This window comes from Petromyzon marinus, chromosome 4 (assembly GCF_048934315.1).
Source record: "Petromyzon marinus isolate PM22_M1 ecotype Great Lakes invasive population chromosome 4, UKy_Petmar_22M1.pri1.0, whole genome shotgun sequence".
Taxonomy (NCBI): domain Eukaryota; kingdom Metazoa; phylum Chordata; class Hyperoartia; order Petromyzontiformes; family Petromyzontidae; genus Petromyzon; species Petromyzon marinus.
The window spans coordinates 19,457,224-19,601,328 of NC_133670.1; the positions used below are offsets into that span (position 1 = coordinate 19,457,224).

Genomic DNA, 144,105 nt, shown 5'->3' on the forward strand with positions numbered 1-144,105 from the left:
ACAACATTATTTACTAGGGTATCCTCATGTTCTGGTATAAACATCCAGAAGTGCACACTGGGCTCTGAGACAGTACATGGATCTCTCTCAGTGAGTGCAGCACACAGGATCATGGGTAACGTCAACCATCGGTGGCCACGGTGTGGATCTCGGGACGAGCCAGTTACGAATACGATTTATATTGAATTCGTACTTAAATACAATTTTATCACTCAACACCTTACAGAATGAGCATGGCATTGGTGACGAATAATAAAAACAAGAGCAATGGTGGTGGAAAACATGGGAGAGAGGGTACATGATGACATGGCACATGACCTCTAGGGATGCTTGAGCCACTCAGTCCAAAACTCAACCCCCTTTTCCCCCGGCACATCTAAGCCGAGCCAGTACAAGGCCTACACGGCACAAGTAATTTTTCCAATGGCAATGTGTTGTGCCGAGTCAAAACCAAATTGCAATATCTTGATTTGAAGCTTTCGTGACTGCAGGAATCCATACTCTTTGGTTCTATTGGTAAAGTCACGTAGATAGAAAATGAATAGATCACGACGTTTTGATCGCAACACAAGCGACCGTCTTCAGGTGATAGAAAGCTACTGAAACAAGGTCTTATATAGGCTTGAGATGGGTGCAGCCTCAGGGTAAGAGGGCGGAACGATAGATGGTCTCCCTGAGGCTGTGGAAGTGGCTATTGTATTGTGAGAGATTAGCATGTCAATGCACGAGCTTAGCATGTCGCAGCATCGGTGACTGAGCAAGAAGGACATCCAGCCCGTCAATACAAAGACATTCAACCTAATAATGCAACTCAGAGAGTCAGCTAAAATCGCAGGAAGGATGGAAACATCACAGCAGGTTAAGACTTTAGCTGGTTATTCACGTCCTTCCAATGATTTCTCAATTTGTACCCATCTTCTCGGTTAAAGTTGTGTCTGTCTTTATATATCTGGATGGCTTCATGAACAAATCTCTGATGATAGCCAGTGGGTTTGCAGAGTACCTTCGTCTTGGAAAAATCTATTTCGTGTGTGCCTACAGCGTTAAAACAATGATCAGCAACGGCAGAGGTATTGGTCCTACCGTGCTTCAGATCTGCCTTGTGTTCGCAAACATGGTCCAAGACATGTCGCTTTGTTTCCCCAATGTAACTGCTGCCGCAGCCACAACTTAGTTTGTAGACACCAGGATATTGCATGTCAGGACTCACATCCTTTACAGATGGGATCAAATCACGGATTTTGTGTACTGTGTTGAAACGAACCTGGATCTTGTGTTTGTTTAAAATTTTGGAAATCCTTTTGGTAACCTCTGCTATGTATGGCAAGGTGTTGGTTTTGATTGGGTCCTCAGATGGCTGGGGAGACAGCTTTGCGGATTGTACAGTCAGAATATCCATTCATCCAGAGGGCTTGGTGTACGTGCTCCAGCTCACTGGCTAGGTGGTGCTGGTCGGAGATATAAGTCGCCAGCAAAAGTGTTCTCCAGAAATAATTAAAGTCGCTTCTAGGCCACCAAACAACTGCCACAATCATACCATCCATCTCAGGAAGTCCCCCAGATAGGCCCCATAACTTCCAAAGCACATCCCTGGTTGCCTGCGAAGAATTCCAGGCACCACCAAGGCACAGTCCTAACAAGTCACAATAAAATGGTGGCATCATCACAGGCGGACTTTAGTAGGCCTAGGTAGTCCTTGGGCGTTCTTGAGAACTATTGGCGCTAACAATATTTCCTAGAAAGCCATGTGCGAAAATCTGGGCCCTGGAAGAGACTCCATTCATATCATGGCTTCGACCCATCAAGACCTAAGAAAGGCATTGGCACCACCCTGGCATGGCACAGCTCCAATGGATATCAGGAAAAAGTCCCAGTATGGCCTTGGCACAACTCCTACAGATCCTAAAGAAATCCCAGCACTACCACCACGGAACAAAGTAAAAAAAATCCATGAAAGAAGAGATAGCAGGGGTGAGCGGAAGAGCGAGGATTGCACCAGGCAGCAGATACTAATAGGCCCAGGCAGAGGCAAGCACCTCAAGTGATGTTCCTTCTAGTGATGCTTTATATTGTCATACTAATTGGAAAACTCCCGTGAAGGTGGTTTATGCAACTTATCACCAGACGGAAAACCGGGTATAAACTCAAGTATGCTGATACTTATAAAATAGTAGCTGTGGCATTGCTGCAGAAACTCCAGTAAGTACAAACTCCATGCTCGTCAATGCAGACTGTGGTCCAAAGATCGAATGCGGTTTTATCACAACTGTTGCCATCACATGATACGTGTGTTTATGAAATAAAATGACGGTGCAATGTTTTCAAAACAGGCTTTAAAAAGCACAAACATGCCCTGTTAGCAAAACACTGGTGCCTGCCAGGTGCTCATTCACACAGTGGAACAATGTTCCGCCCTTTGTAATCCAGAGGCTAATTATGATCCATCATCATCATCAGCCATGATCAATCCACTGCCGGTTGAAGGCATCCTGAGTCGTTGCCATTTATCGTGATTCTGAGATGTAACAATTATACCGTAGATCCTGCAACCCTACCCGTACACTCGGACACGTTCATGCCTTGCTGCCTCTAAGGTATTATTCCTGATCATCGGCCATTATTCCATGTTATAGCAATATACATGGTGGTCCAGATGTGTTGTGACCTCCATTTAATTCTCTAAAACATAATATATTTTTAAGTAAGGTTTATTTGAAACGTGAATATGTATATAATAAAAAATTGGGGACGATTCATGGGGGGGGGGGGGTCACAAAGCATCTGGACCACCCTGTACATGCACACACCAAGCTGGTCAGTGGGGTTAAAAACAGGAAGCATTTAATAAAAAAGACGTAAAAGTGCATACTTTGCTGTTCTGAGAAAAATAGATTTTGGTGCACTGCCCTCTTCTGCTCATCACATAGCCCTGCAAACCATCAATTATCATTTGTGCGGATGTCACCCAACGCAAGCAAATCGCCGCCCGGCTCACACCTGCTTAGCCTATTCCGGGTAAGTATTTAATTGGCCATACTCAGCAGGCAAGATTAACGAACATGACCCTTTCTTATTGACAATGATGTACAATGACGCACACTGATGTCTCGCTTTTCGTCATTAAGTTTTTACATCAGGCTACCCTACGTTGGACTTCTTTCGCACCGTACGAGATGCGGTTGGGGTAAATCACTTGGGTCCTTGGGCCATTTAGGGGCCATCCATTGAGTAGGTAACGCAAAAATCTGTCAAAACTTGACCCCTTCCCCCCCTCCCTGTACGCACGCGGACTTTTTACACCCCCCCCCCGCCCACGAATCCTATAGAACGGCCGATATTCAATCCACGTATAAACGATCAATATTAACGTGTTTAAGCAAACAGATAGTCCACCGCCGGACTGTCTAACTCATCTGAAGGCCAATGTAGACGAATTATTATCGAGGCTTCACCCCCCCCCCCACCCCCCCCCGTAACGCACTAAATGGATGGCCCCTTAATATTGCACAGGGACATAGAATTTAAATAAATGCTGAATTAAAGTTGTAGCGGCTTTGCTTTTGGGGTGGGTGATGGGCGAGTAAGGGGAGTCACGTGGGGGGTGAGGGAGTCACGTGTGCAGAGAGGGGGCGGGTGTCGCGCGCGCGCGAGAGTCACGTGGTAGTAGCGGCGGCGGTGACGTGGGGCGGAGAGAGGCGCGCGCGAGCCGGACAGGGGGAGGGAGTCACGTGGGGCCAGAGGTGGTTGGCGCGCGCGGGAGAGTCACGTGGTAGTAGCGGTGGTGGTGGTGGCGGCGGCGGTGACGTCACGCGGCATGGCGCCCTCGGCCGCGCGGAGGCCGCATCGGCGCGGCGAGGAGGCGGCGGCGGCGGCTGCCGCGGGGCTGTGGGCGAAGCGAGCGGCGGCGGCGCTCGCCATCGTCCTGGCGCTGTTCCACGGCGCGGACAGGCACCTCACGGGTAGGAGGGGGTTGATCTGGCGGCGGGGGGGGACGCGATGCGACTCGACGCAACGGGTCGTGCGCGTTGTTGACTGCGCGCATTTCAACATCTCCACACACGAGGATTATATCGGCACCATCGCGCCAGACGTCGTTCCCACATCGTCACCGACATCTTCATTGCCACGTGCTGGATAGTGCACCGTCACGTCAGATGTGCTAACAGCATCATCATCGTCGTCGTCGATGTTGTGTTGTAGACAATGCACCACCACGTCAAATATGCCGACATCATTAGCGACGCATCGACAGCCTCGACAAGTGAACGATGACAGTCGCCTGTACAGTCAACGTTACTGTCAACGCGACACCACAGCAATGGCATCGACAATAATAAACAACATTTAACAGCCTCGCCGACACGCTGCAATAACCCTCACCGACACGCCGTCGATACCATCAATGCAACAACACAGCAACACAAGCACTGCTGTGTTAATGGGGGGGGGGGGACGTTTTACGTGGTGTTGACAGGTGGGGCTTGCAAATAACCCGGGGTCGCCAGTGCCATCTCCCCGTACGGCAGTTCACAATTATGAGTACAGTACACTCCACCTGTTTTTTTGTCAAAAGACGTATGGCCAGCGTGGAAGATAAAGCCGAATACGCTCGAGTTTTAAGTTTCAGGATGGTTTGTTTAATCCGGTGACAACTCGAGAAACCAGACTCGTGTCTCATTGGCAAGAGTCACCCGGGGCCAGTTGTCTGCCAATAAGGGGGTAATTAAACAGGTCCCTGCAGGGTGGGCTGGTAGGACAAGTTCTCTGCGCTGTCTATTGCTGATTTTACACCCAACAGCACGAGATTTCACTTCGTTAAAGTATTGAAAGGGGACGGACGGACGGACACATTAATCTATTGCAGGCTGGTACACTCAGTTTACAACTTCGTTCCTACCAGTATTAATGCTGCGTAACAAACATCTCGAGTAATTTGCAGGTTCGTTTTCGAATTTGTACCCTGGCCCACCCTTTCTTGCCAAAGATATCGGGGGATTTTATTTTGATTTAAAGCTTTCGTGACTGCAGGGATTCATATTCTTGGTTCTACGTGACTTTACCGAAAGAACCAATAATATATATCAGGGAATGTTTAACGTCCGCTGTGAGAAAGACGGCGCGTATTATGATGATTACACCCCCCCCCCCCCCCAGTAAATAAATAGGATGGTCTCTGGATTAGAACCTGGAACCTCTGCAACAGGCGTCGGAACGCGCTAACGCTGGGCCATGTCACCATCATAAAAAGGGGGTATCTCTCTAGATCCCCCTCGAGTGGAGGCCCTTTCGCCAGCAGTGGCGCGAACAAGCAATTTGCACGGATGAAAACCTCTACCTTTTTACGTCACATGCACGCGAATGCTTAACACAAATGTAAGGCCTAACACGGCGCACGGAGTTGGGCATAATCCACCAATCTACCTAGCACGTCCACACGAGTCGATATTATCGCCCTCGTCTCCGCAGTTGTTTCCCTTCCTCGTGGACGCTTTCCTTTTGCTGCCACACGAGTTGTTATTCACGACCACCGGCCATCAGCACTTATAGCCACGTATTCGGTCCAAGCCCACGTTTCTTAACTGTTAATGTTTGTATTTAACTTCTATTTACCGTAGTATGTCAGTGTAATCCCAAAACATGCATCTCTCCATACTACTTTGCACGATTTTGTTCCTTTTTGTCAGCGTCCATCCCTATATCTCAGCAGGTATTTCCTCCGGAGACATCGGTATGTTGCTTGACATGAGCAAAGTTCAGCATTCCAGAAGTGCTTCAATCCACTCACATCTGCCTTTTATTTTATCAACATAGCAAAAACATCACTGGCCAGCAAGCAGCAGCATGGTGCAATGTAACACTGAATGCTTAACTGCTCGAAGGCCCTGGGTTCGATTCCCGACTCGGGTGCCTTTGTGTGGAGTTTGTGTGTTGTGCATTGATTTACTCCCATAGCTAAAAAAACATTTTAAAAAAATCTCAATTGGGATGACACAGTAACATCATACTGTGAAAATCGAACCCTCTTGAAACAGTTTTGACTCTTTCGTGGGTAAGCAAGAATAATAATAATGATGACATCAGCATTAATAGTCTCATCAACAATAATTCCATTATTGCCAACATCCTCAACACTATCAACAAGAATGTAATGCTAATGCTGTACCATTAACATCAGCAGCTTAATGAACAATATAATAAAAAATATACTACAATATCATAATCAGCCACCGTCAATATAACACGATAATCATCGCTATCAATACAGTCAATACAATCACAATACTACCACCATCAAAACGCATACTATGAACGCAACATTATTACCACAAACACCATCATGAGCACCATTAACACCAACACTATAAACATAAACACCACCACGATCGCCACTGCCTGAACAGCAGCATCAACAACACCATCACCATAACCATCACCACCCCATCCATGGTGCCACCCGTCTTGGCACCCCTACCCCTGATGCTGGCCGTACCCCTCAGAGTACAGGGGCATGACCCCACAATCATCGCTCTGCACAAAGACAAGGGCTCCCCGTTCCTCGCACTGCTATCTAATTTCTCTGGAGCTTTTTTGTCGCTGTGTGTTTTTTTAGCCCGTTGAAGTTAACCGTTTTTTTTCAAAACCTGGACAGCCCACGTTTAGCGACCCATGACAGCTGCTTGTGTGCAGGTGGAGACACGTGTGCAGGGCTGCTCAATGATGGTCGTTTCCTTGGAGATGAAGTCTGGCAACCACGGGGCTGCATGATGCACACGTATAGGACAAGGTGACGCACTTATCACGCCATGCTTATTGTACTGTGGTGTTCCATACATTAACGGATGTGTACACTGCCTCTCTGGTAAAGACTACAACTCCGGATGTATAGAATCGCCTCTTAAATGAACATTGGGCAGTGTTTTCATTTGCTAGCTGAGCCAGTTGCGACAATTACATATTCAGTCATTCGCCATAGGACAATCAATGTTTATTTCCCACATAGTTCTATACTCGTTATATATAAGCTCATAACATGTATATGTATGAACGTAATTCCTTGTGTTTGTGCTTTTTTTTACCTTAACGAATTTATACGCGTGTAGTGATGTATATTGAGTCACTATGGCGTCTAGCGCCAGCTATTGGAAGAAGCGTGGTACTGTGCATGTAAGCGTCTCTCTGGCACCAGAGTGTATGGCATAGAAGCGGGCCCTAGGGGGCATGCTTCTGGTGACGGCCTGAGAGAGGGCACTTCAGGACATGACCGTCTGGGTGAACCTGAGAGGGCACGTGACCAGGAGAGGGGAGCCAAGGGGTGGCGAGAGGGACACGTGACATAAGGCCCAGAACCTTCGAGTAGGATCTAGAAGGGGTGTGGCCTAGGGTGGGGTCAGGCCACGCTCAGGGCCATTAAAGGGAAGTTCCGAGCGCCGATGCAGGCTGTCTTATGGAATCAACCCGCCGTGCTACGTCTCCTCGATCTTGGGTCGTCACGTTCAGCATCGTGGGTCAGGCAGTACGTTCCTGACCCGGTTACATAGTTGCCCGTTGTGGTTTAGGCGCTAGTGGAAGTTAGCTACCACCTATGTCGTTATCCCGTACGTGTATGTAGTTACCCTGTCGGGGTGTTGTAATAAACGTGTTGCCTCCAAGTTCTAGTGTGTGTCTCCATGGATGCCACTACACCCGTAATGCAATTATGCATATTCGTCGTGCTGTATGTTTTACACTTTATAACATTTTCATATAATTTGTGTCTCGCACCTTGCAGTGAGATATCAGATTGTTTGAGAGGCAAGCAAGTGACTTTTGTGGGCGATTCAAGAGTTAGGCAGCTTTTCTATGCCTTCACAAAGCTGATCAACCCACAGAGGCGAGATGAAGGTAAAAAGGTATGTCTCTTGGTAGTAATATACAAATTGAATAGTCATGCAGTTTAATTGAAAGCAACAATAAAGAAGACTGATATAATCACACCATAGTAATAATTTTTAACTCGCACCATGGTAGCTGCTTTTTCACATTCATAATGCAACCAAAGATGAAAATTGTATATTAAAAAAAGCATGGGCATGTAAATGCTTTGAATGATATTGCGAGACAGAGAGTTGCATGGATTAGGGAACAAATGGAAAATTACATATTGACTTTGAAGGAAAGTAAGTTGGCTTGCGAAGGACACCTGGATAAGATGATGGCCGATGGATGAGACTCGGCCTAAGAGCTTAGCCGTCCGGAGATGAAGTGATGAGATCAGCTGATGTGCTGTGAAGCGAGCTATATTGAAGCATTGTCAGGACTGAGGTGGTTTGGGTTGTGGTGATGTCATTCAGGAGTGGATACAAATGATAGAAATGCCAACAATACAATTGTTTTTTTTAAGTACCAAACAAATGTAAAACTTTTTGTCGACTAAATATGCTTTCCCATTGAATGTTTTTATCAAATCGCATTTTTAAGTCACGTATTTTTTTCCATTTCTCACAGCATACAAATATTACATTTGAAGAAAAACAAATAAAACTGAAAGTGGTAAGTTTCTTCTTTTGTTTAAACGTTTCTAACAAGTGATTGGTCAAATTTTAAGTTTGCGTTGATATAAAAGTGTACATATAATAAAACCTCACTTGTCTATATTATATTCTAACCGTGCTAATCGTGCCACCTTGCAACCTAGCAGTGCCACTGCCTTGGACGCATTTTTGTTTTTTGGTGTCATTTCTTAATTTGTGTTTTTTTGGTAGTAGGATTTTCATTTGCTTGGTAGTGGCTGTATATGGGATTTGGTCCTCATATATAACTAGCCTTTTGCCCGTCCAAGGATTGGTGTATTGTAGTAAATCTGAAAGTTGCAAGCAAAAAGCAGACCGCAACGTGATATTCATTGCATTAATGCGTGTGCAATTTGTAAGGGTGCGGTGACACAGACCTATTTCATTTTCAGGTTATAATCCCTTGTTCATCATGACGTCCTTTTTACTTTGATGTCACAATAGCGTTATGGAGATCACGTGACGTGAGGGTTCTGGCTTTGTGGTGAGGGTTGTAAGTTGACGCCGTTTAGGGGGGAGGAGGCGCCTTGGCCCCCCATGTGGAGTGACGTCAGCCGCTAATTATTATGAATGGGGGCGGGGGGGGGGTCCATTTGTAGGTCGTCACCTTATAGCTATTAATGAGGGGGGCTGTTCGATGTGGAGTGATGTCACCTGCTCATGATTATTCATGAGGGGGGAGGGTGCTCCATTTGGAGTGACATCACCTCATGATTATTAATGAGGGGGGGGGTCCATGTGGAGGACGTAACCTGTTCATGATTATTAATGAGGGGGGCCCTCTTATTGACAAACTGATGTCAGTTTGCAGGCCATTTGCTGAGCTATCTTGTGCCCACAGAGATATCTGCTACTGACGGTGCCCTTTTCAAATATTTGAGTTGAGATATGATGTAAACCTCTCCTGCGATGCCCTGGCATATTGGTCACTATATATATAAAAATAATAAAAATGCCAGTATCTAAAGTTTTATACATTGTTTTTGCAGAACTTTTTTTGGTACCCGGAAATAAACAGCTCAGTCAATAACCTTTTCAAAGCATGGAATGAGGTGAGCACATCATTTAATAATATAAAAAAAATTAATCCTATGAAAACATTACTCAAATTATTTCAAAATTAATATTTGTTCCTGATTATTGAATCTAATGTCTAATAAATTATACAAATACAACCATCGTAATGGACCCATAAAGTACTGTAAAATGTACGTGTAATCTTTTTGTAAATGACAATAACGTTGTTGTGGGACCATTTACTGTTTATATTAAAGAGTTAATTGAAAAACATAAGTGTAAATTTAAATGAGCCACGAGCACACACCCTGTTTTGGTATTTTCTGTTTTGATTAGGACCGTCTACCAAGGCCCGATATGACCGTGATAGCTGCCGGAACTGTAAGTAAAATTGAGGAATTTAAAGTACAATTTTTTAGACCTCGTTTGCAATTTGTTAATATAATGATATATGTCAATAAAAAATGTGCACATCATGTAACGTTTTGATGATTAATACTCTTTAGGATAATAATAAATCTTGTCTGGATAAGGCAATGCTAACATTACTGCGCTCATTTATTAATGTTAATTTTCCGACGTTCTGAACACCGCAACACAGACTGCTTACACCATATGTTCAGACTAACCATGCAACACTATGAAGTCCACTTTCTCACAGGCATGATGAATTGTATGCTTTGCAGTGGTCAATCAAACTAAACAATGGGAGTGAAGAGGCATTGACACAATACAAAATAAATATCACTGCCTTACTGCCTCACATGAAACAACTGGCAGCTGACAGCCCTGTCTACTGGGTCCTGCAAGGTAGAGCTGTGTTTATTGCGTTGTATTGTAAATTTAGTGATACAGAAAGAATGTTGATTTGTGAATACAACTGTGGTAATGATGCTGGATTATTTTTATTTTCATTAGCGTGTGACTTATAGCTGTGACAGCTGCAAGATCATCAAGATGAGTTTAATGCTCACATGGTTTAGTCTGATTACAATCAGTTATGTTGAGTTTTTTTTTATCTTAAACATCCTGTACATGCCATGAGAAATACCGCCATCTGAAAACAATGTGCAGGCCAAGTAATTCTAGTCTCTCCCTACATACTGTGGGGATGCCTGTGGGGTTTGTGTCACCGTTACAATTATCTGCAGCTTATAGGAGTTTCTAGAATGCAACATGCATTTTATTGACTTGCAGTACTGCTCATGTTTCGGAGGCGGTGATGGTAGGCAGCTTGCCCTTGGAGGCCCCATCCGGCAGTGCTTTATATCTGAACGGAATATTATTCCAGATATGTTTAGGGACATTTTTAAACCAATGTTTTCCAAAATATGTTATGATTTTGTGATATCTTACTTAACAGGCTTCTTTAGTATGAACGTCATGATGGACCAGTTCATATGTTTCCAATATAGATTAGTTTAATCTGACTTGATCATAGGTATAACAATGCGTGATTTAATATATATTCTTAAGCTCACAATATATTAATCGAATCATATGTGTAAGAAGAGACGTTTATTTGTATAAGATATAATGGGTTCACATTATGATGATGTTCACGACTATAAAAAAAAATCTATTCTTGAATTGAGGTGCTGTCCTGAATCACTACAAGTCATCAAGTAATACATCACTCCACCTAGATGTACATTATTGTTACTGCAATATGACCTTTCATCATGTTTTTAACAGGCATAGGTAAATTAAGAAGGTACCATTATATTATGCTGACAATGCTCCAAGTGAAATGCAGTTGCATTTAGATGCTCTACAAATCCAAATGTTAATGGTATTAGTTAAAACATGTCACTTTATGTATCTTGCATTGATATAAAATATTTTTTGAAAACCCCAAATTAGTATAGTTTCGTATCCTTCACAAAGGATACATGAGCCTTAATAAATGAAAAGGTGCAAATGCATCACATTAAATGAATGTGCATTAAGGATTTGCTTTGTTATATATTACTGTTTAACTAAAATGTTATTGCTGACAAATCTTACAATGCAACTGCATCTTAAACTGCTGTACACATAGGGGGAAAACATTTACTTTTCAAGAATTTTGAAAAGGGAAGGGGTGCATTGTGTATTACAATTTTGAGCAAGGAATGTTACAGGCCACAGAGGGAGGTTGTGGGCACCATGGTGGCAAAATGTTAACTACATCGCCAGGTATACAGGAGGTCATAGGTTCGATCCGACCCTGACATCTGTATATTTGGAGTTTGCATGTTCTCCCCGTGGTCATGTGGAATTTTCTTCAGGTCCTCTGGTTTTTCCCTCCACTTTTAGAAACATGCGTCGAGAGTATTTGGCTGCTATACATTTCCACATGATTAGCCACTTTGTTGAGCTTTCATTTGTGGCCAGGTTGCTGCTGAAAAAGAGCTATATAGCTCAGTGGGCCTTACTTGGTAAAATATCAATTGTTTATAGTTTTTAATAAATTTCATCATATGGAAAGACAGTTGTAGATCAGACAGGAGGAGGGAGAGTCTTGAGTAGTGGATCTCCGCTGTGTGTGTGGTCAGAGGAAAGGAAATCCATGTAATGTTTTCATTTTCCCATTGAGTAAAGGTTTATGGGAGATTATAACAGAAGGCTTGCGTTGATGATGATATGAGATGGAAATGAATTTAGTGCTCTTTAATAAGTACTACTTTAAAATAATTATATTGCCATTTGAGTTGTATATTTTGAAAATAATATGTTTTGCAACATTATTGGTTCTGTGTCATCTACAGACCCTGTGAATGAAGCTATCCTCTCGGAACGTCGACGAATGATCACAAACGTTCGAATTGATTCTTACAATGAAGCTGTCCTTAACATGTTTGGCTCTAGTAGCACTAACTCTGGTAGTGGTGGCCAGTTGTTGGTGTTGAAGGCATCACAATTAATAGCGCAGGCAGGGCTGGATAAATGCTCTGATGGACTGCACCTTCCTGAGAGTGTGTTAACCACCGTGAGTTTTTTTATTGTCTCTAATCTCTGTTTTCGAGTTATTATAAATGTATAATTGTTGTATTGCAACTCATCTTGGAGATAAATCAATCCTAAAATTTAAATGCACTTTAATCGTAAATCCTTCTACAAGTGCAGAACAGCTCATCAGCAACAATATACTAATAAAACACTGCTTATATGCTTAACATGTTAATTGAACAAACATGCATATAAACTTACATTTAGTTGAGGTTAAATGCACATACAATATTGTAATTGAATGCACGTTGTGTATGTGTACCTGCCAGGATGCCATGATTCTACTGAATGCATTGTGTAACCCAGTGATCCAGCCAGTGGATGGTTCGTGCTGCCTGCCACAGCCACGCACAACACTTGTGCAGCAGGTCGTCGCCTGTGTGTTTGTGCTGTGCGCTCTTCTTAGCGTGGTTGTGCGCACGTGCCATCGTCCACGCAGGGCTAGTGTGCGTCCCAGCACAGACGAGGAGAGTGGGGAAGAAAAGAAATTGCCTGTCATCAGCCCACTGTCAACTTCATTCTCCCTGGAGACTGTGGTTCGGCCTGTCGCCAAGCTTGGGCTTATCATGGCGTACTTCTATCTTTGTGATCGAGCAAATCTGTTTATGAAAGAGCAGAAGCACTACAGCCACACTTACTTCTTTGTGCCTGTGATTTACGTCATGGTGCTTGGAATATTTTACTCTGACACTGCCAAAGATGTAAGTTAACACTTGTTGCAATGTGCAAATTCATTTTTGTTGAATGGCATTATGAGTGTCCAACTTACAAAGTGATGTAATTAAAATGAAATGAATTGTAAATTTTTCAGACTGCAATAATAATGACACCTCTGTAAAACATTGCGTCAGGCTCAAGCTTGTAGATATTTAAAAACTTATTTCAGCAATATAATCCCTAGTTTTGCAATTTAAATTTGCTGAACTGTATTCTCCACAGAGTTCCATGCTGAACCGAGAACAAACTAATGAGTGGAAAGGCTGGATGCAGCTTGTCATCCTAATATACCACATCTCTGGAGCCAGTGCAGTACGTGTTTAGTCAAAATAATACCACTTAGAAGTCCACTGCATTAAAACTAAATTCATATTTCTATTGTACAGCATATTACGCTTGTATAACAACACCAACACATTTGCAGTTAACATGCTGTACAATTGATATGCTTTCATACATTTAAAAAAATGTGTTAGGATTTCTATAAACTAAAGTGGTGTGCCTTGTGTGTACAGTTCCTCCCGGTATACATGCATGTTCGAGTATTGGTGGCTGCCTATCTATTTCTCACTGGATATGGACACTTCTATTACTTCTGGAGCAAAGGAGATCTGGGCTTGCACCGTCTCCTTCAGGTAAGGAAATATTTATGGATGTGTTACATTTTTCAGAACATCTCAAATCACAAAAAGTGCACACGCCCATCTACGCAACATCAGATTGATAATCTCATACATCGTTAAAAACAGGTCATCCCTCATAACCCCTTGGCTAGAATATTGCAACTCACTACTTTTTGGCATACCTCAAACACAGCTACAATGCCTTCAAATCATCCAGAATAATACCTCTAGACTAATTTTCAACCTCCAGAAATCATCCCACATCACAAACGCGAACAAACTGACACTGGTTACCAATCCAATACAGAATATGCTTTGAAATTATCCTATTAGCATACAAGCAATACACAAGCTCCACCTTACAGAAACCTCATACAGATCAAGCAAAACAACACATCACTTGGCTCTGAACCCAAACACTTCCAACCACCAAAAACCAAACACAAAACCATGGGAGACAAATCTTTCTCATTCGCAGCACCACACATGTGGAACGATCTCCAGAGGTGTGGTGTTTAGAGTCTTTATAATTGTATTATTTAGTTTTAATGTGATGGCGCTTTGAATGGCAGATTTATGCCAGAAAGGTGTGACGTATGTACAAAAAAATAAAAATGTACTTGACTTATACCTCAAATAGCTTCTGCTGGCTAGATGAACCGGAGTACATGTATCTTCATTACATTATTTTTACATTATTATTCATGGTACCTTTTTGGTAGAAACCAACAATGAGTAAAATAGTTACGATAAATGTTGCAACGAAACGCTATTGAAAATTTTAAGCATCAAACTTATCCACTTAAATACATTGTAATTCAGTTTTTTATGTAATTTGTGTAATTAAATGTTTTAATGATAGTTCTAAAAATTATTTATGTATGATATTCATATTCCTTGTTTCCAGATTCTCAGTGTTCCTGTACAAATATAGTACAGTAATGAGCTTTGTGTTTGTAGGTGTGTTTCCGCCTTAACTTCCTGGTGGTCATCCTGTGTCTGGTGATGGACCGCCCTTACCAGTTTTACTATTTTGTGCCGCTGGTCACTGTGTGGTTTGTCGTCATGTTCCTGCTTCTCTCCATTTGGCCTCAGATCAGTGCCAAGATTTCCAATGGTCAGTATAGTATAATGTAAGCCGTCCTTGTGAATGAAAACGAAATACACTATGCAGTCGGCTAATATCGAGGTGCACAAAAGCATTCGTAAATATGCAATACTGTTGATTTGTCATTAATATGTAAGTCAATATTGTGACAATCTGAATCTTACATCTGGTATTTATTGCCTTTACTTAAATGAATACATGACCGAGAAAATGCATCACATTAGAGGGAAACTCAAATTGTACAACCATGTGATTTAATTGCACTGGATTTGTTATGGTGATACATGCACATGCCTGTACAATCATACAATACTCTATAGTAAAATGTGTATTTATATGGTGTATAAAAGCAACCACATTGCAACACTGCAATAATAGTGAGTGGCTAATAATGTGTACACTCAAAGATTTTTACGTGGGTATCCATTCGGTTGCCTATTTTCATAAATGTATGCATGCTTTGCGGTGCTATAACACTGCATTATACTGTAACATTGTATTGTGTTTGCAGGAAGTGTATTTTTTAACATAATTTTGATCTTGAAGTTGTGTGGACTCGTGACCTGCATTGTTCTCCTCTCAGCATCAAAGGTTCACATTTTTTTGTACCTAAAAATTATTTAAATAAACATGAAAATAAAGAGGCAGTTATTGAGAATATAGTCATACATATCTCCATTCCTATTGTAAAAGTTTGAAAATCATTAAATTCACATCTTTGATATATATTGAGTGTCAAAATTTAGTTTCACTATTGTGTTAATGTTTGTGTTTTGGTTTGAGGTGATGACATCAATTTTAAAATATTTTTTTTTAGTTTTGACTGCTTGAAGCAATGACTCCGAATAGCTATGACAACATTCATAAACTGTTTGTCAATAGATTACTGTATATGTTTAACCCCTAAGGAAGACCACAGTTAAAGTGAAGTAGTCATGTTGTGAATTGATTATTAAAATATAATATTCATTAACTCAACATGTTCCTTTTACCTACAGGACTTTTTTGAAAAGATGTTTTCCTTCTGGCCTTTGTCTGAGTTATTTGAACTTAATGGGAATCTAAATGAATGGTGGTTCCGCTGGCAGCTAGATCGCTTCGTAAGTATTTTTTACAAGTTCTTCAAACGCCTCATTTCCTTTTGCATTTGCCATTCAGACAGATCTGGACATGAGCACCGTGTTAACTCCTGTTTTGTCAGTCGGTGGTGCAGGGCATGCTCTTTGGTTTCGGATACCTCACCCTGCGACGGCTGCAGCTGCTTGGGGACTCGTATGGAGATGGACTGCTTCCCCCACGCCTCTCGCTTACTTTGCTTATCCTGGCCATTGCCAGCCTCACGGTGAGCAATTTATGTGTTTGGAACGTCTTTAGCATCGTACGTAGCCATCCATGCTCGCCAGAGGTGTGGGATTTACCTCTAAAATCTGTTTAAATACAGTAAAAAAAAATTGTTATATTTGCTTTTACATAAATATCAACCTCTTATATCCCCGATTGAAAATATGGAATGGTTAGGTCACTTTCAGAGATTAATTAGGCTCATTACTGGGCATTGAAAATGTATGATTGGCAGTCGATGATAAACCTATCTTTACGATAATTGAACTTAACATTTTATTTGATATGTTTTTAATCCAAATATTTAAACACTGTTTCCTTAACTCAAAATAGTCCCAAGTGTACATTTGTTGCACCAGGGGTTCCCACTCTGGTCTGTACACAACTGGTGGTCCACAAAACTGTTACAGATATATATTTTTTCATAATACACCAAATGTTTGACTGTGTGGTGGTCTGCGAAAAATGTTGAGGGTTGACTGGTCTGCAGGTCCAGAACAGTTAAAAACCACTAGTTTACACTAAAGTGTTTGGTTCTACACATACATACAGGTATATTTAAGGAGTAAAATTTGATGTATCCTTTTTGTGTAGTATTTTACAGACGTGTAAATGTTCTTCTCTCCATAAAGGATATGATTAATGTCCATTTTTCAGGGTTTTTCAGTTTGGGCAAGTAAATGTAAGAATAAGACTGAATGCAACAAAGCTCACCCGTTCATCTCTGTTGTACCAGTGAGTAACATTTCTGATGCTTTATTTTTCAAATTACTACATTTGTATTCATGCACTGTTGATAAAAAAAAATGTTGCTTTAAATGCGTGTTGTAGATTTATAGTCCACAATGCATTTAATGTTTGTTAAGTTTGATGCAACTCTTTCCCATTTATAGATTTTGGCCTTTATTTTCATAAGAAATTTACCAGGATGCTTGCGTCACAAGTACAGCACCTTTTTTGCTTGGTTTGGAAAACTGTCATTAGAGGTAAGACTTTTTTAAAGAAAGCTAACATTTGTTTTAACACACAAATGTAAAAAACCAGTGTGTTTGCATTTTTAAATGAGAAGCGGGTCATGTGATACATTTTCATATTGTTGTTCCCCCCCCCCGCTTTTATTTTCCAGTTGTTCATATGCCAGTGCCACATCTGGCTAGCAGCAGACACTAAAGGGATCCTTGTTCTGATCCCAGGCATCCCCTTTCTCAACTTGACTGTGACCACGTTCATCTTTACTTGTGCGGCCCATGAGATCTTTGAAATCACCAACACACTGTCACATGTGCTTATTCCTAAGGAGGGCGGTGTACTGTTCAAGAAGTTGTTGTGTGTCGGTGCCGTCCTCCTGGTACTCCTCTTGCTCCACTGGATCCACCAACGGTTGCCGGTCTGATGAGGCTTTTGATTCCAGTCAGAGGTGTCCTATGTAATAGTGATTCTCAACCTTTTTTTAACTGGCATCCCTTTACAAGGGCAATAAAAATGTCAAGGAGTGGGCACGGACCCCCTCAGTAATCCCTTTGCAATGTCGGGGCCCCTTCGTCTTTTTATGAACAACAAATTATATATCTATAAATCCCGAGGGAGCCAGAGATCATTGGTTGAGAATCCCCCACTTTATAGGATTTTGAAGTTAAATAAAATCCCAAAATATGACTTTACAGGATGTTCGGTTTAAATGTGGAACATTTCGATGTGCGTATTATTATCCCTCACTCGAATAACGTTACAATTCAGTTTGCATTGTTTGAAAAATATTACCTTTACATTGAGATTACTTTAAATGATGTGTGTGACTGCATGTACCACTAAGCAAATGGCAAGATCATTAAATGTAAAGCACAAGTAAAATTATTAACAGGGGACCAAGTATACATTGTTATTCACCTGTGCCCAAGCACTATACAGACCCATCCATCGTTCCATTGCAATATGGAGTTGGATACATTAATAGGTTTGTGCTTCAAAACTTGAATAAATATTTTGATTGCCAAGTTACTGGACCTACGGAAATTCTCGTCAGGTTTATGCGAGCTACCAACCATTCTGATAGCTATGTTTCCATCAAGTGATAAATGTTAGCTTGGTGTGTTTTAAATCAAATGCAAAAGCAGGCATGTCAGACGTGATTAGGCTTAATTGGACTCCTCTTGTGTGTTGAAATACTACACACACAGCCAAACCTATTTATGGGAATATAATAAATGAATAAAATGTACTTCTGCAGCAACATTCATAAAGGGCATTAGTGAAGAGTAAGATAACCCCATTAGTAAATACATTTATTTTCCTAATATATACAATTAGCCTGTTTTTTTAAGTGTTTCAGCTTGGATAGAAAAGGTATGTCTAATTGATGAATGTCCACCTTTGACTTTTTTGTTTGCATCCATGAACCAAATAATTGACTTGAAATTTTGAAGCAAAATTTGTTTAACAGTTTTCATCATGCCCCACACCTACTTAAAGATAGGTTACAAGTGTAGTCACATCATGAACACTTGCCATTTTTGAAAAATACAGTGGAATATACTAGTTTGATCTACATTGTGCATAAACTAATAATTAACTATCAACAAATGCAAATGCCATTATCGATGAAACAGATTTACAAAAAAATAATTGTATACGAGCCTTATTTTTGCATTTGTGTTTATAGGGTCTATTCAGAGGTTTTCAACTTCTGGTTCTTGCACCCTACCACATTTTCCAGTTTACCAATTTATCCATTGAAATGTTATTTAACGATATTGCATGCATCTGTTGAATAATAAGTGTATTATTTGGCGGGGGGGGGGGGGGGGGGTGAGTTCGAGGACTGCAGTTGAGAGCCCCTGAATGTCGATGGTGCACAACACAAGTATTTGATGCACATTTGTAAAACTACAAAGCTACTGAAATGCAAGAACGTAGGCAGAGTGATTAGAATATTGATGAACATAAAGAGTGTTCAATGATATATTCTGGTCTTAAACGTCGGTTTCAAAGGAAATTGCTTATGAGAACCTTGGGGCAAATTGTAGTGGTTGGTGAGTTGATGATTTTTGGGTGCTCACAATCTTTACCCGTTCTCAAGATCCCTGAAATTTTAAAAATAGGTTTATATAGTTTATGGGAACAGCCATTTAACTTGTATATGCTTCCCTCAACAAAGGCTTCAATAATAGTGTACTTTGTTAAGTACATTTATGGGTTTTTCATTGACTATGTACATTATAGTCAATGTAGCACATGCTGTGTCATTTGTGTCCTATGCTCTGAATAGTACTGTATGTATCGCTGATAATTTGTCAAATGTTACACCTGGAGATGTAAACATGTAAGCTTTATAGCTATTTTCTAAGCTATTGAACAAGTTGCTTTTGGACTATTTAAAAGGACAGGCGATGAAAAACGAATTACAGTTTGTACATTTTCATTATTTTTGTTTAGTCTGCAGTGCAGAATTGGCATTATTTTATTGTCTTTCGTTTCTGTTGAAAGTACATTTGAATACAGAAATGCATTCTAATAACTGTACTGTAACTGATGTGCACTGATAAGATAATTGCAAGTTTTACATTTCAATCTTTAAAGTGTTTATAGGTGTTTTATACATTTAAACAGCGTAAAATGGAATTTGTATTAAGCTTTTTAAAAGCATGAAATGAAATGCGTAACTTATTCTATTTAATAAATAAAATACCGCTTACATTACATTGCACATTGGTAGGTGGAGATGTGAATTATTGTGAGGTAATTTATTATGGCTACGTGGTTATTGTTAAAGTATATGAATTTACATAAGCGTTTGGTTGCCTACTGGAGTAGTGTCATGGGAAGCAATTATGTATATCCATTGCGTGTATGTATGGAAGTAATTTTGTACATTAATTTTCTTCAGGTTGCAATTGTAACCAGACTACTGTAATATTAAATGTGGAAGACTCGATGCGTGGCGTCTCTTTTTGTACTCCAGTCAGCAGTTTGTACTACTGTCCGTTGTTTTTAAATTAATAGTTTATCCATTAACTCATTAAACAATGTAAACAAAATAACTATGTGCTCACATTTTTTGTGATTGGTCATTTTTCACGATAGTAAATTGCATGTAGTTTATTTGACTTTTTCCAAATTCCATGCAAAACCATTCCTTTGGAATGTGACAAATGAGGTTAGCATTCAAGTTGCGCGACACGTCATTTACAGTAAAAGTGTTTCAAAGACCATTTTAATTAGAAGCACGTCGTGCATTTATTTCACTACAGTACTCGGGGCACTGTTTAATGGGGGACAGAAGAGCACTTGTTCGTTGAAATAATGACCATAACATTAAATGCCCTCCCCCCTAACAGTAATTCAGCTCTGAATGTCAACGTAATGACCTATTTGCGCACATGAAAGGAGCCAGTGTTTTTGTTGTAACGTGTCCCCAATGTGTGGCATCGGTATCTAGTATTGATGCTACATTTTCATTCCAAGTTTTAATGGATTATGTAAAATGCTACCGTTTTCCTACTACTTTGACAAAAGGGCTTTATCAAGATAATATTAACCGTTATTGGTAATGTATGCACAAAAATATTAACCAGTTGTAATTTGTATTTCTTTCTGGCTTGCAAATATTGCTTTAGTTGCAAGCTAAAGCCCAATGTTCCATAGCAAAGTCTACATTAAAATGTACAGTACATATACTGCGCCAAATTAATGCATTGCACTTTTTAAAATTCGTAAATTAAATTACAAACTTAACCAAATTAAAACAATATTTTATTTACTTAGAAGACAGATTATTGTTGTCAAACATGGGCCGGATAGTCCAGCTGATAAACCAAATTACTAACTTTTGTGTACAAGTGCAACTTTTTACACTGTTTTTGTAATGTCTTTAATAAAGTGCCATTCTCGGCCCCTTTCTCTCAATTGATCTCTTAGCAAATTAATCTCCAATTTTAATATCAACCTTAATTTATGTGATGGTGACACGCAGCTCTATATCACCATTGACTTCTCAAATTCAATCTCACTGCCCACCAACAACCTGCCCTGGCATGGTACATTTTTGGATCAGTTCTAACGTCCTACAACTAGATATTGTAATAATGTAGGCAGTGTTTATTAACAAAGATCACTCGGGGAAAAAAAACCCCTCCAGTTTGACAATCTCCTAAACTCTGAAATGATACTGGCAGTGTGTGAAACCCTAAAGTTATTCATCCTCTGCATGACTACATCTGCTCCTGCCATATCCTTACCCCTCTGCTGCTGTAACTCATCACTTCATCACATCTTGACACGACCATTGCAACTATCTCTTTTCTTAGACCTTCCTCATGACTACAAATCCCTCCTCTAAACTTTAGAACGTCCAAAATGCAACTGCTCACCTACTTGCACCAAATAAACTAGATCGCATCAATGCACCAACCCCTCCACTGATGTCCAAGCAATTCAATACCGGGTCAATTTGATGATGCCACTCAAATCCTCCAAGGACGTCCCACTGCCTGCCTCGTTTTGTCAAAGCCCTTAGTCAAACCTTCGCTCAGTGGGAGGTTGCTCATTCTCCTCTGCTGCCTCCACTGTAATTCCCTCCCGTCCATGCTTTCGTCTCATTGTTTAACTCCAGGCTTCAAGAACTTTTTTTTTCCTCAATGTAATTAACGTTCCCGCTGCTTCCATGCAGTGTCTTACGATGCAGTCGCATTTCGATGCCATGTAAATCTAAAGCGTGCGGCCCTTTTTTTTTAGGACACTGCGTTCTGGTGCCTTCGCTGTGGCACGCCGTGAAGTGTGGCACGCAAGCACGCATTAGTCCAGTGTATCCGTGCTACACAGGCACGCATGCATTAGTGTGGTGTATCCGTGCCCACACACACCGTGCCACACAGGCACGCATGCATTAGTGTGGTGTATCCGTGCCCACACACCGTGCCACACAGGCACGCATGCATTAGTGCGGTGTATCCGTGCCCACACACACCGTGCCACACAGGCACGCATGCATTAGTGCGGTGTTCCCGTGTCACACAGGAACGCATGCTTTAGTGTGGTGTATCCGTGCCCACACACACCGTGCCACACAGGCACGCATGTATTAGTGTGGTGTATCCGTGCTACACAGGCACGCATGCATTAGTGCAGTGTATCCGTGCCACACAGGCACGCATTCATTAGTGCGGTGTATCCGTGCTACACAGGCACGCATGCATTAGTGCGGTGTATCCGTGCCCACACACACCGTGCCACACAGGCACGCATGCATTAGTGCGGTGTATCCGTGCCCGCACCCACCGTGCCACACAGGCACGCATGCATTAGTGCGGTGTATCCGTGCCCGCACCCACCGTGCCACACAGGCACGCATGCATTAGTGTGGTGTATCCGTGCCACGCAGGCACGCATGCATTAGTGCGGTGTATCCGTGCCCGCACACACCGTGCCACACAGGCACGCATGCATTAGTGCGGTGTATCCGTGCCACGCAGGCACGCATGCATTAGTGCGGTGTATCCGTGCCCGCACACACCGTGCCACACAGGCACGCATGCATTAGCCTTTGACCGGGGCGGAGCGCGCCGCGTCGCTCCTCCCCGCGCACCTTCAGGCGCCACCACCTCGCTGCTTCCTGGCCCGCGTCTCTTCTTCCCTCCGCCTCCCCGCCACCGCCACCACCGCCGCCGCTGCTGCTTTTATCGCAAACTTCGCCCCTCTCTTCTCCGAACTGTGAAACTCACGGCGGCCCCCGAGCGCTTCCCCCGCCGAAGCGTCGCCTCGAGGTGAGGACCGCCCGCGCCACGCCGCTCCCGAGGGGGCGGACGCGGTGGAGTTTGTGTCCGAGCGCAGTACCTGCGCGGACGGGCGGACCGCTTCCCTCCTGCACTACTCTCTCCCCTTCCTCCATCACAGATTCCGCCTCCCATCTCCTAGTCCATCGCAACTCCCTCCTCCTCCTCCTCCATCACGGCTCCTCCTCTCAGCCTTCTCCAACGTGAAACTCGGCACGTTCGTCACAGCTCCTTACACACCCACCCCCCTCTCTCTCTCTCGCCTCCTCCTTCCCTCGCTACTCCACTCCCGACAACATTTTTCTTCCACCCCAGATCCCTCCTCCTTCATCTCCCCCTCTGCTCCATGCCTACTCTACTCCGCGCGTTCCTTACTAAAAACTGTCTCGGCTCCCTTCATCACTCTTCCTCTCCTTCCTCCGAATCTTCTCGAGACACTGCCGCATTTCTTTTGCCCCTCGTCCCCAATCCATCCGAGCTGCCGCCTCGCACTACCTCAATCTCGGCTACGTTCCTCGTCTTTCGTACCAGACAACCGCATCTCCTTCAATTTACTTGTTTAAAAAAAAGGTCCAGCTCCCGGTACTCAATCAACCACCACAGCACTGCCCTTAACCCTAGATCCTCACATGAGGCAATCGGTGCAATGGTTTTGTGGTCGACCCTGGCTGTAAGGGATGTGTATGTATGTGTGTGACTGCGTATCCACCACCACTGGGCTTGCCCACCACCCCTTGTTGGAGTGAGCACAGCAGTTCAAATGTTATGCCTCTTGTGGTGCTGGAACATTGCTGAGATACACGGGTTATTTTTGGTAATGTGTTGCAGTTTTCTTTATCACTTAAGTGATGGCATAATTGTTCCCGTGTCCACATTTTAAAGATCGTTTTTACGTGCATTATATAAATGCCAATCTCCCCGAGGGACAATTAGTTGCATTAAATATGTTAAGTGGAGTGTTATGTTAATTTATCATTTAAAACATTAGATGTGCCTGAAAAAAACCCCAATGTGTTTTAATAAAACCAGTCGCTTGGCATGAAGTTTGCATTTAAATTGAGGATAATTTAGTTGATACAATATCATGCTGATGAAGACATCAACGCCGTTTAAATATGGAGTGTAGTTTAGAGTAGTCAAACACTCCCTGTAAAGAGTGCTCTTTGTCACTGTTGAGTGTAAATCAAATGCGTCATTTCCTTTTATTGTGATGTTTATTGCAGACATTTGAGCGATAGGCACCTGTTGATTGTCGAGGCCAACACAGCCAGTGGAGATGCTGAATGCGGAGACTGTTGGGGAGACAGCTGGGCGTAAGGGCTCTCCTCACCAGGTCACTTACAAAGGTAGCCTTCAAAGCTGCACCAAGATTGAATTTGAAGAACCCGCTGAAGAAAGTAAGAATGGTGACGATGGTTCTGCGGATGCTGACATGACAGATGGCGATCAACAAAGCTCAAATATTGAAAGAATTAAACATATGCTTTTCACGGAACCCCAGCGTATAGTATCACCAGATGCGCACATGAAGACTGCAAGACACGCGCACGTGTTACAAAAAGGTGACACCGCTGGAGTTACAAATCATGCGGAAAAGTTTTCTGAAACGAGGAAAGTTTTTGAAAAGACAAATTTTAAACCACAGTCAAGTTTGCAGTCGAGCATGAAAGATGCAAAATGGACATATCTTAAAAGTTCTCCCTTGGAGAAAGACGGTGAAGAAAAGCATTTTATAAGCCCAAAGGCTGAGTCTGGACTGCAAAAACAGCTGGGTTTATATAAAGAGTCATCTGTGTCAAGTTCAGTTAGTTCCACATCTTCAGATTCAAAAGTTCGATCACGTCTCAATTCTGGACCAATATCCAAAAGGCTGTCAAGCTTTTTACTTGATGACGATGAAGATGAAATTGAAGCTAATGCAGAAGAAACTTTCAGTTTTTCAGATCAGAGTAATGCAGAAAGTCCAAGTACACACACAACACACACGAGTTCAACTAAAGTGTTTGGCAGCCCAGACAAAAATGTGTCCTCACCATTGTTTACTCCCCCTTTAAAACTGAACCCTGTTCTTGAAGACAATGATACTCAAAATGTGCAAAGTGCCGAGATCCAGGTTGTTAGCACTGGCATTGAAGATGTGAATGAATTCAGAAGAGACATTTTACCCAGTCCATGTTATCCACAGAAGGAATGTTTGGTTAGTTTAGGTTCCAGCAGTGATAAGACATCAGGCAGTTTGAAGGCAGACGTCACAGTTGGGAAAGCAGACCAGGATTTGTCGATGGTGCCACAGATTTCAAATTTAAGAGAGCCGAGCCATCAGGAGGACCGTAAAGCTCAAGTCAAGAAACAGGATTTGCTGTTGGACCAAAAGGTCTCGTCCAGTACAGATGACTCCGATCATGATGATGATGATGAGGATGGCAGTAGCGAAGATGACAGTGACGAAACGGACAGCAGCGATGACAAGAGGCCACGTGGGCGATTTATCAGTGTAGGCATAGAAAATGCAGCTTTTGAAGATACGGCCGATCAAGATATTGATAGCAAGTCAGAAGACGAGGCTGTGGCAGAAAATGGTGTTGTTAGTGGTGGACATCACTGTAATGAAATCCCAGGTCTTTCAGATGATGATGATCCTCCATCGGAAAAGCGTAAAGTACACTTCAGCACAGCACCCATGAAGGTAATGCTGGCCTGCTTTTCGTACTTTCTCAGCTTGAAGAACTGTAAATGTGCATTTCCAGTATTCTAAATTATAACGTTTTGTATTGACATAAGCTCACACAAAGCACGGTGAAGATACTGTATTGGTCAATATTATAGTGCTATTAAAGCCTTGTAGCCAATATTAATGTTAAAAAGGTTCAAGGTCAACGTGAATGGCATTGGACTGTTTTCTCATTATTTTAGAGAAGATGAATGCCAACATTGTAATATTCGACACTAAATTTAGTATTTAAAGTTTAAGTTATGTAGTATTTTAAGTGTTGCCACCACTTTACAAGCATTTGTCAAAAATGGCAACATTCCTAAATACGAATTTGGTGTTCCAATTAAGCAACCTGGCACAGTTGACCTGTATGTTGATGAACAGCTGGCCACAACGGTTTATATCCAGAGACTTGGGAAGTCCGCAGTTGCCATAGCGTCCCCGTAACATATGGATGTAATTAGAGTCGATCTTGGCTCTGTGGAGTTAAAACCGTGTAATCAATCCTGCGACAGCAACATAACTTGATCTCCCCCCCCCCTCCCCATTGCTGACCGCGTATTGTGAGAAAAGAGTTTTCACTTTACTAATTGAAGGCAACAGTTAATACAGTCGTGGTGGTCTATTTGGTGTGTGCGCTGAGGTTTTACCGTGGTACTTGAATTTTCTGGCTCGTCGCATCCCGAACGTGAACCGTTGGATCAATGTGTGTGTATTTCACACCCTTATCAGATACATGGGCCGAACTATTATATAGCTCTCGTAAAAAAAGTGCACAACCACGCGTATACACCTTGGTTGATGGGGTGGGGGGGTCTACAGAAGGCATTGTATTTCATACCTAACTTTTCAGGGAGGTATTTAACTCATACTTGTATCGTGTGGCAGTAGTGGGGTGCATTACTAATGCTTGAAATTTTACGCCCACACAACAGAGTTGTAACATGTCGCAACAGAGATTCACCAGAGCAGTTTGTTTGAACCTTGCTACAGAAAGAGCACTTTTATGATGGGAAATTCCTTTAAATATTTTCCACTTACATGGTATGTGTGTACTAGTGTTGGACTTCAGTGACATTTACTAATTGTAGTGGCTTGGCTCTCCAACACACCGGTGGTGCTGTACTAGTGACGAATTGGCCACGTTCTGTTTACGTGACAACCCTTACTAGTTGGCTGTGTCGGGTGGTGGCGGGTTTTAGCCGTATTAACCCTGCCACAAAAAAATAAATGTACTATAACACTCTACAGTCTTTGATATTGTTACTCAACTCTTGAACAAATGATCAAAATTTGATGACAATCTGATACCCATTGCCCATCTTGAACTCTGCACTTGAGCACCATGGTTACTATGTACAGTATGGTAATGTACACCATTTTAGTACAGCTTCTAATGATGATAAATACGATATATGTATTCAATTGTATGCATGTAAAAGGACAAACAAACGATCATGAGCCCCTTGGTTACACCATGCACATGCCGTCGATGGCAACGCTATTTAAATGTATCCGCATTGCCTAATTAGCACCACAGTCTGAAGTGGCTTGCTTCATGTGTTGTGTTGTATGTATGTACTGTATGTTGAACTTCTTTCACACCGTACGTAGCCAACCGTGCTAATTCAAGATGTTGGAATTTGACAACCAGTGAATTTGGGCAGTTTTCAACCAATATTACGGCCTTGTTTTGAAACTAGAAGTGTATGGGTTGCACGGCTGATATGTATATTTGACGACACAATTGCGGCAATATTTTTGCAGGTGTTTCCAATGTTTACGAACAAGGAGTATGACCGGACAAATGACGATGTGGACCCAATCGCGTCTTCGGCGGAGTACGAGCTTGAAAAGCAAATTGAGCTCATGGATGTTTTCCCCGTGGAACTTAACAAAGGTGAGCGAGAGCTGAATGCTTTTGATGGCACGAATGATACGTTCATATCTAATACTGCGTGCCTCTAGAATCTTCACACTTTTTTGTGACTTTTATTGCATCGACAACACCCCACCCACGGCTGGTGCTCACATCACATCAAGATTGGTTCACTGGGGTGGTACCGTTTGCCAAACTTGCGTAACTGCGTCACACGTTGATATACAAACTCTGCTCTACAGTTGATGCACGTGTATATTAAAGTAGAATATGGAGCGTTGAACGTCACGCGTGATTGCTTTGAAATTCCACCACTCATTGATACGTGGAACATTAATTTCTAGTTATGCTGGCACACAATGTATGCTGAACTTCTCTCGCACCGTACGTAGCCAACCGTGCTCATCGGAAATGCGAATGTATGAGATTGTAATTGTTTGCACGGGCATTGGGAACTGTATTTACCTCACCACTGAGGCGCTAAAATAATGGTAACAAAATGAAATATACAGTGAGGGAAAAAAGTATTTGATCCCCTGCTGATTTTGTACGTTTGCCCACTGACGAAGAAATGATCAGTCTATAATTTTAATGGTAGGTTTATTGGAACAGTGAGAGACAGAATAACAACAAAAAAATCCAGAAAAACGCATGTCAAAAATGTTATAAATTGATTTGCATTTTAATGAGGGAAATAAGAATTTGACCCCTCTGCAAAACATGACTTAGTACTTGGTGGAAAACCCTTGTTGACAATCACAGAGGTCAGACATTTCTTGTAGTTGGCCACCAGGTTTGCACACATCTCAGGAGGGATTTTGTTCCACTCCTCTTTGCGGATCTTCTCCAAGTCATTAAGGTTTCGAGGCTGATGTTTGGGAACTCGAACCTTCAGCTCCCTCGACAGATTTTCTATGGGATTAAGGTCTGGAGACTGGCTAGGCCACTCCATGACCTTAATGTGCTTTTTGAGCCACTCCTTTGTTGCCTTGGCCGTGTGTTTTGGGTCATTGTCATGCTGGAATACCCATCCACGACCCATTTTCAATGCCCTGGCTGAGGGAAGGAGGTTCTCACCCAATATTTGACGGTACATGGCCCCGTCCATCGTCCCTTTGATGCGGTCAAGTTGTCATGTCCCCTTAGCAGAAAAAACACCCCCAAAGCATAATGTTTCCACCTCCATGTTTGACTGTAGGGATGGTGTTCTTGGGGTCATAGGCAGCATTCCTCCAAACACGGCGAGTTGAGTTGATGCCAAAGAGCTCCATTTTGGTCTCATCTGACCACAACACTTTCACCCAGTTGTCCTCTGAATCATTCAGATGTTCATTGGCAAACTTCAGACGGGCATGTATATGTGCTTTCTTGAGCAGGGGGACCTTGCGGGCGCTGCAGGATTTCAGTCCTTCACGGCGTAGTGTGTTACCAATTGTTTTCTTGGTGGCTATGGTCCCAGCTGCCTTGAGATCATTGAAAAGATCCTCCCGTGTAGTTCTGGGTTGATTCCTCACCGTTCTCATGATCATTGCAACTCCACGAGGTGAGATCTTGCATGGAGCCCCAGGCCAAGGGAGATTGACAGTTCTTTTGTGTTTCTTCCATTTGCGAATAATCGCACCAACTGTTGTCACTTTCTCACCAAGCTGCTTGGCAATGGTCTTGTAGCCCATTCTAGCCTTGTGTAGGTCTACAATCTTGTCCCTGACATCCTTGGAGAGCTCTTTGGTCTTGGCCATTGTGGAGAGTTTGGAATCTGATTGATTGCTTCTGTGGACAGGTGTCTTTTATACAGGTAACAAGCTGAGATTAGGAGCACTCCCTTTAAGAGTGTGCTCCTAATCTCAGCTCGTTACCTGTATAAAAGACACCTGGGAGCCAGAAATCTTTCTGATTGAGAGGGGGTCAAATACTTATTTCCCTCATTAAAATGCAAATCAATTTATAACATTTTTGACATGCGTTTTTCTAGATTTTTTTGTTGTTATTCTGTCTCTCACTGTTCAAATAAACCTACCATTAAAATTATAGACTGATCATTTCTTTGTCAGTGGGCAAACGTACAAAATCAGCAAGGGATCAAATACTTTTTTCCCTCACTGTACTAACTTTATGCAAAAATACATGCAGGGTAGGGTGCAATTTAAAAACTGACTGCCTTGTTGTTCTGCTGCAGGAGATGGAGGGCTTGGAATAAGTATCATTGGCATGGGAGTTGGAATAGATTCCGGTATTGAGAAGCTGGGTATCTTTGTGAAGTCGGTCATTGATGGTGGAGCAGCACATAAGGATGGCCGGTAAGCACCCATTACACACAGGGGCCTATATCGTTAGCCAATGGAAGGAGATTTGCTCACCGTGCAATGTCCCTACAAGTCACGTATTGAAGATTCAACAAAGAAACTGCCTGGCTTCTCATCTCGAAGATCCGGCTGCCTCCTCCATCAGTGAGGAATTGAGGAGTTGCCAAATTTGCGAATGCAGTTGAAGTGCGACGAATTGTACTCTTTGGTTCTATTGGGTAAAGTCACGTAGGTGAAAATAAAATAACAAAAAATCACGACGTTTCGGCCACAACACAAGCGGCCTTCATCAGGTGAAGGGACGAGACAGTCTGGAGGACAGCGCTGGAGTGAGAAAAGCCACGCTTAGATCACGACCTTTAAGCTTTTTGAGGAAGGTCAGCGTCTCGATGAGCTGTGACTTCTTCTCCTGTTGTCTGTTAAAAGCTCTTAACAGATAGGTGAAAGCCCTCCCCATAGAGGTTATCAATTCTAGATTTAAAGCTTTCGTGACTGCTAGGATCCATACTCTTTGGTTCTATTGGGTAAAGTCACGTAGGTGAAAATAAAATAACAAAAAATCACGACGTTTCGGCCACAACACAAGCGGCACCTGATGAAGGCCGCTTGTGTTGTGGCCGAAACGTGATTTTTTGTTATTTTATTTTCACCTACGTGACTTTACCCAATAGAACCAAAGAGCATGGATCCTAGCAGTCACGAAAGCTTTAAATCTAGAAATGCGACGAATTGCTCGCATCCCCCCCCCGATCATTTCCCAATACACACGTTTGCACGAGGTACAAACAGAAGCCATGTGGGGCAATCCCAGACGGCGTCAGTACGTTTTTCTAAACGCAACATACAAGTTATGCATACGTCCTTTGCTTTTTCAAATGCCATTCAAAATAAGGAAGAAGAAGACACACGGGGCCCCACGTCAAGAGGCGCGAACAGTGACCCATCTCACTGGTCCCCATCAGTTCTGAGCCAAGCACATTTGCATGAACGTGTTTCTGCACAGCATTGTGTGATTATTCCTCCTGTTGGCACCTATCCCACGCAAACGCTCATCATTGTGGGACAGCAGTGTCTCTGAACAGTGTCTCTGTTGTGTAAACAACTTGATGATGGCGGTTAACTTTCACTTATGTGTCCAGCATTGTTTTGTCAGATTCGATTAAATCTTCCATGAACTAAGTCAATTGTTGGGAGTGAAATATTGGTAATTATACTTGTAATATAATGGAAAATGGATTGAAAAGTACATATATTCGAAACATGTATTTAATTATAACGCAGTGAACATAAAATATTAGCAGTATCATTTGGTGCGAGTATTAAGATCAAGAGTTCCCTTTCATCATCCTCTCGTTAATACACTGCTGGATGAAGGCCTTCCGCAGGCTATATCCGCCATCGAGGTTGTTTGAAAATACTTAACCACTCTGACCAAATACGCGTTGTTGAAGGGGTTGGGGCCAGGACTGGTTCTGATACCACTTGACACTGATGTTAGTTTTTTCAGCAGCAGCAGAAGAAGAATAATACCATGCATTTCTATAACATCTGAAAAGGCTTCCTTTTACCGTTAATTTAACGCAACTATTTTACATTCGAATATATTGAAAATCACAAAAATCAGTTTTTTAATACATGGAAATAAAGATGTTGAACCTTTTATTTCGACAGCAGTGTTTGATGTGTTTCATGCTGCGATCGATACTTAATTTGATTTTATTATATCATCATTAGACCTCCTTTGCCAGTACCAAAATATAATAATAAACTGAAACCTTTTTCAGTTTTCTTGCCAGAAAAAAGGGGAAAACCCTATTATTATTATTGATTTTATGTTTTGGAATTGAATTGCATTTATGGATCCTAGAACAAAGGTGCCTCATCGCATAAGTACAAAACACATTGGGTGCATACTCTTTGGTTTTTTCGGTAAAGTCACGTAGGTAAATTAAAATAAAAGAAAACAATTAAAATAAAAAAAGTGATTTAATTGTTTTCTTTTATTTTAATTTATTTTATTTTACCTACGTGACTTTACCGAAAAAACCAAAGAGTATGAATCCTTGCAGTCACGAAAGCTTCAAATCTAGAACATATTGGGTGCTTGTCTGGAATGTGCCCATTATATTTTTGAGCTGTTTTCCTTATACTGTACAGTATGTCAACTGATATTTAATTTTGGCATAGTTTGAATGATAAATTATCTTTCAATATCGATCTCAACACTGAAGTTCAGTTCCTGTCGGCCCGATTAAACATCCACGCTTGTAATGGTGCCATCTTAAGATCTTTGCAGATCAGTCGCCGCCATTACCCTCTAAATACAGAGTTTAGTCAGTTATTTTCTGGTTTTTCTCCAATCAGAAATTACGTCGATGTTGTCATGCCTTGTTAAGATATTTACATTCTGCTGCACTAGCATCAAGGAGAATGATCAGATTGTGGAGGTGGATGGAACCAGCTTGGTGGGCGTCTCGCAACATTTTGCTGCCAGTGTCTTGAAGAACACCAAAGGCCTTGTCAAGTGAGTATATGTATGATGACGGTGTTTTCTTAAATGCACGGTGCAGTACTCGTACCTCGCTATGCATTCATCGACGTCATCTGAAATTGGAGATTGAAGCTGTCTCAAGAGCGTACGTTTTAACAAAAATGTCACAGTATGTATGAGAACGGCGGTTCTTAACCTGGAGGTGCGAGATGCCTTGTCTTGGGGTGCGAGACATGGCCAGATTTTTTTTTTAGATGGTAAATCGTAACGCAAATTATGCACGGGCACGTAAGTACAACTGCTTTGTTTCATCAAACCTTATGTATTTATTAACATTATACGTGTTTTAACGACTGCGAACCAAAGGGGTGCAGGGCTGCATTGAATGTTAAGAACCACTGCATTAGAATAAGAGCCAAATATTAATATATTATCATGATAATTATATACAGTGCCGTGTAATCATTAAGCCAGTGTATTTCTTGGTTCGGTAAAATGTCACTTGCAAAACTTCTAAAAAGCGCGTGTTGTGTTCGCATCCCTGGACAATTTATTTTTTTTATTTTGAGGCCTCAGTAGCTGGATTCGCACTTTTTGGGCACCTTCCACCGGCGTGCATGGCTGCACAATGTGCAGGGGTTTGGGGTGGGCAACATCGCTTAGCTCACTCACTCGCACGCATGCACCCACCCACCCAGGTGCAATGGGCAGTGTGTGACGACCACCCCCATTTGTGAAGTGGTGGTGTTGTTTTTCAGCCACAACGCCACCACCCCCCCACGGGACGCACCCATTCCATTGTGACGTGTCAAGGACTATACGCACGGCTCCCGCCGGTGCTGTCCGTGGAGCAACGGTGGGGGGAGGGTGACAGTTTTTGGAGCATGCGCGCTTGCATGTGTTTAATGTCAAACATTAACTTGACGGCAAACATTAACGGTGCCGCCATGCAAACGTTGATTTCGTTTGTCGAACGTGCGGGCGAGCAAAGCAGAAACGCATGCGCTTGCTGCTCCATGCGTTACTGGAGCTTTATATCCGCCGTTAGCTGCAAGATCATTTTTTGTTTGTTAACAAATGAGATGTGCCTTGTCTAGCGCCGCTTTAAACATTAATATAAAGGCCGCCACGTATTTTTTTCCGGCAATGTGATTCGTGTGCTGTTTGCATTTTTTTTTCTGTTACCCTATCTTCCTAATACTATTTGAAAAGTAAGTCAGGAACACCGTACACTGAATATATTTAACCACGCAGCTTTTGTGCCTAATAACAATGCGCCTAATGTATGCCAAAGTCGTAAAAAACATTTACAATAGATAATCGATTATCCAGCGGCTTCGAGGGGAAGGGCCCACTAGATTTTGTCAAAAACTCCGGATAATCACTACATCAATATTTAAAATAGCTTATTTTTGCACATTCTTGCATAACATGTTTTTAGGTGTTTTAAAATGTGTACCCTAGATGAAATATGCATAAATGAACATACCAATCGACACAAATATCCTACTGTAAAAAGTTACCGTATTTACTGTACCGTACTTACCATTCTAATCTCGAAAGACCCTGCATGGGGTGATGTACATAGTTACTCTTTTATCAACCACAACATTGATGAGTTTGACAATCGCCGGACTGCTTACAGCCTTTGGAGCGGTTTTGCCGGATCATCATTGATCAACTGTATATGCATTTTAATTTAAAAATATAGCGTGAATGTCAACTATTTTGACAGTTCATGTTGTGACCTGATAATGGAAGAACCCCAATCAGAGACGCATGCCAAGCGAAGGAGGGGATTTCATCACAGCAGGCCATTCCAAGCTGTGGTTTGCGAACAGCTCAGACCAGTTCCACTGCACGTTTAAAGTCTCTTCCTTTAGTTTGGTTGATTACACAAAAGACATGCTGCCCTACAGTAATCACTTAAGACAGTGTTCTAAATATGCAAGTTTATTCAATCCAATGTGTTGGTCAATGATATATTTTAAAGTGACACATTTGACACTCTTTGTTCGAAGCCTATAAATGGCGCTTTTTGCATAGTTAATGTAACAAATGCTCAAGCAACTATAAAGCCATCAAAAGACTTCTGGTAATAACTCAGGGCCATGCTTTTAGCTCCCCATCTGTTAAAGTGAACTAGACAAACAAAATATATGTATTGCGTGATGATAGTTATTTCATATTTAGTCACCAGTTATCAAACTCGAAAAACCAATGAAGTAGACATTCCAGGCCGAAACGGTGGTTTAGGCATTTGGCAGGACCCTTTTGTGCAATGAAGTGGTTTTGTAGAATTCAGGGTGGCGTGTGCTGTGTGGTTAAACCATCCCATCCATTCCTTCTTCTGCTTGGTTACACTTCACTTGCTTCACTGAACATGTGACACAATTCTAGATTTGAAGCTTTCGTGACTGCAAGGATCCATACGCTTTGGTTCTTTTCTTACCTACGTGACTTTACCGAATAGAACCAAAGAGAATGTGACACAAGTAGGTCAAGTTGGTGGCTGAAAACTGATGTTTTGAGTTTGCCTGGGGATGGAACTGCATTTCATTTTAGTCGATTGATATAATTCGTACAGGTGTGGTTTGAAATTACAGGCCGGTGCAATTTGAAGAGCAAACAGTACAGGAGGGTAAACATGCAGACTCGTACATTATTACTTCCTTCATCGCCTGGTCTCTGACCATACCCTATGATTGTACAGTGCTTGTTTTTTCCCTTTCGTTTAACCTTGGAAGAATTTGTTTTTTTCATTACCGTGCACTGTACAGTGCTGTGGACATCCACATTTGTCACGATTAACAGTTCATCAATGTGTAAAAATGCTTAGAGTATCTTTCGTTACTTTAGACATGCACTCAAACTCATTTTCACCTCGTGTAATTTTATATCCTGAAGAGTTAAATTCAGAACACAAAGTAGGATATTGCGTTTGTTTCCCTCTACTGAACTGTCATCACTGTCTTTGGTTTACATTCTGCCTCTGCATACCAGTCTTGGGTTACTTTCAGTTTTCAGATTCAGTTTATTTATTTAGGTATAGCCCTGTGAGCCATTCGGCTCTTGAATCGGCTGCAACCGCAACAAACAAAAAACACGAACAAGAAAAAACATATTAAAGTGACTATGTGACTGCAAAACAGATAATCCATGAAAAAACAGCAAAATATTCCTGAAAAAAGCACCGTACACCAACGCTGTGTGCAAAAAATCCCAGTGGAATGCAAGTCAAACAACAACAACCACAAGAAAACTTAGATTAAGGCCATCAGTCTAACTCCGTACTACAACAAAACAAACATGTCCAAACCAAAATCAAGGTCAACAAGCTTTTCAAGGTCTTTTGACTCCCAGGTACTCAGTGTATTCAATTTAAAAAAGACTCTGTACCCACTACTTTGGCGGAGCAGTGTCATCTTTCCACATAGCATAACGTCTTTCATGAAACACTTTAGGGGAAATATTTACAATTGTGGGATCCATAAGAGTTTTTTATGGGTTAAATCACGTAAATATAAATGCGTCGTTAAACCTGCCCACCACCCGACAAAGCTAATTAGTAAGGTTTGTTACGTAAACACATGCCAATTCGTTACAAGTACAGCACACCAGTGTGTTGGGGAGTTAAATCACAAAAATGTACAATTACAAAATTGTGGGATGCTTCCCTAGTCCACTTTCCATTGATTTAATTTCCTTTTTTGGGTGGGTTTACACATTTCAACCTAAAACTATATGAACAAAGATCATGCACAAAGCACAGCACTTGCAATTAGGTGTTTGGAACAGCGTCAAATCATGGCAGATATTTAAAGAGTCAAAAAGTCAAAACGGTGCTGAGCAAATCAATCTGAAATGTTCCACCCTTTCCAATGATGTGCGGGTGGAAACCTGAGTCTCTTTTTTTTTAGCTCTTCGTGACGTATTTTCGAGTCGGCGAAACGCACGAGGAAGTCCTTGGAATGTCATTTGTCCAGAACCTTGTTTAATCACCTTTTACAAACTGTGACCCTGTTATCTGTCTTAACATGTCATTAAAACTAATTTTAAAATCGTACAGACCAGCAGGTACAGAGGAAGAGTGTCTACAGTAGCAGCACAGTAAAAACATTCTATACATTACCAGGGTTTATTTTTTTTATCTGGGCGAGTGCTACAACTAATTACGAAACAAATATTTTCAAATTTTGAAATTGGCATCATCAGGTCAAATTCTAAATTGCTTATTTAGTTTTCCATGTAAACCAGTGACCATTCATTCATATGCTTTAATTGGCTTACTGCAGAGGATATGGTACGCGGTGCCAAATGAAGGCACGTGTTTTGAAACTCATTGTGTTGAGCAAAGGAGTTTTTTTTTTATTTCAACGGCTTTACTTAACTTGAAAGCTGTGTCATCGTGGTCAAATCTCGTTATCAAAAGTTGGTCTACTTTATGTTGTCCAATCAATTCCAAATTTTGCACACGTGCTCGGATCCGGTGACAATGCATGGCATCAATTAATTGCCTCCTTTCAAGTAATTACAATTTTTTAATGGACGGCATATTAATTATATATTTTTTGTGCAGGTGAAAAACGCCACGGTCCCTAAACTGTGGAATCGGCTCGCCCTAGAAGCAGGCGCCACGTGTCTCTTGTAGTTAAGGTGTCCACTTCCCGTTGTACAATCGAGTTATTTACTTTTTAGTGCACTTTAAAATAAAACCGTTGTTTAAAAAAACTCTTTTTAAAGGAGTTGATTTACTCCATTACTCTTACTGATGAGCGATCCAAATTAATTGTCCTGTTCAGGGATTAACTTAAAGGTTATCATTGAAATTCCTGTCCACATTTAAATATTGCAATTGAAAACAAGGTGGTTTTGTAAATAAAGTAGAGCCAAATAATATTGTGGCATATTTAAACTACCCGGTTAGATAGATTGTTTTATGTTTGTCCCCTTCTCTTTGATGTGCGTTTATTTTTGTACATTTTATAATTATTTTGCTTGTAAATCTTAGAAGTAGATCTTGCCGACTTACATTTAAGACATCTTGTTAAGATTATTTTTTCCCTCTTATCGTGACAAGGACGTATTTTTTGTAAATGAACGTGTTATCCATTCTTTAAGTTCATTGAAGCAAGAACTTTGTATTTCCTTAAACCATTTGGACACACTGCACTGTGCACAATAATGTATGGACTTTTTGCTTCAGTGAACTTGTACATAACAGGTTAAATAAAAACAAATAGATAGGTTTTTTTTACATTCAGGGTTTGGAAGGGAATATCTCTGTCTCAATATCTGGCCTTCAGAAAATAGGTTTACAGAGAGATGTACATACAGGTCGGTGGGGTTTTATAGTGGGTGCATATTTGTATTGTATGACTTAGTGCAATAGGTTTCATTACTGTGTGACTGTTTTGACTGAAGTGCAGTGAGCTTTGTTATTAAGTGTGGTGCTGAGTTTTGTTGTGTTGGCTTTCCATTCAGCAGGTCTACGTATGTTGAACGTCTTTTAGCACTACGTAGCCAACCGTGCTCATCGGAGGTGCAGGGAAGCACAACAAAACTAAACACACAAAGTAGTTCGAAAGAAATTAGTTTTCAATCTAGATTTAAGAGTGCATTGCTCCAGTCTTTGTTCGATGGTTAGCCAAAAGCCGCTGCGAGGATGACCGGGGGTTGTGTGATGATGTATTGCTCCTGGACGAGGTCAACAAGGTGTTGTGGTTCATTTGTGGCGAGCACTTTGGTGTGTAACGAGTGCGAATGTGACAATTGTAGGTAAAGCTGATGCAATTAAGGATTAATGTTAATACGCCAGAACCGTAGATGTATTCTGATGTTCTGCATGTGTAAAATGAGCTATGTGTAATGCTGGACAATTGTTTTTTTTATGATATTACAGTATTCATTTCGTGTATAAACAATCTTCATGTCCCATATCTATATAAAAAAAAAACTTCCATGCCTACAATTCCTCTTATGTTGGGAATTGTGGTGATTGGGACTTTCAAAGGCAATCGATGAATGAAACTTGTTTTTTTTAAACAAGCTCTCCCAATGCATGAGGGGCCTTGGCCAGATACTGTATGTATATATGGGGCTGTGTGGAAACCCGCACGTGTATGTCAGGACGTCAACTTGTCGAAGTGGTTTGCAGAAGTTTTGCGTTGATGCCCAGGGTGCTTGTTGGTTCCGAGCCTCAAGATGAAGCCTTGCCTCTGCCTGCTAGCGACAGAAGGAGTCTTGTAAAGTTCGGATAACAGGGCCAGTGTGCTGTGAAATGTGGATGTGATATGTTCAGTGACTGGCTTGGTGAAGTTGGCACTGCCAACACCTCTCAGGTGTTTCCGCGAATCTCCGACGGCATTCTCTGGTTTCCAACGACGTACAAGGCAGGACATTATTCTGCATGAAATGCAGTCAGTCTCCACTTTGCTTGTGTGACCTGCACACAGGTGAGACTTGACGACACGTGTGCAGGGCTTTACGTTGGCTGCAGTGGCATGATCTTGTTTCAGCCTTTGTGGTTTCAGAGAGAGCACCCGGGAATGAAATCCTAGTGGTTTGGGAATATGCCCCTTAGTTGCAGCAACCTGTATAATTGAGAAGATGTTGATGCAGATACGAAAAGCATTGGACCAGTGTCCAATGCGTGGCATTTTGAGGGCGAGTGGGGGGTGGTGTTGAAGGTTGTGCAGTTAAATGCATTCTTGTACCGGCTGTAGTCTGAGTCATGTGCCAAGCCGACTTGTTTGCTCACTCGGTGTGGTAAGTGTCTGGGTGTCTTCCGTTTGAGAAAAAGCGTGTCATTGAAATGTGGTTGTCTTTTAAAATCCTCACCATCACTGCATTCTGCGTGTAGAAGGAGGAGGAATAGTGAGTATGGAATAGCTGTTTTCCCATGTTTGGAATGTGAGGAGTGTCTACACATATATGACAACAAATAAATATATGCAATCAGAATTACACACGGCCTCATTTACATGTTCCAGGATTTAAATGAGCAGTCTGAATAGGATATCCATACAATGAGAACACTCATTGCACTTCAGTCGGTCAATTCTAAAACTAATTGAATTTCCATCACACTTCCCCCAGTATGCAATCCCACTTACCAAGAATAATTAAGATTATGTCTCTAGATACCTTATTCTTTTCCGAAGAAGGCCAGGCAATTAACACGTTTATCTTCATATCTGCTCAGTGAAAACATTGATTTTAAAAACTGTTCTTATTTAATGTGCCGTATATTGTTTTCCCCATGTGGCCTTTAGGATGCTCTAAAAGTGTTTACATATATCCCGCACATTCCGATAGCTTTATGTTTCATATTAACGTCATGGGTTACACAGCACAGTGCTGTATACGTAAACACATACCGTAGTAAATGTTACCATTGTTATATATTGTGGACAGGTGCCGCTAGCGAGCACCTATTAGGACCAGCTCAGCATGCGGGATCGTGGGGGTCTACTTAGTTCTCACGGTGCTGCTGATTTAGCACACCGCACCAGGTACTCATTTAAGACCTAGTTGACCTAGAAGGAGACCTGTTCCTGGTACAAACACCAATTTTAACATTCACGCATGGCATGGCATCGATCTCATACTGCATGCATTAGCCACCACACTGCGTCTCGACATGCTGTCATAAATGTGTTTGGTAATTATCATATATAACACATTTATACTATACAGTATATGCCATTAACTGCTTACGTGATATGTAATTTGTCAACAATGTATCGTGATGGCCACGGCTGCAGTGCATGCGTGTGCACATGCAGTGCGCACACAATGGGGGGCTGCCCAGTAATGGATCAGTAGCTAACAGTGCCGTGTTTCTGGCTGTGTGCAGGTTCCTCATTGGCCGTGAGCAAGAAGGCCAGAAGAACAGCGTGTGCAGTATCCTGATGCAGACGTTGCCCGCCGAGAAGAAGCAGCAAGAAGAGCCGCTTCAGCAGGATCACAGCTCGAACGATTCAGACGGCGGGCAAGACAACGAAGTACGGTATTGGGCAACGCTTCGGAGGAGTAATTCCTCCCAAACCTGTAGAGCGTTACACATCAAGGTGCTGGCTGTTGAGAAACAAATACAGACCGTAGGGGCAAGTGTTGTGAGCAAGTACCTAATGAAGGCCAGGATGGCGCACAGCGGGGTGGTGTGGGCAATACCCCACCCGGCCCCATTTGTATTCCCCTCGGTGCTCATGCTTGTAACACCACATCGGATAACTAATTTTAAGACTGAGTCGACCTATGAGAGGCCCAGGAACGGTTCAGATATTCTGCGCTGATGTTAGCCGGCAATCGACCTCGGGTCGCCGGGTTCATAGCGTATTGAGAAACAAACCATGCCCTTAATTTTGTATTAATTACCGCATGACCTGCGTGCTCTTGTAGCCGCATGGCTCTTACCATCAGCATATGAGCATATATATAGCGGAATAATGTATTTGTTTAATTATCAAGATAAATCAGGAGCTCCAGATGACTACACCGATGCCGACTTTTGCAGGATGAAAGATTACGTTTCTCACATCTGCACTATGATAATAAAAAAACCTGTAATATCGTCATTCTGATCAGACCTCTTTTTGAGAAGACCTATCGACACTGCTGGGAGACCTAAATTAGAGTGGTGACAGTTGACTATTTACATGTAATGTGTAGATTACATAACATACTTCATATTAGTGTCTGGTAGTGAATGTAACATGTTGTTTAAAAGATTAATGAAACATTTACCAGGGCCAATGAACCTATACAGCAAATCCTTTAAAACATTTAAGGGTTCAAACAAGTGTCATGTTATATACTCTAAACCTTCCAAACAAAAATGTTCAATGAGGCAATGTTTCTTTGCACACTCTCCAGATTTAGTTCAGTGTCCCTCATTGTCCATATTTCTGATTCATATCGCATAGTAAGTAATATACGGCAATTAAAAACGTTGTTATTTAGGCACATCGGTATGTTGCTTTTCATGATTAAGTTTCAGATTTCCCCCCATAAAACTCCAACTTTCACTCACCCCCATCTCTTATTTTGACAGTTTTGTTCCTGATCCGTATTTACGTACTGAGAATCAGATTCTTTTTTTAGACGGGAGGAATCTGATGAGCTATGGAGATATTTTTTCACAGATATCCAGTATTGCTGGGTCAGCAAGTTACAACAGAAAACAATGAATACTGCCCTATGTACACAAACCGTGTTGTTTTCTAGTCACCTCCGACAAACCTCATTTTTTGAGCAAACTCGTCCAACGTGACTTTTGTTTTGCTCATTTACCTTATAATGTTCTTATATAATTTTTCTTTGTACTATGTGAGGATTTCATGTATTAACACTGTTTCATGATCTAATGACCAAATTATACTTTATCCATCATCTACATGATCGATTGTTGTCTTGTTCTGCAGTTGTATTACTTCTCCTATAGAGTAGTTGGTTACTTGGGGTGTAGCGAAAAGCACATTTGACGATTATGAATATCGAATAACTCGATGTATTTGGCCGAATTTCTAAATCGAAGCAGATTTTCTTTTCTTGACTGAGATGTCTCTGATTTAAAGTTTTCGTGACTGCAGGGATTCATATTCTTGGATATGAGATGTCTCTGTTTCTCTAATTGTGTCTGTCCTCCTTAACCTGTGTCTCTCTGTCTCTGTCTGTCCCTCTCTGTGTCTCTTTGTCTCTCAGTCTCCTATCTCTCCCCCTCTGTCTGTCGCTGTCTTTCTGACTCCCTTTTTTAATCTTTCTCTGCATCTTGCTGATTACCTCTGCCGCCCCCCCCCCCAACCGTCTCTATTTGTATCCCTGTTTATGTGCCTAATCTCCCTTAGGCCATGCCATTTCATTCCAGTTTACATATTGAAGTGTCAGATTTATCTTTATCCATTTATGCCTTGCAAAATGTATTTGTGTGGCGATATTGAATAATTGGCATAACATTTTGCATGACAAAAATCCCAATTATGTACAACATTTCATCCAACAATGTATTTCAGGAAATGTATCTGACCATACCTTGTATGCTAGGGTGTAAAATTGTAGCTGCTGGCCCGGAGATATGGATTCTCAGTTCAGCAATACATTAAAAAAAAATCTCGGTGCCTTTTGAGACTAATGGTGGGGATTGGCCCGTGCTGTTGTCAAGGCTTGGCAGTGGCGTTGTGCAGTCTGCCGGGCCGTGGTGTACACTTCCACCCGGCGTTGGGAAATTAGCGCAGTCGACAGCACGCGTGTGGGCGTGCGATAAAGGGAAAAAGCCATCGCAGGGCGCGTTTCCCGCAGCTGAGCACGACAGAAGCATCACGTGCCGTACGCTCCCCCTCCCCCCGCACGAGCGCCGCTTTGCGCACATGTCCATTGATTTATGTGCCGCTTGAACAATTTGCAGTGGCGCGCAGGTACAGCACTAAGGCACTTGAAATGGCCGAGCTGCTGCGCTGCCCGTGCCTGCATGCCAATTAGATATGAACAGTGGCTGTGACTCACTTGCAGGCTGAGCAGCATCATAATGTGCCTTCAGGCTGAGCCGTGTCCTATTGACGAAGCCGAGGAGATCCTGGGCGGTCACCACATCAGCATGGTCACCCAGCTCAGCGAGCTGCCCGCCACCGAGCTGCTGTTCCATCCGCCGGACATGGAGGCCGCGTCGCAGGCAAATGCCCTGGAAGATGTGAGTGCGGCGGGGACGTGCATGGGAGCAGCGTTTCCTCCTCCCCATTTCTTGCCTGCTTGGCTTTGGCTTTAACCGTGGAAATGAGTTTGAATAACCATTGCACCCTTGTCATTGCATGCGGTGTTGTGCACTAAGTTTATAATGGGATTGATTTTTGGATTTATAAAGGCTTCTTTAAAATGTTTTAATATTTCTGTAATTGTTTATGACGTGGAGAGAGTTTGCTCTCCCGATTTATTTCGTTGAGAGGCTATACCGCGTGTTGTGAGGTGTGCAGAGAAGCCATGGGCTGTTTGCGATGGTAGATGCTGGACAGTGGTCATTGTCTCCACAGTTTGCCATGCAAACTGAAACAGAAACCAGTTTCATTGCAGTACTGTGCACGATGAAGACATTTATTTTCATGCATTGCTCTTTCTCAGTTGCAAAACGCACATTCTGCAAAGGAAAGAGAAATATCAACACTGATGCAAAAGGTAAAACATTTATATTGAGATAATTTATTTAATTGCACAAGTACAGAAGCCATTCAGTGAATACCACCCCTGTGATAAATGTAGACGTTTTGTCACAAATTAGTCATCTGACCATGGTAAATGTAATAATTTGATGTGCAATCTAACATCAATATTCCTGTGCGGTCCTTTAAACAGAGATACTGTGCCACATCACCTTGTTTTCTGGGCATATAGATGCAGCTTTTTTTGCCATTCACATGCATACAGTGTAACTGAAAAGCATAAGTGTAACGAAATCAGCTGTGTGTGAGACTGACACAGTGGTGGCCATCAAGGCTTGTAACTTGCACTGAGTTGATTTGTATTTCGCTGCAAAATTCGCCGTGCCAGCAGGCTGAAATCGAGGTCATCTGGAGGCCCGTGGGGCTACTGATGTGACGTGTTCCCTTGTCGTTAAGGTAAAAGAACTGGAGAAAGAGAAGCAGGAGTGGAGGCGGGAAAAGACGATGCTTCTCGGGACAATCCAGGACAATCGTGAGGAAGCAGGGCGGCTGCAGGGGCAGAGCCGAGATGCTGAGGAGCTCCTGAAGGAGAGCCGCTTGCGTTACGACGATCTGAGCTCCAAGTACACGCACCTCGTCATGCTGCTGCCGCAGGAGCTGCTTGGGTATGAAGCGCAGCCTGGCAGCACGGAGTTAAAAAGAGGACCAAACCTTGGTTTAATTGGGCACATATCAGCAAGGGGGTGTTAATTATCGCAATGAGGATAAGGTTTTGTATTTATCGGGCGCTTAAATGGAATGGTAACTCAAAGTGCCTTGCATAATATTTTTTTACAGAATCGCATATTACAATCTGATTTAAAAGTAACCCAAAAGCAGGCTCATGACTAATGCATGAAGCAAGTACCATTAAAAAGCACATACTTTACATATCTAGCACATGCTAGTGAAACTCGGAGAGGTATACATTCCAGAAAATGCCCCGGGAATTGAGCCCAGACTTTATATTATCCGGGTGGATGTGTTTCTATTGTATCGGAGAGGCATTCAGGATTTAAACTAATCCCATAGTAGCAAAAAGGCATTAACTGCTTTAAACTAATCCTGTAGACCTTTGTCTCCGGTATAGCACATTGTAACCAAGTGGACCTGTTTTTTTAATGTCTGCTCCTTTAAAATGTTGCTTGTGAATAATGGAGAGCCTTCGTGCGACTATTGGTATTTATCATAAGTTCAGTTTGTTTTACAGCATCGTTCATGGTATTTGCATCTGTGCTGTACAGTGCTTCTATGCATAATCGCGTGAAAGGCTAAATCACGAACAAGCACATTTAGAAGTGGTATCAAAACAAAAGGTATAGACAACAAAAAGTTATCGTAACAGAGGTAAAGAAAAAAGATCTTAGAAGTAGGATTATCTGCATGTAAAGTTTAGATAGTGAGAACGAGGTGTTTGTCGTAGATTTTAAGAGAAGCATATTTGCTGTCTTAAAAGGTGTGAATGTGAATCGGTGTTGAAATCTGTATATCGATAATTTAGCCCTACCGAGCACGTTTGGTGGATACCCCGATGACTGCTCGTGTTGACATGATGTGTTCATTTATTTTTATGCCACGTGTATATAACATGTCGTCGTATGTATGTTGAACGTCTTTTCGTGCACCGTACGTAGCCAACCGTACCAATCGGAGGTGCGGGGGAAGGTTGACGAACTGAACACAAAAAGCAGTTCTCAGGAAGTGAGAAGCTAAAATGCTTGCGATTTGAGGCAGATGAATGAAGCGGACCGAGCAAACTCCGTCTCCGATCTCTCCCCACCCCGGGGCTGTTAGTTGCTTGTAACAACGCTTCTTCTGCTTTGCGAGTTCAACTTTGCTCTGTGGTTTGCAGCTCACTGCCGGCATCGTTCAAGACGGCTATGGATCAAACGAACAAAGAGCTCAAGGAGAGGCAAGAGCAGCAGATGCAGGGGCGCGTGGAGAAGGTAAAAGGGCCGCAACAACTTTCGTCGTCCCAATTGTAGCCTCGGATTTCTTGTTTTTTTTTGCGTGCGGTTGCGTTGATTTGCGCTTTGTGTGCCTCCTGCAGATGGCAGCACTGCACCAGGCGAAGGCTGACTTCATGAAGCCTCCGGAAGTCTCCCGTGAGGCACGAGAAGCAGCCCCCAGTGGTGTGTGTGTGTGTTTTTATTGCAGTTTATTTTTATGCTTCTGAGTGTCGTATTTAATGGCATTGCAAAGTGATATGTTTTTTTTAAATTTAAAGTTACTTCCATGGTATTGGAAGAAAACGTCCGCTAATATTATACGTGCTTTGCAATGTGTTCTGTGCTTTTGCATGAATATTATGCTAGCGTAATTTTTACTGAAACTATTTACCTGGCGTTTGATGCGAAAAGATATGGCTTATGCTCTGGTACGTTAATGCAATCAAGAAGCCGTCACACTCGTGCCTCGCAGCAAGAGGGGCCTGGGTTATGATTCCCATCTTGGGCAGGACCCCCTAGGAAACGAGTCTTGACTCCTAAGCGAGGCTTTCTGGGCAAACTAGCGTAAGAATGATACGACGTAATAAGATGTAACACTTTTTTGGTTTAAACCTTAAGGGAAAAAAAAAAAATGTCTACTCCTGAGGAGATGATGATGACAGTGGTCGCCCACCCAGCGCTTGAGACCCTGGGCTCGCCACCCGGCTCAGCGCATGCCTCCATCGATCGTACGTGCGCGTGCGCTGCATGTCGCCAGCGCGTGCGCTGCATGCCGCCAGCCTGGGCTGCTATACTGGAAGCTGCGGTCGCTGCAGACTGCTTGCTCCGTGATTCCTTACAGCGGTTCTCACCTTACACTGTACGCCTCGCCCTGCTAGGCCTCCACGCTGGCATCTACTGCCAATGTTTTAATGTTTCGGCAGTCTCGTGAAACTGCGAGTGCTTTTTATGCGCGCGTGAGAACTTCTGCCGACGGTAATGAAACGTACCGTTGCCATGGACGGTCGTGAGACAGGTGAGTGTAGGGTGTTTTGGTTGGGGAGAGATTGAGAGTTTGTCAATGACCTTGATAATTAATCGGCACTCTTGCAACTAATTAAGTATTTGGGCTGTGTTTAATATCAGTGGATGGACATTTGGTTAAAAAATACAGATCCCTGGTGGTATCTTGATTTAGTTACATAAGCGATGACACTGTATACTAAACTTTACATTATATACTCTATACACTATGCTTGTTGATTGTCTTACAGAAATTGGCATCTCTGCTGTCAAGATTTCAGAGGTTTCTAACGTTGGTCAGAATGATATCCTACCATTGGTGTATGAAGAAGCTGTGATATCCCAAGGAGAAAATAAGCAGGACACAGTTGGAGCTGTATCCATTGTTCCAGTCACAGGTACGACACTAAGCAGAGCTGCCATTGATTCAGATGCCATCTATAAATTATATTAAAAAAGTAGTTTCTTATTCTAGTATCTTAAATGTTTCAATGAAGGTTTGCATTGAGGTATCCTAGCTTGCTTTGGATGCCTTCTGCTCTATAGCAATGTTTTTTCAACCAGCGGCCCATGGGCCAGATGTGGCCTGTGCAGGCTGTTGCAGCTGCCCATTCAGCCATGGCCCACCAGGGCTTGAGAGATACAGATTAGTGAGATGAAAGCAAGAGAAACGAGTGAGATAAACAGAACCGGAACCAAAAGGTACCGATTAGTACGCTTGGGTGTGTGTGTGTGGGATTGCATGCAGACTTCGATGACCTCGTGCCCCAGACACAACGTCTGGACAGCAGCGCTCACAAGTCCAAGGTGCAGCTCCTGGTGAAGGCAAAGCGCAAGCAGCCAACACGTATGCTGCTGCGGGGCGCGACCCCTGAGGAAGCGCCCCCAGAGCGGGCCACCCCGGTGCGGGCGAACGCAGTGCACGCGACGCCGGAGAGCACGACCCCACTGCGGGCGACCCGGGAGGGCGGCACTCCGGAGCAGGCTGCCGGTCCCACGGAGGATGCAGTCCTTCGAGCAGTGAGTGCACGGCCAACTCCGCTTTATTGCCGAGATTATGTGCCTGCTCAATAATTCATCCCGCTGTATGCATTTTTCTCCAGGAGTAACCATTAGCTTTATTTACAGTGTATATTGCTGTAATAGATCTGTGTGTTTTTTTGGAACACTTACCATGTTCAAACCTATTAATAAATCAATTTTGTTAAAATGTTTTCACGTGAGCAATCGGATAATCGATTCAAAACGTATCAGGAATCATCTTGATGAGGAATACCAGCGGCTTCCTTTGTGTTTAAAAAAGAAAAATCAGTTTTAATTTCAAAGACATTTAAAAGGAATTAACTTTCGTGAAGAGAAGAGCTCATGGATCACAGGAAAAAACTAAAGATAAGAGACATGTTGACTGTTAAGGACGGTATATAGATGGGCTTGAACAGGACACTGCTAGAAAGGGAATATGGCCGACGGATGAGACTGACGTTGCAATGACAGCCAATGGACGGCAATTTAACATGGAGATGGAGCGATGGACATCGGCTTGTGTGCCGGAACGGGGATAGATTGTGGCATCGCAGGTTTGTGAAGGATGCAGATGTTATGTGGAGGCCTTCATCTTGCAGTGGATAAAGCATAGCTGATTAATGATTTAACCACATGAGAACTCATTTAGATTGGTCTCTTTTATAAGAGTGACCTGGGTCAACAAGTATGGTTAGTGGTGCCCTAGTGGGGAGGGAGGGGGCTTGTTCTGCTAAGTACACAATATTTCTGAAACAGACATTGCCATAAAAAATATATATATTTAGATGAATGACATTTGCTAACATTATTTGGGTTTGGTTTGAAAACCAGGAGTTGGTGGTCATAAACTATAATTTGTAAATAACGCGATCTAACCCAAAAACCTTTATTATGTGTAAACCAACTTGCCACACTTGTGTTTTAAACCGATTTCTCGAGTCACTATTGAATGTCGTTTCACAACAATCTGCATGTACAGCTGTTTTTCTCGCGGCAGCTGTCGACACGTTCCATTTCCTCACGATCGAATGTATCGCGTCGACGGCCGCCTTCGAAAACCTGGCATAGCGTGAGCAACTAAAGCCTAGTTTCTCCGCAGAACGAGACCTTTGGCTCCGAGGCACGTGGGGAGACTGGCGGTGAAGATTCTGACATGCTCTCAGCAGTAATGGCGATTGGGATGTCAGGCTCGAGCCTCGCCCAGCGTGAGGCACCAGAACCCAGGGGCTCCCTCGAGCCTCGCAACACATCGGAGCCTGGCCTGGCGCGGGCAGCTGCACCGGAAACAAACCCAGCTGCAGATGAGTTGGCAGGGCCAGCAGTGACGGCCGTGCCACGGTACACTCCCGCACAGGCGCTCTCTTCTTTGCCTGTGTACACGCGTGTCATGGGGGAGCTGTCGGCTAAATCTGCCACTGCCGCCGATGCCTCGCTTGGCGGTGGAAAAACAACCGCGGCGGCAGCAGAGGCCAAGAATGGCGACACCACACCCCAGCAAAAGAAGAAAAAGTCAAAGGGTATGTATGTTGAACTTGTTTCGCACCGTACGTAGCCAACCGTGGTAATCGGAGGTGCGGGAAGAACTTGAGAGGGAAAGTATTTCTCTATATTCCTGTTGATTTAAATGTTCTCAAAACTAAAATACTTCAGAGGACAGCAAGTGTTTGTACAATGCAATATATATTTATTTAAATATCCCTGCTTGTACATTACTTAAAGAGCATGCCCTTTAACGAGTCATCACATTCATGGCAGCATGCCACGGACACCCTTTCCACCTCGGGGAATGTATTTTGCTGAGTGAAATTATGTTGCTTGTCTTTTCTCCATTTCCAAATCATATCATGAGACAAATAATGCCTTCAGAAATGTGACAGAAACAATGCATCTCATGTGACAAGAGAGCTGCAGAAGATTATTATTATTATTTTCATAGACCTTATCCTTCAAACATCCTTCCAGTGGCCTATTTATTATTTACACAATAGACATGCTTTCCAATACACTCTGCTATGAGATTATTCATCGCATGACAGTCAAACCAACATAATAAAATTTCAGCGCTATAATATAGCCGAATTAAGTACAAGCCCAAATTTAATTCGACGGTTTTGTCATTGTTGACTGGACTGAGGCCAGCAAATTGCCATGCTTGAGAAGGCCGTTTAAGCAAGGGCGGCCAGCCCTTATGAGAACTCAGGATCTCAGCGGTACCAGCTCGCCTCTCTGCTGAATAAAACTATAAACAAGTAAATTAAAACAAGTAACTTGAAAGCTCGCTCGGCTGGAGCGGTGAGATCACCTGGTGCTGATGTGGTCGTGCTGCTGAATGCGTGTGCTGCTGCGTGGTGCTGCGTGCTGCTGCCTGTGCTGCGTGCTGCTGCTGCTGCATGTGCTGCGTGTGCTTCTGATGCTGCTCTGGCAGACGAGAGGAACAAGGATGGTGCCGCTAGCGAAGAAGGGCCCCTGCGCGTGGGTTCCCGCGAGCGCCTTTCCCTGGGGAAGGGGCCGCTCAAGTTCCTCGGGTGAGTCCGTGGCATTCCATGTGGTGTTCCGGTCTTCATTCACAGTGAGCAAAGTCTATTGCTATTTAATTATAAATAACTGAAATAAATAACGTAACGTAATTATTTGTCATCATAAAAAGCTAATTTGTTGTGTTACATTTTTTTTTAAACCCTTATCTGGATGTAACATTGCGAACAGGAGTGATATGCTTTGTAAAAATGTAAATTACAAGCGATGTTATTTTCTCTGTAGGTACACAACTTGTAAACATTTGTGGAAATGACCAAGACTACATTTATGATAACATGTCCCAGTCCAGTGTGAATTGTGGTTCGTGCTCCCATCTCTCATTTGTCCTCATGTATTCTCTCTTGACTTAGGGCCCCACTGCGACGTTCCATGGGCAAAGGGAAAAAGTCTGAAAGACACCCCAACCGTTACTCTGCAGCGAGCAAGTGAGCATGCCAATAAACTACATTGGATTGTCAAGATTACAACAGGATAATATTACACAGTTGTATGCCCGAAAAAACAGAAGCTAATACATCAGCTAAAGTTTCCGCATGGTCTATGATGTGAGAAGAGTAACTCCCAAGTGATTCTGAAGCAGAACACGTAACCCCTTTTCACTACCATTTTAGTTTTGACCCCGTGTGAAACGTGCCTCTCTCCTCCTGTGACCTCTCGCGGGGTGACCCCCTCTCACATGACCTCGCCACCATCGCCCTGACCCCTGTGCAGAGACTCCCACGAGAGCCTCGGGGCAGGGAGCGCGACGTTGGAGCGCGAGCCGCCGCCGCCCGTCACCACCTCGTGCATGCGCATGCCCTGGACCCGCCGTGGCTCCGGCTCTTCGGACGAGTTCACCGAGAGCAGCCCTGCCACCGCGGGGAGTCCCCAGAAGGTACCCACCCAGGCCTGGGCAAGCGCACAGCCTCCCCTGGGCGTGCCACGATGACTAAGGCCCCACACTAATTGGTTCACTCTCTAGTGGCAGCATTCAACATGAACTAGTGTGTGTGTTTTTTTTTGTGTGTGAAGATCATGGATGCGTTTTCTCTCTCAATATTAATGTGGCCTAACTACATTTCCGAGTTATTAGCATCTTGGGATACCTCTACTTTTATTATGTTTCATTAGTCATGTCATACATTAATGCAGCCCTATTATAGTCAAAGAATTGTAGAGTCACTGGGTTAAATCAGCAGGCCCTGCTCGATTGCAACAGCAGGCCGCAGCAAGGCCAAAGTGCAGCCTGTCCCACTCATTGCTGAGGTGGGGGTTAAGGGGTGGGGGGTCACTGTGTCATGAATCCAAGGATGAGAGAATATGGATATGCATTCAATATCTGGTATTGTACACCATTACTATGGACTTTTATGAGACATTTAAATAATGCCTTCACATGTGTCTTGTTTCATAGATTTTTTTAATGTTTCTTTAAAGTTGTTGCCAGTTGCTTAAAAGTGATATTCATGTCTTACTATTAAGTTGTTTTGTACATTATGCAGTTAAACTGAGAGCTCAGGATGTACCGTTCTCAAATCCACATTGACGTGGCCATGTTGGTTGTTTCGTTCAGACGACCTCAGCTCTCACGTCCTTCTTCAGACGTTCACTGAGGGTATAGTACACAGATGTCCGTGCGGTTGCTATACACTCGTGCATGCTCTGTGATGTGCATGGTCAGCTTGTACCATACTTGGGGGCATAAACAAACTCCGTTTATCAGCTCTGAAACCATTTTGGGATAGCGTTATAGTCGGCCATTTAATGAGGCAGTTTTGACCAGCATGCAGTGCAATTCACATTCACCGTGGCTGCCTCCGGCAGCTGAAACCCAGAAATGGTTTGGCTGAAAATAAGCGGGGTCTAGTTACTGCTCTAACTTTAACTGTTACACCCTCTGGGCATGTCTCTCAATTTTGTATTTTTTGTGTGTGTACGTAAACACCGTTTGAGAAGCATTACAGGTTCTGTTGAATGTGGTTATTTCCCAACTGGCGGAAGGAGATCTGTGGTGGATCACATGCTTTTGTTGTGGAATTCCTAAACTCTTTGCCGACAAAGCAACAATAAATCACAGCCGTAACATGGACGTTGTTAGGCAAACACAACCCTGACCATTTCATGTCTTTCAAGCGTTTAAAAAGCTGTAGAGATATTTTCAATGTTTTGACTCTTGTGTTCAATCAAAGATTACTCGCACTGATCTCGATGAGTGTCGATTGATCCTTTGTTGCTCAGGATTGCAACAACCATATCATGTGAGACACACATGTACAAACAGCAGGTAACATTTTAATCATCGCCCATTATTTTATATGTACTGTTGAAAACGTGCCTACTGTTTGTGCACATCGCCCCTGTCATACTGATCCCATGATGATTGAATGTATAAGTGAAGTGGAATTGTAAGGTAACTTAGTTTTTATTAAAATAATTTGCACTGCAGGGGTTTAATTTGGCTTCAGAGTTGCAAACCAGACTGCTTAATTAAAATACCACATGGCATGCATGTGGTCTTCTTGTTTTGAGAATCACAATGTTTTAATTTTTTTCGAATATAATCAAAATTTAGACAAGAGTTAATGTAAAATCTGGCCATCTATTAGGAAGGTGTGACGAGGCTGTGATCCAATTGTTTAGCTTTCTCTCTGGTGTTTGTATTTGAATGCATTTGCACTGTGTAGACGGGTGATGAGCTTGTTAAACATTGCAGGAGTCTCGTGTACTTTTTGCTACAGAATTATACTCCTAGCCATTTCCTTTTTATGTATCAAATGAAGTTGCTTGTTGTGGATAGTGTAACCTGGCTGAGGTGAGCACTGAACCTGTGTGGCTGGTGGGGGCGGCGTGGTTGCTTGCTCCGCAGAGGTCATCCGGCAGTGGCAGTTTCAGCCCCGGCAGTGGCGCATCAGAAGAGCTGCCCGGCATGATCACGGAGCCCAAGGCCACGGGCCACTCGCACACATTCGTCCTTGCTGCCAGCCAGGTGCACACGCACGCACACACACAAGCCTGTACAACACAAGAGTACAACACTTTCTAGATTTACATCGTCTCAAAGTGTCTTTCTTTCAAGGCTGTCTCTGTACAGAAACAGTGGCCGTATTTTATTTATAGGGACGGCAATCGGCTATAGCCAGAGGAAAACAAATTACAAGTCCTAACCCTGAATTTGAACCGGGACGCAGAGTCGACAGCGTGCATGACTTGGAGAAGGGAGTTCCAGACTAAGGGGAAGTAGACGAGAATGATCGACCTCCCACTTATTGAAGGTTGACTGGGGGCTTCAGCTGAGAGCCTTAGTTGCTGACGCGTAGAGTGCATGGACGGGAGCCGAGTGAGATCAGTGGGGAGTTGTAGGCGGGGGAGAGTCCATGGAGGATCTTTAAGATGGTGAGTTCGATCTGGGATTGGATTGGGAACCAGTGGAGGGATTGGTGTGTTGGTGTGAGCGGCTTTACAGGTGTGGGTGAGAAGACTAGCAGCAGCAATTTGGATCACCTGGAGTTCGGAGACTAGGGAATTGGGGAAGCCGTATAGGAGAGAGTTGCAATAGTCTAGTCAAGTTGTGATGACGGCACGGTTTAAGGTCTCGGCAGCAGCTGTGGGAAATGTTGCGCAGTTAGAAGTCCTGCAGATTGTGATGTGTGGAGAAAGCATTAGAGCTTTTAATCAATGATAATTCCAAAGTTTTGGACTCTCTTCAACTGATTATTGTCACAGGTTAGGAGGTTTACACTCAAACTGGGTTCTTTACTTTCTTTGCCAATTACAGCAAGTACTTTATCTTTTGGATACATTTAGCTGCAGTTATAACCAATCCGAGCTGACACTGCATCAAGGCAGGATGTGAGGGCGGACTGTTCTGTATTTGTGCTACCTTTACAATTATGAAGAGAGTGGACTGAATGCATTAACCTTGTGCCTAAACTCCTTTTGTCGTCAGCCTGGAGCCAAGGATGAGCCGTCCCCTTCTCGGGGTCATCACTGGCAAAACCGTGAGGTGGAGGAGTGGACGTCACAGCAGGTGTGCCAGTGGCTCATGGTCCTGGGCATGCAGCAGTACACGCAGCAGTTCGAGGAGAAGAATGTCACTGGGGAGTATCTTCTGCAGCTGGACATCAACAAGCTGAAGGTGTGCGGAGAAACATCACGCCCGGCACGCGGAGTCACGAGCGTGTAACGTTTGTTACGCGTATACAAACGTGTCCAGATTTGTTCACGTTCGGAAGTCCAAAGGGCATGTGTATCAGCACAAGTGACATGGGCCTCCTATTTTGAAATCCTTGCTCGCCGAGGGCCTGCACTTGTCATCAGCAGTGGCTCGGCGGTGTTGCCAGAGACGGCCCGTATCGGTGTCGGTAGTCAACCTCTCTTGGCATCTTCCACCACATCCGACAACCAACGTTCAACGATTTTTTTAAAGATGATAGCGATTTTCTTCAAGGCGCTAGTGACTTAATAACATGATTAGACGTAATTGCCATCGTCAGCTGTGATATATGTACGTATGTTGCACTTCTCTCGGACCATAGTAGCCAAACCGCGCTGTGATGTATACACTGCTGGATGAATGTGTGCAAAGAAGTGTAGAAAGAGGTGTATACTTCAAATTACACTTGGAGACAGGAAGAGAACATGGAGATTGGAGAGCATACACATTCGATTGTTGCTCTTGCTCACCGATGACTTTAAAAAAAAGCGATTATATGAAGATAAAAAAAAATTACTGAATTTGGCAAAAAGCCTAGGTGTGACAGAAACTAAATTTTCATTTTCTCTATCGACCAACTTTTTTAAGGGTGCATATGAAGCAGCTCTTCCTAGTGTGCATAAGAGGTCACCTCTAGATATATCTGTGATATCAACTTCCATGGGATATTTTCATATGTTAGTTAATGCACACCTCTGCAACCGTTGTGAAATGAACATGTGTGGCATGACACGGACAGAACAATTGTAATAAAATTGGGGAAATAGGACAAAACAACCCGCATTTGACCTGTGCGAAATATTGTCATTCGATATTATGGGAATGTGACAGGATGCTCCATACGTTGTGCATGGATTGAATGAGTTCCGTAAAGAAAATAACTTCATGATCAAAACACGATTCTGACTTCTTGTGTGTTAATTTGCACGGCAATGTGGGTTGTGAACGAATCCCTAGGCTCTGGGCGTTACCGATGTAAGCGACCGAACCATTATCAAGAAGAAACTGAAGGATCTCAAGATGGCCATTGAGAAGGAGCGCAAAGCTCAAGAAAAGCAAGCAAAGCTGAAGGAAAAGTCACGGAAGAAGGTTGACGGCATCCCGAGTGGCCAGTCGGATGCATGAACAAAACCAAGAAATGCGTGCGCGTGTCACGTGCAAGGCACCGCACGGCCACGCTTTGAGGCCATTGGGCACAGCCACATGTAGTTAACCTCGTGTCTCCAGGTGCCCGGGAGTAGCCTTGTCCAGGGAGTGCCTTCATACCCGAGTTGCTGAAACGCCCGTCTTCGAGCACAGAGTGGGTCTTGTTGTTCGGCCTTACAAAAGGTGTGCAGCTAGTTCCGCCAAACGAATGTAGTGTCTGCTCGACAGCTGAATTGTGAAACATAACACGGACCTCGTGGCCCCTAAGCTAACAGGGAGACTGGCAGGGTACCTGATATCTTAGCTGTTATTCATTCGCATTGATGAAATATTTTTTTATATGAGAGTGATTTGGGGGGAGGGGTTTTACTCGAATTATATTTTGTATTAATGTGGATTCCAAAAAAAAACCAGGTCACTCCTTCCTGTAAATAGAGGCTCTACTTTAATGATCGCTTGCTTATAATGAACTTTTTTTCATATTTTAACTGTGGGACCAATGTAAACAATGAAGGAATGCACTTTTAAAACAAATTAGGTGTGATTTCGTAATTACTACTGGCGTGTACTTTTTACAGAGAAATACCGTTGTCATTTTAACTGTGGGTGTGATACCTCCTCGCACTCCGCGTGTCGTCATCACGCAGGGGGAAGAGGAGAGGTGCCCTCCGCGAGCAGAACAAGTAAATTAGTAAAGCAACTCGCTCGCTGTTGCACGTCTGAGCGATGATCAGCTTGGACCACCCGCCAAATGTTGTACGTTTGCCAAGCGTTGAATGTGAACCACTGTTTATTACAGAGCACTACCGTTGCCGTCAAAACACTGGAAACTCTTTATGTAAGGTTGGTTTTATGCTCCAAGCGTCATTTTAATCAACGCATTTAATGTATCCTTTTTAAACAATCGACACGGTATAGCGTTGTTTTTTCACTCGCCTTCACGATGCTGCTGTTATGCTGGGATAGATTTAAAATTGTTGGGATTTTACCTTATGAAATAGAAATATCATGCAAGTGCACTGGTGTAGCTTGATCTGATGAGGGCTGTAATTATTTTACGTCGGCTTTTTTGGGGATTTTATTTTGTGGTTTTTGTTCTTAACAAAGGGTGTATATTGTGGAAGCATTTTTTTTCATTAACCCGTATTATTGTGCTCTTTACTGTCCATTTATTCGAGCAATGATTAACTTCTGAATTTAAATACTCTGTGACGTTGGCACACACCATTAGCCCGGCTGCTGCAATGACTTGCTAGCAAATACGAGTTTTCATCTAAAGCAGTTTTACTTTTGAGTAGGTTTAGAAATACATTTGACATTGGATTTTTATAATTGTGGGATTACTACTGGAATATTTGTTTTTAATTTGTTACAATGCAGACAGGTTACATTCCATTTTTAAAAGTTATTTGGACAGGTGAAATTGCTTTTGTGACCTTATTTAGGATCTTTGCTGGTGTTTGACATTTTTTGTGTATCTTGTCATTGATTGTGGAAGATAAGAATAGTTCATCTTAAAATGTGTAATATTTTCCACGAGTTGAGTAAAATAATAAACTGGCTAAATCAGCTGAATGTTTCTTTTTTATGAATATTTGTCTTTAATTCCACCTAAGGTCGAGGATTTGACTTAAAACAAATGCAGTGCTGTGTTTCGTTAAAAGTTACAGCCAACTGGTCCTGAGCATGTCTGCTCAGCAGAGGGCGGTATACGCATTACGTGGTGAATCTTCTGAATATTCTTGGTTCTTTCGGTAAAGTCACGTAAATAGAAAATAAATAAAAAAATATTGAAAATAATAAAAGCATAAAACCCACGTTTCGACTGCAACACAAGCGGTCTTCATCAGGCCTGATTTTCAATTGATTATTTTTATTAAATTTAATTATTTTTTTGTTTTCTATTTACGTGACTTTGCCGAAAGAACCAAGAATATGAATTCATGCAGTCACGAAAGTTAAGTCAGAATCTTCTGAAGTTGCACTATTGGGGGGTGCTGTGCTTTTGAGACGCTAGATATATCTTGACCATATTCTGCCACTTTTTGGTGGAATTCTGCCCGTTTTCCTATAAAATCATATCCTTTCTCATATTTGCAATTCACTTGGGGCAAGACATTTCGACAAGTGTATAGGAACTCCTCTTCAAGAGGCAAGTATGATCTTAAATGGATCTGGGATTGTATTGGAGTCAGCAGAGCAATGTTAGAGTGATGTGATCTTGTTTATGGATGCAGACGAGGGATTTGGGGAGGCTATGGAGGAAAAGAATTGCAATAGTCTGGGTCCGTTTGTGACCAAACATTTACAAGTGTCTCGGCAATAGCTGGAATACGGAAATGGTGAATGTGTGTACCGATGGCGGTACGAGGCCCTGCAGTATTTTCTGGGAAGAGAACGAAAAAAAGGTAATGCCTATAACATACTCCTAAAGCAATAACATAACCATCATCCGCAGAACAATCACCACGACTGCAAAGTAACCACAACAGTATCATTGCAATACAGTTCACCGCAACAATAATACAACCATAGCAGCCATTCATAAAATAATACATCGGATAGCAATTTGCTACAACACTGAATGCAGTTGACCACAATAATTGCGATAATACATTTTAATCACAATGTATTTCTGTAGTAGTTTGCCGTCATGATTGGGATGTTGGCAGAAGTGGTGGTGAAGGAGAATGTCCATGGTTCAAGATAAGGAACAAGATTGGTTTAGTAATAAAGACGTGACCACTCTGCATACTAATCATACAAATACTTTATTTATTCTGTACATTTAAACAGCAAACAGCTTAACCAGTGCATACCATAAAGTTTACACTTTGAATAAAATGTTTTTGCAAATTGAAATCCCTCGTGCTAAGCTCGTGAAATCCCATCGCTATAATTATACATTATAGGTATAACAGTGAACTGCTGACAGTTTCACATCAGTTAAGAGTAAAAAAAGAAATCCAGTAAGTTACAACATTTAGTTCAAACTTTACATTCATGAAGTTGCATTCTATACACCGAGTGCTGTCTGCAGCACCAATGTTGGATTTCCTTCAGTTCAGGCACGTTGCTTTTTGTTTGCTCGGGTTGGTGTCAACCGGGCTGAGAAGCCACACGGTGGGTGTGCTTCGTGAACAATGAACGGCGTTAAACATTGCTGAGAATATTACAGCTTCATTAGACCTCCTTTGCCAGTGCCAAAATGTAATAATAGGGTTTTTCCCCTTTTTTCTGGCAACAAAACTGAAACCTTTTTGCAAGGAATCATGTCTGCATTAACCACAATACCTGCAGTCAAAATGCAAACAAAAAAACATACTATGATAATATATGCATTGTCCTTGAAACTGATTGGTCCACACCAAGGGACGGCTTTCTTTTGAGCCTCGACCCAATTGGTGCTCGACCACATGACGCCAAAAGGCGTACAGCTCAAAGACAATGAACTATCAAAGTAATTGACTGCAGGTATTGTGGTTAATGCAGACATGAATCCTTGTAAAAAGGTTTCAGTTTTGTTGCCAGAAAAAAAGGGGGAAAACCCCTATTATTACATTTTGGTACTGGCAAAGGAGGTCTAATGATGTAGATGCTCGCCCCGAGCCCTCATTACTTTGATAGTGCATTGTCTTTGAGCTGTACGCCTTCTGGCGTCATGTGGTCGAGCACCAATTGGGTCGAGGCTCAAAAGAAAGCCGTCCCTTGGTGTGGACCAATCAGTTTCAAGGACAATGCATATATTATCATAGTATGCTTTTTGTTTGCATTTTGACTGCAGGTATTGTGGTTAATGCAGACATGAATCCTTGTAAAAAGGTTTCAGTTTTGTTGCCAGAAAAAAGGGGAAAAACCCTATTATTATTATGTTTCTGCTTTTTTCACGTTTGCCTGACAGTCCCGGCCGAGGCCCCCTGTTATTGTCGGGGCGCTGCTTCATGGCGCACAAAGATAAGGGTTCGTTCTTTACATTCCGGCAGAGTTTGCCGTGTCGGCTGCACTGTACCTCAACAGCACGGTTCACCATTCCTTAACGATCACGTGGTTTATTTTTTCAGACAACAGCCCGACGTGTCCACCATCCACTGAATGAATCCACTTCAATGGCAACGGCTCGGCACTGCTGCAATAGCACAGTCCGCGAAGATGCGGACAATAGCTCGTCTAGAGTGTGTGTGTGTGTGTGCGTGGTAGGTCGGTATCAGTAGTGAAGCCGAAATGAAGAATCGTTTACATTGCCGCTGTCATCGACGTCGTATAATTATTACACTTTAACAATTGTACGGCATCAGATTGCACTTTACGTAATGCAATGCCGCATTATTGTACATCAAAAATGCAATTTAGTTGATCGCACTGTGATTTTTGCCTGCCCAGAAGTACCGTACACGTTCTTAGTTCCTAAGGTAGCATATTTACAAAAGTTTAGGCTCTACATTGTATGACTAAAGCGAAAGGAACAGTACCACGGCACGTAAAGTCTCGCAAGTAAAGGCACGGTAACTTTAGTGGCATGTCTGCTATTGCACACGTCCAAGTACTTCATCGCTCATGAGTAACAAAGCCAATTACGTGTCCCCTCGTATCGATCGTACAACCCAAGCCTCTAATTATACCACAGTAGCCTGTAACTGCAACCATTGGATTTCTTTTAACACAAATATACACAATTTTTGTCACGAAACATTGTGATAAGATTTAGGCCCAAAAAATAGCCTTTGGCAGTTATATTCTATTTTGTATATATAAGAGAAAAAAGCAACGCAGTTAATGGTGTAATTCTGGATAGAACTAACCTATTACTATAAGCTTGTCAAAGAAGAAGCTTTAATGACATTCGTCAAAATGACCACTTGTAGTGTTCATTTAAGCAAAATACTGGTGACAGCCCAGCAAAAAATGTCCCAACGTAATAAAAAAAATCCCAGAATGTCCACCAGATTTTGGGAATTTCTTAACACGTGTGTCAGATGTAACTGCCTCTGCAGCTTTTATACTGAATTTAACAGGAAAAAGTGCCCAAAGAAATAGGCTAACCAGTGTGGGGTAGAGCAGTTTCCATCCCAGCGATTCTTGCAGCAACAGTGAAGCATCAGGTCAGCAAGGAAACACGACGAGGTGCAGCTCTGAATTATCTTGAAGCCATCGCTGCGAAATCGCTCTTGACAGTAGTTATAGACTGATAACCGGGGTTTAGACAGATGGGGTCGAAGGGGGCTCCGATTGAGAAGGGACGCCGCATGAGTGTTGCCCCCTCATGTAATTATATAATGGGGAGATGGAGGGGTGGGGGGTGGGGCACGAGGTGGTTGCTGGCGGGACCGTGGGGGGCCCCCGGGTGCTCAGTAGTACGTGTCCCGCTCGTTCCAGGTCGTCACCCACTCCCTCCTCTTGTGCTGTCGATGAGGCGCCGCCGCCGCCGCCGCCGCCTCGCGTGGCTGCCGCTCGTCCTTGCGGATGCGCACGGCGTGGTACTGCGGCACCGTGTCGTAATAACGCGAGCGCTTGAAAAATCCACACTTCATGCGGCGGGCCGGCGGGCGGGCGGGCGGGCGGGCGGGCGGGCAGGCGGGCGAGGGAGGAGGAGAAATGAGCGTGAACATCGAAAACCGTCCAGCGAGCAGTCCGTGACGGTCGGTCACAGTGGCATGCGTTGTTTAACAGAGGTAAGGCTGTGTTGGTTCTCCTTGCCAGAGTGGCAGTTGTTAATCAGGCCAATAAGCATTCCTGAAGGCGTGAGTTCACGTGACCTTTGGGAAATTACATTCAAATAAGTTTGGTTGTTTCAGCTGCCAAGCATTCGGTTGAAGTACACTCGTTGTTAGTCTACTTTGCACCGCGATTTTATGGTGACACCTTAACAACCACCGTTTTGCCAGTGAGGAAAGTGAGCGTGCACATTCACGGGACAGGTTTAGTGGCACCCGTCACGGCAAGCGTCTGTGAAAAAGGCCATCGTCAGCGGGAAGAGGAAACGCACGGCACACCGCGTACATCCAAGTACCGAAAAGAGTGATTTTGGCATAAGGAGCAGTGAGGTTGTCTGAGGGACAAGACAAGCCAGTTAGACGCCTTTAGTGCCCGAGGTTTAGGAGCAAAGCAGTGCCTCTCGGATTCATTCACTGCCTCCAAGCCACAGTCACCATCACCAGCACAAAAGCCGAGAACCTGTATGCTTGTATACCTTTACCAAAGAAGGGACAGAAGGGGTTGGTTAGCACTACGCCTCAGTAGCCAATTTGTCCTTCTCCGAAGGCTGGACCTCTATCTTAGCTTTGTGATATTTAGCTTCGTATCGCGCCTCCGTGGTCTTGCGCGCGAAGAATCCACACTGCAAAGGGACAGGGCAACGGGATGGGTGGCACATGAGCAGGACCGCGCACATCTCGCGAGTTCACAGCGCGCGCTGGCCACCCGCTCGCTCCACCCCCCCCCCCCCCCCCACTCCTCCACCGCCCCTCCCGCCAAGTCGCGCAAGCAACAGCGCCAATGGATTAAGAACGTCGGTATGCAGCTGGTGACCGTGGCGCTGGCGCTCGTCACCTTCCACAGGAGGAAGACGAGAAGTGCGAGCACCAGCACGCCTGCCAGCACGGCCAGAAGGATGATCCACCACGGGATGCTGTGGTAGAGCGGCGCCGTCTTCTCGGGGAACACCGTGAGCCGCACCTGCACCGGGAAAGGAGGGGGGGGGGGGGGGAGTTGCCCAAAAACGTGAAGCGGCTGCGCGAGGCTTCGCCTGCGTCTCGAACGAGGGCGGCGAGGCTGCACTCGCTCCCTTCGCACACGTTCGCTGTGAATTGCGTCGCGTTGCAAACCTCAGTTGCGTGCGGTTCAGGCGGACAAACAATCGTATGCACTTGCATACGATTTGAAGGTTAGTTTGATGGGTTTTAAAATGTGGTTTCGAGGCAGAAGTTTGGCTGTACCAACGGATTAAGTGCATGCAACGCGTGCCCACCGAGTCTCGGTTTTTTTTTTCCTGGCTGCGATTTTCACTCGGAACGCAGTGGGTGGTTTGTCAATGAGATCGTCAAAATCGCAGTGACCCAGTGCCATCCACGCTGCTGTGCAATCCCGACACACTCGTCACTAGAGGGCGTCATCATACCCACGATTTATCAGGAACATAACCACGCCTGTTCGATTCAACCCCCCCACCTCCCCCCCCCCCCCAAATCGTGCTTACATCGTGATATAACCAAAGCCGTTCCTAGGGTATGGCAAGTCGGGGTGATCACCCCAGGCCCCGCGCTTTGGGGGGGGGCCCGCGCTTTGGGGGGACCCCACGCTTTGCCTTCACGGTGTCAGATGTAATACTGCCGGTTAAGTTTGAAGGCGTCAGGGGGCCCACACCGTGTGAGTTTTTCCTGGGCTCTGCACCCCCTCCCCCCCCCATGGGCGACCCTGGCTATAACCACCAAGATTCCCTGCCTCATTTGGCAGGACATCTTTCCACGGCAAAAACCACAACAAAACCACGGAGAATCGCTGTCCCACGTGCAACTCATGCCGGGCAACAATACACATGTTGAACGTGCCTTTCCAGAATCGCACTGAAATCACATCGCTCCCATCGACAAAAAAACAGTGTAGTATAGAAAGCGGTCATCGCAAACAGAGGTCTAAATACAGTTCAGCGGGGGAGTCTGGTAAGATGAGATGCTCCCCGCTAAAGTTATCCACAGCGATGTTAGAAAATGTTTTGCGAAATTGCATTGTAATAATACATCCACAAACATAAACGGTTAAGTTGTTAACCATCTGAATATTTCTGATGAGAATCTTGATAGCAAACAATGGAAATAAATTACTGGGGAAATTGTTGAAGAACTTAACAAAGAAAGTTTAACACATAGCCTTTCACGACCAATTATGGATTATATGGATTAACAAAGAAAGGTGTAAGATAAATGTGAAATATATTACGTAGACTGAATACCGTTGCAGTGTTTGTAATATGTGCAGACATAATTAGACTACATATATGTTCACTTACTGGATAGCCATCAGGCCTGGCGTCTTTCATCACAATGTTGGGACTTTGAGACGAGATTCCAACTGTAGCTCTCGTTATGATCTCCAGCTGGTCCAGGTGGGAGTACTCCTGCAAACAGAAACAACAACAACATATTTATTAAGTCAGCTGGGTCATTCATACCTATCAAGTCAGAGTGATTTATTTTTCAATTTGATTAAAGCCGCAAATATACAGCACCAGGTCACCTTTGCAAGAGGCTTAATATCTCAATGGGTTCTTGGTAAAGTAGAAACAGCTTCACGAGAGTTCTCAGAAAGTGCTGCATGCCTCTTTACATTAATAATATACAGTATTGCTTTCAAAGATATCTAATCAGCACACTTCTCCATATGACCTGTGTATCTCACTTATCTGTACTGCTTGTACTTCCAACACAGTGAGTGTGCGGACACAGCTTGAATTGTGCGAAATCACGGTGCATGTCTAGTTTGGTCATTTCTAGTTTGGTCATGTCTAGTTTGTGAGTGTCTAGTTTGTGAGTGTCTAGTTTGTGAGTGTCTAGTTTGTGAGTGTCTAGTTTGTGAGTGTCTAGTTTGCGAGTGTCTAGTTTGTGAGTGTCTAGTTTGTGAGTGTCTAGTTTGTGAGTGTCTAGTTTGTGAGCATCTAGTTTGTGAGTGTCTAGTTGGTCATGTCTAGTTTGTGAGTGTCTAGTTTGTGAGTATCTAGTTTGTGAGTGTCTAGTTTGTGAGTGTCTAGTTTGTGAGTGTCTAGTTTGTGAGTGTCTAGTTTGTGAGTGTCTAGTTTGTGAGTGTCTAGTTTGTGAGTGTCTAGTTTGTGAGTGTCTAGTTTGTATCTAGTTGGTCATATCTAGTTTGCGCGAATCGCCGTGTGTATGCAGCGTGCGAGCCGCGTGCCCGGCACCTCCAGGAAGGTACTGTTCCACAGACGCGCCCGCAGCTTGATCTCAGCGACGCTGTCCATGGCTGTGAGCGGACACTGCAGGGTGTAGCACCGTGCCGTGCCGTCCCGACAGTCCTGCCGGAGACAAGGACACACACACCTCGCAAACAGCCATTCAAATACCTGCAGCCCGCATAGCTAGCAGCGGTCTATGTTGCAATAGGAATTGTAAACATTGGAACTCAACGCAGTAAACTTCGCACATATTGGTGTTGCGCACAAAATGAGATAGCGATACGCGTCAACGCGGCGATCTGCACAGATGGGGAGACGTGCACAAGCGGTTACCAGCTTGAGCGATCGCCGCTTGTCGTTGGACGGACTTATCTCTGGAGCCACTTTCTGAGCGGGGGGCGGCGGCCCTGGCACTTGTCGCTTCGTCTTATGCCACACGCTCTGAGGAGGGAAACGCGGTGAGTGGTGGCGCAAGCCGCGAGCGGACGGCAGAAGGAGGCGACCGCGTGGCACTGCCCACGCCTGCCTGAGATGAGGCTGCCTCGATATGGCAATTTGACGAGACATCGCGTGGCATAAGCTGCACAATAATCATCTTATCGTCCGTTTTGTACAAATGTTGACATGTCGTTAAGCCGAGCCTTTTTTTTATTGTCTTAATGATCAAAAGCAATTCGATTAGTGATTTGCAAGACTTTTTCGGAAGCCATTGATGGAAATGTCAGTCATATCTCACATAATCGGTGTCACTATTTAGTTATTGATTTGGTTGGTTATTTATTTAATTTTGGGGTCACCGACAAAAGTGCGTTGTAAGCTTTATAAAATATGAAGTTGCAATGATTATGTATTCTTCTAGCCTAAATAAAATGTCCAAAACATGTATGGGAGTCTTATATTGAGTGAACTACAATTGAACAGATTTTAATTAATATTAATCCAAACTACAAGCAGAGCAAAGCACTAAACTAAACTATTTTTATTTTACCAGGTAAGGCCCCTGAAGCTATATAGCTCTTTTGCAGAAGCGACCTGACCCACAAATGATCGCTCAACGAAGTGGCTTATCACGTGGAAATGTATAGCAGCCTCTACAACGTATGTCTCTGAATGCGGAGGGAAAAACCTGAGAACCCGAAGAAAAATCCACACGACCACAGGGAGAACACGCAAACTCAAAATATACAGGCGTCAGGGTCTGGATCAAACATTAACACCTCGCCACCGCGGCGCCCAACAATATAAAAAATAAATCAGAAATACAATTGCAAAGTTACAGGAGCACAATATCGCGATAAACGTATCGTGAAAATCGATACCTCATCATCGCGTCGTTGACAACGACATGGCAGCCGGCCGGCCTACCTGGAGGCCCAGCTCGTTGATGCGATTGCCCGAGGGATTGCAGTGCGTCTCCCGCGTGCCCACCATCTCCACGCTCACGAGGTAGAGCAGCCATTTGCCATTGGGGATCTCAGCCGGCCACGAGATGCTGATGAAGGCGCTGCCCAGAGATCCCAGAGACTTGCCCAAGTTTAAAACCTTTGGCATGAAAACAAAAACAGGGCCGTACGTGGTACGTTTTTAGCTGTTGTAGTTTACGGCCAATAAAACTGAACAAAAAAAATCAACAATTTTTTCTTTTTTAAATGACAAGTGTTTTTTTTTTTACATATTGCAAGGCATAAGGTTTTGGATGTAAAGCCAACGTATCAATACGCTCTCACTGCGGTGGCTTATTTAAGCTACAAGAAGCAGATTGTTTTACCTAAAGTATAAAAAAAACGTAAGTAAAATAATAAAAATTCTGCCAGGGGTTGTCAGCAAGTGATGCGGTGGTGAAACAAGGCTCAGTGCTGGCAACACTCCGAGCTACCGCATGGCTTCATTTGTAACTGCGCCACGTCCGTGCCTCTGCGGTGCTGCTCCCATCAGCACCGCGGGGGACGCTGTGGCTTGCAAGAGAGACATCCCACGGCACTCACTTTGAAGTCGTATTCTATAAGGCTTCCCACGTCTTCCTCTGTCTTCATCACCGACTCTCCCCTGATCTCTCCTCCAAATTTCGCCTGGGACGGCTTGGTGAAGCTGAGAAAATAAAGGGCGCGTGCGCGTGAGTGAGCCTGCTTTGGCCGATGCGCTGCGGTCGAACATAGCGCGAGGTTTTCTCGGCAGCCGTGATCGCGGCGCGGGCGATGACGTCGCAGTGCGAGCGGCGCTCACGAACCCAGTGACCGTAAGCGCCAGCTCGATGACCACCTTCAGCTTGGCCGACAACGCGTTCAGATCTGGCTGCTCGCTCGTCCTGGGGGGGAACACCAATGTCGCAGTCACTGCCATCGGCACCGAGCACCACTCAGCGGAACTCGTGTTTTAACGCGCCAGACTCCTGCTAAATATGACACCCAGTGCCACGCTCGCGTATCATTTAAATAACAGCGCCCGGGAACAAAAGGCCGCTGGCAGGGTATGCGGTCGCTTTGGTTTTAAAATTCACAGCCGCGGTGAATGACTGCACGCGTTCGATCCAAAACCAACAGTCGTTTTTAAATGCGGTGAGAGGAGGGCGTACGTGGTGAGTAGCAGAGCCGTGCTGATTTCCGATGTGTCCAGAGTTATTCCAGAGGTACTGAGGATCAGGTAAAATGACACCTGAAGGAAAACAACATAATTATTCAGCATTCTTATTCTAATTTTAATTCAACTCGATCTGGTAAAAGGAACTCGGGAGTTTCATTGCAAATATCCAGCCAGATGCAAATGCGGCTGTCCCGTTTTTAAAACTGCCAAGTTATTTACTCCGATGAGCACGATATTAAACGCGACCCTCCGTGACCAGAATGTTTTAAAATCGCGGCCGCAGCGTTACGTCACGCGTCGTCTTAGTCGAGGTGACGTAGGGTCGCGCGGGGGGGTCAAGACGAGCGGTTACCGCTTGGCCGCGCTTCAGCGGGTTTCCCAGCTCGCAGTCGGCCAGCGACCCGTTGGCGTTGGCGACGCACACCAGCTGAACCTCCTGCACAACGACGGCACACGCCGGCCCCCATCAACACCGTTTCCCCTCCCACACACTCAATGCTCAACACTGGCAGGTGTGGGCGTGTGCGGGCTGCTACGCGGGATCAAAGCAGCAGCGATGAAACAAATAAGAACAGGTTTGACCCTTTCTGGCAATAAAACAGCAAATGTTAAGATGTTCAAACACCAAATAGAAACCTTTTGCAAGGAATCAAGCAGCAGCAGCCTTTTTTTTATTTATTCAGAAGCTAAAATCTACCCGCGATGCATTCTCTCTATCAAAAGGGCAGTATTACATTGAGAGAAATACAGTACTGTGCTTTTATTTCAAGTCGCTACCTGTTCAGCAGAGGCAGAGCAGCGAAATCCATTGTTGTACTCTATGCTTCAGCATCTATGTTCCCAACTTTCGACAACACACACCGCTTCGCGCGGCGAATTATGGTCAAATAACCCCCTATGACTTGCACGAGGTGGGGAGGTCCTCATCCAGCGATGGATCGACAAAAGGCATATACAGTTTGCAAAATAAAGTTCTTATATTTACATTTTCGGCCTTTCATAAATTAACGGACAAACCAGCAAAGCAGCCAGACACGGGAGGCAGTAGTTGTTTCCGGGGCGCAATAGCAGCAGCCAGCGAAGTGAGACGAAGCAAAGCACAGGCTTACAATGATTTGTTTGCGATGACCACAAAAGCCACAGGACCCACCTCTGGCACAGTCTTTTTGCGGAAGCCTCCGTAGCTGACGGCGTCAGGCAGGTTCACGATTAAGTGCGCCTCGTGAGCGTCGTCGCCCGTGTTGCTGATGGAAACCTCCAGGGCCAGGTCCTTCTGGTCACTCAGGGAGAACACCTGCTGGCCTGACATGCTGCATAGGCGCGTGCGAGCAGCACCAACACTGGTCTGAGCGGCGGATGACGGCATCTGCGGCGGGCAAGGGCTTCACGCTCTAGCTTAGTGCGACTTCAGAATTATAGGGATATTATTTAACCTCATAATGAATAAAGTCTGCATAATTAATTAAAACCCCATCATTGTTGTCCTTCCCCCGCGCCTACGATTAGCACGTTTGGCTACGTACGGTGCGAAATCATCATAATAGAAAAATTGTATCGGCCCGGAAAACTGTAAGTTTCAAAAACACACACAAATGTGTACAAAGTATGCGGCCTTTATTTACGATGTAAAAGCAATCGATCACTGCCTGTCAGTTGGTAACATTTTCTCTGATTTATTTTGATGTTGATCTCAGACTTGAGGACTAAAATGCACTCAATCAGGAAATTCTGACGGTTTTACCATAATGCCACATTTTTTTAGTATGTGCTTGAACAATGAGTAAAGTTTAGTTTATTTTTCATTGATGCTTTTGCAGTATAAATGCAGTGGTGATATTACCACATACATTGAAAGGCTGCGCATGGAACTAACCCCCAAGACCAGCACAAATGTATCTTTCCTGTAGCTGCACGAGATGGTAAGAAGCGGCGAGGAGAAATGCGTTTGCATTCGCTCACTGAGATTTGTGCATCTTGGTCACCACGTCCCTTCTTCACTCGTGAGAAATCTCCCCACGTATGCATTGTGCGGTGAGACATGGACACAAAGTTCAAAACGGTCACCTTTTGAGGGCTTTATACTTCTCGTTTTCCTCTCTGGAGCAGTAATTGTACTTGAGAATTAAGTTGCTCTGGCAAATGTTGTCTGGACCGCATCCCTCCTTGACAAAGTTTATCTGGAGCGTGAGCAGAAAATACAATACAAGAATAACCATATTCTTAGTTCTTTCGGTAAAGTCACGTTGAAGGGAAACAATAAAATAATAAAATATATATAACAATAAAAATTCTCACGACGTTTCGACCATAACACAAATGGTCGTCATCAGGTGTGTCGGTTTGCATAAATTTACCAGTCAATTTTATTTATTAGAACTTCTGCAACATCACTTCTGCAATTGTGTTCTCTCTGAGGAAGCTTTAACTAACTGCCATCGGTGCGTGTGTTTTCACTTGAAGGAATCAACTTCTATAAATCCAACACTGGAACTATATAACCTCTCGTTACGTCCTCTCCATAGATAGTTTTCCAGCTTAAGAAACAAAATATCAACACATTTGACTCTAAACCCAAAATATTTTGTTCATGTAAACATTATGAAAGACAGGTTAAAAGCAGATTTTAATTGGCTGTCCTATGAAGCTGCCGGAGCATTCTCCTGTGGCCAGTGGCAGGCCATGTTTAAGATTGGAGCAGTGCCAGGCCTCTGGGCCTCTGGGCCCCTCTCACCTCGGTCTTCATGCGGCTGGGAACCTGAGCATCCAGCACAGGCTGCAGGGATAGGCTGGCCTGCCTCTTCGTCTTCACAACCTGGTTGATCTCATATGTCAGCTGCAGGGGGATTGGTCTCAGCTTGTCCTTTATGTTCTCCTGTGTACGCCAGTGGCAGAAACATCGCAATGAATCAGCAGTTAGGGTATTGTCCTATATAAGGCTTTTTCACAGTGGCATCAAGAGGCGAAAAATGTCAGCACAGGGATCACCGTTCATGTTTTGTTTGCTGTTAGTACTCAGCCGATTACTACTGCCACCCTTGCATCGTTTGCAAATTCAACTATAGCTGCAGCTAGGCACGAGACGTGATTTGCAGCACCAGGGACCACTGCAGCATCGCGAATCACAGGAATCCCTGTTCCATTGTCCCATATGTCCAAAGGGATTTGGTCGAAATAACAATATCAGCACCTAGGAGTTGCACATTCCTGGCACTCGGATGTAAATGCAACTAGACCTTAGGCCACACATTGCCACCAATGGCCAGCAGACCGCTACGGCTTTACATGACAGCGTGCCTCCGTGACGCTCGGTGGTGCGATGGGCGGGGGGAGTGCACAGCACGCCCGGAGAAGAACGGGGCAGCGGGCGTCCTCACCTGCAGCTGCATGGTTTTCTCTGTGCACTTCTCCCGCCCCTGTCCCATCAGCACCAGAGAGCCGCTCAGCACGTACTCCTCAGGGGAGTTCGAGCCCCGGTTTAGGAAGGAGACGCGCGAGCCCAGCCCCTGCTTCCTGCGGTCCATCTCCGCCTCGAACGTGTACGTCAAGTCTGCGGGCGGGGAGCCATGGCGTCAACCGAAGCTCTTTGTACACGAGAACCGTTACATTCCCATGTCAACGTTGTGGTTCCACATACAAAACACGATGGTCTTCAGTGTGCGATTACCAGTACTGTGCTCATAATTGCGTTATCATGGGTGCAGACTTTGTATACTCACTAATGATTGGGTTGTAATTCGCAGGTTTTGCTTTATATGAGAAACAAGCCTTCACCTTTATGCTGCGGGAGAAACAAAACAACAATGTAAAGTGTTTAAACGAAACAAATGTTTGAAAATATAAATACATAAGTATTCGAGTGCAATATTTTAGTAATGACTCATTTACTTGAAAATGTTAACACATTACAACTGAATAAGTAAATAAGTAATGGCTGACAGATTCTTTGCTCACGCTTCCGTTAATAACTTTACCAAATTCTCTTGTCATTTTCACAGTTCTTCACGTTGATGTCGATGTCTTTGTCAGACGTCACCAGGATGTTGGGAGTAATGACAGGACGAGCCCTTTATACGAAAACACAGATAAGGAAGACAATTTAGACAACATTAAACAAATTTCTTTCCACGACACAGCCAATTTAAAAAACATTCCTTCACACCACTACACACGTTACCTGAGCAGAGCAATTTTGTCTGACAGTGACCCTATGAGGAGATCCGGGTATGTGTTCCCATCCACATCCATCCCTCCGGTGATGGAGTAACCAAACTTCTCCACCTTGTAGTTGAAGTCGTCCCCACTTATTGCCTGGCATGGAAAGAGGAGCAGACAGACGCACGTGAATTGGTGCACAGAGCTACGAACCGTGTCCATGGACCTAACGACAAGCACCCAACACGCACGACGGTGTCAATTTATCTTTTATTTTACGGCACGTACTGATTTACAATCACCTGAGCCTGAAAACACGCAGGAAAAATATGTAATATATTTAAAATACGGTAGATTGATTTCTCTTGCTTGCAGGTACAGTAAAACCTTGGATTGCGAGCAACTTGGTCTGCGAGTGTTTTGCAAGACGAGAATTTTTTTAAAAATAAATATTCGTTTGATAAACGAGCGAGGGTCTTGCGGCACGAGTAGTGTACGTATACGCTTTGTCTGTCGAGCGTCACGTGATCACAACTGATATACGAGTGCTCTGATATACGAGTGCTTTGGATTACAAACACGTTTCCGGAACGAATTATGCTCGCAACCCAAGGTTTTACTGTATTTCATTTTAATCATTCTGCTCATGCCCACCCAATGGATATTCCACCTGTCACTGCGGCCGTGAAAGCTGACAAAGCCGTTAATATTGCAATTGGTAAATCATGTGCACCGTAACCAATGTGGCCGATCGTGTTTTTAGCGGATCACAGCTGGGCTGTGGTCAAGATTTAAAGTGTGTTCTGTTCCACCGGGTGAGGGAACTCAAGGGGACCAGGATAGGAGTCTTCTTTGCAAGAGTGACCTGGGTCACCGTTCTGACGATCACCTGAGAAGCTTTCGGGTTGATGCCCATCCTGCCTCCGTGGTAGATGAACACCTTCCCAGATCCATCATAGGGAGCGCCCACAGCGATGTCTAAAGAACAGCCGGTCACGGTCGTGTCACTGCAGAATTCCTCAGGCTTTCATTCACCAAGTTGAATAAAATTAGATTTTTTAAATATATTTTTTTACTTCTCACCACAACCATCGCCGGTTGTGGGGAGGATGGTAATGGTGGTGGTGATGGCGGTGAGAATTTGATTTAAGATCTTTGTTACTGTTTTTAAATTATATTTTTTTCAAGTGGATTTTATACCTTTAAAATTATTTCGTATTATTTTGCATTCGAAGTAATTGTGCCTTGGAGGGAGTTCTATTCCAGAAAGGTGTCACAGTCTAACGACATTTAAAATTTACTTGACTTGAGCGGTCTATAAAGCTTCTGAAATATTGATAAATCATTTACATATATTGCATTCTCTTTGGTTCTTTCAGTAAAGTCACGTAGGTAGAAAAAATAATAGATCACGACCTTTCGATTGCAACACAAGCGATCATCATCAGGCAAAATAAAAAAAACGAAAAAAAGGACCTCTTTCTTCCGCCTGATGACAAATTGCTTGCGATCGAAACGTCGCGATCTATTATTTTTATTACCTACGTGACTTTACCGAAAAGACCAAAGAGTATGAATTCCTGCAGTCATGAAAGCTTCAAATCAAGATATATTGCATTATGAATGACATTCTTGCATATGGCAATACGTTACAAATTATAATTAAACAGAGAAGAGAGACAGGGGTGTGTTATTATTTTTCACGTTACTTACCCTCGAAGCCATCTTGGTTTATGTCCCCAATGTTGGCCACGGCAAGGCCAAACATGGAGTCCTTGGTGCCATTGAGGCGGATAAAGTTGTGCTCATCGAAGCCGCCCCGTTGGTTCATGTAAACATACACTGCCCCTCCAATGTCCTCCCTCCGGTCGAAGTATTGAGGAGCTCCCACGACCAGGTCCAGCCACCTTCAACGACATGACCCTCGCGCTTAAAAAAAAAACAAAGATTCCCCGTATAGCCTGGACAGACTGCTGGGGCAAGTGCTGTTAGCAAACACCTATTAGTGCCGACATGGCACACGAGGAGGTGGGTGGCCAACACCACACCTAGCCGCCTTTGTCTCCCCAGTGGCGATGTTTCCACATGACCGGTTCAGATTATAATCGTCACTAGTGTTAGCCGTGAGCGGGAATCTAACTTGAGTCGCTGGGTTTGTAGCACATCGTGCTAACCGCTACACTACCACTCCCCACAATCACACACACACGCACATCTCACCAACTCGCGCTGCATGGAAAACACGACGGCTTGCTTTTTTGCATTCGCTGAATTGTGTCCAGATTGTTCCCATTAACAAAAGTTAGTGATTCAGAAGAATTCGAGGGCAGGCATGACCACGGCAACGTTGCACGCTTCAAAACCTTTGTTTGAGCATCGTTTCTCCCAAGAACATCGTCCCTCTCTGGACAACCGTAACTCGTGTCGTGAAGTTGCCCTGGGATGTGTCTTGGCGTGATGAGGTTTTGTTTTTTCTTTCTTTGCCCGAAGCGTCACGGTACATGCGGTCGGTTACCCGTCGTTGTTGAGGTCGGCCAGCGTCACATCATAGCCGAAGGAGGAGGCGAGCTCCTCGCCGTAGATGGTCTGCTCCGGCGTGAGGCTGCTCAGTGAGTCTTTCTTCAGCACGACCACGGCTCCCGTGTGGTTTGCCCGCGGTGCTCCTGCCACGAAGCTCAGCCTGTTTCTGGCCATGACACTTTTGCCGGAGTCCATGGAGAACCCTGCGATGTGGGAAATGAGAGAGCTGGTGCTGAGATTTTCTCAAAATTCACAGATCTTCTTTCCAACGTCGTCAACGAATGGCGTTTGTCAGGACAGGAATATAACATGAAACGAGGAAGAAAGATGCCTGAGCACACTGCTTTCACGAATCACTGTTTGAATCAGCAATTACATCTATATGATTTCAATTTTTTATATTATAAGCCATGATCTATCCACTGCTGCATATATATCATGGCAACAATCCATCTAGCTCCTACACGTGAGCCAATCTGATCCCTCCTTCTCCACGGTGGACATCACCTCAGGCATATTCTCTCCTTTGGCTGCCCTCTTTCATACACCTCATCCATCGGTTAGCGTCCCTTTGAGAAATGTGTTCTACCCAAATCCACTTTTATTAAGAGTCAACATAATGCGTGTTTCTGTGTATTTCAGTGCAATTCCAAGCATGCACCTCTCCATGCTCTGATGTTCTGTTTTCAGAACATAAGAGCATGGAGAGGTGCGATATATCCGGGACAATTATTGTCTGTCACTGGGATCATGATGATGAAATAAGAGACCAGCGCAAGAGCAGGTTGGAGTGCGTTTGTAAAACTAAACTTGATAATAAAAACAACATACTGATAGGCCTACGTAAGACCGTTTTTCACCAGTGCATATTACCTGCCGTGGCGTTTAACACTCGTATAGGATGGAATTTACCTTGAGTCGGTTGGACGCAAGATGAAGTTGATAAAAAAAAAACAATACGACAACTGGGAAACGGTGGATGCTGGTGAGATGCAGAGAACTCCAACCCAACCCTCGGGCCAAATATCCTTGCTGCACAGCCACTAGACATGGGTTCTAATGGCATTGAGAGATCAACATGATGGCTTAAGCACTTCTCTCGTAAAACACAGCCACCATAGGCACTAGAAACAGTCACCCTAAACTTTGCACTCGGTAGCTTTTCACCACCTATGTGTGAATTTCCTGCATTGAGCAAAGAGGCTGCGATGTCCTTTGCAGGACCCTGCTTTTATGAATGTAACATGAGCACTATACGATGAAAATGCTTATACGCTACATGTATAGTAGGATCCATTATCATGTTTATTCGTCTTGCATTAATAAATAAATAAAGCGTACCTTTTAGGGCCTATTTTGCCAATGGATAATGAGAAGGCCATTATGTAACAGCCTGAGTGGATTTCAAATTAATCGTATTGGCACACATATTCCGTGCTGGTAGTGCAAGCTAAAAGATTTAAAACAAATGCAGAAGCCAAACATGTAGGAGATAAAATCCGTGACTGCCAATTATAGGAAATTATGTGAAGCGTAACTTGCAAGCAGGGAGAGGATTCACTGCAAGAAAACCTGCAGCAGCAGCAGTGCACGAAGCAGTTTTGTGGATTATAGTGAAATGGCAGAAAAACCCCACCATTTTTAAGAAAAATTATTCTGTAAACAATTATTACATGTATACCTTGAGGCAACTTCTTAAAATTGCACTCAAAATGATTGTAACTTTGAAAGTAGGCGGATTATGTATGCGTTCAAAACTAATGGAATGAATGTCCTTCAACTGCTCTTCACTGCAGCTGACCATTAATATTTGTTATCCGTTAGCTGTGTGCTTTTCAGAAACGAATCGTCAAAATGAGATAGACACTCCTCATCGTTATGAAGGGATATCAGTAGTAAACCTCAATCTTGTTATTCATTACTTAAGCACCTGCGGTGTGACATACAGCTATAGTATGTCAGTTTAATGTATACGTCATTGTTTGTGATGAATCACGTGGCCCACCGCAGGTAGGCACGTGGTGCACACAGTTATGCCACACATTCTCAAGGGAAAGCGTGTGAGTTAATCGGGGCGACGCTGGTGTCACCGAGAGGCAGTAAGGTGCGAGGTGCCGTGGAGGGGGAAGCTGTTTTGGTGCTCCAGACCTGCCAGCCATGCCCAAGGTAACCATCCACGTGAGTGTTGCGTGATGCAGTTGTGATTTAACGCGTACGGAAAACCAGCAAAACTTAAAGACATCGAACGAGACTTCGGTCACGTCACACAGCACCGCATTTGCAAACTTTCACGGGTACGTTGGGAGCGTGCAGGTTCACGTCACAACGCATCAGGCAATGTGCTGGCTCAGTGCATGCGGCCACGGGAAGGTTATGGAGGTTAGGGAGGAAAAGTCGAGCAGAAATAAAAGGTGACAGCCAGAAGCTTGAAATTAACAGATTTAACTAATGCACACATTTATTATTTGTCAATTAAAATTGTCACAATTTTTACTGACATTGTTGATCAGAAAATTAATTGTGTTATGGTTATGGATTTTCATATCTCAATCGCTATAGTCTTATTGGAAGTTTAGAACAATGTAAACTCCCATCACTGATAATTAATTCCCGGTCTGTATTCTTGCAGGTTAATTTGTTAAGCACTCCTTTAAAAGTCTGAGGCTTTTAGAATCTTTATTTATCCTGGAGAAATCCGATGAGCTGTGAAGCTTTTTTTCACAGATGTCCAACGAGCATGATCTAACACACACTGCCATATAATAACGTTTCAACATATCAAACCTGAGCAGAGATGCCCTATGACCATTCGATTATTAATCTTGCCTATAAAATCATATAATTATGGAGGGGGGCAATGGTTATCAAAATAAATCAATCACTGATCAATCGACTATGTGGGGATTCATGCACATGGCACATTAGGTGGTAAAGCACTGCACACTTAGCACCGCACCAGCGGTTACAAACCTAGATAACTATTCCTGGACACTTCCAGGCTGAGAGAGCTCCCAGGTGGCTTGTCTTTTGGCTCTTCGGTTTTGTACAAATTCTGATCAGCGTCTGAACTATCGATGCTGGTCAAAAACATGATTCCTGCACCGTAAAGGACAGACAGAGAGAGAGAGCAGATTAAGAACAGTGGGAAGAGGACAGAAACGTGGACAGATGAAGCTGGAGAGATTGGGCATTGACATTCACATGCAAGGCCAGGTTCTTGTTTTGGACCTTTCGAATAATTTGGACCAATTGAACATCTCTCCAGCAACCTCTGTCCTTTCCAGTATCAGGACCATCCTACCTAAGTAGCTGTTATAGGCCACAGGGACCAGTTTCTCATTTTTCCACCTTTCATCTCCAGTCTCATAAGGTCCGTCGTCAAAGATGCCCTGTTCATAAAATGTCGAGTTCCTTTGTGCAACATGAGCAATGCCTAAAAAATAAAACGCACAGTTAACACACACCAAAACAATAGCATAGAGCGATCTGTTTCGGAAAAGAAATTCCGTACACTTCAATTACAAACAACAATTTCTATCGATTGTAACATGAATTTGTATACACACACACACTACAGCAACAATTATGAACACAATGCATTTCTTCAGACAATTCTTTGTCCAAATCAATAATCTCGTCTGAAAGCAATCAGCAAAGCAACAATTCGTCACCAGACTGCTTCCCAGCAGGCAGAGGTACCCTGCCCTGTAGATTCACACACGCTCGATTATTCCACTTGATGAGGGCGTATGGCTCAGCTGGTGCTTACTCACTTTGCTTCCCACGTCACAGCTCCAGTGGTCTCATTCCGTTAGGTCCATGTCACCATGGGAACAGGGACTCACAGCCAGCTAGCACCGACGCGGGTGAAATAGCACTCCTGCGAGTCTTTTCACCTCCACGCTCATACATTCCGCTACTGATGTAACTGAAGGTTGGGTTATTATAAGATTATAGGCTTATTTTCTCTCAAGCCACGTCAAATAGTTGGCGGTTAGTTGTAGAAATACCCTCAGTCTTTCTTTGGCTAATTACACAGGTAGGATAACAACTCGGCCACCTCTGCTGTACCCAAACAGGAACATAAAACTTGGGTTTCCAAAAAATACATGCAATTTCACAAGATGGCTGTGTTTTCCCTTGATTTTAAACCTCTACAATCACAAGTTTGAAATGTGCACATCAGTAGCCTAGATGCGTGCTTTTTATTCACCGTTCCCTCCCGGGGCCCAGTACCTTTCCAGTTGTAGGCGCCGGGAGCCCCAAAGTAGATGTAGTGGAAGTCACGCGTGAACCCAGCATCGAGGCCCTGCTGGCAGACTCCAAACTGTTCGTGGCTATCAGGCCTGCCGGCACAAAACTGCCAGCTCCCTCCGTCCATTTCATCCTGCTCGTTCATCCTGAGGTCCTGGCTCAGCACGTAGCAGCGACCGATCATGCCCCGTGTTTCCTCGGGCAGTCCCACAAAGCGCCGCGTTTCATAGCGGTGCGCGCAAGCCTAGAGGCCGCAACACGAGACGGCGCACGGCGGCAACAACAACAACAACAAACAACGAATCGTCATTTATCAAGTGACAAGAATTTGTCAAGAGGGCACAACTTGGGATGTTCCACCAATTCTACGCTTGGGATGTTTTGGCATACAGTACATTCTTTGTTGAAGGTATATTCGTGGGTTGAAAGTGGGAGTGTCTGGAGAAAATCCAGGCATTCAATGAGATACCACTGACACTCCATAATCAGATATTAATTCGTTTAAATACACTTGCCAGGGGAATTTTTTTTTTCTCTCTGCATACATGAATTGTATTCTGATGTACACCATATAATGAACAATGTGTAAGAGTCAGCTTTAATATGATCATTCTGAGGATGTGTTCGGGCAGAACAGTGCTTACCAGCACCTTCCCTCCGGGCCCCTGACTCTTCACAGTGACACCCATCCACTGGTCTTGTTTGCTTTCAGTCGTCGGATCAGCTGGGAACCAAAAAAGCAACAAAACATCCAGAAATAAAGCGGGGTGAGCAGCGGAGCAAATTGGTCGAGCAAAGCTCCTAAAATCAGTGTCTTTGCAGGCTGGTCCATACCCTTTCTTCATTATAAATGGGCAGTTATTTTAAAAGACAGTACGTGTGTATGTATGCACAACATCTATCGTACTAAGAATGAGATAGTGATCAATTAAAACTGGCATACGAGTGCTGAAATGTGTATGTACATGCACAGTCCAGTTTGTGATACCACTCTTGAATGAGGACCTCTCCATGCTCTGCACGTCGTGGGAGCTGTTTGGCCATATTTCACCAGGCTGTTAAGTGTGGATTGGTAAAAGTAGGGAGCATAGAAATGCCGTACAACAGTTGATTTTACTACACTGCCCTCTGCTGCCCACGGCAGAGCGCAGCTGACTGACGTGGCTGGAATAATAATCTATTATTAATGGTATAATTTCAAGATAACGTGTGCACTTGCACATTAAAATCACTTGCTTTGGGCAATGAAGATGCATATAAAAAACTTATGTCATGCGTTTTTTAAATGAATTAATTATATTTTCTCGTTAAAACTATGTAAATGTTTTATTAAACATAGCAAAAAAAATAACGATTGGAAGTCAAATATGAGCACGACCCTTTCAATATCCTTTTTCCAAAGTATTTTATTCAATTCAAAAGAGCAGGTCAATGTACGTGTGAACACTTATCGGCGGATGAGCAGCAGTGTTTGTAACCCTTATCAGTGACACTCCATTGACCCCAGTGTGCTGATTAAAATTCCCTGCTGGGTCCCATGGCAAGGCCAAGAGGGCCTTTGTTTCCTGCCCCTGCCTAGGCCCCATCCCCCATGAGGAGGGCTGCAGTGCCCGAGTGTGGACGCCGACCACTGAGGCCTTTGTCCAAAACATTTGAAATGACGTACAAACAACGCTGGACATTTTACTCAGCCTTCTTCTTATTCTTTGCATGGTTGATGTTAATGTCGAGCAACAACTATGATGTTATATATTGAGGTGCATAATGAGGTGTAATAATGTTGAGGTGTAACCATTTCGGGTCTTAATTGATTGTTCACGCTTACGGTGGCTTTCAGACTGCATCCATTATTTTCGTCTCCCCCCTCCTCTTTTCCGAACATAGATGGACTCGTCCATCTGAATAACTGCCAAATCGCTCTCCGTGGTACTAACGTTTAAAAAAGCCACTTTTTTCAAATTTTCTTGCTGTGGTTTTCACACCTGATGATGATTGCTTGTGTTGCAGTCGAAACGTCGTGATCATTTTATTGTTTTATATTTTGTTTATAACATTGTTATACATTTTCTTATTCTTAGCTCTTTCAGTAAAGTCACGTTGAAGGGAAACAATAAAATAATAAAATATATATAAAACAATAAAAATTCTCACGACGTTTCGACCATAACACAAACGTGACTTTACCGAAAGAGCTAAGAATATGAATTACTGCAGTCACGAAAGCTTTAAATCAAAATTGTTATACATTGTTATAATGTATAACATTGAGGTGTATAATGTTATACATTGAGGTGGTTGAGCCAGATGATTGCATCAGGATTAGCTGGGTGTATCGCTGTGATGCCTCCTTCATGTTTGTCAACCGGGCATTGAGTCGTTAAATGTTCCATGGTTCCGTTCTGGGTGACCACAGACACACACCGGAGAGTTTTTGTTATTTTACCTTTGCACCGCAAGTATCCACACCTTCAGTGGTTCGTACGGATGCGGTTTCGGGTTGTGCCCATAGGCTTCATGGAATATCTAAGCCAGGGATCTTCTGTGTTGGGTCTTTACTCAGTTATAGCCCAGCACCAAATATTCAAACTCATGAAAATCAATGTAGATTTTTTTTTAGGTACGTGATATCTAGAGGTAAGCATTGATTTTTTTTTAGAACAAAAACCAGAATTCAATTGTTTTCAATTCAATGATAATTACAATCTTTTATCAACCCACGGTTGGTTGATGACCTCCCCATGCTGCGTCATTCATGGGGTGTTGTTCGACCATACTTGACCATGCTGGTCAGTGAGGGTTGGTGAAGGGCCGGGCCCAGGACCGGTTAGCCATGACAAGGAATCAAACTCAGGTCACTGATTTCATAGCACAGTGCACTGACTACTACTCCAACCCTCCCCCCATGTACAATGATACAGATCAAGGGCAGTTTGTGACATTCTGAATTCCTGGCATGACACATCTAAAAGGCATTCGCGTGAAAGGAAAGGAGATAATACTATAATGTAACGTCCCTGTTTCCATAACACAGAAGACGTAATATTCACTCGGAGATACCAGACTCAGCTTATGTATGACAGAAAATGCTAGCACAAGTAATACATGGGAACTGTACAATATCCAAAAATGCATTTAATAAATAAAGCCTATGCCAAGACTGTACAATGTATTAGATAAATACAATGGAGAATTACATCATATTTTGTATTTCTGTGCCATTATAACTTTTCTTGACTGCATTTAAGGATGATGAATTTATAAATACCTTAAAAACATTGTAATAAACAGGCTTATGATGTTTATAAATAATCATTATCAGCCAAGAGCACTACAAAGCAGATAGAAAGCTAAGGACACTGAAGGAGCTACAGCAAACACCAGCAGCCGCAAGGACATGTGCTCCTGGGCTTGGTTTTGCCGTGCAGTGACCCAAGTAATTGGGTCACATGGGATTATTCAGGCTGGTCACCTGACAGCACCCAGCCACTGATTTTAAAGATACAAACTGGCCAGACTGGTTAACATTTGGAGATTGGATAATCCAGAATGAGTGCAAGCAACATTTTTTTTGTTCTACTTATCATACATACATTGGAATAAAAAAAATCACAAAGACATGTTAACATGAATGTTAGATTATTTTGCAGTCATCATCATCATCACGATAGTCAATCCATTACCGGATAAACTCTGCCCCACAGTGTCAGCATTCCACACAGTCCTGCAATGCAACCACAAACCTCACTCCTGCACACAAGCTGATCTGATCACAGTTGTCACCCTCTTGGGTGAGTCCTATCCATAGGCTGTCATTCCATTATGAGCCTCATCCATCGGCTATAGTCCCTTCTCGTAATGTGCTCTGCCCAAATGTTACAAAGGTTCCTTAACAATACGGTGTTTCTCATTGCCAATTGTTCCCCAATGCATGAGCCCCTCCTTCTATACCTCAGTGTAGTTTGTGAGCACCAATCCACCGATTCATACTTCTTTGTGCAACTTTAAGCCTTTGTTCTATTTTGGGACTGGGATGAAAACGATGGAATAAAGGAAGGAGCGAGATCGGGTGGGAAAAAAAACTGAATCCGATGAACGATAGCGACGCGCCGATGTGCCCTGTAGGAGGACGTTTTTCAACCGGTTGTGTAAAACGGGACGTCATTTCCCTACCGTCATTGTCGAAGATCACCCTCTGGCAGTCGTCGGTGTTGGCGGTGAAGGGACACTGGTAGACCCCGCCGGTACGGTTGGCGTGCTGATTGGGAAGGGCCTTTGCTCTCGGAGCTCCCACCAGTAACCTGGGTACGAAAACAAAAAAAACAAAAACGTTTTTTATAAGTGAGGGACAGGTAGGAATCATTAATATTAACGCAGTAGGTATGACAATCCGTAGCGATACGTTAGAGCAAACGCGTTTTTGTGTGCCTTTAAAATAACACCTTTCTATTGGAAGGCCACGATGTTGGTTACAGTACTTATTAATGTAAATTAAGGCATAAAGATTACCTCGTCATTCCAGAAATGCTTGTTGAAACAGTCTAGTATCTTAATCTTCGTCGCAGACGACTAGGGATGTTGATTAACAATCAGGTAATGTTAACGATGATGCAGGCCTATCATTGCAGAAGCGATTCTGTATTTAATTTATTTCTCAGTAAATGATGACATCCACTCATGGTACGGGTACTGAGTTATTTGAATGCCGTTTGCATTCAAGAAGGATTTGCTGGGTCACCAGTCATATCCCGGCTCGCTAACCATGCACAAGGTTCCATCAACGCAACATTTCAATATTTTTAAGCTGGTACGAATTGTCATTTACACATCATACCACAGTGTAATTAGAATCAATGAAACATTACTGGTAGCATTGTTTTGCCAATAAAACCTCCACCAAATGTATGTTTATTACATCACTATCCTGTAATCGCTCAGTTAGAGGGATACATGTTCAATGGGTAGGAAACACAAGAATTAAAAAAAAAACAAATTCTGGCACACAAATATAAATGCATGAATTGGCGTTAACTAAACAAGCACAATTACTCTTTTCACATCTTCCAATACAGTACCCACATGCAAGCATCAGTCCACCCACAGATCAGCCACGCAATTACATTTACAAGGCGAGCATGTAGTCAGTATTGAGCAACACTGTACTGTATTGACAAGGACATTTATTTATTGAGGTAGCAGTGAATCAAATTACCCCAGAGCGCTGGACCAGGTCTGTGAGGATCAGACATCAACAAAGGTGAATCGTTCTCTTGTCCAGCGCAATTTCTGGCATGCTGAAACCACTGCTAATTGTAACACTGATTGATCTATAGCTAAGTTTGTCGATGTTAATATTACTGTTAGGCTTAACGCATACTCCTGGTACCTTGCTGTAGAGGTAGCATGATCATTTTCCTAGGTACCGTTGTTCCATGCTAAGAAGCTGCAGGTTCTATCAAATAATAATAATGCTGCAGTCATTGGAGAATCACACTCTAAATTAAAAAAATTGGTTCATGCTGGAAATACTATGCGATGCACTGACATGTATTTTACTGGACAGTGGCTTACAATGTAAGCCAGACAGCCATGATTAAATTGAAACGCAATGTTTCACTGTTGCAAAATATGGCCGTCATTGATATTTCGATGGTTTTTCATAAGGGTAATTTCCACAATGTATCTATTCAAGCAATTTAAATATATATTTATATAGAACGTTGCAATTTTTGAGCCACAACTTGTTTCTAGAACAAACGGACTTCAGTCGGTGAGCAACAGTGAAAGGGCAAAAACGTAAAACGTTTCAGGAATATAAAAAATAATAGTTTTGACGTACATCTGAAAACAGCGCAATGAAAAGGTCAACATCCCAGTGCAGCAAAGGGCACGTGCAGCACAAAGGGCCGGCCCTTGCTGTGGCTGCACAAAGTGAGTGAGAATGCCCAGCCTTTTTGAGGCAGTCCGTAACTTTGAATGCAGCATTGGTTGTCTGCCACCGTCCGTCTTGTGAAGCCCGCACACCTCGCGGGACATATGGTCCTCCACAATCCACTTCTGTTGGCTTCCTTTGTATATGGTGGTATCATTGACCACTACATATTCTACAGCTACGGTTATATTAATAGCCATGGATCTGTATGACACTTTACGTTATTGTATGATTTTAAATAGTAATTTTAAACTATCTTGTTTTTCTCTGCAATTATCTTTGCCATCTCTTTGGCTACGATGAACTGCAACATACATCGCACCAGCCTTTGATCAATTCCTGTGCAGAATTTGCTGAGGACAAAGACGTCTTTGACAATCTGAAATATGTCTGTTCTAATTAAGTCAATTTAATTTCTCGATTCGCGATGTCAGCTCGTCAATGTCCAATGTCATGAATAAAACGAGATTAAATAAAGCAAGCAAGAGCAATCCTTTTGTAATATTGATCTTAATAATGGTGAGAAGTAATGTAACCAATACAAAAGAACGTTTTCAATGAGTGGCATACGAATCAGAATAGAAAATCGAACAAAAGCTGAAATGTGTGCAGAGCGCACCATGCTTGGAATTATATTGAGATGCAGAGAGATCACATGTGGATCAGTGAACAAATATAAGTAAAACATTTTACTGATACCAAAGAATAACAAAATGGAACAAAACCAAAAAAAAATATTCAAAGACATATGGAGAGGTTCACACTTGGAATTACACTGAGAGACAGCAAGCAAAACACACCGGTCAAAAGCACAAACGCAAATTACAGACATCGTTGACGTGAAGTAGATGGGCTTGAGCAGGCCACATTGTAAGAAGGGACGATGGGCAATGGTCGAGATTAACGATGCAGTAGCAGCCAAAGTAGAGAACACTTCTGAGGGGATGATCACTGAGGAGATGAAGTAATGAGATCAGCTCGATGGCGTGTTGCATCGCCCGACTGTTTAAATATGATGAAAAGTTGAAGAGGCCTTCATCCAGCAGTCGGTAGATCGTGGATGATGATGAATGTTAAATTATAATTAAACTAAATCCAGCTTATAGGAATAGGTTTTACCCTTTTAACTGGCACAAAAACTGACACCTTTATTCAAGGCATCATGTTTGCAATGACCACAACACAAGCAGTCAAAATGCAAACAAAAAAGACAACTCTGATAATATGTAAATCCAGCTTGTTTGAATATTAGACATGGCCAGTGTTGAGTTGTTGAATTACATCTTTGATTGAAAACCCTCTTCAAGACGGGATCACATTGTTTTAATGAGAAAGCCTACACTATAAAGCACCATAAATCTTGGGAAACACAAGAGCATAGTGATTTCAAGGCTAGACCATTAACAGGACGGTCTAGCAGTTAGAGACCATTGGTATAGACAAAGATTCTCAGTTTAGTGGCTGAGAATGTGAAAGGACTGCATTCATCCTTCCCAGTATATTTATAGCTTCAACAAAGCATTCCCCTTTAAAATATTCCAAACAACACTCCTCGTGTATAGCAAGCTCAGCATCAATATCCATTCATTTAAAACCCACCACTTGTTACTTTAAAAAAAACTAAGTTTGAAGCGTTTTATGAGTAAATATGGTCGTGTGTTCATTTCTGCCTGGCTACTATGCAGCATCTCTCAAGAATATTAGGCAAATGAAACTAATCAGGTATAATGCATGCATTGTATGTTTAAAAGGACAATACCTGTACATTCCTTGGTCGTCCATCATGTGGCAAATGCATTTTGATAATTATCATACAGCACTAATGCAACAAACATCTGTTAAGAGTTATGCCATTCTCCCCATTATATTTACAGGGCTTTGGTATGCCATGCGTCTAAAATTATAAATTTTGTATACAATTAAATTGTGCTCCATTTATTTTAATCACGTTGCAACACACACACACTGAGCTGTGTTTACATTTAACATGGGGAAGAAAAAAAACGCCAAGAGACGGCAAGCTCAACAAAATTGACTCAGAAACAGATTTTTCGGGCAGGAATAACGTTTTTAGATCACCAAGTGCGCCCGATCTGCCACGTGACCCAGCCCACATTAGCTGTGACATCAGGACGCGGCCGTGGGGTCAGCATAAAGGTCATCTCGCTGGAAACGGCCTTTCATGCTCCTGTGTTAGTGCGCTTTTGTAACGATTTCGCAGGCCCACATTGCTCAAAACTTCACTGGAAACATAGCTTCCCCCCCCCCCCCCCAGCGGAAACATATTGAGTTCTCTCGGAGGGAAAGTATGATTACTTCATTGGCTCTTTTGATTATTTTCTGACTTTCACAGGCAAAATGTTGTTTGATGGTTTAAATAAATCCAGGTAAAAACATAGTTAATCAATCATCTTTTCAGCGTTGTTAACGCTGCCAAGATGATATTGGCTTTCATCAGCCATGAGCTCATGGCTTCACTGAATTTCGTAGAAAATACAGATTTCAAATGTTCTTGTCTTTTAAGGCTATATAGTATGAAGTTAACTCGAACCTCAAGGCCAGCCACATGCTAGCACTGATGATGTATGCCAAAGATAGGAATTAATTACGTTTATACAGTCAGTAACCGTAACTGATACCAAATATTAACTCCTAGCTATGGGGGAAGTGGAAGGCTGGTGGTCATGTTAGTGCCAATAAGTATTTGATTCGTAACGATAATGTGCAGAATAAAACACAATAAAATTATATAAAAACTGAATGCACAGACACATATAAAAATACATTTGGCAAGAACTTTCCATCTGTGGATTCTTCAGATATGTGTGCCTCACCTTTAGTAAAATGTTGAAACGATTGGACTGACATGTAAAAGGGCGAGCACGGAATTCCTCAGTTCTGTGCTACTTCAAACAATGAACAACACGAGGCCTCTGTGCAACATCCTTCCATGAGCCCCCACTCTCGTCTTCAAAGTGTTATGCAATTTTTACAACCGTTTTGAGCATTCCATAACACTCGTGAATTTCGTAAAATGCAGCAGTCTGGCTCAAAACACGGTAAATAAGAACAATCGTATGTGTTATATAAATAATGAACAAAACTGCATTCAAACAAACGGACACCGATCGAGGATTTTAAAAAACATCTCAAACGTGGATTTAATTTCATTGGAAGGTCGTAACGCCTGTGGTTATTAATCAAAACAAAGGTGTTGCTCTTATACATCACAATCATTTGTCTTGTTTCGCATTGTGATAGCCCCAATCTCAAAAAGTTTGATTGCAAGTTTACACCAAATGCATCACCTTCTCAATAAAGGACTGTATAGTTAATTATTGGCAGTGCTCTTTGTGGTTTTAATATGCAAAGAAAACATTGCCGCTACTAGAAGTGGTAAATTACCCTGAAGTGTGTATTTATTAACAAAATAGTACGTGATTATATTCTTTGGGACTTTCGGTAAAGTCACGTAGATAGGTTCACAGAAAATAACAAAAAACAAAACCTATCTACATGACTTTACCGAAAGACCCAAAGAATATGAATTCCTGCAGTCACGAAAGCTTTAAGTCAAGTACATGATTACTTATTATACACGAGAAAATTCGGAAAATTATTGATTAACTTTGTCCCTTCACGAAATCATATTTACTGATAGCTACCAACGACGGTGCAGGTAATTAGAGTTTTACTTAAGATACACGTGCTGCATATCACGATGTTTTTAATCGCAAGAGACTAACAGTTGCATGCGCAGGACCGACCCTGGGACACCTCCTGTTCACAGGGCGTACTGCCCTGCTCCTATATTTACCTAACCTTGCAGGGCCCTGGTGGCTGGCAAGTACCTACCACAAGATCCTGTGAATACGATATGACCCTGATACTCACGTGCGATAATTTTTTTCTCACAAATTTTGTCACTTCATCAAATATACCGGTGCCCTTACACAACTGCATGTAAGAAATACAGGGACTCCTCTACTTACGAGCATTCGACGTACGAACTTTCAGAGATACGAACAAACCTGTCCGTATGTCCAGTTGCCTGTTCGGAAGTTCAACCGCCACGCAATAGATGGCGGTGGTGGAACCTACATCTGCAGAACATCAAGAATCAGTGGCATCTACATCTACAGGAGATTATACAACTTTTAAAGCCATTCCCCGTGTTTAGTGTACACGCCGTACAACATGTTTATAATCGACAGGAGTAAAGTTGGACTTACGAACAAATCGACTTACGAACAGACCTCTGGAACCTAACTCGTTCGTAAGTAGAAGAGTCCCTGTACAGTGAAATAATAATTACTAGTATGTGTTCCCTGAGGGTGTAAGGGCAATTAACATGCATTGAAGAGTGTTGTTGGAATATGGAGATAGTTGTTCAAATTGTGGCAAGATTTACAAAAAGATGGAATGGTTGCATTTATGTATGTAGTGGAGTATGAAGGTGTGTTGTGGAAACTGCGCAATTGCATGATCACACGGACAGTGTGGGTTATCAGGGGTCAGCCTGTGGAGAAGGCGAAAACAGCGTGGGTCGTGTTAGGACAGCCAGGTGCAAAGGCTGGGATGATGAGGTAAAGGTTGGGCCAATTAAGCCAGAGGATCAGCAACGGCGGTGATTGGCTGTGGCTGTTGTCAAGGACGAGGAGGCGTCGAGAAGTCTGGAGAAAGGCAGGTGTTTTAGGACTAGAAGCGTGCGGAGGCATGCGGGCCAATTAATTAGCGATAATGAGAATGGGGATAAATTGGGGGAGACACACAGAGAGCGGAGAGTTGGAGTTGGGAGCTGGACGAGGAAGACGTGGAGTTGGAAACAGAGTAGAAACAGAGTTTGGAAAAAGAGTTTGGAAACAGAGTTTGGAAACAGAGTTTGGAAACAGAGTGGGAACCGGAGTTGGAACAGAGTGTGAAGCAAGACGAAGTAGTTAGCAGTGGAGTGAGCGTAGCGATAGCGGAGCTGAAGCAAGACGAAGTAGTTAGCAGTGGAGAGAGCATAGCGATAGCGGAGCTGAAGACGCTGTGTGCGGAGTTGCTGAACGGGGAGTCGCTGAGTGCGAAACAAGTGATGTGATAGTGGGGAGACAAAGGTGGTGAGCGAGACGAGCGGAGCACGGTGAGCGAGCCGTGGTGACCAGGATACTGTGGAGTGTGGAGGACATGTTGAATGTTGTAAATAAAGCGGTGTTCGAAGAAAGACAGAAGTTGTCCGCGTAAAGTCGAACACTACATATAGATAAAAAAAATCATATTCTTCACATATGTATCTGGCCAATCAGGTACAGCAAATGTGAATGCTGTTTGCTTTATGATCGTCCAGTAACATTTTTGGCATACAACTCGGCACACGCTTATTTGGAAATTCCACTGTTTCGTTGATGACTGACTAAACTGTTTCCACACTTATCACAACGACCGCTGATATGAAATGGATTCCTACCTGTGGTCCAAAATCGACTTCTCGATGTGATAAATTTTGCAGGAGTTTAAGCATCAACTGATTACCATTTACGGCATCATTACCACACATGGTCACATTCTGATTGCAGCCATTCCATACATTTGCAATATTGCCACAGTTCATAGCCATTACCATATTTCATCTCGATACACTTCACTTGCCTCTACATCCTAAAAGGAAAAAACATAACAGCTCGCAGCTCTTCCAATGTGCAGTTGTGCCACCATCTTTGATCACATGATTCATCTAACAGCAAAATTGGTAGAACTTATATGCCATTTATAACATATTTCTTAACAAAATTGTACTGACCTAGGTTAGGGGATTTTGATAACGCTGAAGTGTTGTGTAAAACTAATTATTACTGGCAAAGACTAATTAGAGAATCCATTGGAATTGAGAGAAATAGAAATAACTTTAATCGCTCTGACAGCTACAGGCTTAGTGCGGCTTGGAAGCGTATTATTAAATAATACATATTACAATTCCTTATAGGGGAAACACATACTAATTAACGGATTACTAACGTAGCATATAATCACAATAACACACATTACAACTAATTACTAATCTACAACTCATTACTAATCATAACCATTGACTGATTACCAATCGATTATATAATTACAATACCCCCCCTCCGCCTCAAATCACTGCACCTGAATGAGTTAAATGATGACGTCACCCTGCTGCTCTATTTAAGACCGGGAGCAAGTGAGGGCTTTACCATTCTGGTGAATTGCCCGATGATGCTGGATGTAATTACCAGCGAAACGTCGTACTTAAACTGTAAATGTTGTGGATTCACTCTTCAACACACCTGTGGGCTAAAGTAGTGAACTATTTGTCTTTTGTCAACGTGACACTTTTTTTCTGATTGGCCGTGTCGGGTGGTGGAGGGTTACGACACATTTATAAATAACGCAATCTAACCCAAAAACCTTTATTATGAATATTAAACGTCTCTTTGCACATTCAAACCCCCTTGTTATTTACAAATTCCTTTTTGAAAAAGACGATGACGTTTATGTAAAATGTTCAAATATATAATGTAATAGTCACCGCACACAACCTTTTAAAAGAAGTAAAGTCAACAGTTAAACCTTTGCACACTCAACCCACAACCCACCTGGCCCTAAGAGCCTGGACTGCTTATATGCACAATGGGGAGACTGAGTGCAAATTGTAAAAAGCCCACCAATGATTTCGGGATTCAAAGTAGAAGAATTGCCTGTAAGCATACATGGTACAGAAAACATTTCTATGGGACTCAAGGCACAGCCAATGTAAAGTTACTTGGTATATGCAGCCCCATTGGCGGGATGAATGTGTTACGCTTGCTCTCCTTCTTTCCAAATAAGAAGCTATTCTCAGTGTGTTGGAATACCGCTGCACTGTCCAAATATAGCACTCCTTCACTAACTTAGAGCATATGCATAACTCTGGCATAGCATCGCATGCACATTACTAGCCAGCAGTGCATAAACCACCAAAATTCCATATTCCATATTGGTGGTTTATTCCATTTCGATATGAGGGCCTTGCCATGCCTTGTGGGTCTCGGAGGTTATTTGACTATGTTTCACGACGATGCTGGTCAGTGCAGGGTTGGTGAAAGCATAGACGTTCAGTGCAATGGATTTTGCTGCCACTGCCCTTGTCTGCCCAAAGCGTGGCCCCACAGCCCATAACACCGGCAATGGACGGTGGTCACCATTCCAAGCAGTGTCCAGGCTCAGCCCTGCTTAGTTTCCAATATCTGATGGGCATATTCCAGGTGATTTGGTCGTAGACGATTACTCATACAACGTGCATTAACAAAAAATTATCACTTAAACATAAATGACACATCACAGTGAATGTGTTGCACTACATAATTTAACTACCGTAAATATATTGATGCAATCAAACACATTAAGCTACAAAGAAGACATTAAATATTTACATGACATATTCATATACAGGATTCATTATTATTTACCACACGTACAAAATGGTAGCTTTTAAGTAAAATTAAATGTTCCACCCTTGCTGCCAGAGTACTGATTAATTAATGTTGGTACACATCCCAAACCTGTGAACTGTAAGTCTTTAACCAATAAGTTATTTCTTGCTCAAATGAAACATGCGTTTATATTTGCCTACTGTAAATGTCCACATGATAAGCCACTTCCTTGAGCTATTATTTGTGGCCGGTTCACTTCTGAAAAAGAGCTAAAAATTTAATCAGTGGGCCTTTTCTGCTAAATAAAAAAATGTTTCTAGTTTAGTTTATCTAGGCAGTGCTCGCCTCCTGTTTACATCCCTGAACCAGTGATGGAAATATCCACATTCCTATAGTAGAGGCAAGTGATTCCATAGGGCGACCACTGTTGACTTTCCATTAAGGGGTACTTATTGTATTGACCCCAGGAGAATGATGGACTGAGTCAACACCCAACCGGGATTTGAACTCGCATCCTTCCGATTGCAAGCTGCTCACTCTACTGCTGAACCATCTGCTCAGATCTTTAAGAGATTCTTTAACCATGATCAGACAAGTACTATTGTCAAGATGTGGAATTGGTATAGCACCTTATGTTTCATTAAAAAAAACATGTATCTCTATCAATGGAACTAGCATAAATAAAATGGCAATCTCTGTTGTGCCCAATATCTAACAAAAAAACTTCCACATATACTTTCAATTGTAAAAAAAAGTCAGTGGCTGTTAAGGATATCAACGTACAAAATGAATAAGCAAAACATGTAATCGTGACACTTTTATCCTGCAACAGAATTTTCAAGCAAGTGTCTTTTTGCTGACAGCTCACTTTTTAAAATACTGATGTGCACTGCCGTCTCCTCCTCTGTTCGATCACACTGCTGATGTTTTTTTTTCCCGACCTTGTGCAGAAAATGATTGAGTCATTTCATTTGCGGCTAAGTGGCTCTGTCAATACCAGTCAAGACTTCAACGAGCCCAATCCACAACCTGGACAAGTGAAGCGTGGCAAATGCTTCAAACGACGACGTAGTTTTCCGAGTGCATTTTTATGAGCCTGTATTTATAAACTTGTTTTCACAGCTATATTTTGCAAATGCACTCAGCCAACGGTTGTCCCTACCTTTTACGAAGGAATAGCCATAACAGGCAACACAACTGACCCGACAGCTGGTTAAACTTAAGCACTTTCACCTGCTCTTGTCTGTCAGGATTCTCAGATAAAATGTGAAAAATGACGACACTTCAATTCAGTTTTCCTGTACCCCAAAAACTGTATGCCATTTAACTTGGTCACGACTACCGCGGAAGCACAGTTCATATATGTGAAGAGGTGAGGGGTTTTTTTTGGTCTGAGCCAAGATTACTGCACTGTACACAGCACACGGAAACTTGTAAAGCTTTCCAGTGACTTAGCTCTCCTTGCACGCCACTCCCAGTCAGGTGCCGCCCGGCAACAGATACTGCCCATTGCCATTAGAGAAAGGAAAAGGAAGCCCCCAATGCCCAAATATCTGCGGATCCAGAATTGGAATGCCTCAGCCACCTCAATAGCCACCCCGCAACCTGACGGACGTCATCCCCGAACCCCGAGGGACTTCCGACGACGAAGACTGGAAACCACGCCATGTATACATATACATATGACGGGCATTGCAGGGGGGGGGGGGGCCCTAAGGAAGTAAAACAATATATCCATATAGTGTATATATTAAATAACGTGATGGCCAACAGCAGGTAGGAGGAGTGCCTTTGAAGAATGTTGTTTTATGGTGATAAGTAACATTCCAATGCGCTTCAAGAAGAACGTTTTTAATCTGTGTGGCATGTGGATTTGAAACATCGACCCACCAACCCCCCCCAAAAAAACCCGATGAAACAATAGTTGAGAATAAAGTCACGTAGGTCAAATATTTTAAAATATTTTACCTACGTGACTTTACCGAATAAAACCAAAGAGTATGAATCCTTGCAGTCACGAAAGCTTCAAATCTAGAATAGTTGAGAAGTATGCGAAAGAGGCATTCGGAATGCATGCATGATTGGAATTAACGTGACTTTACCGAAAGAATCAAGAATATGCAGACAACATATTTACTGTGATGGAAAGTAAGTGGGGCTTGGGGCAGGACACATTTCTGGAAGGAATGGATGGACAACGGATGAGACTGGTGACGGAATGGGTAGCTGAAGTACGTTACAAGGTCAAGATGATGTCCGCCGCGGAGATGGAGTGACGAAATGCATTGTGGCGTCGTGGGAACACGAGATGGGCAACATGGGGAGGCCTTCACCCAGCAGTGGATTGAACATGGCTCGTGATCACGATCTCATGGGAATGCAGCAGCGTGTACCGTTGCGTGACAGCATGCATGTGCAGTTTATTGCGGATTAGTCAGTAAAGTTACATAAACACTTCTGAGCAGCCAGTATACACTGACACGTGCTTTAAACCACTGCGTACACTGTGCAATGCTGCTGCACTTGTTCGGGATGAGCAGCTCCGCTAAACGTGAACAGTCCAGAAGTGAGTCAGTGATGAATGATTGTTTGCCATTGCAAGACACTTCCATTCCATTTCAAAGTCTGAAGCTCATGAGAAGACAAAATTGCTCTCAGTGTTTCGAATGCAAACAGTGAACGTCTCAAGTCCGGACAGCAGACGCAAACTTTCAGTGTAGGAATGTGGATGAAAGCAGGAACTGTTGGAGTTTGATTGAGGATGAAGATTATGCAGCGGTCACTGAGGGACACTTTACCTGCAATAGTGAATGGATAGGAACAAACAGGGGGGGAACAGGGGATGGATTGTGAGGATGAAGGCATCCAGAACTGGAGAATTGGCTACGTACGATTATCACGGTTGGCTACGTACGGCGCCAAAGAAGTTCAACGTACATACACGCAACAGAACAGTGGAAGACTGAACTGGGATGAAGAAAACAAAACGAGCGTGACAAGAGGGATGACGATTACGAGATACTTTTGCGGAGCTGCTCAACATAGCGTTGGAGAGTGAACGGTGTGAGTCACGCTACAGCCCCCCCTAACACTCTGCCAGGCAAAGACCAATAACCCCTACAGTTCTAGATTTAAAGCTTTCGTGACTGCTAGGATCCATACTCTTTGGTTCTATTGGGTAAAGTCACGTAGGTAAAAAAATAACCCCTACAGCACGCCGCCCCGAGACGCACATTTTTCCATAAGAGCGCACCGTGGCGAACTGGACACACCCATGCCCCCAACATCAGAGTAAGGCATCAGCCTGTAGCAACACACGGCTATGTAAGCCTATGTTTGAATTAAATGCTATAACACACGGTGATACTACGATGGCATTGTATGACCACACACACACATACACACGCAATGGCTCGCACGCATTCAGCTATAGCCTAGACTCCCAAGAACGCAGGTGTAATGCCACGTCAATCGATAGCATGCTGGTAGCGCTGGTATGTTGAGAACAAATATCGCGCACTGTCAGTCTGTATAGCGGGCGAAGTGCTGCGACAGTCCATAGCACACACAGGGTTGTGTGTGCTATGTCAGCACGCTTTTCACGGGAATTCTGACAGTCGTTGCAAGCGGACGCAATGCCGTGGGTCTGTCATCACAACACAGAAAGGTGTAAAAAGCGCTCACAGCCTTTGTACATGATGCACACACCATCAACATTTATTTCTGAAGTGCACTGTGAGTTTTGAGTAAATGTGACCGACCGACGGACGGCAGCGGTGCGAGAGACAAGAGGGCAAACGTGGACCGGGTGTAGTAAGAGTCACCAATGCTCAATGCTGCAAAGTGTGCCTCTGGAACTATATATGCGGAACATATTTGAATTGTCGGTCTAAAGAAGGCATCTGCAGAGTCAGGCTGTGATGCCACGCAGGGGAAATACCATATAAGTACATAACCCACACAAGTGTTAGCAGTCTACAATCGTATGTCTTGCAGGTGTGCGTCTGTGTCTGCTATCTCCTCCTCATCATCAGCCACGATCAATCCACTGCTGGATAAAGGACTCCCAAAGCCACCGCTATCTGTCCCACGGACATGCGATGTTATCTCCTCGATGTGTGTTGATATCTCCCATGTGCGTCTGTACAACAGTCTAAATCTCATCTCCCAGGTGTGTCTCTATCCCCCGAGTGCGTCTCTATCTCGCAGGTCCGCCGCTATCTGCCCCACTCAGTGTCCGCACTCAATGCAGGCATGTGGCTGCTGTCCCCGTGCGTGCGTTGCGTGCGCTACACTGCGTGTGTCCCGTGCTCTGTGTGTGGATGCTGTTCTTGCCAGGTGTGTGTGTGTGTGCCTGCTGTCCCTGTGTGTGTCTCTCTCTCTGTACGTGCTACCCGGTGCAGGTGTGCAGTGCGCAGTGCGTGTCCGCCACTCACACGCTCCGATCGATGGGTTGCAGCTGCCGGTGCAACGCAACGGAGAAGCCGAAGAGGCTGCCCGAGTCGCCCTCCTTCACCACGGCCAGGCGCGTGTCCACGTTGAAGGTGCCGGCCAGCGGCAGCAGCAGCAGCAGCGCGGACAGCAACGGGAGGGCGGCCATGGAGCAGACACCAGGAGGACGAGGATGATGATAAGGATGATGAGGAGGAGGAGGGAGGAGGATGACGAAGAGGCTAGTGAGCCGGGAGCAGCTGTCCCGCGGGCTGTCCGGCCGTGTGTCTCCGCCCGTGGCGCTGTGACCGTGCTCGGGGTGGGGGGGGGTGGACGCTGTTCTCGCCCCGCCTCCACCGGGGCTCCCGTCCACGGCGTCACCACCGCAACCACACAGCCACCCTCAGTCACTCCTCCCCGTGTCACCATGGAGGGCGTCGTATCTTCACCACCACCGCCCCCGCATAAACATCAACCACCCATCGTCGTCATCTGTCGCACTCACTCAATGCCCCTCGCAGTGTCTGCTTGCCCGTGCCCAGCTGCTTGCCTCTCACGTCGTAGCGCGGTGGTTCTGAGCTCACTCCGTGGGCACGAGTCGACTGCAGACTCTGGGCAGAGTTGGACGGTGAAGAAGGGAAGGAAGGGGGGGGGGAGGAAGGTCGACGGGGTGCCTAAGGGATTAGCGCACTGAGCCAGCACCGCCTCGGTTTTACCCGAGTTCGAATCCGTGATGGAACTGGGATGTCGATTGGAGCTCGGTGATTGATGGCCGGGAGGTCGCGACCGACTTCTTCCGCGAGCCCTTCTCTAACGAGGGTTGATGTCCTTGTGTCTCTGCGAGAGATCGGAACGGACCCCTTTCGTGGCACGATTGCCATTGGTATAATAAGTTGGAGAGGGATGGAGAAGAAAGTCAACGAATCGCTAGAGGGGCGAGGGTTAAAAGATACAGTAGCGTATTGAGTTTTTGTTGTGTGTGTGAACGTGCACCCACGTGCGAACACACACACACTGCCATGGCGAATGTAACCACGCACATTTTAGTAATGCTCAGATGGCCGGGCTCGGAGGGAAAGCGTGAAGGGCGCGTTGCAGTGGATGTGCACGTGGAGGCGAGGACATGGGGATGAGGACGCTGAGCGCATGGGTGGGTCTCTACGAGCGCATATACATTCCTTATGTGGGGGGTTTATTTATCCATACTTCACGCGGGCGAGTGCGGGTTCTAGGGGACGGACAGCTGCTGCGCGAACCCTCTGCTGCCCGCAACGTAGCAAACCTATAACAGCTGTTATGCATATGGCTCTAGTGGTATTCACAGCTGAAGAGCAAGGCTGTCTGTTTGAATGAAGATCGGTGCATCGGAGTCAATGTTGGGAATTCCAGGACCACATTAGCTGGATGCAGTTCCATTCCAAATCAGGCATATACGTCAGTGGTAGGTTGAATCAAGTGCAACTTAAGTATCTATTAGTTCTCGGTCGACATCAGTGCAAATGTTAGTGCAGCTGTGGTGCCTTATACCATGAGCCAAACGCAATTGCGCAGTCATTATAGATGCGGGGAAGCGGTGGCTCAGTAGTGCCAGAAAGATGTGAATTACTTGATCATATTGGCACAAAACAGAAGAAAGTGGAAAACAAATGACGAACTGTGCTTTGGACACCGACGGCGCTACCTTGCCCGTGGATCATGACGATGATGCAGCCGAGTGCGATTTGATTTAGCGAACGCTTTTACACAGAGCACCAGTTACACAAAACATGTAATTAAATGCGCACACACGCATGTATGTCAACGTTAAATTTCGATTTAAAGCTTTCGTGACTGCAGGGATTCATCTTATTGGTTCTTTCCGTAAAGTCACGCAGAATGGAAATCAAATAATAAAAATAAAACATAATAAAATAAAATTCTCACGACGTTTCGGCCACAACACAAGTAGCCTTCTTCAGGTGAAGGAACAGAACTGTCGTGACGACAGCGCTTCAATGAACGCTGCTAAGATTCGCAGCATCTTTTAAGCTGGGTGGGAGAAGTAAAGCGCTTTGACAAAGGAGTTTACATATCAAACAGGAGAATTTAGCATTGAAATAGCTGTGTCAACGTTATTTCAGTTTTCAGTTTCATTTATTTGGTATAGCCCTGTGAGCCATTCGGCTCTTGAATCGGGTGTAACCGCAACAAACAAAAAAAACAAAAACACGAACAAGAAAACATCTTAAAGTGACAGTGACTTTGTGCAAACAGAAAATCCAGGAAAAATCAGCAAAATATTCCTGAAAAAAGCACCGTACATAAAACGCTGTGTGCAAAAATCCGTTGCGATCGAAACGTGATTTACTTTATTTCTAACTACGTGACTTTACCGAAAGAACCAAAGAGCGTGGCAATATAGTTTGATTTTTTTTATTATCTGGAAGGTTTTGATTGGTGTACACAAAGTGTGTTGTGACACCTCCGATGAGCGCGGTTGGCTAAGTACAAAGTAACAAGTTCAGCGTACATGGCACTGTGCATACACCATGTGCCGTTGTATACTGGCAGAACGTGGCATTTGAAAACAGGTATATGCAGTGGATGCTATGCGTGAGCGGAGGTCACCCCACGTAGCCCACAAAGATCCCTTGGCCCCACGTGTGACAGCGGCCTCCTCCAACACTCGCGGGGAAACAAAGTGGGCCCCGGCACGCCCTGGCGCGAACTTCACAGCCGTGCAGAGGGAGACGGTGCGACGCTGTCTCCTTGCTCCCCGTCATTCACAACAGCCTGGGGGGTGGGTGGAGGGGGGTAGTAGATGGGGCTTTGTCGCCGGCCGTAAGTGCGCCCCGACCATCGACGTTCGGAGAAGCGGCCGCCAACAACGTGCAGCAAACCACGTGGTTCAATCTTGATTTGAAGCTTTAGTGACTGCAGGAATCCATACGCTTTGGTTCTTTCGGTAAAGTCACGAAGGTAGAAAAACTTCAGCAGTTTTTTTTCTTCTTGCTGTGGTTCTCCCACCCGATGACGATCGCTTGTGTTGCGATCGAGATGTCGTGATCTATTATTTTTCTACCTCCGTGACTTTACCGAAAGGGGTCGTCCATAAATGACGTCACGCACCTGGGGGGGGGGGTGAGATATTTGTGACGATGTGACGAGAGGGGGGGGGTGAGAAATGTGACGTCACATCCAAATGCGCAACTTTATATAAATATAAACACGTTCTACTTAATTAAATACACTTTTTAATGAATGGTTTCTCCTACAACATCAGAGTGCAGCGCCATATTAAATACGTGCTACAATGAAAATACTGTTGTTTAAAGCGACTTGGAGCATGTTTTATTTTCAAAATGCAAATATGGTTTTGGGGGGGGGGGGGCAGAGCTTTGTGACGTCATATTTGAGGGGGGTCTGACTTTTTGTAACGCGGTGTGACGAGGGGGGGGGTCAAAAATCGTCCAAAATCGCGTGACGTCATTTATGGACGACCCCAAAGAACCAAAGAGTATAAACCACGCGGTGGTTGGTTGCACGTGGAGTCGAGGACAGGTGGCGCCCACGTGACCTCCCCCCCCATAAACACCCCCGCCCCCCACACTCTCGTCCCGCACGCGCTAGGTGTCACGTGACGGCCGTCTGAAGGAACAAGGGGGGTGGGGGGCTATTGCCTCCACTCCCGCTCGCTCAACCCGAATCCAGCCAATGAGATTTCGCGCTGGCCGTCACGTGGCGTTCTCGGTCCCGGAAGCGGTTGGAGCAGCAGCAGCAGTAGAAGAAGGAGAAGCGGCCATGCTGTCGGCTCTGCTGCGGGAGCACCAGGCGGGGCAGGCGGCGCGCAGGGACGCGCAGGGTAACTTCCCCGGGGATAACAACTGTGGGCTAACTGAGACAGAACAGGGTCAACACAGGAAATTAGGAGCGTTACTCGCATCACGAATCCACCCCTCCTCCCCCCCCCCGTTCCGGGCATCCAGGGGCGGACTCACCCCCTAATGTCTGTCTTTGGTCAATTGCCGGACCCTGTCAACGCGTTGAGAAAGAGACGTGTGCTGGGCTAGAGATAGAGACGTGTGCTGGGCTAGAGATAGAGACGTGTGCTGGGCTAGAGACGTGTGCTGGGCTAGAGATAGAGACGTGTGCTTGGCTAGAGATAGAGACGTGTGCTGGGCTAGAGATAGAGACGTGTGCTGGGCTAGAGATAGAGACGTGTGCTGGGCTAGAGATAGAGACGTGTGCTGGGCTAGAGACAGAGACGTGTGCTGGGCTAGAGATAGAGACGTGTGCTGGGCTAGAGATAGAGACGTGTGCTGTAGAGACAGAGACGTGTGCTGGGCTAGAGACAGAGACGTGTGCTGGGCTAGAGATAGAGACGTGTGCTGTAGAGACAGAGACGTGTGCTGGGCTAGAGATAGAGACGTGTGCTGGGCTAGAGATAGAGACGTGTGCTGGGCTAGAGACGTGTGCTGGGCTAGAGATAGAGACGTGTGCTGGGCTAGAGATAGAGACGTGTGCTGTAGAGACAGAGACGTGTGCTGGGCTAGAGATAGAGACGTGTGCTGGGCTAGAGATAGAGACGTGTGCTGGGCTAGAGATAGAGACGTGTGCTGGGCTAGAGACGTGTGCTGTAGAGATAGAGACGTGTGCTGGGCTAGAGATAGAGACGTGTGCTGTAGAGATAGAGACGTGTGCTGGGCTAGAGACGTGTGCTGGGCTAGAGATAGAGACGTGTGCTGGGCTAGAGACGTGTGCTGGGCTAGAGATAGAGACGTGTGCTGGGCTAGAGATAGAGACGTGTGCTGGGCTAGAGACGTGTGCTGGGCTAGAGATAGAGACGTGTGCTGGGCTAGAGACAGACGTGTGCTGGGCTAGAGACAGAGACGTGTGCTGGGCTAGAGACAGAGACGTGTGCTGGGCTAGAGATGTGTGCTGGGCTAGAGATAGAGACGTGCTGGGCTAGAGACGTGTGCTGGGCTAGAGACAGACGTGTGCTGGGCTAGAGATAGAGACGTGCTGGGCTAGAGACGAGTGCTGGGCTAGAGACAGAGATGTGTGCTGGGCTAGAGATAGAGACGTGTGCTGGGCTAGAGACAGAGACGTGTGCTGGGCTAGAGATAGAGACGTGTGCTGGGCTAGAGATAGAGACGTGTGCTGGGCTAGAGACGTCTGCTGGGCTAGAGATAGAGACGTGTGCTGGGCTAGAGATAGAGACGTGTGCTGGGCTAGAGACAGACGTGTGCTGGGCTAGAGACAGAGACGTGTGCTGGGCTAGAGACAGAGACGTGTGCTGGGCTAGAGACAGAGACGTGTGCTGGGCTAGAGATAGAGACGTGTGCTGGGCTAGAGACGTGTGCTGGGCTAGAGATAGAGACGTGTGCTGGGCTAGAGATAGAGACGTGTGCTGGGCTAGAGACGTGTGCTGGGCTAGAGACAGAGACGTGTGCTGGGCTAGAGACAGAGACGTGTGCTGGGCTAGAGATAGAGACGAGTGCTGGGCTAGAGACAGAGACGTGTGCTGGGCTAGAGACAGAGACGTGTGCTGTAGAGATAGAGACGTGTGCTGGGCTAGAGACGTGTGCTGGGCTAGAGACAGAGACGTGTGCTGGGCTAGAGATAGAGACGTGTGCTGGGCTAGAGACAGAGACGTGTGCTGGGCTAGAGACGTGTGCTGGGCTAGAGACAGAGACGTGTGCTGGGCTAGAGACGTGTGCTGGGCTAGAGATAGAGACGTGTGCTGGGCTAGAGACAGAGACGTGTGCTGGGCTAGAGACGTGTGCTGGGCTAGAGATAGAGACGTGTGCTGGGCTAGAGATAGAGACGTGTGCTGTAGAGATAGAGACGTGTGCTGGGCTAGAGACAGAGACGTGTGCTGGGCTAGAGACGTGTGCTGGGCTAGAGATAGAGACGTGTGCTGGGCTAGAGATAGAGACGTGTGCTGGGCTAGAGATAGAGACGTGTGCTGGGCTAGAGACAGAGACGTGTGCTGGGCTAGATACAGAGACGTGTGCTGGGCTAGAGACGTGTGCTGGGCTAGAGACGTGTGCTGGGCTAGAGATAGAGACGAGTGCTGAGCTAGAGATAGAGACGAGTGCTGGGCTAGAGATAGAGACGTGTGCTGGGCTAGAGATAGAGACGTGTGCTGGGCTAGAGATAGAGACGTGTGCTGGGCTAGAGATAGAGACGAGTGCTGGGCTAGAGATAGAGACGTGTGCTGGGCTAGAGATAGAGACGTGTGCTGGGCTAGAGATAGAGACGTGTGCTGGGCTAGAGATAGAGACGTGTGCTGGGCTAGAGATAGAGACGTGTGCTGGGCTAGAGATAGAGACGTGTGCTGGGCTAGAGATAGAGACGAGTGCTGGGCTAGAGACAGAGACGTGTGCTGGGCTAGAGATGTTCAGAACGGCTGTGGTTAGTGCTGCATGGCGTGACCGCGAGAGATGTGGGGGGGAGTCCATCCAGCAGTGGATTGACCACGTGTTGCGTTTGGCCGTGCTGAGGAAATGCTCAAGTGCCCATCGGTAGATGCTTACTGCGCCAACATTGTGCCGCATTATGCCAGCATTAATGCCTGCCATTTCAATCTTTCGTAAAAAATGGTTAGTAAATGTAACGTTGCCCGCCGCATGGATAATGAACTGGAATTACAACAACCATAGAAAGGGTCTCCCAGCAGCCCCCCACCCCATGCTCCAGTGTTCACAGTTGCACGTGATCGGACGAGGACTATCGCATCTGCCTCCCTTGCCCCTCGCATGTCACTCTGTTCTCCTCCGCGCACTCTGCTCCAGTAACCCAAGACCTGCTGTTGATGGCCCACCGTCATCAACTCGTTTAGTGAGAGGTTGCTTCTGTGCTGCCCCGCCGTAGCCTAGAACTCGCATTCCCCAGCCATCCACGGTTTCGACTTAACTGCCCCCCACAGTTCAATCCCAGACTCTTTTAAAACTTTGTTTGACTGTTTCTATAACAATGTTACATGCACCGTCGCGAGATGTGGTTGAATTCACACGCTATTTCAATACAAATTATTTCGTGAATAGTTTGGTTCAAGGTTTATCTCACCCTCGGCGAAGGAGTCGGAACATTACGCACGTGTATGCCGTGTAACACTTAACATGAAATATGAGATTGGCAAGTGCAACTTATGTTTGGCAGCCGGTGCACAGTAAATGCCTTGTAATCATGCCCCCAAATCTTTTCACATTTTGTAGAGTTGTAGTCCCTGTTTTTATACTATGGCACATTATAAACTACAGGCTAACCGTTGAAATTGCATGCTGTAGCTGTAGTGGTAGCCACACCTGCACTCTCCTTAGCTGGAGGCACCCTCAAGTCCTGAGTGGCTGACTGGCCGGTAGATGCGAGGGGATTTTAACCAACCCCTACTGCACTGTGACCTCTTATGCTGGGATACCCTGTGCCCTAATGGCCCATTTGACTTCGTGATGTAAGGAGCTACAGTACTCGCAAGGACGAAGAGGCACATTTTAACGCGATATTGTGTACGCATAAGATGTTAAAAGTCCTAGGTTATATTGTAAAAAAATGACAATAACAAAGCCGAATGCTGGATATTGTTATTGTGCATTTTTTTTGTGCAATTTCCCTACAGAGCATAGAAAAAAAGAAGCTGTGGCGGCAGCTATGCGTGTTGCGGATGCTATGGTTGATCAGCTTAATGTTGGGTAAGTGGCCAAGATATTGTGGCTTTTTACTGAACTGTCACACTTTTTCCACAACGCGAATAGTGTGAATGTAAGTCAATCTAATTTGTGCAATTTGATCCTCAGTCGATGTATCTTACGTCTGAGTTTGCCTTTGTTGCAAACAGTGCATCGTGCATTGTGTTGTAAATAATGTATTTGCATATTCATTTTAAAGTGCATTGAATTTCATTTTCATAGAGGTTTTTCATGGTCAGGACTATTGTTCAACAAAGTTAATATCAACAACTGGTGCTGTGACTTGAGTGAAATCATTTTGGCACTGGGTATATTATTAAGGGGGTTTGACATCCTTGGAGCAAATAAAGGTTTATGTGCATTTGGGCGTGAAATAACTTACGGCTACCATCCCTAAACCGACATACAAAAAAAAGTTGCATTTTGTCTAAGTGCAGTTTCTACTGTTGTAAAGCTTTCATTGGTATGACATTTAATCGTCTGTTCTCCTCTGCATGCCTACCTGGGCTGCTTGGCCTGTCACTTGAACAGATGCCTATTACTGAGCTTTTGGGCAAGTACAATTCATTGATTAAAATCGATTGTTACATTTAGGTGAATGAAATCAACGAGGCTGAACCCATGAGAAACAATACAAATGAGATCGTGAAAATAAGCCGAAATATTAATGATTGAATTTGTGACCCTATGATTTTTGTGGTGGGGTATGAGGATGATTGTTTAAAAGCCTAATGTTTATAATAATTTTAATAAAAAATTGTGGTTACTGCTGTTGCTAATTGCTTATGGAGATTAATTTATCAGCTTAATATTTGCCTCACGACTGGCATGTTGATGATAATAGTTTTTTTTATCTTATGTAATTCTATTCAAAATTAATCAAGGAAATTGTCAAGGCCCTCTTCTCCAGTGACATTTCAGTCATGAATCACAATGGCTTTGTCAGTGAGAACACTTGATTATAAAGTGTATCGCAGTTGGAAAGTGGCGAGTTAATTCCTGTTTATGAGGACGTCAACACTGGTGGACATTTTCATAGAGTTGCCACCACCATAGGAATGTGGAATTCACAGCACTGGCTTACAGCTTTAAACCGGAGATGAGCAGCTCAATGGTCGTTTGAGCACTTAGACTTGACATTATATTTTTATGGATTTGGCTGACTTGTTCGTTACAACAAAGATCATATATCATTTAACTAAAGAGCTGAGGGCAGCACTGGAAATTGTATTGTTGTGAACAGGGGCGGAGCCAGGGGGGGGGTGTGACAGGGGTGACATTCTGCGTGTAAGTGTACGACACTCGGTCTGGCGGACTCCGTGCAACTGCATTGTCAGAGTGTGTCGCCAACCGATGGCGTCTAGTTCAACAGCCTGACTCTGTAATCATTCTTGAAATTAAAATGTGTTGAATGTCACCCCGGCCAGAAATCCTGGCTCCGCCCCTGGTTGTGAAGAGTATTCAAACATGACCATGATATTGCTTTCCATGCGACTATTGTGATTCCTTTGCCACCGAAACGTGATAAAAGAAAAAATAATATCTGTTAATAAGACAGTTTCCATGAAGCAATGTAGTGATAAGCATTTGGAAGTACTGTATATGGCTTTCACCAATAGTTAAGAACAGATAGAAGAAGTTCTAGAGGAAGGGAAAACGGAAATAATTTAGAACGAGCATGACAATTAAACTTCAGTTTTATAATATACTGTATAATGCATTATGTATGTAACTAACTCTTGAACCATCAGTCACTTTTTTGTGTTGCTTATTTTATTGTATGTAGGCAAATAAAGTGAAAATTTGTAGTAGTAGCAGTAAGTGAAATAGTGAGTGTCAGCCAAGGGGCAGAAGGTTACATTTATGATATGTCTGACACCTGTTCACTTTACACATGGAAGCTGCTTCGGGCTTGTTCAGTGGTTTGAGGTAATCTGTCTGGGAATGTAGAACACTAATATTGTAATTGCTACTGCATGGCCATTGTACAATTCATCTTATATATACTGCAGTTTACTGCACATTGATGTAATCTCTTTGGCATTTTCCCTCACCACTTTATGCTGGTAATGTCCATGTTGTGTTTTTTTCTCTCAATATAATTGATTTATTATAATGTTTTGAATGTAAATACATGTTTAGTAATTTACTATGTTTTCATTGCATGTTTGGATTTACGTGATGCTATTTATATTCTTGGTTCTTTCGGTAAAGTCACGTAGAAGGGAAACAATAAAATAATAAAAATATAAAACAATATTTTATTGTTTCCCTTATACGTGACTTTACCGAAAGAACCAAGAATATGAATCCCTGCAGTCACGAAAGCTTTTAATAAAAATTTGATGCTATTTGTTACCGTAAATGTATATTTTCTATTGTATAAGTCATCAGAACATTGTTGAGTGAACAGATCTACGTGTGTTTCAAAAGTCTGTTAGGCTTAGGGATGGTGACGTCTGCACATAACAAAGATTCTCTATGGCCTAACTCTTTCGTTATGCCATACAGGACTTATGTTTGTTGTTAAAATATTTACTGACAATAGTGCACAATTTTATCGGAAATTTGGTTGAATTGAATTGTTACATGGATTATCCCGTTGAGCCAGTTGCCTGGAATTGTGTGAGCTATTGTAAATGTCTGCTAACGGATTGTTACAAACCTCATATCACTTGGTGAAAGCCAAAGAAATGATCTCTTCTGCCCCAGACCAAGCTTTGATTCACTGCATTATTTTCCATTGTTCAGTAATTTATTTGTGTCACCAACCATTCCACAAGACATTATTTATTCCAACAGAAGATGATGTAATTTGTTCATGTATGCTGCTTGATTTTTCAGTTTTGATAATGTTATAATGACATTATATTTAGAATGCCTTGCACCAATTATGTTAATAAAAACGAGTATATGTTTAAATGGGCAATAGTAGGGTTGCAGCTGCCTGTGGTCTGGTATAGGGGAAGCCCTTTACACATGCCTCCTGTGAGTGTGTTTATAAAGATAACTTGGTTTTACGTTCAATATCCTTGTTGGTAATTTGTGAACATCACTTCACATGCCTTTGTCAGGGCCCCACAGGAGTTATTGCAACATATACAGGACAACTAAAACGTTACAATTTGACACAAATTAATACGTAATGATCACATATGTGGAATATGAAGCTCATTCGTATAAGCAGATTTTGACATAGAATCTGAAGTAAAATGTATTTTACTTGAATAAATTGTTATTAAAATTGTTCCTTATTTCAAGACCACAGTTTCGAACATGGAAGTTAGGTCTAGTGGTTCACTAATTATTTACTTCTACTTTGAATGAGGCAAACGACAGTGTTTGCTTTTATTTTAGCATATTCAGCCGAATAGAAGAAAAAATGTAGACCAGATACATTGTTTTTGAGCACGGATCACCATAGTCACGTGATCTCTACGGTCCACGATAGAGGAGCAGTGGAAAGAGAGGTGCATAGGGCCATGGATGGCAGCTGCCATGGCAACAACATCAACAACCCCATCCATGGCGATGGAGAGAGGAGACAGACACGGGGAGAAATACAGATATATACAGAGAAAGAGAAAGGCAGAGGGAGAAGGACAGACTTGCCAATTTATTATTGAAAAATATGCGTTCAAAGTAAAAAAAAATCTGCTTTGAGGTTGCACAATGCCTACCAAAAGCAGTTTAACACGTAGGCTTTCCTGACCAGATCGCGTTATTTATAAATGTGTCGCAACCCTCCACCACCCGACACGGCCAATCAGTAAAAAAGTGTCACGTTGACAAAATACAAATAGTTCACTACTTTAGCCCACCGGTGTGTTGAAGAGTGGATCCACAACATTTACAATTTGATTACGACGTTTCACTGGAAATTACATCCAACATCTTCAGGCGATTTGTCAATAGTAAATCCATACACCTGCTTCTGGTCTTAAATAGTGCAGGATGACTACATCATTTTTGAACCACATCACGTTTCGAGATCACAGGCGGAGGTGGGGGTGGGGGTGTAACCCCTTCACCTTCAATTAACTACCACTAAACTATGATGCAAAAAACGTATTAAACTTATGCCGGAGGCCCCGGGGGGACAGGCGTCTATGACGTCTCCTGGCCAAACCCCATTTGTCGGAGCCAGGAGACTGAATCCTTACCCTCGGGGCTCCTCCAGAAACAAAAAGCCACTTCGGATGGCCACGTGGAATGCTCGAACGCTCACTGCGGAGGAGAGGCTGTCACTCCTTTGTCAGGAGCTGGACTGGTACCGCCTGGATCTCTATGGTATTCAGGAGGTCCAGTGGACCGGCTCTGGCTCCTGCCACCATGAGGGGTGGACAGTCCTTTAACTCGGGGCAGGAGACTGCCAAACAGCAGGGAGTGGCTCTTCTGAACAAAAGAATGAAGGAGCGTGGCGGTGAGGCGTGGGAAGCTGTAAGCCCCAGGCTACTTTGGGCTCGACTTCCCATCAACCAGAGGCGAGGAGTGGTGGTCGTGGTTACTTATGCCCCCACCGAAGACGAACATCGGTGGAGGGATGCAGGCAAGGTCGATGAGTCAGATGCCTTCTATGACCTCCTGTCACAGGTGCTGGCTAAAGTGGCCCCTCGGGATAGTCATTATGTTGGCTGACTTCAATGCCCAAGTTGGTCATGATGCTAGCACCTGGTCTGGAGTGATTGGAAGACATGGGCCAGATCAGTTCAATAACAACGCTAGGAGGCTGCTAAATTTTTGTGCAGCCCATGGGCTCGTGAAGGACGCTACTGGGCAGTTGGAGGCAGTCGCCCTCCAACAACAACGGAGGGGGGAGGAGCGAAGCTCACAACAACGAGCGGAGCGCCGGGTGGCTAAAGCACAGCCAGTTGGCACAGGTGGTGCATCAACCAGTCATGTCAGTCAGTCGACCCGTGGCACCTGGGTCTGCCCCGTGACCTCTTGCCAGCGGGCGTTCGACACTTCACGTAGCCTGAACGTGCACATAGCCTGGCACAAGCGTCGTGGGGACGTCACCGCTACCTAGTGGCGAATGGGGGTTGTATGCAATTATGTAATAGATCAGTAATCAGCCACTTAGCATGTGGCCCACCTGTAAGAAATTGCAATGTGTTGCGTATACCTACAATAATCACCCAGGAATGTCTCATTAAAGCTCGTGACGTCACTCCACATCAACCAGCCCCCTCATTAATATTCATGAACAGGTTACATCCTCCACATGGACCCCCCCTCATTAATAATCATGAGCAGGTGACGTCACTCGACATGGAGCACCCTCCCCCCTCATTAATAATAATGAGCAGGTCACTCCACATCGAACAGCCCCCCTCATTAATAATCACGTCCTCCAAATGTACATCCCCCCCCATTCATAATAATTAGCGGCTGACGTCACTCCACATGGGGGGTGGGCGCGCCTCCTCCCCCCTCCTCGGCGTCAACTTACAACCCTCACTACAAAGGCAGAACCCTCACATCACGCTATCTCCATAACGCTATTGACATATCAAAGTAAAAAGGATGTCATGATGAACAAGGGATTATAACCTTAAAATAAAATAGGTCTATGTCACCGCGCCCTTACAAATTGCACACGAATGAATGCAATTAATATATCACGTCGCGGTCTGATTTTCGCTTGCAAGTTTCAGATTTACTGCAATACACCGGTCCTTGGATGGGCAAAATGCTAGTTACTTAATACACTTACAGACGTATTAATAAGTAAATTACTGTCCAAGACTAGTTAGAGAATCAATCGAAATTGAGAAGAATTCAAATAATTTCAACCGCTGTGATAGCTACAGACTCGGCGCATATTTATAAATAACCCAAAAACTTTTATTATGAACCGACCAAAGGCATTGGTATTTGACTGAATATTTTATAAAGTATTATTAGATTTTGATTTAAAGCTTTCGTGACTGCAGGGATTCGTATTCTTGGTTCTTTCGGTAAAGTCACGTAGAAGGGAAACAATAAAATAAGAAAAATATAAAACAATAAAATTCTCACGACGTTTCGACTGGAACACAAGTAATCATCATCAGGTGTGAAAACCACAGCAAGTATTATTAGGTTTACTTCTAGTTCTGACGTGATTCCACGAAGTTTTATATCAGCCAAAGTTATCTGCATGAGGAATCTACATGAGAAATGTATCATATGAGAATCCAACTTTAATGCAATATTACAGGATATCAGATATTGTTTCCAGTAACAGACATTACAGCAGTGAGCATTGATGACTACACTGTACTGATGAGTCTTAATTTTGACGAAACTGGTCCACAGTTGACTTTCACTGCATCCGTGACATTTGCTCAGATTTATTTTGATGGTGATCTAAGACAAGAGGAACACAATGCTCTTCCTTGGGTTTTTTTTTTACATCTGCACAACAGCTGGCTGCTTTTTATATCTTTTTGTGTCTTGTTTGAAAGGTATAGTGTACAGATTTTGGTATTTTTACATTTCATTTTATTGCCAAATGTTTGGTAACCTTTTTGGGGCTTACTCGTTTCCAAAGCGTCATTTTAGACAAACATGGTTTTACTCTACTGGCTTTCATTACACTTTCTCTCTGCAATGTAGCCTCTTCCAAATATGGTTTAAAAAAATTCCAAGTGCTCACCAAGTAAATTTTAAAAAATTCCCTGCAGACCGTTTAATGAGGGCTTTGTTTGTGATGCCAAAAGTTCTGGGGAAAAATCTAGTTGAAATCAATGTAATCAATACATAACCCTTCATTAACATACATCATTATTTTCCCAAGGCCACTGGGGTTATTTGTGAAAATCTTCACTGTTGTAACTTGTATCCCTAGAGACCTACCATGAGGGGAGTGTGTGACCTCGTGGTAAGTAAATAAACACGATCATCGCTGTAGGGCAGTTTGGACGATGAAGCATAATGCTGTAATTGTTTAAAATGATTAAATGAGTTTCAAGTTTAATAAAAACAAATGCTGTACATGATTAAATAGTACAGGCAGGTGTGCATGGGGGGGATACTTTGGGATAAATTGTCTGTTTGCCATTGATAGTACTGTTCTGAAGAAAAGTTTGAGCTGAAAAGTATTCACAGAACCCAAGAGTCACGTGGAAAATAAGTTGCTTTAAATGAGTGAGGCCTACATTCCTAAAGATGTTTTAATTGCTTAGAGTTTTAAAATTTACAATACTGTCACGGACACTGCATTGGGTTATGTTGAGAAGGAGCTATTTGCACGACTATAAAGTTGATTAAGGTGCCACTTTGCGACAAGCATCTGGTGCATATTTCATTGAAGCGCACTGCTGTTAGTCTGAGGTACACATGTGATTGTTCCGGAATGTTTCACACTCTTAGGCGTGTTTACGGTGTAGTCAGTCTACCATTGTTAATAGAGGAAGAACACGTAAATAGAAAGTTCTGTAAAGAGCCTACTACGTATGCCACCGGCTCGGTCATGAATCTCCCGTCGAATTTGCATCAGAGTTTTTGGGTTGACTAAGCGGAACCTGGTTATGGTTTGGGACCGTGAGAGACGTGGGAGATTAATTGAATTCAATTGAACGTGCGACTGCTGAACTTGAGCGTTACGCGTGTCGCCAGCTAGCCTGGCCAAGCGGCATTGTACACTTGCACACTGTACCGTCGTTCACGGTGCTCCGTGGCGCTTTGTTGGCAGGTGGGTGGAGTGGGGGGGTGGGTGTTGGGGGGTGGGTGTGGGGGGTGTGGGGGGTGTGGGGGGGTGGAGGCAACGGGCAGCAAACCAAGACGGCAGCGCCCCGCACTGTCCCTCGCTAACTCTCGTTGCCACAGGAACAGCATGCAAAGCCGCGTGTGTGTGTGTGGCTGATGCGTGAAATGTGGACCCCTCTAATGGAACATCTGCGCCGATTTGAAACATTCAGGCTGGCATGCCTACGATCTATCCTGGGTTTAACCAGGCTGGGTTGTGTGAGGGAGCTCACAAATCCTTGAAAGATCTGGACACATTCCCATCAGTGAGCTCCGGCAGGCGAGGCTGCGTTGGCTAGGTCATGTAGCCTGCGTGCCCAAGCAGCTAGTCTTTGGCCGCATAGAGGGGGCTAAATGGGCATGACATGGGCTGGAGAAGAGGTGGACTGATGCGGTACGGGAGGATGTGGAGCTAAATGGACTTGCCGACGACTTGGACCAGCGTTGTCAAGATCGGCCTCTATGGAGGAAGTTTGTGAAGGACGCTACTGGGCAGTTGGAGCCAGTGACCCTCCAGCAACAACGGAGGGCAGAGGAGCGATGCTCACAACAACGAGTGGAGTGCCGGGCAGATAAAACGTAGCACGTTGGTACAGCTGGTTATCTCAGTCGGCCAACCCATGGCACCTGGGTCTGTCCTAAGACCTTTCAGCGAGCCTTCCACGTGGCCTCAAAGTGTGCCTGGCCTGGCACAGGCGCTGTGGTGACGTCACTTGGTAGCGAATGGTGGGTATTGGTATTGAATGGTTCCCCCCCCCCCCCCCTCCGAGTGTTCACTCAAAGAATATTCAATGATAAAGATGGCAATCAAGAGCGCTATCCCAATGAAATTCCATGTGTTTTTTTTACAAGATGCAATAATACGAGTGCTCTTGACTTGCCCAGATTAAAGGTTCAATGAGTCTGACTTTTTTATTAAATGGGGAGACTTTTTTAAGAGAGTTTTGCATTGGGGATGTTTGGACAATTCTATTCGTGGGTTTTCTTTTGCATGTAGGGGGAAACCTGATTGCCCAGAGAAATGCCACTCGTCACGAGTGGCTAACGCTCGGTGCTCCTTGAAGACAGATTCAAGAATCCATTGCTGCATTTCCATCTCCTGGTCATCTTACATCCCAAAGCTTGAAGTGTTTATATTCCCAGGCAGTCTCAACCAAGTACTAGCCAGGCTCAAGCCTGCTTGGCTACTAAGATCTGAGAAGGTCAGTTGCATTATTAATGTGATTTAGTCTTAACCCTGATATATATTTTTTGTTCAGTTTATTTATTTAATTTGTGTAAGTGCACAAAGCAACAGCTTAATGGCTGGAGTCCCTGATCGTTATCGATACATTCTGGTTTGATTGTAACATTACATGGTAGTATTATGTTTCTTTAATAATGGAATTACGTTTACTGTTTGCTATCATGATTGTATTTATTATATTTTTTTACCCAGAAAAGTCACACCAAGTCTAACGACTCTTGTTTTAGGAGGGTCTCTTGCCAAGTGTTCACAGTAGGCGGTGATGGTCACTATGTATATTCCAGCTAAGTAATTTAAAATAACATAAAGAACATAGGTTTTTTTTTACATAGAATTATTGGTGCATTAAATAAGTTGATTGTAATTGTCTTACCAGTGGGCACCACCAGTGTGAGTACATGCGTGTGTCGTGATCGAAACAGAAGGGCATGAGCTAAATCCTGGGGTCTGTGGCTGCCACAGTCCGGGTCTGGTTTCACATTTGTCTCTTCATGAGCAGCTGCTTGAGAAAGAGACAGCTGTCTTATCCTGAGTCAGAGGTAGGAACTGTGCACAGTGTAAGCATCGTGCGATAATGCTTAGATTTGGTTAATGCGAAAGCCTTTACCATTATTCAGCACTAAATAAAGAATTAGGTTACGAGCTCTTCTGTGCCTTTTGTGTTTTCTCTCGAGTTTAGAACCCATTGCCCTGGTGTAGCACCTGCCGTTGGTGTGACAGCAGTGCCGTTTCATGAGGTGTGCGGACCAACTGCCAGACATTCCGCGTGCTCAGTGTTACCAGCTGCTCGGGATAAATGCCGAAGACGTTTTAATGTGTGGAGTGGCTCCAGAGTGTTATTGGTAAATGAAGTGTGGCATTCCTTGAATTTCCCAATGCATGACAGCATATTGTATTCACGACACACTTCATCCTCCAGCTTGGCGAGAACTGTAATGGGCGCAGGGTGGTCATTGAGACTCTTTGGTTTAATATTCCAAAATTAATGTTCAAAGTAGTTTTCAAGCAGTGCATAGTGAATATATGGATCAAATATATGGACACTCACACGGAGAATGGGACCGAGGCTGAAAATGGGCAAGGAAGAAGCGTGGAGAGACGCATTTTGGGAATTGCATTGAGACGAAAAACGCTTGGATCGGAGAACAAACACACAAATTAGAGGCATATCTTGACTAGTCAGGAAAATTAGTTGGTTTAGGCAATACACGACAAGAAATGGTGGTAACTGATGGACGAGACTGATGATAGAATAGCAGCCAAAGGATGGAGCATGCCCAGGAGTTACAACCGTTACAAAGCTGGAGTGATGAGATCTACTTTGATGCCAGAGCCAGATGATTTATGCCATTGCAAGATCATGAAATACCGTGAGGGATGATGCCAATGTAAGGAGAGCTTCAGCAGTGAATAGATCATAGCAGATTTTAATGATTATTATAATGTAGATACATGCACTGATAGATTGGAATGTTGATTGCATTTCTGCATTGAAATAATTTGTTTTATGCCAGGCATGCTATGCATTTCAAAGTGACTTACATTTCTATAATCAGTGGGGGGAGCTTAAAATGAGGATTTCAAACTGCCAGCTGTCACTGCTCTTTACTCTTATGCAAGACACGTTGACCTAAAATGACTCGTCCAGTCCACACTTTAGCCTGAAACCTGCTGACATTTTAAGCCATCGCCATACAGTTTTGTATTCGGCATTATGTAAAAGTTTTTTTTACTTGACAAAAAATATAATTTTGATTGATGAAAGTGCTTCTGGCACGAGTGATTGAGATGGTTAGCATGGCTCGGCAGCCATGTGTTCACGTGGGCCCTCTCATTGGGGCCCGCTTACCGGTGTGGTGCAGGCGGCAGACTACTGGTCACCCAGGGACTCTTTTTCCCCAGAACAGCCCAGTGTTGAGCCACACAGAGGCTCCCTGAGCTCTGCACGTCTGCACAGTGAAGCACAAGTGGCGAAAGCATATTGCTTACTCACTGATGATAATTTTGTTTCATTGTCAGATTTTAATTTGCTCTTTTTTTTACATAACATTAGAATGTATTATCATGGAGACTTGATTGAACAGTGTTATGAATTTCAACGTGAAATTTTAAGCACATTTACTTCCTATTTGTGTCTTAGAAAGGCAGAACATTTTTTTTGGATAAACAAAACATATACAGGAATTCGTGGTGTGTGCTGGAGCCTGTGGGGACAAAGGAAGGAGCTACTAGAGCTTTATTGAAACCTTCCCACTTAGAATGTGATTGTGTGGGAGGCGATGGTGTGTGAATACTTGAATATTGACCTGTGACCATGGGAAAGGGGAGTGTGTGGTGGAGCTGTAGTTATATATGTGGGGAGCGGTAGTGTAACGGTTAGCGAGCTGCGCTACGAACCCAGCTTTTAGGGTTCGATTCCCCCTCATGGTCAGCACCAGTGACGATTATCTGAACCGGTCCTAGGTCGACTCGGCCTCAAATGAGTACCTGGCGTGGTGTGCAAACGTCGCCACTCGGGAGACAAAGGTGGCCAGGCGTGGTGTTGGTCATCCGCCCCCTCGTGTGCTGTGTCTTCATAGGTGCTCGCTAACATCACTTTCCCCAACAGTCTGTTACAGGCCATGCAGGGGATGTTTGTCTTTGATTTTATATATGAGCAGCAGCAGCCAACAAAGTAAACAATTAATGAGGAAGATGAACTGATTAAAAAAACACAGCTGTTACGAGACTGCATCCTCCGCAAAGTAATCAAATTTAATCCTAACAATCGATTTGTGTGTTGTACGAGGAGTGGTTTGGAGGTGGTTGACATTTCATCTGTGTGTTCTTTTGTGGTGGCTCTTTAATGCTGTTCATAGTTTATTTCATCTGGTCCAGGAGCTTTCTCTTTTTTATACTTCTGAAGAGCAGTGCTTGCTTATTCACGCGTGACATCTGGAACCTTCTCTTTACTTGACAAATTATTCGATTCCTGAGATATATATTTTTACGATTCTATTTCATGCGTTATATTTCAACCTTGCTTTCTAAGGGCTACCTTTTGTGAATCGGCAGTTTTTAACATCCTTTATGCTGTTTCCATGCTCCCATGAAAACAATGGAAATAAAATGCAGGAAATGATTGAAGAGCTGAACAAAGAAGGCTGCAAAGTGGGGCTAAAGATACATATGTCGAGTACAATACGTTCACAAAACAAAATGAAATGTGTTTGAAGGACACATGGAAAACACAACTAAGATTGTATACCTTTGGCAATCATTGATCGAAATTCATTCATTAGAGCGGTAGTGAGAACTGGTTATGGTGTGCTTTTGGAAAACTGCGCTGGATTATAATTATCAAAAGCAACTTACTAATGTGCCGAAAGTAGAACGTTTTCAAGCAGTGCATATTACCTGCGCAACATGAATTGAAAACGTGAACACTGATGAAAAAAAGGGAACAATCTCAAAATTATTGGAAGAGGTATAAAGAGATTCCCACTTGGAATTACCTCGAGAGACAGAATGCAGGAACATAGGGATCGGAGCACAAACACAAATTGCAGACATCATTGACGTTACGTAGATGGGGAGTGGGCAGGACACGTCATTGGAATAGTTAATGGCTGATGTACAAGAGTGGTTCTGAAATGGCACCCAAAGGCAGGAAATACATTTCAGAGAAAACACGCCAAGGAGATGGAGGGATGAGATCAGCTCATGTGCAGGAGGAAGTTGGATTGTGACATTGCAGCACCTGAGGGTGATGAGATGGGGAGGCCTTCAACCAGCAGTGATAACTGTGGTGGTTGGTGCAGTGCTATGCAGTCCCCTGCAACCTATTTCATGAGCTCGACATGTACGCCATTCGCAGTTTGAATCACTACCTTGCATGGCCTCCGAGTTTGAGCTTTAAGCGATGCCGTCTCGGCAACACGTAGAGAAGACCGGCAACTGGGAATACTGCTGGCTACACCACCCTGTTCCATTTCCATATAAGGCTTAATAGTTGCTCACGAAACAAAATTAGCCAAATAATTTAACCAGGCTAAAAATGGGGGTGTCCACAAAGTGCATCCAAAAATGCACTATAGTGTAACTGTATGTGTAGCATGAATGTACTGTACTTGAATTGTCGGCACAACTGCTGCAAGTGACCACCACTTTATAACGGAGGACCTTGAGTTTGGTGTAATGGTGAACGATATCGTGATGGGCACCAGGGTGCTGTGATGCTGAATGAACTTGCAATACAGACCTTGGAAATGAGCAGCATTTGTAGTCTGGCCTAGTCTCATAAATAGGTTAAAGAAATGCATTATCACTGTCGTATGTGTAACCGTAATTTACCTTCCCAGAATTCCTAAAGTTGACCTCGCTGTAATTGATAGTGACAAAGAGCGTTGTGCGCTTTCTAAAAGCAGTCGGTCAGAGGTAATCTAATCTGCCCAAGAACACATTCCACTAAAACCAGTTTTTTCTCCTTATTTCACCAGAGATAAATGACACGGTAAAGAACGCTACATTTAATAGATCATTTTGCTTAGAATTGGATAAATTTTTATTTAGACTGGGGGAATCCGATGAGCTATGAAACTCTTTTTCACAAATGTCCAGTAGATTCACACCGATGGTAAATCGGTGTGCCTTTCACATCTTTTTTTCATGCATTTCACTAGTTATATGACTTAATGTTGTGTTCGTTACGCTGTCGTTGAATCGTTTTAGTTGACCAGGGCCACACGGAGCACCAATCCTAAGTGAATCACAAGCGAGATCCTCTCTGTGCATGAGCGGATGTCACTTTCAGGAAATGTGAGTTGGGCACTGGTCCAGCTTGTGACTGCTTTTCTCCAGGGAGTGATGACAAATTCCCTAGCTGGCTGGGGCCGTGAGCTAGTGCAGCCCCCAGGTTGGTGGGTGCTAAGGGGCCATCTGCAGGGGACGAATTCGTTTGGACAGTACCAGGCATTATGTTTGTTGGGCAGAGCATGGACACGGCAATATTGAGTTGCACATTGTATTCACAATTATATGCGTTTTTTTTTCTATCTAGCAGCTGCACTGCTCTCAAGCTGCTGCAGTCAAAACAAGATTTGTCACACTACGTTTGCATGTTGAACATCTTTGTGTAGCCCACCGTACTATTAGGAGGTGCATGGACATACCGCTATAGATGTGTTTACGTATACAGGATTGTGTCCTCCATTTTATTTTGCAGAAGGAGGTAACCTCACAATTTTCCGACTCGCATAGATTGGTTATTTCATTGCTGTTGGTGACATATGGAATTTCCCTTGCCATTCAGGAATTTGTACAAAAACATTACAAATCTCTTAGTTCTTCGCCTGAATTGTAAAGTGACATTGATGTAACCTTACCGAACTGTCTCAAGGTTTCAAAAGCTGATCATTAATTTCAAAAATAGTGTTCTGACAAGCCAGATCATGTTATTCTGCTTCTTCACATTGTTGATGTTGATGGAGAGCAACAACTATAATTTTTACATTGAGGTGGTTGAGCCAGATGATTGCGTCGGGAGTAGTGGAGCGGTGCTTCGCTGTGATTATGCCGCCTCCTTATTTATGCACCGGGCATTGAGTCGTTTCGATGTTCCCTGGTCTGTACTGCGTGACCACAATCGTATACCGGAGAGTTTTTTTTTTAATTTCAGTTGCGGTTTATGGTTGTGCCCATGAGCTTCCAGGAAGGACCAAGCCAGGGATCTTTTGCATTGGGTGATTTTTTTCAAGAACTTCTAATGAATAATGATAATATTCTATCACTGTTTAAAACGGTGTTGTTTTAAGATAGATTATTTCTATCGGAGACAAATCAAGGATGTTCTCCCCCGCATCATTCATTCAAATACTGTGAGATGTTAAATGATGGCGAGCCTGCTTACCTCGTTAGGAGTGACTGATTAATGAGTGGGGATGTGTCAGTGTGTACAGCTGCAGGGGCTTACCCATTCAATAAAATTAGCATTATTAGCCAACAAATCCCACTTTTAAAATATTCACAATGATTTTAATCCCTTCATTGCTGTGCTTGTGTGGGTTCCAGATAGAATCGCCTACCTTATGTAATTTATTGACACGCAGACCGAGAGCACATATATATTTTATTGTACTTTTAAAAGGGTATTCGGACTTACGTTATGTTCATCAATAGTATGCATTTATTACTGATAATTATGCTTGTTTACCCAGAAGAGCCTCCATTGAGTCTCAATACTCATTTTCAAGAGGGTCCTGCCAAGTGTTTCGCAGGAGTAGCCGAAGTTACTGCATGTCATGCCAATTCACGAATTTACAGGTAATTTGTCATCATTGGTATGTTTAAACCAATACCAGTTGCATTGTACGTTTTTTGGATTTCTATGGGAGTAAACTTGGGGAACCTGGAGGAAACCCATGCAGAACGGGGGGGGGGGTGAAATATACAAACTCCATGCAGAAAGGTGCCCGAGTCGGGAATTGTACCTCGGCTCTTCTCGCCGTGACGCACAAGCGTTATCGCTGCGCGATCCTTCCACCCTTGATGATGATGATGATGTTGGTGATGCCATAGGATGCTAAGTTTTGTTGTGGACATCGGGGGGAAAACAGGAAATGGCACTTTCGCTCTCATTCCCGTCCACACATTTCTTATTTAAGTGGATTGAAAGCAGCAAACCAATATAGATTGGTTTCCACCAATGTTCAAAAGATGCTTATTCAATTTGAAAACAGCACCAAGATTTCAATCTTGATTTTTATTTCACAGAAGAAAAGTTCAAACGTGGTGTTCTTTGAAGGGAAAGCCAAATCTGTTTTTTAAACTGCATTTGTGCACTTGCAGTAACTCACGTGTTTTTTTTCCCCCTAAAACCTATTAATGCTGGAAATGTAGCAAAATGGAAAGCTAGCGTTCCATTACATGTCCAGCCTTACCTTATTTGGTGGCATGAATGTACAGTGTTGTGGAGTTACACTGGCCCCTATTGATGTGTGCTCTGCGCTTACAAGGCTAATCGCTAGCATGAGCACTGCGCTGAAAGAGCGAAGGAATTTTTTTTCTACGTAAAGTCCTTGACTTGTTTAAAATTGCCGTCAGGGATAACTCATTATTGCAATGTACGCGTACAGAGGGCATCTCCCACGCTGTGTGGGCCGTGGGGATTATCACACGAGTCAGTCTTGGTTGGTAAAGACAGGGAGCAGAGACGCGAGAGCATAGAAGTATAGTACAATAAAAACATATATTGCTCTATTGGCTTCTACTGCCCACTGTACTGTAATACTTTCCTGTATTCTTCGACTATACCACCGTCCTCTTTTAACAAAGCAATTTGTGATGTTTTCCGGATACTGTATATATATTATAAACCTTGCCCCTGGTATCATAGCAGATACGATTTCTACTGTCCCGCTGAAATGTGTTTTTATTTTCGTGCCAGTTCCGTTAGTCATTTCATTGTACTGGATAACTTCATTGGATAGTGGCCACCTGTTATTTTTTTCCTTTTCAGTGTGGCATGTTGGAATGTTTTCCTCTTTTGTGCCCAGGCCTTAAGGAGTCTTCACCCTAACCTTTAGAAGAACATTCCACAGAGCACTTCAGCCACTGCAGATTCATGGTCACTAAAAATGTCATTGTTTCAAAATGAAGCTTTAGTATTTGAAGTCCGTAAATGTATTTCACTTGCGTCCCAGGTTCCATTTGTTTATTGTATTTGAAGGTAAACGCCCTGACATGGGCCTTCCGTCCATGCGGGAATCGTCTTCGGTGTTTGGCAGTGCGCAAAAGAGTTTACTGCACCCATCCTTTTCTGATCTTCCTTCAGCTCTCGTTTCGAGTGATGCATAAAGCTCATGGCCGAAAAGGTGTGGCCAATGATAACAAAACGGAAACATGTGGCTGGCGGATTGGCACACGAAAGCAACACAAATATTATCTACCTCGAGATTCCTGCTTCACGTTGCTTTAAAGAATGATGTTGCAAAATTTAGAGTTGTTGAATATTCAAAGGAAGGATATGTGAATAAAATATATGTCCTGGTCGATATGGAACATTCAATGTGTCCACTTGTGACTGTTTCATGACAAAGAGAATGTAATCGGCGATTGTAAGATAACCGATGGAATACCAGAGACAAACCCACTATGTTGTAAGCTGTGAAAAGATTAGTTGACTCCAAAGTGCTCTTAAGACAAATCAATCGCATCACTGTGACTCGTTCACAAGTGTGTGTGTCGAAACTGCAGTACCAGCTTGGTTTTTAGGTTTTTTGGGAATTGTAAGATGATAACAAAAAAAATCTTCTCATGAAGCAGTATTTGATTACATTAATGAAGGTAAAGCTTTCCCAGCGGTAACCCACGCAATGTGTTTATTTATAATTCATGATGAGCTGTGGTTGAGTAAAAAAAAACAGTTATTATTTTATTGTTCCTTTTAGGCACAACGCTCCGTACAAATATAGCAGATGCGGGGTTCCGGTTGGCCTCACTGGTCCCACGCTCGCCGTGAGGGAACCTTCTTATGGGGAGCCCTGCTTCCCACAGTCCCCCTGCACTGATTTTCTCAGGCCTGTGCCAAGTGTCTCAAAGGATTGATGATCCCAGTGGGATGGAGGGAATGTTTTATGTGGTGCAGTTAAAATTATTGGTGATGAATAATGTCCTCTTAGCATATAGGTTCTCTACTGCGTTATGATCCCAGGCTAAAATTCCATTCTGGTCCGTCCGCTATATCGTTTATGTATTTCTTACTGTGGTGTGCAGGGGCTTACTCGTCAGTCATAAATGCTCACGTGTGCAGTGTATATAATCATCCCTAGCTTTTCTCAGCCTTGTCCCCTTCAATTAGATTTTCATGGGGCATGCCTGCACGTAAAGTAAGTTGTATTTTCATTGTCGCCCATTTATGTTCTGTGCATTATCGGCTGTGAATCTCTTCCGGTCACACGTTGCACATGTTCTGTATGTTCATTGTCCATCGAGAAGTGTGTATCTGGGGGGAAAAAAAAACCGTAATATTTTCCCGGTATTTCATCTTCCATTAGGGTACTGTAAATGTTCATGAGGATACTATATAAGAATTATTTGTTTTTATATAAGACGTAAAGAAAATATTGGTATCCTTGAAGGCAAGATGTTTATAGTAGATGTGGTAACATAATTGGTGCCTCAACAGCAACAGTTCGGTCTGGCTAATTGGATCTTGAGCAGTAAGTAATTCGAATTTTCTATGGGGAATTACAGCAGCCACCACAGCTGGGATACGTTGGCCATGTGGTCCTAACGAAATGTCCCAAGATACCAGCGCCTACCCTTCCCACAGCGTCACTGCCTACACAGCATCACTACCCTCACACCACCCTCACCGTAACACTGCTATGCAAGTCATTTATTAAATACATGTCTATGAGTATTTATTATGCTGTATTCATCGGTTAGTACTTTCCCACTAAAATCAGCATGGGGAAATGCTAATCTGAAGTTTATCGCCCTGAATTAATGGTGGAAATGCTATATGACTGAGGTTGATATACTCCACAGAAATGCAAGTAATGACTTCCACAGAGCAGAAATGAAGTGATAGGTCCGTGCAGAAGCAGGAGACGTATTGTGGCATGAGGGACGACATCAGCATGGAAAGGCCACCATCTAGCAGTGGATAGATCATGGCTGATGATGATATTGGTGACTGTGCAGAGCAGATTTGTACTCAGCCTTTTAAACTCAAATTGCAATAGTTCTGTGATCGGAATTTGAACTTACAATTATCCGATTCAGCGAGTCACACGCTCTAACCAAAACCCCCCTCAGCCAGCGATAAAATTGGAGCATTACAAACATAACAAAAACAAACTTAAACTTACTCGTACATTAAGTCTGACTTTGTCAAGAATAATTTTCTTCTCAACAGGAAGTACCATGCAGAATAACAAAGGTGTTGTTATACGAGAACATTGCATTGACTTTTTTTTGTTAAACAAAATGCTTATGAATTTTGAAACTTAACTTTTGCTTGGTAGGATAATTGACCTGTCCTGTGGCCGTATATGGCATTATTAAAATCGGGCAGTAATACAGTAACTCTATCATATCGAGATCAAAGTATAGAATAACAACGACATTGCCGGTTATGTAAGGAATGATTCAAGAGTGTATGCTATAGAGGGCTTTATTCAAAGTTAGTTGGTCTGTTTATATATTTGAAGGTATGTAAGGTCTTGTAACGGATGCCCGTAATGCCCTTTTGAAGCCTTACTTTCTCCAGATCAAGAGACCAAGGCCAAATAAAGAACACGTGCGTTAATCTTTTCAAGACAGGAGTCCAGTGAAGTACATCTTGTTTTGTGTATCGGTCGCATAGTTTGTTGATATCAAAGGGGAGCATCCGTGAGAGAGGCGTGCTTGCCTTCGTCTCGCGTTGAGCCGATTTGTGGGCCGGCTTGAGTAGACCAGCTGAGATCTGCAAGGTGCCTCAACATCCCTGCACTAAGCCAGGGGTAACCTAATAGGGAGAGGGGTGGTATCTGACAACTAGTTTTCCTGCCTCACTCGGGGAATCCACCGCTACAGAATGTGCATGCTGGCTATATGGCGTTCATCCCCCCCCCCCTGCCATTGACTGGGATATCCAGTGTGTGCCTCGTGAAATCGTCATTTTGAAGAAGCGCCCGATGCGGGAAGGTGTGCGCGCATGGTCCACGAGGTGGAATTCTTCTGTGCAAAGGTGATTCGTGAATTGTGCAAATAAAGCACGTTTTTGGACATTGGTGAGCTAAGAATAAATGGATGTCCGTGTGCGTGCTCGCTTAGAGTGTGTAGTCGTTTGGGTAATAATTGAAACTATACATTTTAAGCACTCGATGCGGCAGGATTGAAGAATGTTATTAGCGTGCCTAGACCGTTGCGGTCTCCCTGCACGAAGTGACGCTTTCCCTCCCATCATAAATTCGAGCATTGTGCTCCTATGAGCAGCACAGCAGGGCCTGCTGTGTGGGTTTTGCTACTGAAGTGTATTGGAGGGGGGGGTGATTTTCACCACAATAGACCTTGTTTTCCACGCTAGCACTGTAGAGTCAATGCACGCAGAGGCCAGCCACTGCCCCTGCTTCGAGGCTCTCAGCATTCTCTCGATGATTTACAAAGCACTGTACTGAGCATATGATTCATGACTTTGAATTCATCTCACTGATGAAATGTTCATTTGATAGCCATTCCGTGTAGATACTATATGGGTCCTCTCGTCTTTGTAAGGATCGCACAACTTGATTAATTGTAAGTCGGGTGCTTATAATAATGAAAACTCGTTTTCTCATAAAGACGTACCGAAAATGTATAAACGCCACTGTGTCTCTGATGGTCGTGTGTAGCACGGGTGTGACTGCCTCGGCCCTCTGGCGCAGGCATATGTGCTCTGGCTATGATCAATAGTGGCATGTTGGGTCACGTATTTCCATGATCCAGAGTAATCCTTTGGAATTATGGTCAGAGGAAATGGAGAGCATGACCGGCTACTGCACACATGTACATTTCACATGAAGCAAATAAGCATGGATATATATCGTAGGCCTTGTTTTGCACTGGCCCTAGCACGTAGCTTTTATGATGCAAGTAAGAATAACTTCTCGGTTCCGGTTGTTATCGCTGTCGTTGGTGTTGTGCAGGATTAGGTAGTGAAAGGGACTGCTGCCTTGTGAAATAACCACTCCATGCCTTTCACAGAAACTCCCGCTGTGTGCAGCGCTGCGCTGCTTGCAGTACCTAAAAGTGCTTCCCGTCTATCCGCCTGTGCTCAGAGTGGCCCAGGCGTACCAGAACCAGCGGCGTCTCGATGCCGAGGCCAAGACCCTGCAGGTGCAGGCGGCGCAGTTTGCCAAGCAGACGGTGCAGTGGCTGAACATGGTGGAGAATTTCAACCAAGCTCTCAAAGTATGCGCCGGACGCGCGAACACGCATCCTGTGACCCTTGACGCCGCGGGATTACAGCTCAGGGAACTGTCAATCCAGCCTTTTTGCGATTCATTTAACGTTTTAATATTCTTCTTATCATCCAAAGATTCCGTTGTTGCATGAGGTCGCCTTCTTGGATTTTCTCCCTCCATGTACTTATATTCCATTGCGCCTCTCTCGTCCCCGCCACTATCCTCATATGTCGTTCTACCGCAACGTTCCATTCTCCCTGAACCCCTCGTGCCCAGTACTTGTATCTCCATAACCCTTTGAATTTGTTTACGTAATATATCTATTCTTAGATCAATAATTCCACCGGCACAATTATGACGAAATTTTCTATGTGCATAATTTATTATCTATTCATTTAAATTTAAATCCACTTATACACACCATAATTTTTGGCGTATTTTTTATATAGTAGTAGGTTTATAGTGGTATGAAACAACTGTAGTTATTCATGAACAAATGTAATAGTTATAGGCAACAAACATCCTCATTGGGTTGGGCTGCGCTCAAGTTATCTCTGGGTAAAAATATTCAAATTTGCCTGCCGATGAGAAATGGCTGCTGTTCCCCAAGCTGAGTTATGACTGCATTTTCATTAAATTATCTGTCAATTGTTGGAACCTATTCCAGCTGAATAAGCGGGCTTGGTATGTTTGCATTTGAATATTTTTGGCTGCCAGGTCTATTGCCATTTCAGGGCCCATGGAAAACTGGCGTGTGTTATAAAATATCCACGGTAGCAATTGTGGTGCGAAGATTAGCTTTGTTGTGTAGTAGGCAGTTGTCATTTCATACCCGAGTAATTTTCACCGCTACATTGCTTGAATGTCAGTAGCAACATTCTTTCTCCTAGCCAAGGTTACTTGAATGGAACCAAAATTACATAGCTTTGTCTTCCACGTTGTTTTACAATTTACATTACTGATTGTTTATATTTTAAAATAAATAGTATTTTTTTTAATCCACCACTATCATAAATCGACAATGGTCTCTTTTCAAAATATACATCGTAACAGAATTCCCGATGCAAAACAATAATACTGGATAAGAGTAGAACGTTGGAGCTGAACGCTGAGCATGGTAAAGCTCTGGCAGTGTGTTTTTGATGTATGTGCTTGAAACTGCTGTGTACCATCACAGGAGATTGGAGACGTGGAGAACTGGGCGAGGAGCATTGAGATGGACATGAGGACCATCGCCACCGCACTGGAGTACGCCTACAAGGGCTCAACTCCGGCCGTGCCGTAACCATTCGTTTCGTAGTAGGCTGATGCTAATCGTCAGGCGGTTCAGGTGGTTCCTGGTCTGTTTATAAATACTGAGCTGCTGCACCATTGGATTGTAATGTCAAAATACACTCGGTTACTTTTTTTGTACGATCTTATTTATTTCTAACATCCGTGAGGTGAGGCTGGTGGTTATATAGTTGTTACTGGAGATGCATTCAAGACAGATAGTATAAATGCAATGCAATGATGCTCAATTGGCTGCTCCAAATCTGGCATGTTTATCTCAATACTTGGAACAACTTTTTAAAAAGTAGGCTCGGACACTTTATGAAAGGCCTGGTTGGCATGGCATTCCTTTTCCCAACATAAAATAAGTTTTTGCCCGTTTGCTAGTGCGGCTTATATCTTACATATAAGCACTTGGCTAAATTAAATTACGATTTGAGACTAGCATTTGTGTCGAAGTGATGCTTGCGGTAAAAAAGGTATGTTGTACATGCATGGGTGATATTTAGCTTTGCCACACCCTGGATAACCTCACAAATATATAAGGTCATTGATACAGCAGACCAATGTTGTGTGACTGTCTTTCACATACTCTTTGTTTTTTTTTCGGTAAAGTCACGTAGGTAAAATAACATAAAAGAAAACAACGAAATTAAATCACGACATTTCGGAGGCAACACAAGCTTCCGTCTTCAGGTGGAACAGTCACAGCAGAATAGCTGTACCAAGTGGGGAGCTCTTGAGACGACCGGGATTATATACAGGTTAAGAGGGGGGGGGGAGGAGCCAGAAAGGGACGTGGGTGGGGAGGAGGGCTGAGTTAAGCCGCCTTTTGTTATGCTGCAGGGGGTGTTTGGGGGGAGCGATGGCACGCTGCACGAAAGCAATTGCAACCCCATTTTTGTTAGAAAGCAATGGAAATGGCCGTCACCTACGTGACTTTACCGAAGAAACCAAAGAGTATGAATCCTTGCAGTCACGAAAACTTCAAATCTAGAATTGTCTTTCACATGTCTGTCAATTGCGTCTCATAAATCTACTTCTAATTAGCTAAATGCCATGTGAACTTGCGACAATGTTACGTATGCCTGTAAAATGATTTTACGTTTGCTATGTGATTGTGACGTTTGTAAATGCAGTCTTGATTTATGGTGCCATACGGAGTACCAGCGTCTGGGCATTGTGAGTGTTATGTGCCACTTGTATTGTCAGTCTGCACAGTAGGCGCTAAGTCCCCACCACACACGCGAGCCTGTGGCTGTGATGGTGTGAATCGGTAACATCATAGGGCTCTTTGCAACATCTCATGGTGCAGTGGATGCTTTTTTGTAACATATGTACGATATTATAATAAAACATTACATTACAAATTGTGTCGTTGGTTGGATGGTTATTCCATTAAAAAGCACACCAATGAAAGACGTTTGTGGTAAGATGAACAGCAGCTATAAGCTTACATCATCAGGAGGTGAAGATGATAAGGCTGACGAGGGGCTATGTTATGTTACTCTCTTAATCAAACATTGCTGTTCTAATTGGCAGTAGATCAGAATAACACATTGTTCAACGTAGGCACATATACTTGCAAATACAATCTAACGAGATATTTTATGTTTTTAGGTGTATCACGCAATAGGTTTTTTGCTTGCAATTGCAAATAGGGCACAGTTATTTCCATGTTCTGTGAAGTGCTTTCGGCGCATTTGGATGACCTCTCAGGTTATGCTGGGTTAAATACACAGGGATTGTTCAATATTTACAGTACCCACCACGAAAGTAAACCCAGGATGGTCTGTGTACAAAATATAAAAGGCATTTTGAAATCTTTACTTTTTTTTACCTTTGTACCAAAAATACACACGTTTTACCTATGGTTTGAGTAAGTCGCAAGTAATTTAACTGCACTCTTGAGTCGGGCATGGTGACACATAAGGTGAGTTGCATGTTTGTCTTTTGGCTGTTTCTGCTCAGAGTTGCCCCTGACCGAGCAAGCAGCCGTTAATTTTTAATCCATTAAAATTGTTCTTGTGTGAAACCGTGCTTGACGTGGATTACCTTTGCATTCCAGTCTTACGTAAGGTTTAAGTATCGTTGGGATTATTTTTTAACGTTCGAATTGACTAAATTATTCATTCCTCCGCCACGTGTTTTTTTTTTGGATTCGCTTGTGCAGAGCCAAGGTGGCCTTGTCCTGTGCGCGCACCTTTTGAACAAACAAGGAAAGTTGCCCAAGGTCTTTTACGATCGACGTGGTTTGTTGCTGTTTTACGTATACGTGTATTGTTCCGCTTAAGGACGGCATTTTATAGATGGGTCCCGACGAGCTGGTGGAAAATGTAATGCCCTTTACCGGTGGTTGTCATGACAAAGACGCAACGCTGTGGCCTTCAGCTGTACAGAACTTTAAGCGGTCCCCACCCCGTGTCTCTCGCTCTCTACTCGCCTTGTGCAGTGGTGCCGTAAGCCTGCAGTTGCGGCGAAGTCTGGACCACCGTCGGCATTGCGTTCCCTTGTTGCGTCACATTCTGTCCCAACTTTTGCGTTCAGCGTTCATAACCTCAACGGAACTTTCTTTGTTCCTTCTGTGTTTTTTTTTTACATTTCAACCGTTCCTACAGTCCGTCCACATGAGTGACTCTGACCCGAGATTTTATCCCACACACACCCCATCTCCCTACTCCTCTCCATCTCATTGAAGAGACAGCTACGCCCCAAAGAGCTCACATAAGCCAGGCCAGGGATTACGGGCAGGAATTGCAGCCTACCCAGGCTAGGGAAACCTTTATTTTTTTCTTCCAATAAATGAAACATTACATTTGAAAATGTTGCTACAATATTTATAGCTAAGATACTTACCACCATAAATAAGGATCAGAATGGGAAAAATATATATATACACCCTTTTCCTCATTTTGCCATTTTATACTTTGCAGAGTGCACCATGTGACCGGATTTTGGTCAGTCATAGCTATGTGAATGCAACATTTGATAACCGTGTCGTTTATCAATTGTTATATGTCGCGCAGCGTTGATATACATATAGTTATAAGCAACGTGGCGTAAGAGTTGGCTAGACCGTCCGGTGACCTTTGTTACGCGTGTTTTGTAAATATCTTCCATTGCCGTCTGTTGGGTTAAAACGCCACGTGTTTTTCGCAAAAAAGGATATCCTGCCTTTCATAGGCAGCACGACAGTCTTCCGAGACTGCTCTCATGTCACGGGCAACGTCGCGTTTCTGCTACCAGTGGCTGACGATTTGTTTTCAAGTTCATTGCATGTGAGCTGTGTAGGATTTACAGTGAACATTGTCTAGGTCCCCCCCCGTAACATCACGTTTGCTAAAACATCGCTATAGAGTAAATTGTTAACTTGCTGAGCTCGCACCGTGCGTGTTAATATTAGCCAGCGTTCAGATGTTGGCAGGAGTGCGTTACAAAGGGCGTAATTCCAGTCGTTTGTTTTACAAATAGCATCGCAGAAAAAGTTGCTATAACACGGAGGCTGACGGTATCAATTTGGCCTAAGTGCATTTTAATGTCATACACACACATGCACGGCAGCTATAATCGAGCATGCACCGCAGCTCGCCATACCATTTTTTGTGGGAATTTGCTATCCTGTAGAAAGGCAAAATACGGATGTAACTTCTTATTTTTTTTATATTAGTCTCATAATTTCAACCCGTTTAGGCAACGACAAAATCCACGTGGTTTCCAGTCCAATTCTTTTTGACACTAATGGGTTGTGGTTTTACAAGGTCGTTATTGATGGCTTGCAGTATGCATACGTGAGCACGGGGGTGTCAAGAGGGCTCGACAGGAGAACATTCACGAGTACAACGCGCTGCACATCTCGACAGAAACAGCAGTGGGAGGACGGCATCGGGTAGAAACCTGTCGGGGTGTCCATGGCCTGTGGAACAATGGGACCCATGAACTTCTGATAATTCGAATACGATGTGGCCAGGATGGCATATATGCGTGTCGTGTCATATCTGGTCAACATGTCACAATCTGGTAACGGAGGTAGCGCAAGGCTTTTTTTTTTGCTCGTTGTCCTTTCCCCCGCACCTCCGATTGTTGGCTACGTACGATGCGAAAGAGGTTCAACATACATACAACCATACATACACCCAGTTGTCTGTGCTAAGGTACATTTGTGGGTAATGCCTCTCATACACACGTGTGCACAGTGTAATGTGGCATTTGTATTATTTTAATCGGAGCAAGTTGACTAGATTTATTCGCTAATACTGTGTAACTTGAGCATATTTAGTGCACCGGCAGTGGGGACATTGTCTAAACAAAACGGCGTCCACAAAAGGTGAATTTCCCTTTCAGTAGCATCCTTATGAAATGAGCAAACGGGAAGTCGGTAGCTCAGTTGTGACGCTGAAACGATGAGCGGTTGATATCGAGAAATATCCTTGGCACTGCCAATGGCCTGGAGTTGTGTAGCCCGTGGTCTGTGCCGGGACCGAAGTGACGGGGGAGCGGCTCGCACGCAGCTGCGTGCATCCATTTGGCAGCCTTTGAACGTTGGGCCCAGCGTGCGAGGATGGCCCAGCAGCAGGTGCCATGCACATGTTTTCAGTGACAACATTTGGAAATTTGCAAGGGGGAGTTGTGAGCTGTACCTTTATAAGCAACGTGTTTTGTGGAGGGTTGTCAAAAAAGGGGGAAGGGGGGGTGTTTAATTGATAGAGGAACAATATTTTAGGAAATTCTACTGGATAAAACGTCGTCATACTTATATCCAATGTGGTATGCTATAATTTGCAATACTATACTTTAGCAATTCTTATTTACACTCATACCTATTATGTTTTATTATTTGAAAAAAAAATTCTCACCCGTGCGAGCGCCTGGTTCTGCTTAAGAGCATTCCAAAGGGTTGAAGCAGCAGATAAATCTAATGGGACGGCAGACCAGGTCTGACTTTGAACTTGTAGCCAGAGCAGTATGGTTTCACATCAAAAGCACCTGCATCTCCTGGAACACACTGCCACTGCTCTTCCACAGGGCCGCACTGCACCATGTGGAGTGGTGATGGAACCATAATGTTACAGCGTTATAATTCGCAGAGAACAACTTGCATGTCATGGCATCGGCATGCACAACAGTGGAATACAATCCATGATTTTTAAATTCTGAATTTATCAATCCAAAATGTAATTTGAGTTTGTGAATTGCAAATTTCTGCAAGCCACCATCGAGAACACATCCGAGCGGTCCTCCGTGCATGAGATGGAGCAATGAAATCGAGTCGTGTGCAGGAACTAGATGAATTGTTGCATCACAAGACCATGAGAGGTGAGAATAGCTTGGCGAAGCCTTCATCCAGCTGTGGATGGATCGTTAAGAAAGATCAATAACAAGTTGCTGATATAAAGTATGCGTTTTAAATTTGTTTGAATTCGATCAATCGCAATTAATCTGCAGTACAGGGCGAATATAAGAATAATTTGTGGTCTTGAGGTATTTAAATCTGTGCTGTAGAAAATTGTCTCATCCCTTTACAGAGTTATGGTCACAAATGTGCATTCCATATTTAATTCTGAGTCCAGGCCGCAGACCATTGCTGGCTGGCACCTCAAGATGGGGGATTTCTGTCACACCCATTTACAAATTCCTGGTTTCCGCTGCATATTACTGGTAAGCCTTAAAAATTTAATTTGCAGAGGTGGTTGTCTGAAATAGTGATGTAGAGTCCACACACAGTCGCTGAGCCATATCACTTCTGGAATCTTGGGGCTTAAATACTGTGTGTATGGGAGTACAAAACTAAACAAAAATACTCACATGCAGTGAATTTGATGGTCTAGGTTTTGTGGACTCGAGGGACACGTGCGGGTGTGGTCCCTTTTTCAGTGTTCAAGGAAGAGTTCAGCAGCAGCGGCAGCGTGATAATGCGAGTGTGGGAGACGAAGTACTTGGACAGCCATAGGGGACAGCTGAAGTGATCGGGTCAGGAAGTAGTGGAAGTATAAATTAAAGCTCCAGCCATGGGCAGGGCAAGGTGTCGGCGCAGCCAAGAGATGCGAGGGTGCTGATAGGAATTTTCATAGCAAATGAAAAATACGATGGGAGGAAATGAGCCGAGGGTCAAAGCAGACGTCAAGATCACCACTTTTTAGCAAGTTTGAAGCGAGTGCGAGATGAACGATTTAAAGGCTGAGTCTTTGCAGAAGATATATTTATTAGCAAGTTGGGAATGTTTGGTTTTAGGGTTGTTGACTTAGGAGCCGGTACCACACAAACTGTATTGACACATGACTAACCTTCATTACATGTTTTCATCAGGCACACTTGTTAGAGTTCGCCCACATTGGCCATCATGAATGATTATTACTCTGCAACCTTGGCACGTGGATGTCGTTTTCATATGAAATATGGCGCGAGATGTAGCCAGTTATTATTTAACACAAGTCTTTGATAATGATCCAATGCCATTGATGACGGTCACAGTTTACTGACGGTCAAAGTTTACTGATTGTATCAAAATAAAAAAAGTGGACTCGGTGATCGGTCATCTATATACCAGATATTAATGCCTTCGGTGGTCGTTTAAAACAGTATACTTACGTCTTTCACCTACGGAACTTTAAAAAAAATGAATTTGTAAATAAAATAAGGGCACAATAAAAAAAAGAGAGAACGGAGGGCCCGGACGGGAGATCGTGCGCAGCTCAAACGCGAGAGGGAAAACACCCCGAGCCGTTACTCATGCGCTGTGCCACGCCCTGTCCACCGCTGGGGCTTTTTTGTCTTGGTGGGGCCATGAAACAACACAACAGACAAGGGCAGCGGGAGGCTGTCTCCAGCCTCACCTTCCCTCCTTTCCTTCTCTCACATGGCCTTGTGCCAATAACAATCAGAGCCGGTCCTGAGGGGGCGGGCGGGGGGGGGGGGGGCGCACTGGGATGGGAGCCCTGCACCACCCAACTGGCCCTTTGGCCCACCCAACATTCACTCTCCTTCGTGGTGAATCACTGTTATGGTAGCCGGCAATGCAAATCTCTTCTACCCCCCCCCAATCCAAGAGGAGCTGGAACCGGGCCTGGATATAATGAGCGGAGTCTGTGATCGCCGATTTCCACTTGTCTTTGTGTGGGCAATGTGTGTGTACAACTACTTATTGGTACAGTTTTTTTTTTATCTCCCTCCTATGTATAGGAATAGCATTGCCAGGCTTCACACCCCACTGAGCAATCCTAAAGATAAGTGGAGAGGCTGTCCCTATAAATAACAGTCAACTTCCAAGGCTGGAATCTGCTTATGCAGGATGCGACAGTGCCACTCCTAAAATGGACAAGGGCCCACCCGGTCCTGTAGCTCACACGTGAGGTTTGTTGATTCATTTGTTGACTAAATGATTATTTACGGCGGAATTTACTTGCCATCGACACATTTTAATAAACTGCTCAAGAACCGAAGGCTAGGCGGTAACTGTGGAAAGACAAACGCTTGGTTCGCAAATGGAGAAGCTCAGTATAATGCTCCACAGCTGCCTGCACAATAAATATTCGCAATGAGAGGAGATGACATAAGATAGAGGTTTAGGCTGTATCACATCAGAGGAAAGATCTCAACGTTTTAAATGTTTAAAACAAAACCCCATATTTTTGCCAATTTAAAAGCTGCTGATTTACACGAATGTGGTCGGCATGTGGCTATGCGGTTCTTCCCACGAGTTTGAGGTCAGTTTCAGGCGCTGGAGCATGAGTGGATGGATGGTCGTGACTGTTTGGAGCTGAATGAAGTTGGCATCGTTGGCATGAAATGGGATATTGAGTCACGGCGATGCCCTCTGCTGTGAAAGCAGTGACGGTGGCTTCTAACTATGCGCCGATGAAAACTGGCCAAGAAATTCGAAGCGCTGTCGTTATGTGTTAATCATAGAAGTCGAACATTAATGCCAGCGGATGCAATATAAAAAGGTTGATTCTGAGTGTATTTTTTATATTTAATTCTCAAAGGGCATTTTTTGTAACGTTCCATAGCGATGCTATAAAGAGTGTTTGTGTTTTTTTTTATAGTATGAATATACCATGGGTCGAAACACCAGTGTCATGGAACAGTAGTAGTGCAGTGCTCGGCGAATGGAGAGTGTTTAATGGGGTCTGGTTTGGAGGCGCGAGTGATGAGTGGTGGGAGTGCTTGTGATGTGGGCTGTGGTTTCAGGGTAGAAGTGGTGCTGGGTGGGTGGTGAGTGCTGGTGGTTTGTGGATGTGCTACGTGGGGGAGCGGTGGCGCAGTAGTTAGGGGCCGTCCATAAATGACGTCACGCACCTGGGAGGGGGGGGGGTCAGACATTTGTGACGATGTGTGACGAGTGGGGGGGGGGGGGGGGTGAGAAGTGTGACGTTTACATCAAAATGCGCAACTTTAAATACATATAGAATTGTTATAACAACACTAATTGTTATAACAACACTCCTACAACATCACAGTGCAGCGCCACATTAAATACGCACTACAATCACAATAGTTTAAAGCGATTTGAAGCATCTTCTTTGCTTCTTACGTAGAATGAGAATAAAATAATAAAATGATAAAATAAAATAAGAATATTATTGTGTTATTTTATTTTATCATTTTATTATTTTATTCTCATTCTACGTGACTTTACCGAAAGAACCAAAGAAGATGAATCCTTGCAGTCACGAAAGCTTTAAATCGATTTGAAGCATGTTTTATTTTTAAAATGGAAATATGGTTTGGGGGGGGGGGAAGAGCTTTGTGACGTCATATTTGAGGGGGGGGGTCTGACTTTTTGTGACGCCGTGTGACGAGGGGGGGGTTAAAAAATCGTCCAAAATCGCGTGACGTCATTTATGGACGGCCCTTTAGCGCGCTGTACTTCGAACCCGGTTAGCCGAGTTCGGTTCCCGGTGACGGCCAACACCAGTGACAATTATCTGAACCGGTCCTGGGCCTCCCCTAGATCGACTCAGCCTCAAATAAGCACTACATAGGTGCTACTCGCTAAACGCACTTGCCCCAAAAGTCTGTTAAGGCTATACGGGGATCTTTGTCTTGTACTTTCAGTTTCAGTTTTCAGTTTCATTTATTTGGTATAGCCCTGTGAGCCATTCGGCTCTTGAATCGGGTGCAACCGCAACAAACAAAAAACCAAAAACACGAACAAGAAAACATCTTAAAGTGACTGTGTGACTTTGAGGTATGTGAGTGGGGTGCAATTGTGGGGTGTGATTCAGTCTCACAAGTTCACTATTTTCTGTAATCGTTAATTGACAATGAAAGTTTCCTTGCCCGCAACACGAATGATTCTGTATGAAAACACTAGAACACGGTTTGACCCTTACCGGCAATAAAATAGGAGGTGTTAAGATGTTGAAACACCGAATAGAAAACTTTTGCAAGGAATCAAGTCCGCATGTTCACCACACACAGTACTTGTGGTGAACATGCAAACAAAAAAACATGCCCTGATAATATCTATGGCATTGTCTTTGAAACGGATTGGTCTACACCAGAGAGAGCCTTCTTAAGGGCCTAAGTCTCACCTATTGTCAGACATAGAGAACGCCAAAAGGCGAACTGATGTTTTAGGCAAGTATTCAGAAACGTGGTGAAGAAACACACTTATCGACGTGGAATCCCACTGCATTGAATGACCTAACGCCTCGTATATTGTATTTTATTTAATAGAATATGCAACCTCATCGGTGAATTCATCTTTTAATTATATATGAACAAAGAGCAGGCACAGCCCGAGTGGTGGGAAGCTGATGAGGGCGAGTTTACGAGATGGCTGCACAATAGGCGGAGTAAATCCGCTGTGGCATCTGAAAGCAGCAGCAGCAGTGTGTGTGTGTGGTCATTAATGTGATGGTTGTGTGCTCCGAGAGGGTCGAGGAAGGGAGCGGTGGTGGAGCGGTTAGCGCTACGCTGCGCTACGAACCCGGCGACCCGGGTTCGATTCCCGCTCACGGCCAACACCGGTAACGATTATTTGAAACGGTCCTGTGCCTTCTCCTAGGTCGACTCAGCCTCAAATCAGTACCTGGTGCGGTGTGTTAACATCGCCACTGGGGAGACAAAGGCGGCCGGGCGTGTCGCTGGCCACCCACCCCCTCGTGTTCCGTGCCAGCCTTCATAGGTGCTCGCTAACAGCACTTGCCCCAACAGTCTGTTACAGGCTAACACGGGGGGAACTTGATCTTTGGTCATTAATGTGTTGGATGTGCGTGCCGAAGTGGGTGGCGTAGGGGGTGGAGGAGGTTGTGCAGGGGGTGGAGCAGCGCTGTCTGTCCGCTGAACAAACGGTGCCAGGCTGGTCGAGGAGGGAGCCGTCGGAGTGATGCGTGCCGGGCACGCGACCTCGTGTCCAAACCTCGTGTCGCCGTGTCCACGCAGCAGGTGTCTCCAGCACAGCGAGACGCACTGGGACGCCGCTGTCCCCTTTTATTTGGGGAGATAGTTAAAGCCGGCTGACCCTTAACGCTTAAAATATTCTCGCATTTTGTTTGTATTGTCACGTGTTCTCCGGACGTAATTCTTGCACGAGCGACCTTCCTTACGCAACAAACGATATCGGCTGTGGAGCTCTAACTTCAGAGTGTAGTCACACCCATTGTTGTAGTGCACATCTATGTCTCAGAGTGTAGTCACAGCCATTGTTGTAGTGCACGTCTGTGTCTGCAGGATGTAGTCACACCCATTGTTGTGGTGCACGTCTATGTCTGCAGGGTGTAGTCACATCCATTGTTGTAGTGCACGTCTGTGTCTGCAGGGTGTAGTCACAGCCATTGTTGTAGTGCACATCTATGTCTGCAGAGTGTAGTCACATCCATTGTTGTAGTGCACGTCTATGTCTGCAGGGTGTAGTCACATCCATTGTTGTAGTGCACGTCTATGTCTTCAGAGTGTAGTTACATCCATTGTTGTAGTGCACGTCTATGTCTGCAGGGTGTAGTCACATCCATTGTTGTAGTGCACGTCTATGTCTTCAGAGTGTAGTCACATCCATTGTTGTAGTGCACGTCTATGTCTGCAGGGTGTAGTCACATCCATTGTTGTAGTGCACGTCTGTGTCTGCAGGGTGTAGTCACATCCATTGTTGTAGTGCACGTCTATGTCTCAGAGTGTAGTCACATCCATTGTTGTAGTGCACGTCTATGTCTGCAGGGTGTAGTCACATCCATTGTTGTAGTGCACGTCTATGTCTGCAGGGTGTAGTCACATCCATTGTTGTAGTGCACGTCTGTGTCTGCAGGGTGTAGTCACAGCCATTGTTGTAGTGCACGTCTATGTCTGCAGAGTGTAGTCACAGCCATTGTTGTAGTGCACGTCTATGTCTGCAGGGTGTAGTCACATCCATTGTTGTAGTGCACATCTATGTCTGCAGGATGTAGTCACAGCCATTGTTGTAGTGCACGTCTATGTCTGCAGAGTGTAGTCACATCCATTGTTGTAGTGCACGTGTATGTCTGCAGGGTGTAGTCATATCCATTGTTGTGGTGCACGTGTATGTCTCCAGTGTAGTCACATCCATTGTTGTAGTGCACGTCTATGTCTGCAGAGTGTAGTCACATCCATTGTTGTAGTGCACGTCTGTGTCTGCAGGGTGTAGTCACATCCATTGTTGTAGTGCACATCTATGTCTGCAGGGTGTAGTCACATCCATTGTTGTAGTGCACATCTATGTCTCTAGAGTGTAGTCACAGCCATTGTTGTAGTGCACGTCTATGTCTGCATGGTGTAGTCACATCCATTGTTGTAGTGCACGTCTATGTCTCTAGAGTGTAGTCACAGCCATTGTTGTAGTGCACGTCTGTGTCTGCAGGGTGTAGTCACATCCATTGTTGTAGTGCACATCTATGTCTGCAGGGTGTAGTCACAGCCATTGTTGTAGTGCACGTCTGTGTCTGCAGGGTGTAGTCACATCCATTGTTGTAGTGCACGTCTGTGTCTGCAGGGTGTAGTCACACCCATTGTTGTAGTGCACGTCTATGTCTGCAGGGTGTAGTCACATCCATTGTTGTAGTGCACGTCTGTGTCTGCAGGGTGTAGTCACATCCATTGTTGTAGTGCACGTCTGTGTCTGCAGGGTGTAGTCACACCCATTGTTGTAGTGCACGTCTATGTCTGCAGGTTGTAGTCACACCCATTGTTGTAGTGCACGTCTGTGTCTGCAGAGTGTAGTCACAGCCATTGTTGTAGTGCACATCTATGTCTGCAGAGTGTAGTCACATCCATTGTTGTAGTGCACGTCTGTGTCTGCAGGATGTAGTCACATCCACGTTTGTGTCCCCACGTCGCCGCTAACCACTTGCCACGTGGACAACCACAGCGAATGTAACCTAAACGGCGACCGAACGTCAATCGTCGACCTCCCGGTCAACTCTCTTTTTTTTTTTAAAGCCATCGAAAAGGTTCGACTACTCGCGGGTCAAACAAACCGCGTACGGATTTGTCAACTCGACATTGAGGGCCATTTTCCCGGACGAGGTGCGAGCATCGCAAAAGAATACTGATGACGCACAACGTCCACTGAATCGACGATACTCGCTCTTCGTCGCCCAGACGAAAGAAGAAGACTGACCAGAATGGTTGAAATATGGTCCGATAACTCTCAACGACGCCGAAACGTCGTGCGATCGATGTGCTCATCCAGCAGAGGATTGATGGAGCGATTTGCATTGTCCACGCTTTACGTGCTAAAGCATACCAAGCACCAAAGCCGTCCCTAGGGTTACGACGAATAGGTGCAACTGCCCCGGGCCCAGCACTTTGTTTGGAAGGGGACATTTTCATTGTCTTCTGGGTTAAAGCCACAGCCGTCGAGGTGGGGATCGAGCAGTTGTATGTGCATGCCCTATCGTGCCATGCGATCGTGATGCATGGCCCAGCTCACGAAAGTGTCCAATAACCGTAAATCCAGACACCCTGATAGGGGAGACTGGTTACAGGCCATACATAATAAAGTGGTTTATCTGGCGACCTTTGAGAGAAGTTGTCATATACAATATTACATTCAGCTAAATGTATAGCCACCAGTCTGCCACTTATGACCATTCATGTACGCCATAGACTATACAACCGCGTTGTTTTGACTGGTAGCAGAGGCATAACACGTCACATTTTCTAAGCTGTTGTTGACATTTTTTATTTCCCACAGTCGCCATCCCACTGTGCACACGTTCGCATCTGGCGCAGCACAAGTGCACTTGGAGTGCTGTCGTTTTTTTATTGTTGTATGATGAGTGAAAGTGGGGTTGTGGTGGCTCATTGCTTTCGCTCGGAGCACGCTTTGCATGAGCTCCATCTCATTTGCCCTTCGATGACCATGTGCGTTCACTCAACTGCATGAGCTTATGTCACAATGCTGCATACTAGCACCATCTACTGGGCCTATTTGCCCAGAGCAATCGCTGCGTTTTTACATCCATGTCTCATTCACATTGCGTCGATGCCTCTGCTGTTAATATGATTTTTTTACAATCATGTAATGAATGTGAAGTATTGATTAAAATGTGAGATGTAGTTTTTCATAATTTTTTTCCCCCAATACGATGTCTTCAACAACATCACGAATCATTAATTCTCAACCAATTACTAGACAAATTCCAACGCCTACAAATATATTGCAGAATGGCTCGGTCCATAGTAATTTCCAATGTGAAGTTTGTATACATACATGAGTACTCGGCATACACCTAGAGGAATAACTTGAGTTTTAATTTAATTATTTCCGTACGGTAAATGTTATTTTGTGTTTGGTTCATTCGGTCCTTGACGGCATAAATCACATGCGAGTCAGAGAGGTGCGCGTGGGAGAATCGGGTGAATACGTGGGCTCCTGGGGTGAGTTTGGGGGAGTTGGTGAAACGAGTGTGTGGGAGTCACGTGGCTGTGGGAGCCGGAGAGTTGAGTATGGAGGAGGGGGGGTTCTGGGAGGATGCACTGCTGCCCAGCTTAAGGTCTCCTGATGAACCGCGTTCTCAGTCGATGAACCTGTAGTGGCAGCCATAACGCACCAGTTAAAAATCTGTAGCAATGTGTGCAGTGATGCATACTATGTTGTAAATGTGCAACATTACACATGAGTTACAATAATACTTTAGTTTTATATCGCGTCATTTATGGCAACAGTATCCCACAACGCTGTACATTAATTATGCATAAGGACCCATATACGCGGTTGGCTATGCACGGTGCCAAAGAAGCCCAGCACACACGCATACATACCCAGCAAATTAAAACACTATTACCAAGCAAAATAAAAATGAATGAATTAATTAATGGCGCAAAGACAAACAAACACAAACAACAAAAATGTATCAAACAAAAAGATGAATTATATATGAAAATTCGGCATCAATCGCTTCACAAATTCGAAATTCGTACAGGCGTTCAAGGAATAAGTGCCTGGCATCAGCTGACAGGTGGATGAGTGGGTCTCCACTGGTGTCTCACCGGCCTGGGTGCACAAGCAACGATGGCAGGGCGCTGCTACCCGTGGCGTCGGGACTGCAGGGCGGTGCCCTCTGGCACCGCATGCCACAGACGAGATGCCCTGCTGTTCCGAGGTCGAAAATTCAGCAAAAACCACCGTGATGGCACCTGACGTCCTGCCCCTCCAAACGCACCAGACCACGAGGACCAGGGCCAGCACTGGAGCCACCAATGTGGCCCTGCGACAGGCACACAACTAAACTTGTTTTTATTTGACCAGGTAAGGCCCACGGAGCTATATAGCTTTTTTTTTCAAAAGTGACGAGGCCACAAATGTTAGCCCAATTAATTGGCTTATCAAGTGGAAATTGTATTGGAGCTAAATACTCTAAAATGCAACGTTTATAAATGTGGATGGAAAACCCGGACAAAAATCCACGCGACCACGGGGAGAGAGACACCGCAAACTCCAAATATACAGAACTCAAAAGTCGGGATTGACCCCACGACCTCCTCCATACCAGGCGAGGCAGTTAACGTGACACTACCGCGGCGCCCCGTGTGACAGATTCACGCGAGTGCTCACGGGCGATGAGCGGCATTTGCGCTGAGATCAGCATGACTCGCGCGGGAGTCCACGAAAACGTGGAAAGTTGGTGTAACTTGGTAGCAGCGTTTTTGATCCCATGATTTGCATCTGTGAGCAGATGCGTTCCTTTACCCTCCTGAGATGTTTAATCCAACGCTTAATTAAGCGTGTCTGCGGCATCTCCACTTGGCTGTTTAGGCACCGAAACTAATGGGATGCGAGCAATCACAGATTGGGAATTTTATTACGAGCCGAGTTCAGGTAAATCTGCGCCTTCGAAAAGGCTGTCTCTAATTCTAGACTTGAAGTTTTCGTGACTGCAATGATCCATACTCTTTGGTTCTTTAGATAAAGTTACGTAGGGAATAATAATAAATAAATAAGTCGTGACGTTTATTTATTTCCTTGTTTATTATTTTTTCCCCCTACGTGACTTTACCTAAAGAACCAAAGACGAATGTCTCAAGTCACGAAATCGAGGCTCGTCGTGCGCAGGTTGTTCAACATGGACACTAAGTCTCTCCCACTTATCAAACAATCCCAAACACAACTGAAAATTAAAACACTTACCAGTTGTACGAAAAAGACTCGAACACTTCCACCAGCATGCTGGTGGCTCGGTTACACAAATGCTCGGATTTAAACCAAGCGTGGACATGAACATATGCACTCCGCCTTGCTCCGCGCTGCCAGGATATGCTACTACACGATCGGTGCTCTCTGCATGATGCATTCGTGTCGTTAAAATAAGCTGCAGCCCAAATGTGACTGTGTAACAAACGCGTCGCCAAATGACGGCAGCAACGTTAAACATTTACTCGAGTTGATGCTGTTAATTAACGTGGCGACACACGGGTGATTGTAATATGGGGGTGGCGGTGATTGTAACATTCATGCTATTCGTCGTTGTTGTTGCCGTGCTACAGCACTTATGGGTCATTATTGCAAAGGTCATTATTGCACTGGTCACGCCTCGAACATTTGCAACTTGTATGATGCCCTCGTGCATGTTAACACGCGGTCAGGCTGGCTGCAGAGAATTTAAAACAAGTGGTAATATTTAAACTTCGCAGCGAAACGCTCCTTATCCATGCCGACATATATGTGTACATGTACAGCGCTTATGTCAGTCCACCGCTGGATGAGGGCCTCCCCACGTCGGGCGGATCGTATAAGTTGTTTGACCATACTTCACCGCCACGGTCAGTGCGGGTTGGTGAAGGGGAGGGGGGGGGGCGGAACTCGTTCAGATGTCACTCGTCGCTGATATTAGCCGTGGCCTGGAATCGAACTCAGGTGACGGGTTCGTCGCGCAGGCTACTAACCACTGCACTACTTCAGTAATTCATGTAGACGTACTCTTTGGTTCTATTGGGTACAGTCACGTAGGTAAAAAATAAAATAACAAAAATCACGACGTTTCGGCCACAACACAAGCGGCCTTCATCAGGTGAAGGGACGAGACTGTCTGGAGGACAGCGCTGGAGTGAAAAAGCCACGCTGTCCTCCAGACAGTCTCGTCCCTTCACCTGATGAAGGCCGCTTGTGTTGTGGCCGAAACGTCGTGATTTTTGTTATTTTATTTTTTACCTACGTGACTTTACCCAATAGAACCAGAGAGTATGGATCCTAGCAGTCACGAAAGCTTTAAATCTAGAATTCATGTAGACGTGTGTAGCATGGCGACCTCAAGTACTTTATACGATAGCAGTAATCACAAAGTGGGCAATGTAAAGGGTGGTCAAGATGTCTTGTGACCCCCATTTAATTCTCTAATGCTTAATATTATTTTTAAAGTAAGGTTTATTTGAAATATAAATTCACGTGCAAAGGGTACAAACATATTTCTGGGTCAAATAATTGTGGGGGGTCACAAGACATATGGATCACTCGGTATACGCACCATGTGCAGACACCACTGAATATTTGATTATGATGACGCATGTTTCACACACTGAGTATGTATGTATTATTATTAGGACACATGTTTACCCAGGAAAGCATTGGCTGAGTCCCACCCGTCTTTTCCAGGAGGGTCCTGAACAGTTATCGCAGTCGGGGGAGCGATGATTGCATGGTAGATTACAATTGAGCAGTCTGGTGCGAGGTGTTTGATGCAAGCTTACAGCTCACGGCTGACGCGTGCTCGACAGTGTGAAGCCGCTCCTCTTTGTGCGGACAAAGCGACTTGCTGAGGCACCTGGGCAGTCCCCCGTGTCTCACTGGTTACCGGCACCACGGGCGAGAGGCGAGCATATCCCCTACAATTAGAGTTTAATTCATAATTTAGAGCGGCTATATATTTTTTGGTCAGTAGAAGCAGCTGTCATTTGCTCACATTTGAAACAAACTCAGCCAAAGGGGAAGTAACCGACGTCGATAAGTTTATTTGAATTGTTACGCGGGTTGATTCCGTTTTGCCAGTTTCCCGGCTATTTTTTTTCGTTGCGAGTGAGATCCGCCGTGCGTGATCACAGCAGCGGCAAAGGCAAAAAAAAGAACCCCGTCAACTTTGAAACGCACGAGTCGACCGTCCTGAAGGAATATTGCGCAACTAACACTCGGTATATTTTAACGGCTGGTGTATGACAATGTGTTTCCTCCGTCTTCTTCGCACCGTTTTTTTATATTAAAAAAGCGGTTTGCTTTTAAAGGTGGCAGTCGTCCCAATGTAACCTTATCGCCTGCATGCATCACAGGACACTGATTACAATCGCGCATCAGAACGCGGGTTTGTATAATACACCTACCTACACACAGACCGTACTGTAAGATGAAATTTCCCGATTGCAGGAGCCGTGATTAGCACCAACACTCGATGTCTTAGCGATGATTATTTTAAGATGAGAATCCATTTATACAGTATATCCGTGTGAACTTGAACGTCAACATTTTCCCATGATTTAAATGTTTGAAGCTTCCCCCCTCCCCAACATCATATGGTGGTGAATACGCTTGCCCAAATACCGCGATCATTCATGCATGGTGAGAGTGGTGAAAGTTGAGAGTGGTTGAGGCTGCTAGGGCCCCTGTGTGGCTGGTGTTCGGTTGCAGTTTCAACAGAAACCGTGGCCCCCAGCCCTGCCCACTACAGATGACACCCACCCCCCGACCACGCCTCTGCCCCCCCCCCCACAGATGACACCCATCCCCCCGCCCCCCACAGATGACACCACCGCCCCCCCCCCCGACTCTCCCCCCAGAAAATGACATCACTGCCCCACACAGTTGATGGAACAATGCGGCCACCTGATGCACAAACAGCGCGTCAAAGATTCCGCGGCCTGCGTACGCGGGCCACAAATCCCAAACCATCGGTCCACATCTCAAATACTCCGCTGCCGCTGTCTTCGCTTCTTTAAAGTAGGAATGGACGAGATCCACTCTGCGTCTGAAGAACCTTATTGAGTGGATAACAAATCTAAAGTCACGTAGGTAAAAAAAAAATCAACAAAATAAAATAGATGAAAACAACTAAATAAAATCACGTTTCGGAGGCAACACAAGCTTCCGTCTTCAGCTGGAAACCGTCACAGCAAAATTGCTGTA

General features: G+C 44.0%; 4 protein-coding genes and 1 long non-coding RNA gene across 12 annotated transcripts; 3 read left to right on the plus strand and 2 right to left on the minus strand.

Annotated features, from left to right (window-relative positions):
* Positions 1–3,785: 3,785 nt before the first annotated feature.
* On the plus strand, positions 3,786–20,275 carry CASD1 (CAS1 domain sialic acid O acetyltransferase 1). 3 transcript variants are annotated; one of them, XM_076059822.1, is made up of 18 exons: positions 3,786–3,959; positions 6,688–6,784; positions 7,769–7,889; positions 8,485–8,529; positions 9,539–9,601; positions 9,903–9,947; positions 10,253–10,376; positions 12,317–12,537; positions 12,827–13,258; positions 13,497–13,586; positions 13,790–13,909; positions 14,858–15,014; positions 15,517–15,596; positions 16,004–16,105; positions 16,207–16,347; positions 17,004–17,081; positions 17,240–17,332; positions 17,473–20,275. In XM_076059822.1, the coding sequence occupies exons 1-18, from the start codon at positions 3,815–3,817 to the stop codon at positions 17,737–17,739; spliced, it is 2,421 nt and encodes an 806-aa protein (XP_075915937.1). In that variant the 5' UTR covers positions 3,786–3,814; the 3' UTR covers positions 17,740–20,275. The 3 variants fall into 3 exon arrangements, with proteins under 3 accessions (XP_075915937.1, XP_075915938.1, XP_032801588.2); XM_076059823.1 differs by having other exon boundaries at positions 3,878–3,959; positions 6,674–6,784; XM_032945697.2 differs by lacking the exons at positions 3,786–3,959; positions 6,688–6,784 and having other exon boundaries at positions 7,769–7,881.
* A 2,654-nt stretch (positions 20,276–22,929) lies between these two features.
* On the plus strand, positions 22,930–57,117 carry LOC116938525 (uncharacterized). Of its 2 annotated transcripts, XM_032945695.2 has the most exons (21): positions 22,930–23,104; positions 24,337–25,799; positions 27,594–27,726; positions 29,882–30,002; positions 32,428–32,532; positions 40,358–40,505; positions 43,037–43,186; positions 43,612–43,665; positions 44,106–44,314; positions 45,541–45,634; positions 45,739–45,820; positions 46,891–47,037; positions 47,388–47,659; positions 48,762–49,179; positions 50,088–50,187; positions 50,551–50,625; positions 50,912–51,074; positions 51,753–51,794; positions 53,046–53,165; positions 54,126–54,314; positions 55,350–57,117. In XM_032945695.2, the coding sequence occupies exons 2-21, from the start codon at positions 24,390–24,392 to the stop codon at positions 55,515–55,517; spliced, it is 4,200 nt and encodes a 1,399-aa protein (XP_032801586.2). In that variant the 5' UTR covers positions 22,930–23,104; positions 24,337–24,389; the 3' UTR covers positions 55,518–57,117. The 2 variants fall into 2 exon arrangements, with proteins under 2 accessions (XP_032801586.2, XP_032801587.2); XM_032945696.2 differs by lacking the exon at positions 51,753–51,794 and having other exon boundaries at positions 22,931–23,104.
* Positions 57,118–58,288: 1,171 nt separating this feature from the next.
* LOC116938524 (integrin alpha-6-like) lies at positions 58,289–96,318 on the minus strand. 5 transcript variants are annotated; one of them, XM_076059817.1, is made up of 26 exons: positions 95,724–96,318; positions 82,114–82,241; positions 78,588–78,667; positions 77,926–78,187; positions 76,660–76,785; positions 73,685–73,892; positions 72,883–73,076; positions 72,059–72,147; positions 71,192–71,325; positions 70,989–71,081; positions 70,734–70,795; positions 70,392–70,564; positions 69,749–69,889; positions 69,082–69,194; positions 68,168–68,327; positions 67,370–67,453; positions 67,010–67,089; positions 66,665–66,742; positions 66,423–66,525; positions 65,803–65,979; positions 64,771–64,878; positions 64,444–64,557; positions 63,541–63,648; positions 62,085–62,210; positions 61,732–61,872; positions 60,925–61,060 (listed from the first exon to the last, which is right to left on the minus strand). In XM_076059817.1, the coding sequence occupies exons 1-25, from the start codon at positions 95,885–95,887 to the stop codon at positions 61,762–61,764; spliced, it is 3,216 nt and encodes a 1,071-aa protein (XP_075915932.1). In that variant the 5' UTR covers positions 95,888–96,318; the 3' UTR covers positions 60,925–61,060; positions 61,732–61,761. The 5 variants fall into 5 exon arrangements, with proteins under 5 accessions (XP_032801582.2, XP_032801580.2, XP_075915932.1 ...); XM_032945693.2 differs by lacking the exon at positions 76,660–76,785 and adding an exon at positions 76,991–77,122 and having other exon boundaries at positions 95,724–96,315; XM_076059807.1 differs by lacking the exon at positions 76,660–76,785 and adding an exon at positions 76,991–77,122 and having other exon boundaries at positions 60,929–61,060; positions 61,726–61,872; positions 95,724–96,315.
* Positions 96,319–99,389: 3,071 nt separating this feature from the next.
* Positions 99,390–126,916, plus strand: BLOC1S1 (biogenesis of lysosomal organelles complex 1 subunit 1). The gene is made up of 4 exons (XM_032945688.2): positions 99,390–99,559; positions 103,319–103,391; positions 124,146–124,278; positions 125,449–126,916. Exons 1-4 carry the CDS (start codon positions 99,412–99,414, stop codon positions 125,554–125,556), a joined length of 462 nt encoding a protein of 153 aa, XP_032801579.2. The 5' UTR covers positions 99,390–99,411; the 3' UTR covers positions 125,557–126,916.
* Positions 126,917–138,662: 11,746 nt separating this feature from the next.
* Positions 138,663–141,946, minus strand: LOC142909740 (uncharacterized). The gene is made up of 3 exons (XR_012932497.1): positions 141,127–141,946; positions 139,989–140,206; positions 138,663–139,526 (listed from the first exon to the last, which is right to left on the minus strand). It is a non-coding gene; the product is annotated as an uncharacterized LOC142909740 (long non-coding RNA).
* Between the last annotated feature and the right edge of the window lie 2,159 nt (positions 141,947–144,105).

Coding starts and splice junctions, on each gene's coding strand:
- CASD1 (XM_076059822.1), top strand. CDS start 3,815: ATGGCGCCCTCGGCCGCGCGGAGGCCGCATCGGCGCGGCGAGGAGGCG. Junction 9,948..10,252: donor CCGTGATAGCTGCCGGAACT/GTAAGTAAAATT, acceptor TATGCTTTGCAG/TGGTCAATCAAACTAAACAA. Junction 17,333..17,472: donor TTGGAAAACTGTCATTAGAG/GTAAGACTTTTT, acceptor TTTATTTTCCAG/TTGTTCATATGCCAGTGCCA.
- LOC116938525 (XM_032945695.2), top strand. CDS start 24,390: ATGCTGAATGCGGAGACTGTTGGGGAGACAGCTGGGCGTAAGGGCTCT. Junction 27,727..29,881: donor CCCCGTGGAACTTAACAAAG/GTGAGCGAGAGC, acceptor GTTCTGCTGCAG/GAGATGGAGGGCTTGGAATA. Junction 30,003..32,427: donor GCAGCACATAAGGATGGCCG/GTAAGCACCCAT, acceptor CTGCTGCACTAG/CATCAAGGAGAATGATCAGA.
- LOC116938524 (XM_032945689.2), bottom strand. CDS start 95,887: ATGGCCGCCCTCCCGTTGCTGTCCGCGCTGCTGCTGCTGCTGCCGCTG. Junction 71,082..71,191: donor GACAAAATTGCTCTGCTCAG/GTAACGTGTGTA, acceptor TTTCGTATAAAG/GGCTCGTCCTGTCATTACTC. Junction 64,558..64,770: donor AGCGGCGATCGCTCAAGCTG/GTAACCGCTTGT, acceptor TGTCTCCGGCAG/GACTGTCGGGACGGCACGGC.
- BLOC1S1 (XM_032945688.2), top strand. CDS start 99,412: ATGAGATTTCGCGCTGGCCGTCACGTGGCGTTCTCGGTCCCGGAAGCG. Junction 99,560..103,318: donor GGCGCGCAGGGACGCGCAGG/GTAACTTCCCCG, acceptor ATTTCCCTACAG/AGCATAGAAAAAAAGAAGCT. Junction 103,392..124,145: donor GTTGATCAGCTTAATGTTGG/GTAAGTGGCCAA, acceptor GCCTGTGCTCAG/AGTGGCCCAGGCGTACCAGA.